Here is a 130,073-nt window from a genome sequence, read left to right as displayed (position 1 = left end):
TTTAAATTGAACTCTTCCTCCTCCCCTGCAATCTTTCTTGTTGCAGTTCTCCGGTGGGCCGCTAGAGGACGGTATTTCCAGCTGGTTTTAACGTTCGCGTCTCTCTGCAGAAGGTGCCACTTGTTTCAAACGCTGATTTACCGTTTCTTCAGCAGCCTGGCGGGTCATTATGTTCCCTGAACGCTGACTGACAGGCAGCGCTGTTCGCTCCCACACACAGAAACAGGCTGAGGAGGAGGACGATGTTCTGAGCAGGAGGCCCGTTTGCATCTGGAAAACCTCCAGAGAGCAGCAATAAGTCACAAATCTCTGCTGGAAAGGAGAATAAATGTTCCTTTGCAAAAATATTCAAACCTCTTCAGCTTTGTCTCCGTTTTCTTACTTGAAACTGTAATATATTTTAGTGGTACTTTAATTGATGAAGACAAGTCAGTGCATAATTTTAAGGGGAAATAAAGAAGAAACAGTTAAAAAAATAAAACATTCACATCTGGTTTTCACTGATAAAGTGGAAAGATTCTCAAAAAGACAGAAGAATCCTGAAGAAGAAAACATGTCGCAATAAACAACCAATTAATGCATGATAAATTAAAATGAGCTCAATAATCTCCATTCTGATGATTCTTTTTTTTTTTTGGTTGCAGAAACAGTTTATTTTATTTATAGCTTCAGTTTTGTGTAGTTTTTATTTCCTATTTTTGTTGTGTTTTCATTTTGGATTTTTAAAATATCTTGCAGTTCCAGTGTGGAGTTTTTTACAAATTATTATTATTTACAAAATTAGAGTTTATGAGTTTTGAGAGGGCTAACTTAAAAACAATGTTTTTATTTTGCATTGTGTCCAGTAGTGACAGTATTTGTCCAGTTTGATGCAGATTATTGAAATAAAGCTAAACCTGACGGCATCTTCTAAAGCTGATTCAGTTTGTGACACGTTTCTCAGGTAATTTACTCCCAGCTCTTGTTCTGCTTCGTGTTGTTGCAGGTTTGTGTTGCTGGCTCTCTATGTGGAGCAGAAATGGGTTTCTGTATTTCTGTATCTGTCAGAGGAGACAAAGCAGGAACACGAGTTGCTGAATGCAGCAGCGTCTGACTTTATGAAAAGCTTCCTGAAGCCTTCTGCTCCGGCTTCACCTGTGAACAAATTTAATCTCAGACAGAGTCCTCGAGTGTTTGTGACACAGAAGAAGTGTTCACACTGCGAGAGGGAAAATGAAAACGTCTTAATGGAGCTCCTCTCTCCTGTCTTCACCCAAGGCTGTTCAGCAGATTGCTTCAAGAGTTCAATTGTGCTCAGCTAATGCATAACAAACAGATGAAGCAGAAGCAATCAGTCCGCCGCCGCGTCCTCCGCTCTTTCTCTCTGAAGTGCTGAAATAAATCAAAATTATGTTTTTTGGTGGATTGGAGGATTTGGCTCTGAGGAGAAATTCATTACAGCCGTTTCTTCTGCAGCTTTGATGTCTGTCGAGCTGCAGCAGGTGAAACATGGTAATATCTGCTTATAAAGGCAAACTGGAGCTGGAATTAGTCAGAGCTGGAGAGCAGATCGCATTTAAAGCAGCGACTGCAGCACATTGACATGCAGAAAGCTTCAAACCAGGGGCGGCGCTACAGGAGGGCATGGGGGGGAAATTAATACTCAGAAATGACATCAGGCTGAGAAAGGCAGAAAGTTATGAGCAAATTCTGGTTTTAAAGATGAAAATCTGAAAAATAACATAACATAGTTACAAAATAACTAAATGACTAAAGACATTTACACATATAAACGTGTCTGTGTTTTCTTCCAAGAGACATTAATACAATAAATAGTCTTTTAACGTTTTGTTGGTTTTTAAATGTTTTCATATTTGGTGTTTCCTCCTCAGACGAGGCGCAGTGAGCTCGGCTTCAGAGCAGAACATGTTTTACTGAGAGGATTCCCCAGGACTCCTCTCCATGCTCCGTGTCTTTCTTCAGCTCTCTGCAGGTCTGGGGCTGAATTTCAGCCTCTGACTCTCTGCTGCTGGTAAACAGACCTTACTGACAAATCCACAAATCTGGAGAAAAAAGTCAAAGTCAGGAAGACAGAAAACGGTTTATCCCACAGACGGATCTGTTTCTTTTAATTGTGAATAAATAAAAACAGAACAAAATGAACTAAAGAAAGATAAAGCAAGAAAGAACAATGAATAAATGGTTTAATGGATAAAAAACAAAAGAGGATAATCAATAACTCACCAAGCAAACTAACCAAACATCAGACAAAGAGACGGGTTTGAATGGACGACATCCAACCATCCAAACCGCCAGTTAACCACCTGAAGAACCTACTAACTAACCAACCAAACTAACCAACCAACCTGTTAAAAAACAACCAAAATCCTACCAACCAATCAAAACAAACAAATAAACCAATTAAATAACGAATGAAAACAACCAACCAACCACAACATGAATAAATCAATAACCCAACTATCCTCTGGTAAAACCAGGCAAAACACCAATTAACTAATTAAAGAACCTTATAAATAACTAATCAACCAATTAGCCTGTTAAAAACAACATAAAACCAACTAAATAACCAAATCAACAAACATAAAAACCAACAGGAAACCAACCAACGACCAGCTTCTTTGACCAGGTGAAGCTAAACACAAACCAATCATTTTTATTTTTCCTCTCCAAATAAATAATGACAGTAAAAATGAAACTGTTACGTAACAAATGTTTTATTTTTTGATCCAGGTTTTGTTATACAAGTCAAAACACAAACATTACAGAGAAACTGACAGTTTGGTTTTTATTCCTGTTTGAGCATTTAGGATTTTCTGAGTAACTGTAAAAAAATGGATTTCAGACCTAAAATATGATCGAAAATACCCAAAATAAACCTAAATAACTTATTCTACTGCAGTAAATGAAGAGCAGCAGTACAAAAGTAATAAAACAATATGACACAGAAAGATGAGCTCCTGAAGCAAACTAATGAATTTCCTTTAAAAGCCACATTTCTACTGGATTAATTCAGAGCCTCTGATGATGGAAGAGCAGAAAGTTTAAAGTCCAATCAAAGCAGCGACCTCAGAAACATCCAGGTGAATTCACTGTGTGCCGCTCAGAACAGGGTTGAATCGCGCAGTAATTACATCCTGCTGCAGGTCGCTGCTGCTGTTTATTAAAAACTCCATGAAACTGCAGATTTCTCCGTTTCTCAGGCCAGATGTGGAGGAAATGAGCAGAAATGTTGATTTTGTTGCATTAAAAACCGTTTTGATGTCAGAATCCTGAACTTTTCTAACCTTAATGAAACTAACCTGTGGTGATCTGAAGGCAGCGATCAGCTTCTAGTTATTAAATCTCTGTTTCTTCTATCGGTTGTTTCTCTGAGCTCAGGCTGATGTTCGCAGACAGAAACCAGTCAGACCAGCTGAAGACAATTTCACCTTCTGAAACTGGAAGTTTGTGCAGATTATATGTACATTTAGTTCAACATTCAGAATCCTTCCTGTCATCCTCCTTCCCTCCATCGGCTCTGCCACCGTCTGGACTCACTACAACCTGATCACGTCTCACCCTTTACATAAATACCAAGGCTTCATTTCACAGATTTTATCAATCAAGATTTAGACCGTAGTAATTTTATTAATTGAGACAATCATCTGACATCTCAGCCCTCGTTCCTCCAGTGTCCCAGTTCCTGGTTCTCGGGTCGTTATTCTGACACCCGGGTGGCGCCGGCCTCCTCCACCGGCCCCTCCCTCTTTGTTTCCGCGGCGCCCTCCTCCTTGGCCGGCTCGCCCTCGCCCTCCGCCCCCTCCTGGCCCTCGGCGACGGCCCGCTCTTTCTTCAGCTTGATGCGGAAGGTCTCTTTGGTGGGGGCTTTCTTGGCGATGTTCTCCTTCAGTCGCTCGCCGGACTGCTTCAGCCGTTCCCCCGCCTGGTGCATCTTCTCCCTCCTCTCCGGCGGCATCACCTTCTCGCCCAGGTTGTGGAACTTGGTGCCCAGGTTGTCTTTGGTTTTGCTCATGTTCTCCTTGGAGAAGGCGGCCTTCAGGGTCTCCGTGCTCTTCACCATGGACTTCTTGAGTCGAGCGGCTCGAGACGGATCCGGCTCCTCGTCTCTCAGGTACTCTTCGTCGGAGGAGAGGTCGGCGGGGATGTCGTAGGCATCCGGCTCAATCTCCAGGCCTTCCAGCCCAAGTCCTTGGGGAGATTTGGTGACAGCCACGGATGGGACCTCCGTCTCACCCTGAATAACGACAAGAAACCTGAGATTAACTGAGAAACCTGAGATTAACTGAGAAACCTGAGATTAACTGAGAAACCTGAGATTAACAGAGAAACCTGAGATTAACTGAGAATAACTGAGAAACCTGAGATTAACTGAGAAACCTGAAATTAACTGAGAAACCTGAGATTAATTGAGAAACCTGAGATTAACTGAGAAATGTGGATCTGGTCTCACAACGACTTAAAAACAACAGCAGTATTTTAAAGTTTTTGTAACAACGTTCTGGAGTAATTTTTACATCATGGTAAATGGTGGAAAAGTGTTTATTTAGTATTAGTATATTTCATGGATTGTGTCAAATATGCATCTACAGGCATCTTGGCTGTGCTAAGAAACTTTAATTAAATAATAAAATGAAACTAGCAGTGTTTTCTCACCTGATATTCCAGTAGAATCAGTTTAATTTGGGACCAAACCTTCTTCATCTGCTCCACCTCCAGCTGCTGAGGTTCTCTAGTCAAACCAACCTGTTCCCCTCCTGGCCTGTGGGGGCGCTGCACCAAGAACCACTGAAGGAAACGACACAAAAACCTCTGAAGACACTGAGAGCAACTTCCTTCTTCACCAGATGGAAACAAGATGGAGGCGTCAGATTTTAGCAGTTGGAGGATTTCTCTTTAGGCTAAAGACCAGGAGCCATTTCTGCTGCTAGCGCTAGGCTAGCATGTTAGCTTTGGTTGTATTTACCAGGAATGCCCTGTGCTGCAGCCCACTTCCTGCTTTTAGAGCGGTTTCTGGTCTGCTTGACGTTCACATATGCATTCAACTTCAACCAAACTGAGGTCGAGGCTTTTGGACGGACCAGATTTCACTTTCTTGTCCCATCAGAGTTTGGTGACACATTCACATCTTCCCAAAGGATCCGGACTTTCCAGGCAAACGGACTGCAGTCCGTTGAAAGTGGACTGAACAGAGCTGGTGTGAATGCAGCTCAACAAACCTCAACTTTAATTCCTGCTGAAGTACAACATTTCCAAAAACCTAAGAAAACGTTTCTGATTAAAAATATTACAAGCACGTGTCAAAAGGTAATAAATACATTTTTTAAATTATTATTTAGGATTATTTTAGGCTCTGATTTTCATTTGGTCGGGGGTGTAAATACTTTTTTTATACACAACAATAAGTGGGTAAAGAATCTTTGAAATAAATGTCAGATTTTTTAACAAATAAGTTTCAGTGTCTGTTTAATAATAACAAAAATCTTCCACCTGAAAGTGTCTCTGTTTAATAAAACATCCTTTAGTGTGGCGGTTTTTGGCGCTGTTGGCAGGATTTAAACTTATGTTAGAAATATTACAGTTATAAGTAACAGGATTACCACTAATAAACAGCTGAGCTCATTTCAATGAGATGGTTTTTATTTTACAGCTTCATTCACAGAATAAGAGGAAAGAAATGCTGCAAAGGAGCCAAATTAAAGTCAAAACCTGGAGTGGATAGTAACTTTAAACATCTCCATTAGCTGCAGATGTCAAGATTAAGACTAATTTATCTGAAATATTCCTGTTTCTTGACCCTTCAGTGCAGCTCCATCTGAACCTCCTCTCTTATCATACATCACATTGGCTCCATCTCAGCGGACGGCTCAGTTGTCCAAGTGCAGATGAAACCGATCTGTTCTCTCCATTACGGATAAATTTACTCTGCTGCTTCTTAAACCCAAGCAGCTCAGACAGAAACATTATATTCCTCAGAGATGCTGTCAGACCTGCAGCCCCTTGTTTCTGTCTGAAAACACAGCCGTCATCATGAGATCACGTTTCCCTATTTTTACATATGAGAAGGTCACAGAGAGACGACCAAACAGTGAGAGAAGAGCTGCAGTAACAAGCTCCCATTTGCTGCTCCTCTCAGGATTAATGGCTCAGGTATTTATAATTCCCTCAGAAATAATCTGACTGCAGAGGCGCTAACAGTGCACATTAACCTCAGCAGGTATTCATCCTTTCATTTAAACATCTGAAAACCAGGTTTTAGCGTTTAAGAGCAGCAGAATGATCATGTTTTCCTGGGCGAACAGAAAGTGCAGCAGGAAATTTCCCCCACTGCGCCACACAGATGACTTTGGCTGCGGGAGCGAGTTAATCAGGCTGAAGCTGCGGCCACCTGCAATGATCACACTCATTAATCACGGAGGCGTTGTCAGAACGAGCCCGAAAACGGTGAATGACACAATAATTACACCGGCTGGGAATGTGGGTCAGAGAATGTATTAATAACCCGAGAGGTGATGAAAGAAAGAGACAGGAAGTTCAGAGGCGGCGATTATCGGAGCACACAGAGAGCTACGGGACAAAAACACAACATTACAGTGAGACGATACGGAGAGACGATACAGGGAGACGATACGGAGATACGATACGGAGAGACGATATGGAGAGACGTTACGGAGAGACGATACGGAGAGACGTTACGGAGAGACGATACGGAGAGACGATACGGAGAGACGATATGGAGAGACGTTACGGAGAGACGATACGGAGAGACGTTATGGAGAGACGATATGGAGAAACGATACGGAGAGACGATACGGAGAGACGATACGGAGAGACGATACAGGGAGACGATACGGAGATGCGATACGGAGAGACGATACGGAGAGACGTTACGGAGAGACGTTATGGAGAGACGATATGGAGAAACGATACGGAGAGACGTTACGGAGAGATGATACGGAGAGATGTTATGGAGAGACGATATGGAGAAACGATACGGAGAGACGATACAGGGAGACGATACGGAGATGCGATACGGAGAGACGATACGGAGAAACGATATGGAGAGACGTTACGGAGAGATGATACGGAGAGATGTTATGGAGAGACGATATGGAGAAACGATACGGAGAGACGATACAGGGAGACGATACGGAGATGCGATACGGAGAGACGATACGGAGAGACGTTACGGAGAGATGTTATGGAGAGACGATATGGAGAAACGATACGGAGAGACGATACAGAGAGACGATACGGAGAAACGATACGGAGAAACGATACGGAGAGATGGAGAGACAATACGGAGAGACGATACAGAGAGACGTTACAGAGAGACGATACGGAGAGACAATATGGAGAGACGTTACGGAGAGACGTTATGGAGAGACGTTATGGAGAAACGATACGGAGAGACGATACAGAGAGATGATACGGAGAAACGATACGGAGAAACGATACGGAGAAATGATACGGAGAGATGGAGAGACAATACGGAGAGACGATACAGAGAGACATTACGGAGAGACGTTACGGAGAGACGATACGGAGAAACGATACGGAGAAACGATACGGAGAGATGGAGAGACAATATGGAGAGACGATACGGAGAGACGATATGGAGAGACGTTACAGAGAGACGAAACGGAGAGACGATACAGGGAGACGATACGGAGAGCTACAGAATGAACCTTTATTACTCAAATATAACTCGGAGGACTGTAGTGTCCTTTTGAATTTGATTAGGCCATTTGAACACATGAATAGATTTTTACCTACCTGGTTTCTCTGGCTGGATGTTTACAAATCCACACCACATTTTTCAGGTTCAAATTGTTAAAAATGTTTGAAAATAACATTATTAGTGTTGGTCTGTTTTATGAAATCCCAATAAAAACCATTACAAGCCTCTCTATTTTAAAAATGGTGCCAAAAACTGACAATGAAAGGATCTACAAAGAGCAAAACAACATGAAAATTTAACGGCTTAAAGATCAGATGGACTCCTTAAAACACCAGCGATGTGCAGAGACTCACCAAACAAGAGATAAAAAGTCAAACAGGCCTCAAAGAAACACAAACATCTGCAGAAACCATCTGCATTAAAACCCCAACTCCAAAATTTATTAAAATCTTTAAAAAAACACAGAAACCTCAGTTTACCAGAGATTCAGTGAGATAAACTGGATCAATAAGGGAATCAGAAGATGAGGTGAATGTTTTACCCAGCATGCAGCAGGATCACAAACTAAAGCCATGACCTCAGCCTGGCGGACGGCGGCGTGGGCCGTGGGCGGACGGCGCCAGCCATCGATCTCTGCCTGAATACCGGCAGCCGCCATCTTTCTTCCTCCAGCAGTGACAAACAGCTGCAGGAGGAACGCAGCCGTATCAGCAAAAAGACAGAACATGGCTCAGGAGGAAACCCGACACAAGGTCGGACCGCCGGGATCAAACCGGGTCGGACCGAGACCACGGGGTCAGGCGGTGGAGCCACAGGCAGCGACTGAAGAAAAAGGTTATTAATGGTGACGTTCAGCTGAGGCTGCAGATAAAAACAGACTCATTTCTCAGCTGCCAAAAAACAAGAACAAACTGCTGGCTTTAAAACTATCCTGAAAATAGATTAAAAGTTGAAGAATTAATGCCGTTTTATGTGCTATGTTAACTTCAACTCTTATGAAAATACTATAAATATGACAAAAGCAATTTGCCTTTGTAATTTAAAACCTTGAAACTGGGTCTCTGTCTCCTTAAGAAGCTCCTGCTCTTTCTGAAGCTCCGCCTCCAGGAAGTCATCCCAACATGGCTCCTCTATTAACCCTTTAACATTTTTACCAGCCTTGCTGTGAGCAGCAGCTCCTATGAGCTCAGCAGCTCCACCAGATGTTTGCTAATTGCTGCTGGCTAGTCTGGAGGAGCAGTCAGCAGCTCCTCCTGGCTGCTGGCGATGCACAGACAGTGGATTCACGTCCTGCTGATGCAGAACATGAGCAAAGCTAAAAATGAAAACTGAACTCAACACCTGAAGATGATTAAAGTTACTTTAGTTTGGCGTTTCAGGCATACCGTATAGACAAGATGGCCGCCAGAGTAGATTTGCTCTCCAAAATTAAATCTGACGTTTTTGTCCTAATTAAATCCAGACTGGATCCAAAAGAGGCCACACTGATGTCACCGTTACCAGTTTGGATTATATGCTAAAGACGATTATTTCTCTGCTGCCCCCTGGTGGCCGCAGAGCCCTGCAGGTCTAAATATTTTGCATGATGTAACTCTGCTCTCTACTGTCCTATCAGGGTCCAGCCTGCGCCCCGTGTGGCGCTGCGCCTCCGACTGCGGGTGGCAGCAGTTTATGGCCTGTCCCTCCTGGCAGGCAGCAGGAGAGTGATGCCATCCCAGAATAGGCCCCTCTGCCACAGATCCACAGCAGCTGTTCGCTGCACACTGAGCTCCGGTTTCTATTCTGAACGAATCTGCAGCGCCGCACACAGCCGAGCTTTTACTCAGACGCAAAATCAGGATTACACCCTGAAACAATAGTTTGTAAAAAGCTAAATGTGAAAATGAAATGTTTACATGAAGAGCTAAAAGGAGGCAAAGCAGTCTGGAAAACACTACAAGCAACTTGTTAACACTTTTAGTTAACTTAAAAACCTGATTTCTTTGCTCTTATTGTTGCTTCTTAATGTGTCCTGATGGTGGCGCTCAGCACAATGACCAGATAAACTTCAGCTGAATAAAACAGTAGAAGAAGAAACGTTGGGAGGAACCCCTGAGATTTTCATAATATCTAAAATATTCAGAATGACATGCAGTTTGAGAAGCTGAAACACTCAGATGCTATGCTAACTAGCTGTTAGCATCACTGCTGTTAGCATCACTGCTGTTAGCCTCTGCGTGTTCAGAGAGGAGCTACATGTTAGCACATTTCAATAATTCACCAATCAAATGAAAGGTGGAGCTGCTGAAGCTTCAGTCTCAGTCATCAGATCATCATCAGCTGCAGATGTCAAAATTCCACTGAGGCCAAAAAAAATCATTTCACAATTTCCATTAAATAAGAAACATAAAAATCACGTGAACAAGTTTGTTCACACAATAAATCATTAAAAATCGCTGCTCCATCATCCTCCAACCACTTCCTGTCGTCTTCATGGTTTTTGCCAGGATACAGAATAATGAATGTAAACATTAATTATACATTATTGAGTTTAAAGTCACTGGGCTGAAACCGTCAGTAAAAAACGTCCAGGATGAATTCATATTGATTAAAAGCTCATTTTGCTGTTCCTGTTGGGTGAGACCCCCTCCTCTCTGCTGCTCCACCTTCAGCTCCGTCCATAAACAGCAACAGAAACAAGCAGCAGCCCTGATTAATCCACTCTGGAAACCAGTTTATCCTACTGGAGGACTGGTTTCCAATCCTCCCACAGCTCCCTCCACTGAATGCGAAGTTCCAGCTCAGACTCCAGAGATCCTCCCTGTAATCCTTTAATAAGAAATAATTTACATTTGATCTGAGAGAAACTGGATGTGAAAAAGCAGCTGATTGTCTCCATCAGCTGATCTGAACAACGAATGAACAATTTATTGAGTATTTAATAGAGATAAAACACTCAGATCGGCCCGTCAGAGCATCGTTGGGTTTGGTCTTTAGGCAGAAGATAAATGAAACGTTACACAGTCAGAGATGAGGCAGTAATTTGGGTTATTTAGTGTCAAAAACGGCTAAAAGGGTAAAAAAAACAAAGACATTCGTTCATTTATAAATGTCACAGTTTCTAACTGAATATTTAATTAGCAAGCTAAATATTTATTAAAGATCTAAATATTTAGAGTGAAATATTAACTCTATGTTAACTAAATATGTAGTTAGTTCTGGACAAGCTAAATATTTATCTAGCTGCCGAAGCATTTAGTTTGGAGCTTGATATTTAGTTTATAAACTAAGCAGTAAAAACTTTAGTTTGACGCTGAGGTATTTGTGAATGAATGAATGAATAACTTTTTGTTTCATGCAGGCTGAATAACCCAAATTATTGCCTTTTATTTCCCCATAAATCCAGGAACCACAGAGTCTGATGCTCTGATTGAAAGCTGACTGTCCTGTTGGACCAAAGCCGACCCGCCTTCAGTCAGACAGAACCGGATCCGCAGCCCGTCCATGTTCCTGCTGGTTCGGACTCTTACGGATCAGAACAGGTTCCTGCAGATGAAACAGGCATTTGTTCATCTAACAGCTGCTGTTTCTGGCTCTAACTGAGGCGTCGCTCCGTATTTTCCTGCTTCCAGCCGACCTGCTGCCCCCTCTCCATAACGATGAAGCTTTTCCTATAAATTACTGCGTTAGAGTCGAGGCTCTTATGAGTCTGAACTTCAGCTGCCCTTCGTTTCACTGCTGCTGCTCAGCCTCCTAATGATGTGACTTACAGTTCATCAGTTAACATCTGGCCCAGTTTTCCTTTATTCCTGATACTTAATTACTCTACGGTTCCTCTTAAAGAAAAATATCCGCCTTCTTCACTGACTAAACTCAGATTTGAGCTTTAATGTTTTTCAGTTTAGATGGGATTCGTAATCGGTGGGCGCTGAGATCGACCAGGCAGATTGGTTTTAAAACGGGCATTTTAAACCCAATCTGCCTGGATCTTCTGCTGAAGATGGAGAATCGTTTTAAAATGAATCGTTTTAAAATGAATCGTTTTAAAATGTCGACCTGAAGACGGAGAATCGTTTTAAAATGAATCGTTTTAAAATGAATCGTTTTAAAATGTCGACCTGAAGACGGAGAATCGTTTTAAAATGAATCGTTTTAAAATGAATCGTTTTAAAATGTCGACCTGAAGACGGAGAATCGTTTTAAAATGAATCGTTTTAAAATGTCGACCTGAAGACGGAGAATCGTTTTAAAATGAATCGTTTTAAAATGTCGACCTGAAGACGGAGAATCGTTTTAAAATGAATCGTTTTAAAATGTCGACCTGAAGACGGAGAATCGTTTTAAAATGAATCGTTTTAAAATGTCGACCTGAAGACGGAGAATCGTTTTAAAATGAATCGTTTTAAAATGTCGACCTGAAGACGGAGAATCGTTTTAAAATGAATCGTTTTAAAATGTCGACCTGAAGACGGAGAATCGTTTTAAAATGAATCGTTTTAAAATGTCGACCTGAAGACGGAGAATCGTTTTAAAATGAATCGTTTTAAAATGTCGACCTGAAGACGGAGAATCGTTTTAAAATGAATCGTTTTAAAATGAATCGTTTTAAAATGTCAACCTGAAGACGGAGAATCGTTTTAAAATGAATCGTTTTAAAATGTCCTGAAGACGGAGAATCGTTTTAAAATGAATCGTTTTAAAATGTCGATCTGAAGACGGAGAATCGTTTTAAAATGAATCGTTTTAAAATGAATCGTTTTAAAATGTCAACCTGAAGACGGAGAATCGTTTTAAAATGAATCGTTTTAAAATGTCGACCTGAAGACGGAGAATCGTTTTAAAATGAATCGTTTTAAAATGTCGACCTGAAGACGGAGAATCGTTTTAAAATGAATCGTTTTAAAATGAATCGTTTTAAAATGTCCCCTCAGGGTGAATTCAGTTCAGTCCAAATGATCAAAATCTACTTTGTTTTTCTAGAAAACCCAGTTGGTTCGGAGAGGTGTGAATGCATCATCGACCAAATTCTGGCCGTTTCTGGTTGAAGTGAACTCAGGAAGCGGACGAGAGCCCAAGGCATTCTGGGTAAATTCAACCAAAACAAAAGTGCAAAAGAGAAATCCTCCATTCTCTAAAATCTGACGCCTCCATCTTGTTTTCATCTGGTGAAGAAGGAAGTTGCTCTCAGTGTCTTCAGAGGTTTTTGTGTCGTTTCCTTCAGTGGTTCTTGGTGCAGCGCCCCCACAGGCCAGGAGGGGAACAGGTTGGTTTGACTCAGAGCCACAGAAGCTGGAGATGAGCAGGTGGTGAAGGTTTGGTCCAAATCAAACCAAGTCTACTGGACTATCAGGTGGGAAAACCCCCTGAAACTGAACGCCTCCCTCTCTGGTTTCAGTCCAGGCGCTGACGGCTTCACAGACCTTCACGGCGTCTCGTCTTACCTGGTAGATGACCACTCTGAACTTGTTGCGCGTCAGCAGCTCGTCCTGCGTCGTTTCCACCTTCTTGACTCGGACGTTCTGCTTCTCCACGCGCGTGCGGACCTCCTTGACGTTGGCGCTCACCTTGCGGGTCTTCTGCAGGAGCTTCTCCACGGTGCCGCTGGTGTCGCTGTGGTCTTTGGCCAGCTTCAGGACGTCGCCCTGGATGGTCTTGATGTTGTTCTCCAGCTCCAGCTGACGCTCCTCCATGCGCTGCTGGCAGGACTGGACGTTGTCGATGATGCCGGCCACGCGCTCCAGCAGAGACAGGATGGTGAGGGCGCTGATGGGGTTGCCGGCCTCGTCCTCCACCCCGACGATCTCCAGCTTCTCCTGGACGCCTGCCGAGCGCAGCTTGTGCTGATCCATTGGGGACGTTTTGGGAAACGTAAATTTGCAGGTTCGGTCGGAGGAGCGTTGGGGTACCAGCAGGAGACCAGAGTGGCAACACCCAACCGCTGTGACCCAAACTCAGTCTGGGAGCAAGAGAGACGGGAAACTCCACCTACCCCCCTTTAAAAATAGGTGTGAGGACACTGAAGGCTCCAGATTCAGATCTCCATGGGACGTGGGCCAGGCACTAAACTCTGAGCCTGCAGAACCGCCCGCCCAAGCTAAAAATATGAGCTCCCTGTAAGGCGACACTTTGACATTTCAGGCGATGCAAGCAGCCCTCTGAGTCCTGCGACGCTTTGTTACCCGTCATGCACAGTGATTCATAATTTCCAATAATTTCCACTTCTGTTCCTGTAAGCAGCTGTGAAACATGTACATCAGCAGGAGTCATCCTGCGTTCCTGCAGCGACAGTTGCAGCCATTCCCTCTGGTTGCTCAGAGCAGCTCTGCCCTTTAACTTTCCCCTGGGCAGCAGAGTCCAAACACTGAGATCTGAAGCCGTTCATAGAGCCGACGGCTCCACAAACTCTGAACAGACACAGATACGCAGTCTGAGTACGACCCGCGAGGAAAACCGAGACAAAACGCCTCCCATCATCTGGCAAACAATTAAATGAAAATGTGCGGAGAAGCATTTAAATTCAGATTTGTTCCAAATGCTTGAAATTACACTGAAGTGCTTTTGTAGTTCATAATTTACTTTTTAAAGTTGATCAGAATTTCTAGGAACCTTTAATTTGAAGTCTATCACTTCCTGTTTTCCTGGGGTACAGATATAACGTTACACAGGCGCCATTTTGATTTTTCCCCAAAATGCTGATTAATTAATTAATTAGGCAACTAATTACATTTTTGTTTATATAAAAAGCTCCAAATGGAACCTTTGTTTTTGCATGTTTCTGGTACATCTGTACATCTGATGCACAAGCTACATCCGCTAACAGCAGCAATGGAAAACTGATGAGATTGCCAACATTTATCAACGCGTTCAGTTTCAATTTAATTCAAAAATATTATATTTATTCAAGTGTTTGGTCCAGAGAAGCAGAAGCCAAAATATCCAACATGTTGCACAAAACCTCCACAACGTTTGTAACCAACAGAGAAGGTCAGAGTTACTGGAGACGTTTTGGATAAATTATATGAAACCGTTCAGGGAAACAGCTAAAGCTAGCATTTAATAAAAACCATGTCAACATTTTAAACATGACTTCAAATTATAATTTAATTTAACTGGATCTGAGCGTTGGAGGGTCTGCAGGGCCCCATGTGGCCCCGGAGCCGCCGGTTCCAGACCAACATGGAGTCCAAACGTTTCGTCACTGTGGTCAACAACTACATGCAAAATTCATGCAAAAAATATATTTTTTTATTTTCCTGATAATTGATAAGTGAAATTTTAATGAAATCTATAAATCCTTAAAGATCCAGAACATAAAAAGGTTTCAAACTGCTGCCTTGTTAAAAGAAAAACACAATTTAAACATTTTTGGGATGAACTGTTGATTATCGGTCACATTTTCTGCCGTTCGTGATTTGCAGTCAGGGGGCCGATCAAAATCATTTCAAGGGTCACAAATGGCCCCCAGGCCACACTTTGGACACCCTGATCTAGAGGACAAATGGACGGTCAAAGATCCGTCTCTAATCACCACAGACTAGCGGCTGCAGCGTCTGTCCATCATGGTGACCATTTATCTTTAACTTTGGATGTTTTTCTCCACTGAATGAATCCATGAAGTTTCTTTCAGCTTCGCCAGCCGGACAGGAAACCGTCGTCCTGCCCGAGGTTTGGCTGGAGAACTGGAGGTAATTCCTGAACAATGGAGTCATGAGGAGCCCTGCTGAATGCAGCGGACTGAACCGAGCAGCTGCTGCTGCCCCGAACCCCCAACACAGAGGGAGGGGGGAGAGGGAGAGGGGAGGGGGGGAGAGGGAGAGAGGAGGGGGGGAGGGGGGGAGAGAGAGAGAGACACAGAGAGAGAGAGAGAGACAAAGAGAGAGAGAGAGAGAGACACACACACCCCTTCAGCCTTTAAATATATATTTACCCCCCCCTCCCCCTCCCCCCTGCTGCCGTTGGTTTATTCGGCTCCGTCTTGAACATAAGCAGTTTTTAATCAGACAGTTAATGATGTGCTGCTCTGCTGACAGGTGGGTGGAGATCCATAATAATGGCTGAAGGCAACGACCTCATCTGTCCCTGTTTTCAACCACAACCTCCCAGAGCTTCTAACCGGGCCGAGATGCTGCAGTGGACAGAACCGTCTCTGCTTGTTGCAGCACCAAACATGATGACATGGTCAGAAGCAAAGCCAACAGGAAGGTAGCATGGAAACCAGTTTGTCTCTGCAGCCGATTCAATCATGAGGTAAACATGGCCGCCTCCTTCCAAATCTAAAAAACGGCCAATTCAAACTTTTCACCTGTTTTTTTAACAATCGATTTTATTTAAAAAGACAAACAAAATCAGTGGAGGGAGAAAAACTCGACCACATTTATGAATATTTATTTCTGTTGTTCTTTAAATTATTTAACTACAGAGAGAGAAATGATCATTTGTGTAGAAAATTGAAAAGAATCCAAGTCAACTGACCCGGAGCCATTATAAACTTTAATAATAATGATTTATTAGCTCATTTAATGACCTATAAAACTGGAATAAAACATAAAGAACAGACCAACAGTAAAACCCAGGGAGCGATTATGACTTAGCAGCTTTAACAACTCGGGCCGATTAAACTGACACTTTAAAGCAGCTCTGTTATTGTTCCACAGGTTGCAGGAGGGACTGAAATGAACAATAATATGAATATTATGCAGAAAAAACAGACAAATCGAAGCCTAAGTTTACAGGATGCAGAGGAGATATAAATCACCAGCACAGCCGCAGTTTGATGTGAATAAAAACTGGTTTTATTTTAAAACAGCCTCTCAGAGTCTACATGCACAACGTCAACATGTCAAACACGCCTTATTCACAATGAGAGAAGAAACGTCAGAAACCTGGTGGAGATGTCCAGAAAACCCGACCCAAACTAAACAGAACCGCTGGAGAAATGATCCGGACCTCAGAAAACTCAGTTTTAATGTCCGAATTGTTTCTTCACCATCAGGACCTTCAGTTACAGAGACAGAAAACGGACGAAGACCACAGACTGATTCCTGGTCAGACAGTTTGGATGTTTCCACTGGTTTTATTTTAATTTGTGTCGTAAATATAGAAACGAGTTTCTGTAAAGCTGAATAAAACGGATACAGAAGAAGAGGCAGTGGAGCCACCATGTCCTGCTGTCTGCTTCTGAGTTTATGAGGTTCAAACAAAGTCCTGATCAGAAATTAGACATAAAGAACTGAAATAAGTCATTCAGCTGCTATAAATGTTCCTACATGTTAGCTTGGTTTCCACTTGTTAGGTTTTTGTCATATTGTCGACAGATTTGTCATATTTTAGTGATCTCACTTGGTAGTTTTCACAGTAAATGGCTCACATTCACACCAGCAGTAACTAATGGAGCAAACTGCTGCTAAAGCTGAGCAGGTGTTTACAGAGAGGACAGGTGTTTGACAGGAAACAGCGCCACCAGGTGTCGCTACAGACGTTATGTAATAATTAATGTGAGATAATATGAAAACACAGATTTCAGTTTCTCTGGTTACATGAAGCTGCTCTGGTCAGACAAACTGGGATTCAAAAATAAAAAAGCTAAAAGCAGAAACATTAAAGAGATTTGAGCGGAAATCATTTTATTATTTATTAAATTTCTTTTCCCATCAGTTCCTGAGGGATTTATTTCATACAGGAAGATTATTGGTGACGCACCACCTCCGTTTTGTATTTACGGAGCAAATAATTGTTTCTTTTTTGTTATTAATGTTCCAATATGAATATGAGAATTTAAATGTTAATAAAACAATGTTTGCTTCACTAGCATGCAGTTTAAATCACTTTGCTATTTTTGAACAGGATTTGCTTTAATGGTGAAATCCGTTCTTGGCTAGCTGTTAGCCAAACCAGAATCTGGATCAATTTGAAAATGAAGACGGCAGTTTTCTGCATGTCAGAAATTAATTCATCTTACCGTAACAGAACTACATTTAAATATCCAGAACAAATCCGTTTTAACTGGAAACAAGGCAGAACAAGCCGTTTGGTGTCGAAGCTAACAGGCGTTTCGTTTGACATTTGTTGTACGTTGATTATATGTTTGGTAATTTAAAATTACTCATTTAAATAATCTTCCAGTTGTAGGAACATTTTTGCTAAACCGCTAATGTGAAGCTAATTTTTCAGTTTGCTAATTTTGAAAATGATTAGCACACTTAGCTTCCCCTGAATTCATTTTTAAATCTAACTTCTAAAATGTTAATTTATTCGCCTGTTTTTTAAACTTTCGGGTGAATAAAGTTTGACGTCTGTGTTGAAGTTTATTAAATAGTTTATATTCATGCTCGATTTTCTCTTTGTAGTTTTTCAAGAAACTTCATCGAATGTCAAATATACAAACGACTGAGAAAAATACAACAGTTACATGAGCAAACAAAGGAGCTAGTTAAATAAATACATGTAAAAATACACATATGTGTGACTTGTTTGGCTGGTATTAGCATGGTGGAACGTAGCGCGTTAGCATTAGCTTCCTCTAGCACTGGCTACAGATGAACCAGAACTGAACTCATTTTTAATTAATGTAACTGTTTAGAGTCAGTAATTTTAAAATGCTTTATTTTATATCTTTTTTCATCATTTTATTCTGTTGATCGTAACGTTTCATTTAAACCAACTGTTAAAGGTCCTGCTAGCGACGGATGTTATGAGTTAGCTATAAATACTGAGATTCAGGCTTAGATTGTCTTGATCTGTTTCTTGTCTCCGTCCCTGTCAAATAAACAAACTAATAAAAAAATACTGTGTTGGTGTAGCAGTTTACAGATAGCTGAGCTAATGGTTAGCGCTTTAGGGTTAGCGCTAATCATAAACACAAGTTAGCGATGCTCACTGCTGTAATCTACTAAGATGCTGATGATGGCACATTTAGTGAATTTTAAATGTTTTCAGTTTTGCATGTTGAGAATCACTTGTATAAACACATTATTCATAAACCGCCAACATTTAATCACAAAGAAAAGCTGCAGACGTTGTTTCTGTATTTGCAGGAACAGGAATGATCTCTGCTGGAGAAAACATGACGATGATCTGACTTGTTTATTGGGAACAACATGGAAAAGGACAATGATTTACATCAGAGTGACCCGTTGGATCGTTACGGACATACCGACACAGAAACCAAGAACTGGCCTCAAGACTTCAAAACGTTAATACGACAAAAAATTAAATTAAAAATCAAAAGGCAGTAAGTTACCTGCACACCACTAACATCTTAAAGACACGTTTTTATTCCTGTCTATACCAGCAGGAAACGGCAGAGCGGGCTTCACACATTCCCAAAGGGAATTTCTCAGTGGGTTTCCATGTGCTTGGAATGTGTCACAGAGAAGAAAATGTAAAATTAAAATAATAAAAAACCTCTTCACAACATTCAAAGACCCTAAACTTCCTCCATGTCAAAAAGTCCTTTGTTATAATCTTCGAACAAGGATGCAGAAAACATTCCAGCCTCTGAGCCGTTAAACGTCCTCCGCTGGTCCTCGCGCTTCCAAAAACGCCACATTCATGGTTTAACAGCGAGCGCGAGGTTTCCCGCTCAGCACCGACGGGACGAAGATGAGCCAGACGGAGTCCAAACATTTCCTGGTAAAAAGTTTAAACTACACCACAGTACACAGTTTTCACAAGTCATGCTAATTTACAAGAACTACAAGTCAGAACCGAAGCCAACGTAAAAACCTCCAGTAAAAACTACTTTAAAAAAACGATAACAATCCTTATAAATTATTAGCTTAGTGAAACTGAAGCCTTAACAGAGATTTTCAAACCAAAGAAGAAGAGCAAAAGAATCTATTGGACTGGCCGGCGCCTCAAAACGTTAAAAACAAACTAGTTTGGTGATCAGCTGCACGTTATTAGTAAGGAGCAGAACAGGCGGGGAAAGATTTTCATGAATAAAATGAATAAATATCACATTCCAGAGGGCAGACGCTGCTTCGTTTACCGGAAAGGTTTCAACAAAACGCAGGCGGTTGGTTCAGCTGCTTGGAAAAGAAAATCCACCAGGAAAAATAAGGCCTCTTAAATAAATATTCTTATTCTTCTTTTATTGTTTTTTCCCCCAGGAGAAAAAAAATGTCCCACTGACTGTTAAAAAAATCGGCATTCCCGCCTTATAAGAAAAATACTTATCAAAGAGAAGCGTCCGGAAACGAGGCTATACCATCCGGGAGTTCGTGTCCGAGGAAAAGTGGCCGAGGTTCTGTTTCTGCCGGCGGCCGCGGTTGTTCTTCGGACATTTCCTGGAAACACAAACCGAGAAAAAACAAACATTTATGATGTTTATCCTCCCAAAATCCAGTAAGAAGATTTTAATGCATCTTTATTTAAAATCGGATTGTAGATCCAGGCGAAGAATTTCTGATTATTTCATTTTGAGGAAAAAGTCAAATTATGATGAGTTTAAAGAGGAAATCTCATTTTATGAGATTTAAAATAAACATTAAATGAGCATCTTGTGAATTTATGCCTTAATTTTACAAATAAAAATACTTTAAATCATTTAACAGAACTTTTTTCTCAGATTTTTATAACTTCACTCTGGTAATGTTGCATCTTTTTCTACTAATTTAACTTCATTGTCATTTTTAAAAAATAATTCTTCAGTTTTAATAAAACATTTTTAAAATTAGTTTTAATGTTTTTTTTGTAAATAATACTCCAAATATTATTGCAAACTTGAAGGTAACAGAAGACAAATAATGTATTTCAGTCTGGTTATAAGGAAATTATTAACCGTTTATTTACTCAGTAAACATGTTTATTAATGTTTCCTGGTCCAGATGATGAGCTTTCGTCTGATGGTGAAACGTCGTTTCGGTGAAATCAGCTGTGGTCCTACCTGGTGATGCACATCACCACGGCGACGATGATGGCGATCTGCACGGCTCCGATGATGGCGGCGATCAGGACGTAGTGCAGCTTCTGTCCGCTGGGAACCACGTACAGGATGTTGAAGTCCTGCGGCTCGTCGCACTGCGTGCCTTTGTACCCGGCGTCACACCTGGACCCGGAAACACGCTACGTTAGCAACACGCTAACAGGCAGCAGATTACTGCAGCAAACCAGCAGCAAACGAAGCACAAAATCAGAAAACACAAATTATTTCCACCATTTTGTGACTTTATTAATAACAGAGAATTAATTCCCGAGCAAACAGGAGCTGAAACATAAAACAATCCAAAACTCACAGCATTAGTGCACAAAGCAACAAGTTTGATCCAAATTTGAGCTAAAAGTTGCGTTTTGGTGTTAAATCAGGCGAAGTTCAGGCTGACCTGCAGGTGGCCATGTTGTACTTGATCTCACATTTCCCGTGGACGCAGAACCCGGCGTAGCTGTCGGCGCAGGGGATCGGCATGCCGGCGTAGAAATCCTCACCTTGGTCCAGACCCGCGGTTTCTGGAGAACCAAGGAATGAAGACACACGATGAACTTAACCATCAGAGCAGAGAGTTAGAAAGCCAGTTAGCTTAACCTGTTAGCATCACAAGAAATGTCAAAAATAATAAAATGACATGTCATCTTTGTATTTGTTTCTAATTTACACATTTTAATATTTTACATGTATTTGTGTTAAATATATTGTTTATTTAAGTTATTTTTCAAATGTTAGCAAAAGGGAGAGAGAGAGAGAGAAAGAGAGAGAGAGAGAGAGAGAGAGACAAAGGGGGGTGAGAGAGAGAGAGAGAGAGGGAGAGAGAGAGAGACCGAAAGAGAGAAAAAGAGAGAGAGAGAGAAAGAGAGAGGAAGAGAAAGAGAGAGAGAGAAAGAGAGAGAGAGACAGAAAGAGAGAGAAAGAGAAAGAGAGAGAGAGAAAGAGAGAGAGAGAGACAGAAAGAGAGAGAAAGAGAGAGAGAGGGAGAGACTCTGCCAGGTCTCTGTTTTATCTGCACCTTCATGTGGGAGGAAAATAAAAACCAAATCCAGAACATTTTAGGAATTTTGGTGTTTTACTTGCAGAGGATTTTATAAAAGCTGAGATGTTTGTCAGAAAACTCAACTCTTCACCCGGTGGGTCTGTTTATAAAGCAAACACTTAAAAATAAACATCTGGGCTCTTCAGGCGATAGGAGGCAACGGCTAGACGGTCAGTGAAGGTCAGTGGAGGTCAGTGAAGGTCAGTGAAGGTCAGTGGAGGTCAGTGGAGGTCAGTGAAGGTCAGTGAAGGTCAGTGGAGGTCAGTGGAGGTCAGTGAAGGTCAGTGAAGGTCAGCAGAGAGAAACGTTTTCCAGCAGCATCAGCAGCATTTCACTGGGTCTGAATGAGACTCTGAGCACCAAACGGCTCAGCAGGTGAAACTACGGGGGCCCTAAAGGCCCAAAGTTTAAATCCCTTCTAAAACTTCATCCTGCGTTGACCTGAGTGAAACCGACTCACCTTCTTCACATTGGTGTCCAGCGTTTGTGCAGCAAAAAATATTTGTTTGTGCTGCAATCGTTTAAAAAATCAGCTTGTTAACATGAGTTACTGTCGCTCAGCTCTTCTTCGTGGGTTTTGACAGTAAAGCATTTAACTGCAGTTTGTCTGTTAATAATTTAATAATCTGGTACAAAGACGTGTGACGGATCCGTTTGCTGGATGTTTCAGTCCTGATATTAATTCAGAGATCAGAAAACTTTCCAGATTCGGTTTCATTTCCTCCCTGATCTGTAAATTCAATGTGCAGCAGGACAAATGACCCGGTTCTGCCACGCTGGGTCCGTTTACTCAGGAGAGATGTTAGCATCGCAGCAGCGGCTCCTAAAAACTTTGACTTTATTTCACCATCAGAGCAGATTTACAGCTTCTGGTTCTCCTGTGAGGACTTTACTGTGTATTAAAGAGATTTTCGTTTAGCTAGCTGTTAGCACACTTAGCTTTTTTTCTGGATAAATTCTGAAGCTCTAATTTACTGAACTGCTCTGTAAACCTCTAGTTCAATAAAGTTTGATGTCAAAAAGTCTGACCGGAAGCTCGGGTCAGACTTTTTGTGTCGTTTCATCCTACAAATTAAATGTGACTGAATCAGATTTCAGTGTGAACGGCTTACGGCCCCAAAGTGACGTAAACCACAGAAGTAGAAACTAGAAGCTTCTGACCCGGTTCTGTTTGGATGTGGAGTCGGACCAGGACTGGTCTGGTTGGGATGTGATGCCTTCACTGACTCAGATTTCTGTTGTAATTTCCTGTTTATGTCCAGATTTACTGTCTGTCTTCTTCTGCTGCAGATTATGACACGTTTCATGTTGGTGGCGTAAAAATCGGATGAAATGCGACGCGAGCGTTCAGACTGCAGATGAAATGAATTATATTATCTGATTGAGGTTAGAAGTGACACAAATCAGATGTTTTGTGTGAAATTCAGGATTTATCTGCTGTGTAAACAGGAGAAGGTGAAGGAAGAACTAATAAATCCTCCAGTTATGTTTATTTAATGTGAACTGTTTGGATTACAGGTTTATTTCCACAGAGGTTTGTGTTTGTTCCGTGTTCGGTCCAACAGTCCGACCTGAACAGAACCGGGCGGGCGGCCGATGGGACCCTGACCGGTCCAGGTAAACGCGGCGGCGGCCTCACCTAACACGTTGACTTTGAAGGGGCCGCTGTCGTCCTTCTTCCCCGGCTTTTCTTTATCCGCTGTGGGAAACAGAGAGAATCACATTCAGACACAAACGCTTCGTTTTCTCCAGCAAACATCCAGCGCCGTTACATCACAGAGTCTGTCTGAGACGCTTCAGTCGGACTCTGCTGTCATCGTCTGACCGCCTGACTTCCTGTCTGCTGTCTCTGAATCTGTGTGTGTGTGTGTGTGTGTGTGTGTGTGTGCGCGCGTTTCTTTTAGGTCAAAATAAAAGGAGAGGAAGACGACAGGGGATGTTTACTTGCAGCCTGAATCACACCCTGTTCATCTGAATGGAGGTGGTGATGGGTCCATCTCAGACGACGTGTGTGTGTGTGTGTGTGTGTGTGTGTGTGTGTGTGTGTGTGTGTGTGTGTGTGTGTGTGTGTGTGTGTGTCAGAGAGTGACGGGTGAAAACAAACAAAGCAGCAGCAGCAGCAGCTTGTGTTGGCAGAGCTGCTGAGCGGGCGTCATGCTCTCTCGCCGCCTGCAGGAGGAGCTGCTCTGAATCTTAACCAGCCTCCATGTTGCTTTTCCCTGTCAGCTTTGACAGGAAGCTCTGCTTCATGTGTGTTTAAGACTGAACACACACATGAATAAACTCTGGTTTTATTTCTTGGAACCTGATCAGATGTGGAGCTGAAACTTCAGGGTCTTTGGACAATATCTGGATTGGCAGATTTTTGTACTTTGGATGTTTCTGCTGCAGCTGGTTTCTGGGTTTTTAACCTAAACCTCTATAATACATGATAATACTGTGGGCTACCGTCTAGTTCACTGTTTGCTCATTTACAAGGACATAATTAAAATGTATTTGATAAATATTTATCTGTGAATTCTAATCTAAAATGTTAAAACATCCAGTCAAATTAAGTTTGTGGCAGATTTCAGCAACAGGGCCGTAAAACCACAAAAATAAAAAGTCAAAAGAGTTTACTCTGCATCGTCGTCATTTGTTTTTAATCAGTTATGAAGCAAAACCTGAAACTGCTGCTGGGCAAGTTACAAGGCAGGTTGTTGCTAGGTAACCAAAGAGAGAGTTGCTAGGTAACCGAACAGTGAGTTGCTAGGTAACCGAACAGTGAGTTGCTAGGTAACCGAACAGTGAGTTGCTAGGTAACCGAACAGTGAGTTGCTAGGTAACCAAAGAGTGAGTTGCTAGGTAACCAAAGAGTGAGTTGCTAGTTTCCACCTCTATTACCTCTCACAGCTAGCTTGCTAAGCTTACTAGCTCACTAAGCTAGCTGTGAGAGGTTTAGCAGCTAATGTCTTTCCTCTGCCTACATCTCCCAGAATGCTGTGTGGAGTTTTATTGAAGATTCTATCCGATGGATTATCTATTGAAATTGATCACATATTTATCGCGATACATATTATCGATTTCTTGTCCAGTTCTAGTTTCTAGCCGTGTAAAGACGCTGAAACCTCCTTTAAATCAAAGCCAAACAACGACCTGATTAGATCTACCTCTGATTAAAATAACTGTGATCATGTATTTGATGTGATAACGTTGATTTATTGCTCGTTTCATGGCTGGTTCCTGAGATGTTTTATGGAGTGAAACACTCTGAACCGCCTTGCTGCTGAAATGTGCGGCACTAATAAACCTGACTGGAGTGTTTGGTCGATACGACGCTCATTTCAACACTCGACTCTGATCTGCATTAAAAATACATGAGCAGCAGAAACTGGGGAAACTCGATGAGATCCGCCGCACTTTTCAGGAATCCCAGCTCTGCTGCTGTCAACGTTTTCAACAAGGCCGCCGCCTCACGTATACTCACTCCAACACCAGGAAGTGGAGGGAAAACCCAGAAACACGTCTGTTAGATGAGAGGATGAAAGAAAAGACGAGTGACATGGTGAGGATGAAGGGATGAAGCAAAGACAAAGAGCAGGGTGAGATATTGTCAATATTTCCTCCTGAGCGATGCAGCATTAAAAATGGATGAGTGGGTTTGGTTTCGCTCTGCAGCTCTGGGTGGGTCGATCCGAGGCTCCAGCTCTGCAAACCGAGGAGAAAAATCTGGTTTTGTTCCAGTTGAACCAGGCTGTCATCTCAGCTCTGATTACGGTTTTACTTCTGTTTAACCAGAGGATCATTCATTTCCACTGCAGAGCAACACGTTGACAGCAGACATGTTGGTTTCTGCATGAATGAGTGAATATGAGGCTGCAGCGTTTCAGGATAAACTAACTGAAGCTGCTCTTCCTTTATAAATGTGAACAAAACTGTTGATGTTCCACTAATGTGGAAAAACATAATTTCACAGCCGAAATGTTTCCATTAAATAAGAAACAATGTTAAAGTCACACATGAACAATCAGTTTGTTTGCAGGATAAGTCATTAAAAAACATGGCTGCCAGTCATCCTCCACCACTTCCTGTCGTCTTCTTTGTCGTTTCCAGCAGTAGTAACATCCTGTTGTTGATCATGTGACTCGTGATGCAAAATAACTGTTTCCATTGCAGCTTTGCTGAAAAATCATTTCATCCAAGCAGCGAAACTTTCTATCAAAAAACGTTAAAATTGGAGTTTTTCCTTTGAGCGAATTTATTTTTGTAATCAACAAATGTAAGTTTATTCTTAATATCTGATGTTTTTAATGTCTTTCTACAGGCACTTTGAACTGTCTGTCTGCTGTGTCTGAAAGGTAAATGAACCTAAAAGTAACCTGTAACCATGGTAACCAGGGGCTGTGATGCGTGTTGCTAATTTGCTGCTCTGAATGTTGTTTTTATAAGAAGATAAATTAGAGTTTGACGAAGCTTTGGTCAGATCCTGACCCATTTATAGGTCTAGATCAGATCTATGAATGTCTCTCTATGTTATTTCTCTATTATCTGCTTCCTGTGCTTCGGCTCCTTCACGCACCAGTGCTGGCCCGACGCCCTGAAGTGACAGCCGATCAGAGCGGAGGGGGCAGGTGCTCATCACCTCAGGGCGTTACACACCCACATAGCCCCCCCTCCTCCAACTGGCACCGTCCAATCAGCTCACAGCCGCCTTACAGCCACAAACAGTGACAGGAAATCCATAAATCTCTGCGTGTTGCGATCAGCGGCTCGGAGGAACGGCCGCGGCGGCCGACACTTTGGGATTCAAGGTGAGTCTGAAGCATAAATCTGATGTGAGCCGCAGCGGGCCGAGCGACTCTGGGCGTTGGCTCCGGCTTTGAACAACATCAGACATCAAGCTGCGGCTGCAAATCAGGTTTGTATGCAACACTCGCACCTCAGAGCATCAAAGCCGCTCTGACTCATTCTTCTGCATATTTTAAAACCTGACATCAGAGAGCGGCTGGAAGTGTAAAAACTGCTGAAGTAACTGCAGATTTAATCCACTGGAGTCGTTTCTCTTGTTAATGGTGAGGTTAATGAAAAAGCCAAAGGGTATCTCCGCTCCGCAGCGACTCAACAGACACTCAATCCGTCTTAACCCTCTAAATATTCCTGCACTCTAAAAACCCGACACTCAGCCAGACCCGTAATCCCTCCATCGTGTCTGGGATCACAGCGATTCATTCATCTGGTGGCAGAAAGAAAGGGAAGGCTGGGGTTGCATTCATGTCATAATGTTCATTAAACTCTCAGATTTATCCCTCAGATTGAGAGGAAACTCGTTTCATATCTGCCGTTTCTCAGGTCGTTAAGGACCTGAGGTGGAAACATTGGTATGAATGTAAAAAGGCTTTAAAACTTTATTGTTTAATTATCATTTACATGCAACATTATCATGCAATGTTTTAGCTTGTAAAGCACTTTGTGCCGCCTGAGTTATTAGAAACAGAATAAATAAAGTTGACCTTTAACCTTCACGGTGCTGCAGAGTCGTCAGACTTTGTCTTTTATGGATCAGTAAACAAACAAACCGGGCTGAAATGGACCAAACATTCAGGAGGATTCAGAGTTTGGTTCTGCTAATCCGCTAACAACAGAGCTAATATGTAACTTAGCTAACTATGAAAACATTTAGCACACCAGCTGATTCATTTGGCTGTTTCTGTAGCTGCATTTCATTTGACCATAAAAATGCAGAAATTAGAATAACAAACATAAATTTGCTCAATGGCAACAAAGCAATTTGAAAATACAGATATATGTCAGAAAAGTGTCAACATCTGTTGCCATTTTTAATGAACAAACTAACAAACACCTCAAATGCAAAGTTTAGGTTTTTTGTCATTATGGAAAAGGTTTTGCACACATTTGAAATGGAAACACAGTTAATGACACATGGTGGTTTTCAACATGTAGCTTTAGCAGAACCAATGTTTCTGATTAGCGCTTTAGCGTTAGCACAGCTAATCTTTTAGCTAGCTGTTCCCACCACTGAGTTTGACCATATGGCCAATTAAAAATGAAAATTTATTAAATTTAAGGTGAAATTTTTGAAGTTTGACTTAAAAAACCTCCAAACATCTGTCACTACACAATGGCTCAGTCTGTCCTTTTGTCTGTTCTCCAGCTTCTTTGTTCATAAATCTTCATTTGTATTTAATTTTCACCGCTTCATGCAGCGCGGTTAGCGACATGCTTTTCAGTTTTCCTCAGTTGACACTAATAAAATCATTTTTTACGTCAGTCTGCAGCACTTAACGCTGAGGTAACAGTTTTACAGTACAGCAGCTCATCAGCTTTTCCAGTTTTATTTGGCAGAAGCCAGAGAAGCAGATAAATAGCAGCAAATGTTGGAGCTAATTAGGTGGACATTCTGCTGTAAGGGAACAATCAAGTTCCTCTTTATCTGCTGGATCAGAGAATGAACATTTGTTTGCACCAACATGGAAATACGCCAATGTCTCCTTTGTAAGCTGTTAAAATAAATCCTGCATTTTCCAGCCAACCAAAGTGCCTGAATGTCAGACATGATGTTAATGCTGCAGTCAGTTTTCCAGAACCTTCCCTCCGTGTCACGTTGACGAGGTTTGCATTAATAACTCCGTATTACAGCCTGCATGCTCGGTTCGCTTCCTAATTGAAAACGCCGGCGATCAGACGCATTAATTTGACTGACATGGTTTCAGTAACGAGACTGATTTATTAAACCGTCACGGTTCTGCAGCCAGCAGAGATCAGCAGGAGACGAGCGCCGTCCTCCTGCATCTGTGAATCTGTGTGAAGTTAGAAAACATCTCAGGGAGAAGATGAAGGAAGCTGGAAAATGATGAAATCCTGTTTGAAACTCAGCTACTCTAAACAACCTTTAGCTCCTTCTTCAGGGCTACAAAGCTTTGCCAGCCCAAACGCTCGTTAGCACAAACAGGAAATCAGCCAATCACAACGCAGCAACTCAACGGACTGAGGCGTCTGGACATGAAGACGACGGGTTGATCAGCTCAGGATGCAGAAGAAAGCAGATCTAAGGGACTTTGAACGTGGTTTGGTTGTCGGCGCCACACTGTCTGATCTGAGGAGTTTCTGCTGATCTGATGGGATTTTCACCAACAAACTTCTCAGGATGACAGAAAACATCCAGTGATCAGCAGATAGTTTGGTTCCACAAGATAAAAAGGCAAAAAAACTCAAAAACCACATCAGATGTTAGCTGGGAACAGGAAACTGAGGCTGGAATAAATGACAACCTGCATGGTGGCGGCAGCATCATGCTGCGGGAGAATCTATTCTTTGGCATGTTTTGGTTCATTTATTACCAAATAAACATGTTCATCATAAAAACCTGTAAGATTTCTGCTCACCATCTGTGACAAACTCCCAGCATCATAACTCAGCCAGTCACAACAGAAATTATTGCAATAAACAATAATATTGTCGTTTCAGACCATGTTTTGATTAGACCCTCTGAAAAATCAAAAACTTTAATTCCTAAAGAATATTTAACACTGAAACTGGAAACATTTTAAATATCCAAAATAGACAAGTAAAACAACAATAATTTAAATGAATTATGAGATCTTTGATGGAAATCTTCGTTCAGCTTTGACAGGGAAAACAGGCTAAAGGGGCAGGTCATGCAAGCTGGTTACTTTATACTGGGTTCCAATTTTTTGCAGCATTTTTCAACATTTTTCAGTGATATTGAAGGGCAGCATCTCTGACTGTAGTCCACATGGAAATTATAGATTTTATTTTAGTTTATCATGCAGCTGATTGATGAATTGCATACTGGGACATGTTTAGTCGTGACAGCGTCTCGCACAGATCAGATCAACTCAACCTGATGTCACTAGAGTCCTTTCAGTCCCTGAAAGACTCATCTCCTCTGGTCTTAAAACGTGTTTGGCGCCGTTAACGGCCTTGGACTAGACCCCTGAGGTCAGAGATGGATGTAAACTCTAACCAGAAGAGGTTTGGTGTTCAGTCTGTGCCTGAGAAGAACTGCTTTTCACGAACGGACATTTTCAGATGTGTTCTGTGCCATAAACGTACCGAGGCAGCGTCCCAGGTGTTTGACGTCGATCTGCTCCTGCTTCATGCATGAAGCCTCCCGCACCAGGCAAGGGTTGTTGTACGAGTTTCCGTCTGTAGCGCAGACCGGGTTCTCATTGTGGCCGCTGCAGTCAATGTTGCATATGCACCTGAGGGCAAAGGTCAACCATCAGAACAATATCCCAGGAATGACACACAGCACCACAACATTCAGATTATTTTAACTTAAAGCAACATTTCATGTTTCTGTGCAGCTTAATCCATCTTCTTCCTTCAAACATTAAGCTAACTCGCCAATATCACAATATGCTTCATCTGTTCATTTAATAGTCACCTAAATATGTTTTTAGTGGCAGTAAATAGCAGAGACACACTTCTGCTAATTTTACTTTTAGCTAACTTTGAAAATGTTTAGTGAACTTCGTTTTCCCTGAATCAGATTCTAAAGAGTTAAATTATTTTGGCTGCTTTGCAAACTTCCAGTTGAATAAAGTTCAACGTCTGTGTTGAAGTTTTGGTTATTAACTTAAGAATGCTTTAATCCTTTTACACACATGCTTTTATTTTGAAGGCTGATTAAGCAGGCGTTCCATTTCCTCTCCTCAAAAACTTTATTTAAAACAAGGACATGACAAATAAACTAAAAACAAGGACAGCAGAGATCAAGAAATAAACATAATATCTAAGGGAATTATAAAATATATAATAAATATAACGTCAAAAATAAATTTATCCCTGAGAGTTGGAGTCTTTCAAGAGAAGATGTAACTTGATGTTAGCAATTTAGCATTAGCATTTGGCTAAATACCGTGTCCATGTAGCATTTTAGCATTAGCAAAGCTAATGTTTACGATTATATTAGCACAGCTAACCTGTTAGCCAGCAGTGGTGACATAATGAACCAATGAAAGCTTTTGCTCACCAGACATCTTCGGAGTCTTCATCACATTCGGCTCCATATTTACACGTGCTGCACTTGGTGAACTTCTTCCCGACGTCGGAGGCTGAGCCCTCATCGTCTGTCAGACGGGCAGAGAAGGAAAACGCTTCAGGAACAGCAAACACTTCTCCACACTCCTGCCTACTAGGCTGAACTCTATCCTTTACTGAGCCTCGTAGAAATATTCACACCCCGTCACATCAAACCACAAACTGTGTTTGTGCGCGTTCAGTCCAGACCCGTTTCCTCTTCATCCCTCTAATGCCATATGGTGGCAGCCATCACTGGGATGTTTCTGTGGACTTCAGGAGGCCCAGTCTGTGACGGAGGAGTTTCTTCCTCCGCTTCCTGTGGACGATGTGATGAATCCAGCTGGTTGTTCATCAGTTGTGTCTCAAAGTTTCTAGCCCAGCTGAGAGCATCTTCTGCTACAGAGGATAATAACTTCCTGTCCAGGAAACCAACAGCTTTCAGAGGGAAGCTGATTTCCAGCAGATTATGAAGGTCACTGCGTTTTTCTACTAGCAGGAAAAAAGATCAAGGCCCTGAAAACACCAGCAGGAGGTTAATAAACCTCAATGTTTGGTTTATTAAACTTTACTTTATCTTCCAGTCTGGATCTTTGATGCTCTATAAAAGCACCAGAAGAAAAACTTTCAGAAGTTTCATCTGTTTCCTCAAAGTCAAACTAAAGCTGAAGGAAATCCATCATCCTTCACCTGTGACTGTTTCTGGTTAAACTGGTTTTAATTTCCCCTCCTGTCGGATTCTGCTCCGCCGCCTGCGCAGCTCTTTATTTTTCCAGATCTTCATCGCTGAACGTAATAATCAGCTTTTTATTTGTTCTGCCTCTTTTCCAGAAGAGTGGCTTAATTTCATTTTGAAAACAACCTGCAGCTCGCTCGGGTTTTGTTCTGGTTAGCGGCGCCTCTTCCCGCCATCGAGACACGCCACGGCTCAGGCGCTTTCTATCAGACACAGCTGAGCGTGTGGAGCGGCTGCTCAGGCTTATCGGCCAAATGGAAACAGGCGCCACATCATCATCTGATATTGTTATTATCATTACGCCGTTTAATGCCACCTCGCATGGCCACGTCCATTCTCCAGCAGCGAAGCGCTAACAGCCGCGGCGCCGAGTACCAAAGAGCCGCAGGGATTATTCAGGGCTGCCTTTCATCAGCAGAGCCATTTTCATGATTCATCAGGTGCAATTTTGTTGTAAAACAGAAGAAAAGCTGAATCCTGCAGGGAGAAGGAAACTAATCCACAGCAAAACGTAGAAACCAGGAAACGGAGCCTGGAGGTTTAGGATTGTTGCCTTAGAAAAGCAGTGAAACCCGATGGAGGAGTGAGATTCTCTGCATGCGTTTCAGGTCTTCTGGGCTCCAATTTCCTTTATTTATTCATTTTTTGCATATAAAAGTTTCAGCAGGAACTTTTATATTGTGTTTCTGGTACACCGTAAATCCACTGAGAACAGCAATAAACAGCGAAGCTGCTTCTCCAGGAGGTTAATGATGAAAAACCTTGTTACTGTGTTCAGGTTGTGCTAAAAGGAGTTAGCATCTTAATGCTAACATGTTGCTAATGCTAATGTCAGCATTAGCATTAGCAACCATGTTTCTGAAGAAGCTCCATGAACGATCAGGACTTCAGGAAACTCTGGAAATATGAACTTTGCTCCAATCTGATGGCTGAAAAAAGTGTAAATATCTTTGTTTTTATTTTGTAAATTCAAATTTTACCATCAAAAAGGCTTTTTGAATTGAAAACGTTGCTCATTTTGTTGATATATAGTTTCAGTAGAATAGGATTAATTACTTACTGGCCCTAAAATTAGCTGTATTAGTTTTTAATCCTGTTCCAACACTAGTTTTTATCTGAAGCACGTTTTACATCGAGTCTTTGCTGTTCCACATTCTGGGAACAGAAAAGGATCAATTCCTGGAAATACGCAGCAGAAACGAACATTTAGTTCCTGAAGGTCGTGAGATCGTTCTGCTTTATTTCCATTTCAATCCTGGATGAAATGTTTCAGTTACTGCATCTGAAAAATTAAAGCAAAACAAAATCAACACACAAATCGAAGCAGCTAAACTGCAGAGGTGTTCACAGGGCCTTTCTGCTGCTTTAAGAGCAGCAGCGTGATTCTGTGTGTGTGTGTGTGTGTGTGTGTGTGTGTGTGTGTGTGTGTGTGTGTGTGTGTGTGGCTGACAGATTGGCCTGCTGTGTGTGTAGCTATCGAACATGGAGGGCTCAGTCGGCGCTCCATCGATTGACGCGGATCTGCAGCCGAGCGGCGTCTTTGTTTCTGCTGACAGCAGGACGCCGCTGCTTCCTCTCTGACTCTTGTTGTTGTTTCCCTCTTTGCTCTCGCTAATATTTGCCTCCCGGCTGAAAAAGGTTCCTCTGTTCAAGCGTTAAACCCGGCCAAACACAGATTCTGTAGCCTAAAACAGATGCAGCTTATTATCACCAGGTTTGGGTCAGCAGCTCAGACTTCCTGCAGTGAATGGAAATCACCGGCATGATGCTCACGACCCTGAACAACATTATGGCTTTAAAGTTTTATTAATATCCAGCTCAGAAAACGCCTAAAAGACTCAAACTGACGTTTATTTTATGCAAAGTTTGCCTCTGACACAGCTGGGAACCGCTGCTGCGCACAAATTTAAATAATTTTAAATAATTTAATAAATAACATGAGTTAAAAATAACCTGGGACGTGGATGTGAGCCTGAAGGAGCAGCAGGAAGTTCTGGTTTCTGGTCCAAAGCAGAACAAATCATCCAGAACGAAGTCAAACCATGGAGAAAACACTCTGATCGAACTAAATCTGAACCTGCAGCCACGACTGAAAAAGATAAACGTCACAAAAACAACTGAAAACCTTCCATCACATTCACAGTGAAGCACGGGGGAGGCAGCATAGTGATCTGGGATTAGGTTTCTCTAGAAAGTTGAAGATGGATTTCAGTTTTTAGAAGAAGTGACCAATGATTAGTCCAAATCGAGAAAAGATTAAAGTTTTGAATGTCCTAATCAAAGCCCAGAACTAAATCTGAGAGGAATCACCTGAGATGGAGGATTTCATCACAACCTGACAGATTTAATCTGTTCCTCAACCATCAAGTTGGTGTAAAGTTCGTCTTTCCAGAGTTCCAGGAAGCCCTGATCAGTCATGGAGCCACTTTAGAAATATGGACGCTGACATCAGCATTAGCTGCTACATGTTTAGCACTGATATGCTAATTAAGGCTTAGATTAGCTTAGCTGACAGGCTAACTCCGTTTAGCACACTGATAGTCTTTTCCAGCGAACAATTTTGCTGAATTTTTTATGCAAAAAATAATTTTTGAAGCAGAAATTAACCCTCAATATGCTGAGAGAAGCAGTTCTGCCATCCATCACTGCTGTTTAAGGATATTGCTTGCGCATTATGAGTGCACCAGAAACACAACAATACAAAGGTTCCGCCTGGAACAAATTGTTTGTAAAACGTACGGTCTGTGCAGCAAACCGTATGTTTGTTTTAAACTTAATAAAGATGTAAAATATGTTTTCATTCCCATGACCAGGCGTCACTGAGTTCATGTTCTGGTTTAGAGCCGTTTATCCGCTAATTCTCCAACAGTTGAAGCAGCAGAGTTGGAGGCTGTTTCAGTAATTAATCTCAGAGGTTTGACTGTTTGATCGCAGCGGCTCGTCGGCCCGCCGTGCAGATGGAGGAGGCAGCGCGTCTCCAATAAAACCTCCCAGCAGCAGCCAAATTAAACAGCAAACCATGTGGCCGTCCTCACAGGTGGCTGCAAAATGTCTCTGTTGCCAAATTTGGCATCGACGACGCTTCCATCTCCGCAGGACGGAGAGATTCGCTCCTCTGGGACGACTTAGCGGCTCCTCGCAGGATTCACTGCTGCAGTTAATATGCATCAGAGGAGGCGCAGAAACACACAGCAGCTCCTCCTAACGCAACACGCTCAGCAGCCACTGCTTGTGCAGAGCAGACCAAGACTCAGCTGTAATTGATTTCTGTTTGACTTTCAGTCACAGCAGAAGTGAAGCAGGAAATGAAATCTTTAAATAGCCCAAAGAAAAAACCCAACAGAGTCTCACCGTCTCCGTCTCCTGAACCAGAACCGGGATCTGTGAAGACAGAAGAGACACGCAGCGGTCAGACGTTTCCTCTGGAGGTCCTGATTCTCAGGCCAGCGGCCGGCTAACCGTTACTCTGCTAATGCGCTAACAGCAGAGCTAATTTTAGCTTAGCATTTTTAGTAACTTTGAAAATATTTAGTGAACTTAGCTTAGAGCTTAAATGTTTCTGTTTCAAAGAATCATTTCCTAACTGTACAGGTGGGGGAGCAATTATGGGATGTCGTTTCTAAAGATACACAGTCAAAAAATTACAGCAATAATTTGGGTTATTTAGTTTATAACAAAAAAAAGTTCATTTTTAAAGTCATGTTTTCATCATAATTCACCAGTGATTTATAAATGTCAGTTTCAAGCTAAACATTTAGTTTGAAACAAGATATTTACCTCACTAAGTATTTAGTTTGCTAAGTGAAAACTTAATCATAGATTTATTTTTTTAGCATTAGCTTCTGCTAGATAGTATGTAGGTGTGCAGTGCAGCTTCTTCCAAATTCAACTCAATCAGCAGAAAGACGGTTAAACCCTGACCACAGCGAGGCGACCTTAATGGACCAGAACCGGTTCTGGATGGGATAAAAACCGACTTGTGGTCTGGTTGGCTCAGACCTGCAGCTCCATCAGGAAATGGAGCGCCTGCTCCAAACTTGGCTCTGATGCACTGAATTAAAGAAATGAAGGCAGGACTGGGAGTTTCTGGCACGGCGGTGTCGCATTAAGAAATGGACTCCAGCTGCTTTCTTCCATTAAACTTCACCTTCCTTCGTCACAGAGTCCACAGGAAGTTGTTCTTCATCCGAGGAGGGCAGAAACAGTCGGACACTTCCGTGGCTTTGCCAGCACGGCTTATTGATCTGATGTGAGAATTTGGCTTAAAACTTGCAGGTGAAACTCAGCTTCAGTCTTTTGGAAAGAAAAATATCAAAGATCTGAGTGAAAAATGGCTGAGTTGTTATTGATTCCCTGCAGGCAGATTTACTGATGAAGCAGCAAAAACAGCGACTGCAGAGTCTGGAGGGAGCAGGAAGAAAAACACGGAGAGAAACTAACCGCATAAAACCGGATGAGACAAACAAGTTTATATTTATTTTAAATAGATGAAGCTGACATTCTGCAGCTTCAGTTCACTTTTGTTTTATCACTAATCTGCTTCCACTTAGTCCTGTAGGATTAAACTGAAAGGCAAACAGCTGCAGAATAAAGACTGAATGTAAAACACAGTGAACGCTGAAACGATGGGTTAGAGACGCAATCAGGTGCTTCACACAGACAACTCAATAAAAACAGATGGAAAAATCAGAGCAAACGTTATAAAGAATCTGTCCGGGTCCAAACCAGAGTCTGAACGAAGGAGACGACAGCTTTCAAACGGCAGCGTCGACATGTGGGCTGAACTCGGCAGAAACCATTTCATTTGAATTAGTTTGTTTTGTAACGTGTCGCATTGTTCTTGTTTCTGAATTGTGTTTGGCCTGAATCTGCTAATTGAAAATGCAAAAAAAAAAAAAAAGTCCAAGTATTTTATGCATTTATTTAGATTTGGACCCGTCTGTTTGCATTTCGGGAAAAGTTCCCAGGCATTTGGTGGACAAAGACAATAAATACTTAAAGTTTTTCTGCTGATTGTGAATAAATGTAAAACATCTGCTGGTTAAAAGTCAAACTCCCAAAGGAGAGGCAGAATTAAAAATGTCAACATTCTGGAAAAAACAACATAAAGACTAAAAGATGGAGACATTTGAAGCTAATCAACAATGGAATCCTGACAACTGTTCACCAAGTGTAAATATTTCCAGTTTAGTTTGTACTATTGATATTATCGATAAGATGTTCTGTTACTATTTGTTTAGTTTGGTTTATTTATTACTTTCCATGTGTTTATTATTGTTCTTTTCTCTGAAGTTATTTACTTGTTCATTGCCATAGATTAGCTTTTCTTAGCTAAATGTTTATGTATTTCAGTTTATCTGCAGTTTCCAGATAAGAAAATTAAACATCTTGAATATTTAATGTGGATGAAATGTTTGAAATTAAGGACTGCGGCGTAAATAAGATGCAAGATGTGAACAGGGACGATGATGGACAGCTGTGTGTGGAAAATAAATTTAAGGTTTGGAAAAAATGGATAAAACTCTGGTGTGTTGTGACCAGAACCGGCAGCGACCCGTTTGGACCGCGGACGGGTCGGCTTTCTGTTTCTTCAGCTGTGACAGCAGAACCGTCTCCTGGTTTCTGATTCCATCAGCGAATCGCAGACGGAGGAAGAATTAGAGAAAACGTCCATTAACAGCTGCTGCTTGGCCGGCGCCGGATCAGCAGAAGCTGCTGTGGAAATGAAAGGGTTAATGAAGCGAAGGAGAGCTGCTCCTTGACCTTTAACCTCTGCTCACTGAGGCCTGGACGTTTCTCTGACCTCACACTCTGACCTGACTGCTGGGAAGATCGAAGCTGCCCGAGGATCCTTCTTTCCTTCCTTCCTTCCTTCCTTCCTTCCTTCCTTCCTTCCTTCCTTCCTTCCTTCCTTCCTTCCTTCCTTCCTTCCTTCCTTCCTTCCTTCCTTCCTTCCTTCCTTCCTTCCTTTTTTAGCCGATCTTTTGAGCGTTCTGCCATGTGGAAGCAGAGCTGACGTCTCTGCTGCAGCCATAGCTCTTCTTCCTCCTCCTCCTCTTCCTCCTCCTGCAGCTCTGCAGTTATATTTCATCAGTGAGAAAATTAAACCGGCTTCTCCTTCCACTCCAGAGTCGATTCTGAAAGCCCAAATCTAAAGGAAGCGAAGCGGCAGCAGATGAAGCTTTTCCTCGGCTTTCTGAAGTCCAGAGTTTTTCCTTCACACTTCGGTGGCAAACGGCGCCGACTGGAACTGGATTAAATTGAGACGGATAAAAACCACACAGCAGCCTCTGAATCCTGTCATGAAAGAAGTCGGTGGCGTTACGTCTGACTCACAACCTGTTGCATCAGAACGGGCCGTTAAAACGAGGAGAGTTCAGCTTTTCAGTGAAAATCAGAGAAGCTGTGGAAGCGACGCCTCGTGTTTCGGTCCAGACCTTCGTCTAAAACAATCTGTCTGAGGTCGGATCTTACAGGCAGACCGACCCCACATGTTTGTGTTTATCCTGTTTTTTCCAGTAAACATGTGGAACAGGAACCAGCAGCGAGGTGAGGAAGAGGAGGCTGAAGCATCACCGCTTCCTGTTGGCTGAGGGAAAACGGTGAAGTCCTGCAGGGACGTCGGACTCCAGGCAGCTGATCGTCCTGCTGCTGACGTTCAGAGAAAACTCTTCATCACTCAGAAAACATTTAGGAGATTTAAAAAGGCCCAAACTTTTAGGTTAGAGAATTTTTATGGTTTTTATCAGCAGAAACAAACATCAACACAGCAGTGGTGATTTTATGCTGATGCTAACACCAGTTAGCATGCTAATATCAGTTAGCATTAGCATCTGATCGTTGTCTCTGCTTTTGGCAAGTTAATAAACTTTATCTGCTTTATGCATTTTCAGAAACTACTCAAATGTTAAACCAACAACCTGATGATAATGTTAGTTAATTTATGCAGAAGCTCCATCTGCACTGATGAAGATTCTCTGTTAAGTTGTTTGGATGTTCTGTTTGCTTCGTCCTTTAAACTTTGATCTGTTTTAGTTTCTTTGTTGCATCACCAACAAAACCCCCGACAATCAGTAAAAACGACTTCTGTTCTTTTATTCAGCGCTCTTTAATGCTGCAGTAAATCTGTTCTTATGTTTGGAATCAGAAACGGATCTAAAACTGAACCAAAACGCTGGTAAGCGTCTAAACTCTAAAGTTTCTGGAACCGGTCCAGAACAGCAGAATTATTTGTTCCCAACGTTCTGCATGAACAAATAAAACATAAAACCAGTGAGCGGTTTCCAGTTCAGAGGCTCTGAGCTTCAGGAGATTTTAATGACTTTCATCAGGAGCTCCTAATTAAAATTGATCAGTTGATTAACCGACTCGTCCTCACAAATCAATGAGGCTGATGATGATCTGCAAAGTTTAGAGCAACAACCAGTCTGTTAAAAACGGCAGGAACATCACACAACACCGCATTTTAAAAACTAAATAGTTAGCTCTGAGCTAAAGCTCCAATTTAAACACTTGGGTCCAAACAAAATATAAGTTTACCAACTAAATATTTTTGCTCATCTGAGGCAAATATTTAGCACTGAATTAAATATTCAGCTTAAGGCTGAATATTTAACATAATAAATGTTAAACATTTAGCGTCAAACTAAAGCTAAATATTAATTAACTAAATATTTAATTTGAAGCCAAATATTTATCTTCACACTTAACATTTGGTTAACAACCTAAATACTGAAACTGTAACAGTTATTAAAGAATTAATGATAAATAAAAAATTAACCATAAATAATTTTTAATCCAAATTATTGGATTAAAATTTACCCAAAATAACCCAAATTATTGCTGTTAATTTTTGACCACATAAATTCACAAATGGCGTCTCATGGGTTTGGGACTAAACGTTTTTGTTTTTTTTACGTTGATTATTTGAGTGAATGAGTCAAAGTCAAAATTAAATCCTGATGGATGTAAAACAAAAAAAAAAACGACGTATTTTTGGGGCAGAAGCTGAACTTTAACTGCCTGGAACCTTAAAGCGCCTCCTAGTGTTTATTGTTGAAACTGCTGCTAGCCCCTAGTCAGTATCTGTCCAGGACTACCTGGGCTCCGTGTATTTGCTGGACTCAGTCAGTAGCAATTCTGGGCTCCGTGTATTTGCTGGACTCAGCTCTCAGTAACTGTCCTGGGCTCCGTGTATTTGCTGGACTCAGCTCTCAGTAGCAGTTCTGGGCTCTGTGTATTTGCTGGACTCAGTCAGTAGCAGTTCTGGGCTCTGTGTATTTGCTGGACTCAGTCAGTAGCAGTTCTGGGCTCTGTGTATTTGCTGGACTCAGTCAGTAGCAGTTCTGGGCTCTGTGTATTTGCTGGACTCAGTCAGTAGCAGTTCTGGGCTGTGTGTATTTGCTGGACTCACCGGCGGAGCAGGGCCCGTCATGGACTCTGGAGATGGATCTCTGCTGCTTGCAGGACGCCAGCCGTCGGTAGCACTCGTTCTGGTAGGTGTCTCCATTAGAGCCGCACACCGGGATGTAGTTTTTGTGGCACTGCGGGTCAAACCCAGAGGTCAAACTGGTCAGAAATGACTCAACAGTGGCAGTAAACATGCTTATCAACGTGAATCCTGAAAACTTAAGACTTTATGAGGAGCAAAGAGGAAACCCTAAAGCAGCTCCATGGTGTTTCTAAAGCAGAAATCTGCATCATTGTTTCCAAACTTAAATGGAAAAGACAGAAACAGATTCAAAGAATATTTTTCTGCTCTGTCTGTGATCAGTCCCTCAGTTTCTGTGCAGCTTCTGGTTTTCAGTTGGTTTTGTCAGATCTTTGTTTGGATTGGACAGAATCCAGCTGAGGTTCTGAGTAATGGAGGAAAACATGGCAGAAAATAACAGTAGAGAATAAAAGTTAGAAACAGGTAAAGTCACTGCTGAGCTCTTTGAATTTCATGTCCTTAGATAATAATCCGATCAGATTGTGTTGCCCAACATGGCAACGTTCCTCTGCCTGTTCATGAAAAGCATCTGAGCCATCAGGATGTTTGGATTTGTAAATCCATATCCAATCAGAGCGGGAACGGCCTGCAGGCCTGACCGCCGACTGAGACCCGGCTGATGAGTTCTGATCGGTCCAGATGAGTGTTTGGGTTTGGTACCAGCTGAAGACTGAGAAACTAAAAATCCTAAAAAGCAGAGGAGCTTGGTGCTTTAATTAGGACGTTCTGGTTGGGAAGACGACAGGATGAAGCTGAAAAAGTTTCCTTCAAGGACATTTATCACTAATGCATTTTGGAGAAACACATTTGGAAATTCTTAATAATTTGAACCAAATGAGGCACTAAGTATGAGGAGCCGTTTGTAAAGTTAGGCAAAAATTATCAGCAGTTATTTGGGTTGTTTAGGGTTCATCTTCTACAGTCATAGTTTCACCATGTTAGCTTCCAGGCTAAATATGAGGCTCCAAACTAAATATTTAGCATATTTAGCTTTACATATTTACCTTAAAGTTTAACCTCATTTAGCTTAAAGCTAAATATTTAGTTTGAAGCTGTGACATTCATTAATGTGGCATTAATAGGTAACATATGACTTTGAATAAAGATCCCTTTATTAAAGGCTAAATAACCCAAATTATTGCTGTTATTTTTGATGCTCTGACTTCACAAACATCCCTTACAAATTCCTCTGAGCAGAGACATGATTATTTAAAGTTGCCTGAATGCTGATAGATGTTTTTTGTGGATTTTACCTGGAACTGGCAGACGCACTTGAGCTGCGCGCCGTCGTCTTTGCATTCGCCTCCGTATCGGCAGGTGGAGACGTCGCAGACTCTCAGGTCGCTCTTCTTCTCTGACAGATCTGCAGCAGAGACAGGAAATCATTTACAGCTTTAAATGATGAAAACATCCAAGATTTTACTCATTTAAAGGGAACAAAGTGGTTTAACGAAGCTTACACAGCATAAATTCAATAAATAATGACTCTGGTGCTAATGTTAATCCTTAAGCACCAAAGAGTTTCTGTTTATTTTGTGGGAAATGATGATGCAGTCATCAAGCTGACATTCATCAGAGCGTCGCTAACGAGGAACATTTCCCAAAATGTCAGCGTGTTTGAGGTCGCAGCCGGCCGCCGGTTTCCAAACGCAGAGAAGTTTCTCCTGCTTATCCTGAATCAGTTCTGCCCTTTACAGCTTTTTATGAGCAATCAGTTAATAAAATGTCACAACGTGACTCCTCGATGGCCGCTTCCTTATCTGGCAGAGCTGAAGAGGATTAACCCCCTCACGCACACACACACACACACACGCACACACACACACACACGCACGCACACACACACACAGGATCTGATAATAACGGGCCTCCACGTGTCAGCAGAGCTTTGCTCCTCAGATTTCAGCCTGCAGCAGGTCTGGCTCTCAACAATCATGTAATGGTTCATAATTACACTGAGCAGCTCCTAAAAATGGCCGCCGAGGATCGGAGGAGAACGCCGTAAAGACGGACAGATGGACGGATGGATGGATGGACGGATGGATGGATGGATGGACGGACGGACGGACGGACGGATGGACGGATGGATGGACAGACGGACGGATGGATGGATGGATGGATGGATGGATGGACGGATGGACGGATGGATGGACAGACGGACGGATGGATGGATGGATGGATGGATGGACGGATGGACAGACGGATGGACAGACGGATGGATGGACGGACGGACGGACAGACGGATGGATGGGCGGATGGATGGACAGATGGATGGACAGACGGATGGATGGACAGACAGATGGACAGATGGATGGACAGACAGATGGACAGATGGATGGACAGACGGATGGACAGACAGATGGACAGACGGATGGACAGATGGATGGACAGACAGATGGACAGACAGATGGACAGACAGATGGACAGACAGATGGACAGACAGACGGATGGACAGATGGACAGACAGATGGATGGACAGACAGATGGACAGACAGACGGATGGACAGATGGACAGACAGACGGATGGACAGACAGATGGACAGACGGATGGACAGATGGATGGACAGAAAGATGGACAGACAGATGGACAGACAGATGGACAGATGGATGGACGGACGGATGGACAGATGGACAGACGGATGGACAGATCCGTCCCACTAGAGGCTTTTCATCCAAAACTTCGCTCTGAAACTGTTCTCCTGTTTAAAGCCCAGAAGTTTCTGTTTTACACAGAAATGTTTACCTGCCAGGATCCGAATCCGGTTTAAACCAGAAAACCTTCTTATTATAAACGACATGAAAATACTGACAGATAAGTTAAAGACATAAAGCGGTTCGTTGAGACGATTCTTCTCTCCTGTTTCTTTTAGACAAAGTGTTGCTGTTTTAATCTTCCTGGTTTAATTTGATATTCTGGGTTTCCTGGTGTATAAATCTCATTATAACAAAAATTATCTCACTAAAATAAGGAAGTTTAATGAGAAAGTTTCTCGATGTGAGTTTTGAATCTGGTTATAAAGAAGTTTTCATGAGGAGCCTTTTCATTAAAACTGAATCTGTTTCTTTTTGTCTCACACTGAGCCGGGTTCTGGTTCTGGTTCTGGTTTCTTCCTGGGAGTTTTTCCTCTCCACTGTCGCCTCATGCATGCTCAGTATTGCTGTAAAGTCAATGACGTAACGAACGCGGCTTCGTTCAGTCGCTCCATCCAGGAGGAACGCTGAACGATCTGCTGGTTTCCATGGAAACCTTTTAAACTTTTTAAAGGTTTTAATCTTTCTAAACTAATCTGAACAATAAACTGAACTGAAAATCAGGATCATTTGGATGTGACTGATTGTTTAAAGTTCCTCAGGACGACGTTTGTTGTGAGTTTACAGAAATAAAATGAATTAAATTGAATTTTCCTCTCAGTTTTACTCTGACAGGCTGAATTTGATTTATTCTTTAATCTTCGTCCCTAAACGTGTTTTTTGCTTCCTCCTGATGGAATCCAGCCGTAAAACTCGACTGTCTTCTCCTGGTTCTGCTTTTCGTTCTGTTGTGTTTGGCAGGAAGCAGGAAAACATTTTCAACGATGTCGGCCTTTTGGTGAACAGAGAAAAACAAAAACATGTTCCTGAAATGCTGAAGTCATCTGCAGCTTCAGAGGGGAATCGGCAGGTCTGCTGGTTTACATGCAGCATGCATGAAAACCTTTACTGGTTAAAAACCAGTTAAGGCCACGGCGGTGAGACTGGGAGCTTTTCTGCTGCAGCAGGGCCGGAGCTGCAGCAGGGCCGGAGCTGCAGCAGGGCTGGAGCTGCAGCAGGGAGCTGCAGCAGGGCTGGAGCTGCAGCAGGGCTGGAGCTGCAGCAGGGCTGGAGCTGCAGCAGCGATGTGCAGCTCTGCAGGCGTTCACGGCTAATTAAGTCCATGCAGCGGCTGCATCCATCAGCACCGCTGCCCGACCCTGTGTGTGAGGAGAGCTGGGAGTCAGAACGGCTTCCTGTTTCCAGGTTCTTAACACTGAAACAATCAGAGAAACCAGCAGCAGCGGTTAAAGGTCCAACTGGAGCCACAGAGCAGCTCCCAGTCAGGCTGCAGCAGCTGCTGCAGCTCCTCTGAGGTTCTTCACTCTCATGCATTTTACAGCAGCAGCAGATTAGAAATGCACATAATCTGGATGGAGGCAGATGAGGCTGGCGGAGCCGAGGGGAACGTCCAGAGAGCCGGGGCGTCGAAACACACTCTGTACCCACACACACACACACACACGCACACACACGCGCGCACACACACACAGAAACACACACACACACACACACACCTTCCTCCACCTGCAGGATCCCTTCAACACTTTGAGAACGACACAAAATGGCCGATTACAATAAATAAGATGAATAATTAATTTTATAAAAGCTGATTTTAAATCCTGATCCGCTTTTTAACAAACTAAACCTGAACTTTTTCACCCATTGACCTCCATCTTTACATGTTTCATCTGCTGAAATTAAATCTGCATATTTACAGAAATAAAACCTTTTTGTGACATTCATCAGTTTTGGGTTTGACTTTGTTCTAAAGTTCATGAAATAAATTCACTTTTTATAATATTACATTTTACTGAATGAGTTTGTGCGACATGGAAAGATAAATAAATTAATATGTAATGTACAAAACAGAGATGAAGAAATTTTAAATATATTTTTAATAAGAGTTCAAATTTCTGCAAATTTCTATTTGCTTCATTTGACATTTTTTAAATGCATTTTTTTGTTCATATTCTTTTTGCCTCTTATTTTCTCATTCATTTATTAAAATTAAAAAAATATTAATTCTGATATTTTTATTTATTTAAGATACTTTTGTTTTATTTTTGTTTAAATTGTTGAACATTTATCTGGTTATTGACTATATTTTTCTTCATTTTTAAATTTTTTTCCCTTCTATTTATTTTTCTATTTTTTCTTTTGTTTATTAAATTATTTTCCTGAATTTATTGCATTGAAACTTTTTCTGTTTTTGGTTTGTTTCCGTTTCACATCAGGAATCGGATCAGTGGAGGCAGTGAGATTATTGATCATTGTTATTGAAACAAACTAAAGAGATTTTAATTATATTATTTAATTTCACATCCTGGTAAAGTTTGTGAGGAACCAGCAGGTTCTTTGTTCTTTAGTCTCAGGAATCACCTTCAGATTTTCAGATCAACATTATGGAAACATTTAATCTTTTCTTTGGTCCAAACCGAAGAACCAAACATCCCATCAAACATGTCGGATCTTAAACTCGACCTTCATCTGCTATGTTTCTGTTTTCATTCAGAAAATTTAGTTCTTCCTTCATCCTGAAAGACAAACTTATAGAAAACATTTTTCATCCTGGCTCTGATTCCCAACGGCTCGTTTCAAACAAGTCGAATCTTTTCAGCCGAGCATCAAACTGAAAGTAAAAAAACAAAAAACAGGTTTTTCTCTCCAGAGTTTCTTTTGTCGTTTCATCACAGAGAAGAGAAATCTTCTGAAGGTCTGCTGCTTTATCCTCGGTGGATGTGAAGCTTCACTGATGCATGATGGGACGTGAAATCCCGTCACGCTCAAACAAACGTTCCAGTTTCCTGTGGAGTTTGGAGCGTCATGAACGGATTAAAACAGAAAAACTGTTTATGAAGCTTCAGAGAAACTCATGAATCCTAATCAGACCAACAGATGAAACCAAATTCAGCTCAGCCCGTCGGGACCGGGGCCACCAGGGGCCCCAGCACCGATAAATTAAACCGTGGTCACTACGCACTGATCAGAAAACAGGAGCGTGATTTGTTTGGACCAACATGATGGAAGAAACGCAGCAGGAATCCTGCAGCGCTGCAGAAACCACCAGATTTTTACTCTACACTCAGAAACACTGAAGGCCGCTCTGCATGACCTTTGACCTGCACCCAGACAGTTCAGGCAGCTCTGCATGACCTTTGACCTGCACCCAGACAGTTCAGGTCTGGGCTCCTGCGGAAGCCAGATGTTTACATACTCTGAATAAAAATAACATCTGCTCCACCTCCAGCTGCTGTGGTCAAACCAACCTGTTCCCCTCCTGGCCTGTGGGGGCGCTGCACCAAGAACCAGTGAAGACACTGAGAGCAACTTCCTTCTTCATCAGATGGAAACAAGATGGAGGCGTCAGATTTTAGCGGTTGGAGGATTTCTCCCACTAGCACGATGCTAACACAATGCTAACGCGAGGTTGGCACGTTTGTTTTGGTTGTATTTACCCAGAATGCCCTGCGCTGTAGTCCACTTCCTGCTTCTGGAGCGGTCTCCGGTCCGCTTGCTGTTCACATATCAAACTGAACCAGAGTTCACGTCAACTGAACTCTGGTTTGTAGAACCAGAGTTAGCTTAGCTCACCGACCGAACCGGAACCGGTACCAAACATTCATCAGTTTGTTTTCTGAACTTCATCACGTTTTCCTCCTGAACTCTGAGAGTTTCACTCCTGCGTTTCTCAGAGAGAGTTCATTAAATGGATTCACTCTGATTCACTTTCATTTAAAACGTTTGCCAAAAAGCAGTTCATACGGGTCTGAAGCGCCGCGGTGGGGAGCGCAGACCCGCCGCTGATTGACGGCGCTCTCTGTGTTTCTTGGTTCTCTTAATGGAAAAGCTATTTGCAGACATGAAGCCCTTTCAGCTGTAAATCCAGTCTGGGTTTTATTTGCAGGCAGCGTTCATGTTCTGCCTGAATGACGGAGCCATTATGCAGCTTGGCATTATGAGCAGAACCCCCCCGCCCCCCCGGCAGGACGCGGCCTTCAAGCAGGAACACATTAAACATCGTCTCACTGCCAGACGCTCGTTTACTTACAGGAGGCACCAAACATCCAGAAACAAAACAAAACGCAGAAGCAACACCATCGACTCCTCAGCTGCTTCCTGCAGAATTTGGTATTAATGAAAATTACATTATTAATGTTCAGCTTTGTTTTATGGTTTATTTATGCTTTAAACTAAACTTTGCCACAAAAAATCCCAAATCATCAAGTCAAAAATATTATCCTACCCCCTGAACAATAAACTAAGCATGCAATACTTTAATTAAACAAATAAAATAATCAGATTTGTATGACAAAGTATTAGGGCTAAAATAATAATTAGGAGAAAAAAAAGTTATGACAATTGATTCGTAATATTACCAGAATAAAGTTGGACGGCAGTAAGTCAAACATAATAATCTGTAATAACATGAGAAAAAAAACATAACAATACAATAATAGTCATAAAATTACCAGAATAAAGTCATTTGAGAAAAAGTCCTAATATCAGAAGAATAATGTTGGAATAATACTAGAAAAAAAATTAAAAAGTACAAGAATAAACTCAAAATATCACAGAAATAAAGTTGTTAAAGAAGAAAAGTCGTAATCTGAGTTGATTGAAATAATTTTACACACAAAAAGATGAAAGATTAAAATGTTGAGTGAAATTTTACTTTCGTATCAATTTGTGATTTTTGTATCAAGATGAAAATCCCAGGATGTTGTGGCGTCATCAGGCGGTTACCTTAGCAACCAGCAGTCAGTGGGAACAGCAGGTGGAGGTCAGAGGTCACCAGCAGTCCTTCAGCATGTCTGCAGGACGACGTGATGTCATTTCCTGTTCTGGTTTCATTCCATTCATCAATTTACTGTGAGAAGCAGAAGCTAACAGCTTTACATGTGACCTCTGACCCCGCTGGTTCTGCTGAAGCCTGCTGACCTTTCAGAAGTTGAATGAAAGGTTCTGGACGTGTTCGCTGCTCTGGCTGGTGTGAAATATTCACCACTGGTTTGTTAACAAGCAGAAAAATATGCAGCTTCCACATTTTAAATGATTTTTATTGTTTCTGTCTGGCAGCGTCTCCAGGTCCAGATGTTTCCATCAGAGCAGCTGCTTCCTCCCCCCCCCCAGGGGCTCATTTGCATAATCGCCGCCCTGTAACTCCGTACGGTTTGATTTGCAGGGCAGTGTGAGGAAACGCCGCGGCGAGCGCAGGTTACAGCCTGGTTCCTACTGGGAGGAGCGGCTCTGGTTTGACTGGTTTCATTAACGACCGACTGGAAATGAAACACAGGAACTTTGATCCGGCAAGAAGAGAGAGAAATGATGAAAACAGCCTGAAGTTTAAACACAAACATGTTTACATCAAAGAGATGGAGGCGGATTAAAGGAGCATAATCAGATTAAAAAGCCGTTTAATTATCTGGAAAAAACCAAAACACATTAAATATGATGAATATTTTTATATTTGGAACATCAGAAAGGAGTTAAACTCCAAAGGCAGGAAACTGGATCCATGTGTTTCAGCCTCAGAACCAGCTGGGCCAATGAAACGGCTCCAAAGGTCCAGAAAGGTCCAGAAAGGTCCAGAAAGGTCGGGTTCTGAAAAACTACAGAACTAAAACTAAAATTATATTTTCATCTTGCTAGGCATAGTTTATAAATGTTAGAGTTAGAAACTAAATATTTAGCTTTCAAATTAAATATTTAGTTAGCATGCTAGCCTGCTAAGTATTTAGTTCTAAACTAAACATTTATTTTACAAAGTAAATATGGAACTCGGACCTTAATATTTAACAGGCTAACAGTATTTAGCAAGTATGATAGTTTTATAAATATTTAGCTGACTTGCTAAATATTTATTTTGCTAACTAAATATTTGATTTTCCATCTCAAAGGTTATTTTGCTAGATATATATTTAGCTTGCCAACTAAACATACAGCAATTATGCTAATTATTTAGCAACTAAACTAAATATTTTGTTAGTAAACTAAATGTTTAGCTTGCCAATTCAATATTTATGTTGTTGCATAAATATTTAGCTTACAGTCTAAATATTTAGCTCTCTTGCTAAAGCTGATGCTGTCCTCCGATCTGCATCCAAACAGAACCAGAACCAAACGAGGAGTTTGGTTCCTGGATCCAAACTCCACCAGAAGAAAAGCTCCACCCACCCAAACATTCAACAGTAGAAAGGTCGGGTGTTTCTGAACAGAAATATACGGTGGCCGACAGGTGCAAATGCGCAGCAAAAGAGAAAACATGCAAACAAAAGAAAAGACACCCCCCCGAATCAAATGCAGCAAACAAAAAAGAAAACACCCCCGAATTAGAAAACACCCCCGAATCAAATGCAGCAAACAAAAAAGAAAACACCCCCGAATTAGAAAACACCCCCGAATCAAATGCAGCAAACAAAAAAGAAAACACCCCCGAATTAGAAAACACCCCCGAATGAAATGCAGCAAACAAAAAGTGTTGAAAACGGAAGTGCTCCAGACCACTATGGGGAGTCTAACAAAAAATAGCTGTGTCCGAATTCAGGCTCTGCATCCTTTAAAGGGCCCTGAGAAACTGATCCTTCGAAGCATAGACATAATAAAAGAGTACACCCTCCCCCCCACGATTGGCTGCTCCGGCGCAAATACACTTTGCTTTGCTCAACCAAAACAGCAGAAGATGCCTTCAGCACTGCGGAATATTGTTGATCGGATCGACGGACTACTGACGTGAGGGCTCGACAGACTTTTCGCAAGTAAGATGGACATATTACTGTGTATTTTTGTGATTAGAATATTACTATACTGTATTTATGTCCACTGGCGAAATACCAGCTAATGCTAGCTATAGTGCTTGGTGTTCAGCCCCCGCTCTGACAGCTAACCGAGATTCCGTAAATCTTAAAATGTTTCAGTCATTCTCCAACATTTAGATTATCTGATACAAGAGCCTACTATAGAAATGAAACAATATTATAAAAATCATAACATTCACCAGCAAAGTTTACACAGATGACAATGGCTATTATTTAATTATTTAACTCAGTCAACGTAAGATAACTCGAAAATGTCCCGTTTTTGTTTTGAAGGTTTCCTACGACGTGAGGAAGAAGGGAGAGACAGATTCACTGCACAGCACGGATGAATCTGGTATCGGATTTTGGACCCAATCTCAGCTGCTGAAAAACATATATATATATATATATATATATATATATATATATATATATATATATATATATATATATATATATATATATATATATATATATATATATATATGTGTGTGTGTGTGTGTGTGTGTGTGCGTGCATAATCATGCATAGCCTAATGTATATTATTCAGTATTAATGATTATTTATTTATGTTTGTATACTTATATAAGTATGTATTGATAAGACGAGAGCGGTCCATTAGGCGTCTGTCCTTTTATTATGTCTATGTGAGAAACGGCCCGATCTACAGAAGACGGATCCTTCGAAGGCCACGAATATGGACGACCAGAAGAGAGAAGCTGTAGCCTCCGGCTAGCTGCCTAGCCTCCATCTCGGCGTTATGTTGCTTAGCAACCGTGACAACGTGAAGCACAGAGCAGCGAAGTAAAAAAAACGGACTCAGTTGTTTTTTACTCTTTATTTCTGTATTATTCTTCACCTTTTGTAATAAAGGTTGTTCCATAGTAAAAAGAAAATCTGTCTGATTCTAAAATGTTTAATGTATACAAGGGATATTATTCATTTTCAAATACTCTCCAGATCTCAGGTAGTAAGACATTACAGTTAAATAAACTATGTTTGAAGGCTTAACTTTAATCAGTCAAACCCATTTGCTCAGGAATAAATTAAATACTTTATTAATATCTACATGGAGCGCCCGGCCAGCTGACAGCTTGCGAGTGAAGCTGGCTGTTAATGCAGCGGGAGAAGACATCTCCGAAAACGTCGGAGCAATATTGGAAGTAGGTGATTTATTAATGAACCGAGCAGATATTTCAGATCTATACATCTACATTCTCGCCTAAAAACATTGTAAAAAATAAATTTGTGTAATTTTAAGTGTAATACAGCAAAAATTATTTTGTCGCCATTGCTGCTTTTCTGAACACCCGCTTTAAAGGATGCAGAGCCTGAATTCGGACACAGCTGCATTTGATTCGGGGGTGTTTTCTAATTCGGGGGTGTTTTCTAATTCGGGGGTGTTTTCTTTTTTGTTTGCTGCATTTGATTCGGGGGTGTTTTCTAATTCGGGGGTGTTTTCTTTTTTGTTTGCTGCATTTGATTCGGGGGTGTTTTCTAATTCGGGGGTGTTTTCTTTTTTGTTTGCTGCATTTGATTCGGGGGTGTGTCTTTTCTTTTGTTTGCATGTTTTCTCTTTTGGTGCGCATTTGCACCTGTCGGCCACCGTAGAAATAGATGTTAGATGTGAGTTAAATAGATGTGAGTTAAATAGATGAGAGTTAAATAGATGTGAGTTAAATAGATGTGAGTTAAATAGATGAGAGTTAAATAGATGAGAGTTAAATAGATGAGAGTTAAATAGATGTGAGTTAAATAGATGTGAGTTAAATAGATGAGTTAAATAGATGAGTTAAATAGATGAGTTAAATAGATGAGAGTTAAATAGATGTGAGTTAAATAGATGTGAGTTAAATAGATGAGAGTTAAATAGATGAGAGTTAAATAGATGTGAGTTAAATAGATGAGTTAAATAGATGTGAGTTAAATAGATGTGAGTTAAATAGATGTGAGTTAAATAGATGAGTTAAATAGATGAGTTAAATAGATGTGAGTTAAATAGATGAGTTAAATAGATGTGAGTTAAATAGATGAGAGTTAAATAGATGTGAGTTAAATAGATGTGAGTTAAATAGATGTGAGTTAAATAGATGTGAGTTAAATAGATGAGTTAAATAGATGAGTTAAATAGATGTGAGTTAAATAGATGAGTTAAATAGATGTGAGTTAAATAGATGAGAGTTAAATAGATGTGAGTTAAATAGATGAGAGTTAAATAGATGTGAGTTAAATAGATGAGTTAAATAGATGTGAGTTAAATAGATGAGAGTTAAATAGATGTGAGTTAAATAGATGTGAGTTAAATAGATGTGAGTTAAATAGATGTGAGTTAAATAGATGTGATGTTCTCCAGAGCCTTTAAGCTGCAGATTCTCAGTTTTTCCTCCTGAAGCCAGTTTTTGTTTTGTTTTTGTGATGAAGACTAGTTTTTGCCCCTGAGGATCTTTTGTTCCTCGCAGCCTGTTTGCGGCCCCTGGGCCTGTTTGAGGCTCCAAACCGGCCCAAACCATCCCAGACCGGGTCTGGACTCCCGCTGCTCCGCGTCAGAGTGACGGGAAAACAAAGAGGCTTTCAGCCCACAAAACAGTTAAAACCTCGATTATAAAACAGCTTCATTTGAAGCGGCTGTCAGCAGGTCAAAGCGCGCTGACAGGCGAACACACAGGACAGCCTCACCGCCACATCACCGCCTCACTGCAGCCTCACTGCCACCTCACTGCAGCCTCACCGCTGCCCCATCACCACCTCACCGCTGCCTCATCACCACCTCACCGCCGCCTCACTGCCACCTCACTGCCACCTCACTGCAGCCTCACCGCTGCCCCATCACCGCCTCACCGCTGCCTCATCACCACCTCACCGCCGCCACACTGCCACCTCACCGCCGCCTCACTGCCACCTCACCGCCGCCTCACTGCCACCTCACTGCAGCCTCACCGCTGCCCCATCACCGCCTCACCGCTGCCTCACCGCCGCCTCACTGCAGCCTCATCACCGCCTCACCGCCTCACTGCAGCCTCACCGCTGCCTCACCGCTGCCTCATCACCGCCTCACCGCTGCCTCATCACCACCTCACTGCCGCCTCACCGCTGCCTCACCGCCGCCTCACTGCAGCCTCATCACCGCCTCACTGCCGCCTCACTGCCACCTCACTGCAGCCTCATCACCGCCTCACTGCTGCCTCACTGCCACCTCACTGCAGCCTCATCACCGCCTCACTGCCGCCTCACTGCAGCCTCATCACCGCCTCACTGCAGCCTCATCACCGCCTCACTGCAGCCTCATCACCGCCTCACTGCCGCCTCACTGCAGCCTCATCACCGCCTCACTGCAGTCTCACCGCTGCCTCATCACCGCCTCACTGCAGCCTCACCGCTGCCTCACCGTCGCCTCATCACCGCTGCCTCATCACCGCCTCACTGCTACCTCACTGCAGCCTCACCGCCGCCTCACTGCCACCTCACTGCAGCCTCACCGCCGCCTCACTGCCACCTCACTGCAGCTTCACCGCCGCCTCACTGCTACCTCACTGCAGCCTCATCACCGCCTCACTGCAGCCTCACCGCTGCCTCATCACCGCCTCACTGCAGCCTCATCACCGCCTCACTGCAGCCTCACCGCTGCCTCACCGGCGCCTCATCACCGCTGCCTCATCACCGCTGCCTCATCACCGCCTCACTGCTACCTCACTGCAGCCTCACCGCCGCCTCACTGCCACCTCACTGCCACCTCACTGCAGCCTCATCACCGCCTCACCGCCTCACTGCAGCCTCACCGCCGCCTCACTGCCACCTCACGGCTACCTCACTGCAGCCTCATCACCGCCTCACCGCCTCACTGCAGCCTCACCGCCTCACTGCCACCTCACTGCAGCCTCACCGCTGCCCCATCACCGCCTCACCGCCTCACTGCAGCCTCACCGCCGCCTCACTGCCACCTCACGGCTACCTCACTGCAGCCTCATCACCGCCTCACTGCAGCCTCACCGCCTCACTGCCACCTCACTGCAGCCTCACCGCTGCCCCATCACCGCCTCACTGCAGCCTCACCGCTGCCTCATCACCGCCTCACTGCAGCCTCACCGCCCCCTCACTGCTACCTCACTGCAGCCTCATCACCGCCTCACTGCAGCCTCACTGCAGCCTCATCACCGCCTCCCTGCAGCCTCACCGCTGCCTCACTGCCACCTCACTGCCACCTCACTGCAGCCTCACCGCTGCCCCATCACCGCCTCACCGCTGCCCCATCACCGCCTCACTGCAGCCTCACCGCTGCCTCATCACCGCCTCACTGCAGCCTCACCGCCCCCTCACTGCTACCTCACTGCAGCCTCATCACCGCCTCACTGCAGCCTCACTGCAGCCTCATCACCGCCTCCCTGCAGCCTCACCGCTGCCTCACTGCCACCTCACTGCCACCTCACTGCAGCCTCACCGCTGCCCCATCACCGCCTCACCGCTGCCTCACCGCCGCCTCACTGCAGCCTCATCACCGCCTCACCGCCTCACTGCAGCCTCACCGCTGCCTCACCGCTGCCTCATCACCGCCTCACCGCTGCCTCATCACCACCTCATCACCGCCTCACTGCCGCCTCACTGCCACCTCACTGCAGCCTCATCACCGCCTCACTGCAGCCTCATCACCGCCTCACTGCAGCCTCATCACCGCCTCACTGCAGTCTCACCGCTGCCTCATCACCGCCTCACTGCAGCCTCACCGCTGCCTCACCGTCGCCTCACTGCAGCCTCATCACCGCCTCACTGCTGCCTCACTGCAGCCTCATCACCGCCTCACTGCAGCCTCACCGCTGCCTCACCGGCGCCTCATCACCGCTGCCTCATCACCGCTGCCTCATCACCGCCTCACTGCTACCTCACTGCAGCCTCACCGCCGCCTCACTGCCACCTCACTGCCACCTCACTGCAGCCTCATCACCGCCTCACCGCCTCACTGCAGCCTCACCGCCGCCTCACTGCCACCTCACGGCTACCTCACTGCAGCCTCATCACCGCCTCACCGCCTCACTGCAGCCTCACTGCAGCCTCATCACCGCCTCACCGCCTCACTGCAGCCTCACCGCTGCCTCACCGCTGCCTCATCACCGCCTCACCGCTGCCTCATCACCACCTCACTGCCGCCTCACCGCTGCCTCACCGCCGCCTCACTGCAGCCTCATCACCGCCTCACTGCCGCCTCACTGCCACCTCACTGCAGCCTCATCACCGCCTCACTGCTGCCTCACTGCCACCTCACTGCAGCCTCATCACCGCCTCACTGCCGCCTCACTGCAGCCTCATCACCGCCTCACTGCAGCCTCATCACCGCCTCACTGCAGCCTCATCACCGCCTCACTGCCGCCTCACTGCAGCCTCACTGCCACCTCACTGCAGCTTCACCGCCGCCTCACTGCTACCTCACTGCAGCCTCATCACCGCCTCACTGCAGCCTCACCGCTGCCTCATCACCGCCTCACTGCAGCCTCACCGCCCCCTCACTGCTACCTCACTGCAGCCTCATCACCGCCTCACTGCAGCCTCACTGCAGCCTCATCACCGCCTCCCTGCAGCCTCACTGCCGCCTCACTGCCACCTCACTGCAGCCTCATCACCGCCTCACTGCAGTCTCACTGCAGCCTCATCACCGCCTCACTGCAGCCTCATCACCGCCTCACTGCAGCCTCACTGCAGCCTCATCACCACCTCACTGCCGCCTCACCGCTGCCTCACCGCCGCCTCACTGCAGCCTCACTGCCGCCTCACTGCAGTCTCACTGCAGCCTCATCACCGCCTCACTGCAGTCTCACTGCAGCCTCATCACCGCCTCACTGCAGCCTCATCACCGCCTCACCGCTGCCTCATCACCACCTCACTGCCGCCTCACCGCTGCCTCACCGCCGCCTCACTGCAGCCTCATCACCGCCTCACTGCTGCCTCACTGCCACCTCACTGCAGCCTCATCACCGCCTCACTGCAGCCTCACCGCTGCCTCACCGGCGCCTCATCACCGCTGCCTCATCACCGCTGCCTCATCACCGCCTCACTGCTACCTCACTGCAGCCTCACTGCCACCTCACTGCCACCTCACTGCCACCTCACTGCAGCCTCATCACCGCCTCACTGCAGCCTCACCGCTGCCTCACCGTCGCCTCATCACCGCTGCCTCATCACCGCCTCACTGCTACCTCACTGCAGCCTCACCGCCGCCTCACTGCCACCTCACTGCAGCCTCACCGCCGCCTCACTGCCACCTCACTGCAGCTTCACCGCCGCCTCACTGCTACCTCACTGCAGCCTCATCACCGCCTCACTGCAGCCTCACCGCTGCCTCATCACCGCCTCACTGCAGCCTCACCGCCCCCTCACTGCTACCTCACTGCAGCCTCATCACCGCCTCACTGCAGCCTCACTGCAGCCTCATCACCGCCTCCCTGCAGCCTCACTGCCGCCTCACTGCCACCTCACTGCAGCCTCATCACCGCCTCACTGCAGTCTCACTGCAGCCTCATCACCGCCTCACTGCAGCCTCATCACCGCCTCACTGCAGCCTCACTGCAGCCTCATCACCACCTCACTGCCGCCTCACCGCTGCCTCACCGCCGCCTCACTGCAGCCTCACTGCCGCCTCACTGCAGTCTCACTGCAGCCTCATCACCGCCTCACTGCAGTCTCACTGCAGCCTCATCACCGCCTCACTGCAGCCTCATCACCGCCTCACTGCAGCCTCACTGCAGCCTCATCACCACCTCACTGCCGCCTCACCGCTGCCTCACCGCCGCCTCACTGCAGCCTCATCACCGCCTCACTGCCGCCTCACTGCCACCTCACTGCAGCCTCATCACCGCCTCACTGCAGTCTCACTGCAGCCTCATCACCGCCTCACTGCAGCCTCATCACCGCCTCACTGCCGCCTCACTGCAGCCTCATCACCGCCTCACTGCAGTCTCACCGCTGCCTCATCACCGCCTCACTGCAGCCTCACCGCTGCCTCACCGGCGCCTCATCACCGCTGCCTCATCACCGCTGCCTCATCACCGCCTCACTGCTACCTCACTGCAGCCTCACCGCCGCCTCACTGCCACCTCACTGCCACCTCACTGCAGCCTCATCACCGCCTCACCGCCTCACTGCAGCCTCACCGCCGCCTCACTGCCACCTCACGGCTACCTCACTGCAGCCTCATCACCGCCTCACCGCCTCACTGCAGCCTCACTGCCACCTCACTGCAGCCTCACCGCTGCCCCATCACCGCCTCACCGCTGCCTCACCGCCGCCTCACTGCAGCCTCATCACCGCCTCACCGCCTCACTGCAGCCTCACCGCTGCCTCACCGCTGCCTCATCACCGCCTCACCGCTGCCTCATCACCACCTCACTGCCGCCTCACCGCTGCCTCACCGCCGCCTCACTGCAGCCTCATCACCGCCTCACTGCTGCCTCACTGCCACCTCACTGCAGCCTCATCACCGCCTCACTGCCGCCTCACTGCAGCCTCATCACCGCCTCACTGCAGCCTCATCACCGCCTCACTGCAGCCACATCACCGCCTCACTGCCGCCTCACTGCAGCCTCATCACCGCCTCACTGCAGTCTCACCGCTGCCTCATCACCGCCTCACTGCAGCCTCACCGCTGCCTCACCGTCGCCTCATCACCGCTGCCTCATCACCGCCTCACTGCTACCTCACTGCAGCCTCACCGCCGCCTCACTGCCACCTCACTGCAGCCTCACCGCCGCCTCACTGCCACCTCACTGCAGCTTCACCGCCGCCTCACTGCTACCTCACTGCAGCCTCATCACCGCCTCACTGCAGCCTCACCGCTGCCTCATCACCGCCTCACTGCTACCTCACTGCAGCCTCATCACCGCCTCACTGCAGCCTCATCACCGCCTCACTGCAGCCTCATCACCGCCTCACTGCAGCCTCACCGCCCCCTCACTGCTACCTCACTGCAGCCTCATCACCGCCTCACTGCTACCTCACTGCAGCCTCATCACCGCCTCACTGCTACCTCACTGCAGCCTCATCACCGCCTCACCGCCGCCTCATCACCGTCCATTTGCATTCTCATTTCCAGCCCTGAGCAGGTTTCCTGCCTTTACAGCGCCTGTCAGGATCCGTCTTCCTCTCTGCCTCGCGGTCGCCAACCTCAACCTCTCACAGCCAACCAATCACATAAATCTCAACGACGGCGTCCTAACGGCCACTGAGACGGAAAATCTGTCCCCTGGTATTGATTCAGAGGCAGCGTGGCAGCCGGGACGGGAGGTTAGTTTCCTTCTCCATCCTGGAGAGGAAGGAGAAAACATCTGCAGACTGAAAACTCCTGACAACAAACCATTTCTCTGAACAGGTTCCTGGAGCGCTGATGATAACATCAGTAAAGATGGCGGACAGAGCTTCAGATTAAATCGTTTTCTGGGTCATAAGAAAGTTTTCTCACCTCCCAGTTGACTAAAAATAATCTGCGGAAGTGAAGCGAGTGTTTGTTAAATCAGAGAGACAACGAAGCCTCCTGAGATCATCTTCACATTTATCCCAGGAGAACCAAACCTACAGCAGCAACACAGTCAGTAACGTTATTTATCTGTTCAAATGGACCATAACAACCTGCAGCTGTTTCAGAAACATCTGGATCATCCAACACAATCAGTTTCAGCTCCGCTTCGTTATGAACCTTTAAATGTTTCATCTGCTGATCAACTGAGTAAAATTTAAAGGAACTGATGAACCAGAATCAGAGGAAATAAAACCATTTATGTTTCTTTAGATGCGTCATGTATGAATATTAATGAGACTTTCATAAATAAAAAATGTTTGAATGAAGTTTGGTTCAGGAAGAAATGTTTTAACTTCAGTCTGAAACCCGAGGAACCGATTTGGAGCAGATCTTCAGCTGGTTTTGTTTTCTGCCGTCATCAGGACGCCGCAGTGTGAGCCAACACACACACACACACACACACACACACACACACACACACACACACACACAGAGAGAGTTATAGAGGTTCTGCTTCCTGAATGGATCGGCCCGGAGACTCGCTGAGGCGAGACTAATCAGGCCTATTCCAATCCCGGCCCAGCAGTGCCCCCCCCCCCCACCCAGCAGGTCGTCTGCTGCACTTCATGCATTTTAATTGGTGCAACGTAGAGCTGCAGACATAGATGTGCAACCCGCCCAGCAGCACTCAGGCTGGTTTGTTGCACAGAACAAAAAGATAAATTATGAACGATCCGTCCAAGAACTGGAACATCGAACTGTTTTCTTTACAGGTTTTATCATAATAATATTTATACAGAGTTTCTGTTATGTTTTTAACTGTTTTATTTTTTAGCTGGTGTTAAGGGTTCATTAGTTTATTTTATTTTATTTAGAGGCAGAATCTGCTGGACTGAAGTTCAGAACCAACTGAACATGTCTGAACCCGAGACGAACAAAGAAAAGTTAAACATTCAGTTCATTTACACTCAATGTTTTAAAAATCTGGGATTAATTATAATTTATCCGTTTCCTGCTGGATTTTGGAGACGTCTCTCCTGATGCAGAGTAAATCTGAGACATTTAAGGTTTTAGGAAAAAACAAACTCAAATATGTTAGAAAACAGTAAATTTTCCTGCTGAATATTAACAGATTTACAGGTTATAATCCCAGTTGGATTATTTTCCTGTTTGAAGCAGCAGAGAAATATGTCAGACTGATTCTTTTCTCTACTGTGTAAATGCAACGCAGCATTTCTCTAAGGCAGGGGTCCCCAAACTACGGCCCGCGGGCCGGATCCGGCCCGCCACGTCATTTGGTCCGGCCCCCTGAACAATGCCGGATCCGGCCCGCCTGCTCATACCAGAGAGCATTCAGTGTTTTTTTTTTTCATATATTGTATTTTCCGGTTTATATGTGGATTTTTCTTCAACCACCAGGGGGCTTTTGAGCAGATGTGAAACTTACTTTCTCTCAATGGAATATATACTCGTCAGTCCCAGTCACCGTTTCACTCACGGTTTTTTCCATTTGCATTCTGGGTAAAAATCTATCTAAAAGCGCGAATGTGTCGTCGTCGTTTTTGGTCATTTCCTCTGAATGTCTGAACCCTGAAAATCAGTTAAACGTCGTTAAGATGCAGCTGAACGGCTCAGACCGAAGGAGCCAGGAAGAAACGAGGTGCAGAGCAGGAATCAGATCTCTGAGCCGGTTTCCATGTTTCCGAGAAGAAAAGAGAGAAAAACGAAAAGAGAAGAGAAACTCTGAGCCGCCAGGAGTTTTTCTGTTTCTCTCAAAGAAAAGATGAAAAATGAGTCAGCAGAACGAAAACATCTGCGGCTGTAATCTGGATTATGAACATTTAGTTTGGGTTTAGAAACGCTCAGTACTTCCTGTTTAAACAAACGTTTTATTCATCTGGCGGCTGATTCTCTGTACAAACATAAAATCTTAAGTATTATTTATAACAATATTTCTTACAGTGGAACAAAAACTTTTTCATCAATATTAAAAATTAGTGACTGAAATAAAATCCCATTTCTTGTAAGTCAGTTTGTTTTATTTCAACTGAACTAAGATCTCTGCCTTGGAAACTTGGTTAGATTTTGTGTTTTTACAGTGAATAAAGTGTTTGAGTTTATTTACTAGAAAATGAGATGAAGTTCTGATGACTGGACCTCCAGAACGTGACGCTTGTGGCCCACAGAGCCGGTGAATAATCCAGTCCTTCCAGTTTGACCACAGCCTGAACATTAACGGCGCTGGACGATGAGCGGCGCTTCGTTTCATCAGCTGCAGCTTCTTGGTGCCAGAAAGGTCGATATTTGGAGAGAACTTCACGGGTCAGAACCTTTTCTAACAGCGGCCATTATGGAAACAAAATGGCCGAAATTAGAGCTGAAGTGATTAATTGGATTATTGTAATTATTGAAATAATTGTTAACTAATTTAATAATTGATTATTCTGGATTACATGAATTAAAAAAAAGTTTGCTGGAAGAAAACAGGACAACAATTAAACCAAAACAGTGAAATATACGTTTTACATTTAAGATTATAAAAAAGTCTTTAAAGATGCTCTATCCTAAACTAATGAAGTGGTAGCTTAGCTTCAAATTATGGTTCAAATTCTCCAAAACAAAAATCACTTTAGTGCTTCCAATTAATAATCTGTTAATCCCAAATCATCAGCAGATCAGCCGTAAACTTTACCGATGTTAAAACAAGCAGAACGATTTTCAGCTGCATCAAATGATCACCAAAGAAATTATTTATTCTTACATGTTAGACAATAAAAGATTCTGAGTTTATTTGCATGTTTAGGTTAACATCGTTAGCATTCTGAATGGTAACGAGCTAGCAGTAGCCCTCATGCTAACATGAACATTTCCATATAAAAGATAAACTAAACATCCTGACCTCAACATGCTGGTGATTATCCACATGTTTTATTGTGTTGTAGAAAAAAGGTTCAAATAAAAAATCTGCACAATCTGCCAGTTTACTATTAAATGAATCGTCAGAATAATCCCAGCTGCAAAGGAAACAATCAGCAGATCTTCAGCATGAACAAAAAACTTCTCAACTTTTTTCTTTAGGAGGAAAATCTGTAAATGTGGGTAAATATCTGAGGAAAGGGAAGTTCAGGAGGCTGAATGAAGAATTCATACCTTCTGCTGAGCTGCTTCACAAAACAGAGAGAAGATGAAGGAGGCAGCTGCTTCTGCAGCGAAACGCTGCCAGATAAAAGCTCCTGAGGGATTCAGAGGTTTAAAGTAAACAGAGCAGCTCATCAGCTGGTCACCAGTTGGTCACCAGCTGGTCACCAGTCGGTAAACTGGTCCTGCTTTAATTTCAACGTTTCATTTCATCCAAATGTCCAGAAATGCTCTAAATGATAAAATGAAATCTGAGTTGATCTGAGTAACTTCAGGTTTTCTTGAATAATTCAGTGGCCTTGAATCTTCCTGTGAGTTCAGTAATGGAGATGACAGCGGCACACTCTGCCTCCAGAAAGTTTAAATTGCTGCAGGAGGACAGAAGTTTGTTGAGACGGCTGATTTATTTTAAAAAGACATCAGTTTTAATCCGTGTCTTCTGGGTTTTCTGCTCAGACTCGCATTGACGTTCACAAACAGCTGCATGGAGCCAGTCCGATTTTTAATGAGTCCCTGAAAGAACTGCAGGAGCATCGAGCTTTTCCAGAATCTGACAGCTGACTTTTTCAGCTCAGTCTGGAACATTAACCTCAGGCCAATCTGCAGAGGGAACTGAAACTTTAACAGGACACTTACATTACTAGCCCACTCACAACCAGGCCAGTGAAGGTTGGTGCAACTTTCACAACCTGAGCAACTTCAGATCCAACAGAGTCGACAGAATCAGGATGTTCTCAGCAGAACGACTGAACAGGAGGAATGTTTTAAAATGTACGGGAAGGCGGCCATTTTGGGTCCATTTTTGATGTTTACACCTCTGATCTTAACAAAACTCCTCCAAGGGATTGAAAGCCACCGGCTTCATCTTTGGTCTGCATGCAGTGAAGAGATGGGGGATTAAAATGATCAAAATGTTTTAGTTTTGGGGGATGGCCAAGCGGTCCATTCACCAAAACAAACTCTATGACTTTCACAGAGAAAGGTCAAAGTGCACCAAACCTAACATGAATCTTACACTGATGTATATTAACCTCCTTTGTTGTGGATAATTAGTTTTCTCCAACATCATTTTTATGTTTTTCCTGTTTATACTCTGAAATTCAGCATGTTTGTGTTTGACAGGAATCTTTCATTTTAATTCTGATGTGTTTTTAAAAAAATTCAACCAAGAACTAGTTTCACAAATTATCCTGCAGCAACAAAAACCTGTGAACAAAGCAACGGCTGCTCTGGTTTCAACATGCAGCGTTTTTCAATCTGCCGTCCTGAATGCAGTAAATTTATCGCCTGGCCATGAGGTCAGACTGACATCACTTCACCTAATCAGGTGATGTTACATCAGAGGACAGAAAACAAGCTGAACTGACGTTGCACCAAACAACCAGCAGTCATTTGGTTTTACCTACAAAATAAACTTTGTAACAAACATTATTCTGCATGGTTTTCACAGACGTTCGTCTCTGCAGAGCCAGGAGGAACCTGTGACCTTCAGCAGATATTTATCAGTTTTCCATCCTCTGATCTCCGACTGCAGCTCTTCGTCTGGTTCTGATCGGTTATCCAGGAGCCGGATCGTCTGCCTCAGAGCCACCAGGACAAACGGCTCGGCTGCTGCACATGTGCAGAAACTCAGCATGAACACACTGCTAACGCCGCTACATGGCTCTGAGTGTCTAATGTATTTATCAGTTTAAAGGGAAGATCTGGACCAAGACGGATCCGTTCGGATCCTGATCCGTTCTGATCCTGGACCAACATGGATCCGTTCTGATCTTGAATCGTTCTGATCCTGATCCATTCTGATCCTGGACCAACACGGATCCGTTCTGATCCTGGACCAACACGGATCCGTTCTGATCCTGAATCGTTCTGATCCTGATCCATTCTGATCCTGGACCAACACGGATCCGTTCTGATCCTGGACCAACATGGATCCATTCGGATCCTGATCCGTTCTGATCCTGATCCATTCTGATCCTGGACCAAGACGGATCCGTTCGGATCCTGAACCAACACGGATCCGTTCTGATCCTGGACCAAGACGGATCCATTCGGATCCTGAACCAACATGGATCCGTTCGGATCCTGATCCGTTCTGATCCTGATCCGTTCTGATCCTGATCCATTCTGATCCTGGACCAAGACGGATCCATTCGGATCCTGAACCAACATGGATCCGTTCGGATCCTGATCCGTTCTGATCCTGGACCAACACGGATCCGTTCTGATCCTGGACCAACAAGGATCCTGGACTGTTCTGATCCTGAACCAAGACGGATCCGTTCTGATCCTGGACCAACATTCCAGTTCCATGTGTGGAACTGGAAAACATTCCTGAGTTCCAGTTAAATGTTTATTAAAATTTAAAGTTTATTCGTCTTGTATTATGATGCCAATATTATTACATTAGTTGAAAATGATTTCAAAATGATAATTATATTATTATTCCAATAATTTATCCAGCATCATTGGTTTTTGTTAAAGATCATCAGTAAAGAAATAAACAGATTGAAGTTCTGCAGGAAGAACCGTATCAGGAAACCATCTAGAACCCGAACACAAAATCCTCCAGAAATCCAACCATCTGCAGCCTTCATGTTTCCTGATCGTCTGCTGCCTCCATCCCGACTTTAAGGAGTTTCTTTTCCTCCAGTTTAATTAATCTAAAGTTTGGAAAGTTGACCTGCAGCGGCTGACGAACTGCCTCTATTACCTCATGAAAGACAATTAAAAGTGTCTGTCACCCGTTAATGCTGCAGCTAATTGGTTTGAGCTAAACTAATAAAATAATTATTTCCAGGCTGCAGGAGATCAATGAGAGGAGCTGAGCTAATTTAACCTGGAAAGCTTTTATTTTGGCGAGCCAACGCTTGTCTCTAGGAGAAACGAGACGAGAAGTTTTATTAGACCAGGAGGAAGTTTTAAACAAATAAACCTGAATTATTCAGGAACTCTTCAAACAGAAGCAACCAGACATGAAAGAAACACTCCAGCTGAAGTTAGAATAATAAAATGAAATATGCTAAACTTAGACAGAAAATGAAAGAAGAAAAAAACTTTGAAGTTGGAAACATTTAAGTATTCTGAAAAGTTTCTGCCAGAAAACATGGAAAACAACCAGAGAGCAGAGCCACTTCTGCCCCGCTGGGGTAAAATAAGGGTTAGAGACGCCAAACAGAGCTTTTATTAATATGGGTTCATTATTTTGAAAGGGAATCAAAGTAAAAAAATGTATTTCTATTTTCACATTTTCAAAAAAGTGAATCGTCGAACTTCTGCAAATGGAAAAAAAAACTTTATCCTGCAGAATTAAGCTAAGTGAGCTTTTCTGCAAATATGGAAGAAAATATAAAATAAAGAAAAATATGTTTCTGGTACGTCTGTAAATCTGACGCGCAGCTACATCAATGAAGCCGCTTCTCTTTTCCCACCGGGGCTTAATTTCTGCTTCTAAACGATCTGATTGGATGCTGGAAAAGACTGTTGTTGTGTTCAAGTTGTGCTAAACGGAGTTAGCTTAGCAGCGAAGCCATGCTAGCCTAAAATAGCATCTCAATGCTAAAGATGTAGCAGCTAAAGCTAATGTCAGCGTCCACAGTCCACGTTTCTAAAGAAGCTCCATGAACAACTTTGCATTACTGATGGTTTAATGATTGAAATAAAAGATTAAAATAACAAGTTTAATAATTTAAAAACGTTTTTTGATTGGAAATGTTGTTTATTTTGTTGATATGTATGAAAAATACATAACTTTTGCATGTATGATTTTTGCTCTCAAACACTATAAATGAGTGAATGAAGGTTTTCTAATGCAGGATGAACTGAGATTCTCTCACATGACATCACTGCATCCCTGGGTCCTGATTGGACAGTTTGTCCCGGTCTGGAACCAACATGGCTGCTGCAGACGTTGTAACGTTAACCATGTTTTGTTTCCGTTTGGCCGTTCTCTAGAAACTTGTTATTTTTGGAGATGAAATGCAGCCAAGAAGAAAAACAGCCGGAGTCTAAAAGCCTGTGAAGTGGCAGGACGTGCAAAATGAAGCTCTGTAATCTGCAGGCCTCCCTCTGGACTCCGTTATGTAATGTACACAAAGATCTTCAAAGTGTGAAAGTAAGCTCACTAAAAAAAATAAAGAAAAACTGCTCCCAGAAAGCTTCAAGAGGCATTTGTTAAACTTTCAGATGTGAGTCAGGAAACAAAACCATCAATTATTTAAAACGTTGATTAAAATTCAAGTCTTGAAGTTATAAATTCAGAGTGAAGATTAAAAGTTTCTTCAGTCTGGTTTTCTCATTCCATCATCTGCAGCTCAGCTTCTGGACACAAACAGAACAGCTGCAGGAGAAGAAGAAGAAGAAACTCCTTCATTTCAGATGGAAACTATTTGTAGTTTCTAATATTGTGTTGATACCTGAACTAAAATAAAAAGCATCTTTCTAACACCAACATGGCAGAGTCTGTCATTTGGATGTTTTATGGTTCAAACTGAATGTTTATATTATGTTATGTTATGTTTGAAGGTCAAAGTGAAGCTGATGAACTTTATGATGAAGAAAAGAGAAATGGGGCTTAACTACATCTGATCAGACGACTGGAATATTAACGACGTTCTGATTGAACAGAATCAGAACTGAAACTAAAGATTTTGTGATCTGGTCTCTGATTGGCCTGAAAATAGATTTTATTTCAGCGGCACATGAGATAAAGGCTTAAAGATGAAACTTAGACATTATGTCATGGAATAGCTTGTAGATACTTCAGGTGGACGAGGCAGTTTGTCAAACTAAATGTTTCAGATCGATAAAATGTAAATATAAACAAAAAGCTGTTTAAAATCCTCATTCCATGCATTTAATAAAAAGGTTTCGCTCCGTGATGCTCTCAGCTCGTCGTCTCTGTGGATCTGAAGCTTCAGGAAGTTGATGTCGACTCAGACGAGTCAGGAGGAGAAATCTGCAAACTGAAACTCCAAAAGCAACAAACTCCTGAACCCGGTCAGAACCTGCCGCCGCCGCCGCCTGGCGTTTGTGTCATCAATCAGAGCGATCCGCTCGGAAACACAGAAAATGAGCCGATACGTGAAGCCGAGCGGTGATGGATGCCGCCTCGGAGCCTCTGCTCAGGATTAATCCACATTCAGCCGTTTACCGATTATCCTGTTTGCTTCTGCGTCATTATGAGCAATAAAACGCTGGCTGAACAGATTCAAACAGATTCAAACCATAAAACCTCTGATCCTGAAAACCTGAAAACATTTTCATCCCAGCAGTTCAACCTGAGGAAGTGGAGAAAACACAGGAAGTGATGAAAGCAGGAAGCAGCTGGAGGTTTTAGTCTGATTTGAAGCAGACCGACCCAAACATGACACAGTCTGATGCTCCACAAACACAACGGAAACCATGGCAACCGACTCCTTAACCCACCAATCACATGAACACTAGATTAAACATCTATGGATTCTCTGACAGGTGAATCATTCAGGCACGAAACGGACGCCTAAAGTCCTGGAATGAAACAGCCGGAAACTCCAAACACTCAGCAGCTTCTGGGTTAAATTCAAATCACAAAAAGCTTAAAATAGATTCAGCAGATGTAAAATAAAAGTTAGATACCAAAAGCATCATTCATAAAGAACCTAAACGATAACTGTTGTGTTTTTGTAGTTTTCAGGATCCAAATCCAGACGAGAGGAAACATCAATGATGATTTTAGGAATCAAAACTTGGAAAATAAAACTCGGTGCTAACAGAGCTAACTGCTAATAGAGCTAACCGCTAGCAGAACTAACCACTAACAGAACTAACCACTAACAGCGCTAACAGAACTAACAGTTAACTGCTAATAGAGCTAACAGAGTTAACAGAACTAACAGAGCCAGGTGCTAATAGAGCTACCTGCTAATAGAGCTAACAGAGCTAACACAGTGAACCGCCAACAGAGCTAACTGCTAATAGAGCTAACAGAGCTAACACAGCTAACCGCTAACAGAGCTAACTGCTGCCACAGCTAACCGCTAATATAACTAACATGCTAACAGAGATAACAAAACTAACAGAGCTAACACGCTAACAGAGCTAACCACTAACCCAGCTAAGAGCACTAGCAGAGCTAACCACTAATAGAGCTGACAGAGCTAACATAGCTAACCGCCAACAGAGCTAACTACTAACAGAGCTAACCGCTAATAGAACTAACATGCTAACAGAACTAACACAGCTAACATGCTAACAGAGCTAACTGCTAATAGAGCTAACAGAGCTAACACAGCCAACATGATAACAGAGCTAACTGCTAACAGAGCTAACCGCTAATAGAACTAACATGCTAACAGAACTAACACAGCTAACATGCTAACAGAGCCCGTCTGAGCTCCTGAGGACAGAAATGATTGTAGAATGACCTCATCACGCGGTTTCATTGCAGAGCATCGGGGTTGTTGATGTGTGACCCCGTGACCCCGGAGCCTCCACCCGCTCCATCCTCCAGAGGAACAGCAGTGAGGATGAATATTTTCTCCAGATGAGCGCTCCGGCTAAACGGCGCGGCTGTAAACCGTAAACAACGCGGACAGGACATCAATATTCATCCGCGGTCCTGTTAATGTCGGAGCGGCTGCTGAAAATTTAATCACGCCTGTTTCGCTCTCCCTGAGTCCATCCGTCATGTCGGCATCGCCGGCCTGAGCGCTCCGTGAGGCGAGGCGGAGAGAGCTTCTCCCAGGAGGAAGCAGGTTAAAGCCTCGCAGGCCAAATTACCGCCATGATTTCATTTGTGTTGGCGAAGGAGAATCAAACCCGACCCGATCCGGCCCGATGACAGAAAGCAACGCACTGCCGTGAATTTACAAACTCTGCTGTTAGTCCCAACTTTCACTCACCTCACCTAAAGCCAAACATTTCCGCCATGTTGGAGGATTTCTGCGTCTTTACATCCATTTCACTGGATTTCAAACTAAATGTTTTAGTTCGCTGTCTGTCAGTAGAGTCAACATTAACAGCAATCATTTGGAATAATGGAGTTACATTTTTTAAAACCTTATTTTAATTATGTTATTCATTCATTTATAGATGTCACAGTTTCAAACTAACTAACTAAATATTTAGTTTACAAACATTTATCTTTGTTGTAAATATTAAGCTTAAAACTATATTATCAGTTAACCAACTAAATATTTAAAAACCAAACATTCACTAATTTTAACAGTCGCCTCCAGGCATCACATCATGAAGAACCATTTGGAGATCAATAACTGATAATCAGCTGATTATCTCAGCAGTCAGGATTTCTGCAGAGTTAATATATTTGATAATGTTTGTTTGTTTGTTTGTTTATGCATCATAAAGTCAATAAACTACAGAGACGTTTCATCAGACATTTGAGTCAGAAACGATAAAAAGTTAAATTTTTGGACTCTATGAACCTAAAGCAGAATAACAGCAACATTTATTTTTACTTATTTTAAATAAAATAAATAAAGTTTTTTATTTATTTATTCACAAATATTATCTCAGGTTTTCCTGATATTCAGCCCTGATGATCCGGTTTTACCTTCTTAGGAGAAGGAAAACTGATGTTTCTACAAATGAAGGATGATAAAGATGATGAAGATGAAGATGTCACAGGCGATGTGATTAGAAAACCAGGAAGATCAGCAGAAAATGTGGATAAATAATGAAAAAGTCTTAAAATCGAAGCAAAAAGTTGATCATTTCATTGGTAGTCAGTCAATGAGTCATTTTGGACCATTAGAAACAGACAGAGCAGCAGGATGTTTTAGTCCAGTTCCATGGAAACAGAATAAATGTTTTAAACCTATTAAATCATCAAAGGGGATAATTGTTCTTATTGTTCTTATTGTTCTCTTCTGTCTCAGATTTTCACACACATGTTGAAACCAGAGAGACGATGCTCCAGGTCGAACATCTGATTCCTGCAGATGCAGATAATTTAACCCTGGAGGTGATGAGGGAACCTTTAAAACCTGTAAAACCTTTAAAACCTTTAAAACCTGTAAAACCCAGAAAGCTCTGGGATCATTAAAAACCAACATGGGACAGACCACATCCTCACATCCTCACAGGCTGCGGAGCAGATGCGTCTCCTCTGCGACCAGCAGCCACATGAGAGGGAACCACAAACATCCTCGATGGAACATCAGCGACCACATTCCACCCAGTCAGCCTGTTTGCTCTAGATGAACACATGAATGCATGACGTCTGGATCTGAGCCGAGTTGGGAAACCGTTCTGATGCTGCTGCTCACCAACAGGGTTCTGACGAACCGCGCCGTTTGTTCTGGACACCAACAGAATCTGTTTTATGGCTCCGTTGCCTGATGAAATGAAAGTCATTCGATCTTTCTCCAGATGAAACTCTCAGGTTTCCATGGTGACGCCTGCTGAAACCCTGAAACCTGAAAGCCAAACTCAGAACCAGTCCTCTGCAGGTCAGCCTCTGACCAGTGGTGCTTCTCCAAAGCTGAGTTTTCCCAGCAGACCTCGAACACAGCAGCCAAAAGCCATTTTGTTGGTTTTTCTGCGACAGCGAGCGTCTTCGCCAAAACGTTCCTGTCATCCTGGATCAACGCTCAGACCATGCTCAGAGGGTCAGAGGCAGCGGGGGGTCAGGGGGCGATGACACACTTCCTGTTAGAAACCAAGGCGTCTGGAGACTCATGTGACTCTGAACGTTTCACCTGCAGAAGGTGAGAATCGTCTGATTCCAGTTCTGAACGCGACCGGGTGAGTTTCCCTGCTGACATGATGCTGATCTTTGACTTGAAATATTTATTAAAACAGGAAGGAGCAGAAAACAGTGAGATGAGTTCATGAATATTAGATTGTGATGCTGTTCAGATTAACCTCCTCAGTTTACAGGAAGTTAAACTGGCAGAAATCCTTGAAATGAGGTCAGAGGGTTTTTATGTGACATCATGACATTCACATGAAACAGAAATATGTTTTATGTGACATCATGACATTCACATGAAACAGAAATATGTTTGTTAGAAACTCCAGAGAGCAAAAAATCTAATGCTAGAAGTTTTAATACATATGAACCATAAACCAATGTTCAGTATCTGCAGCTTCCTGTTTGTTTCAGATCATTTGAATAAACTTACATTAAAATGTCCTTTTATTAAATCAGTCCTGTTTCTGTCTAAACCTACAGAGTTAAATAGTTTTTATAAGAGGATTTGAGTTTTAACTTGAACAGTCAGGGAGGGATTAATGATTTTTAGTCATTTTATTTTGAAATGTCACGTTTTGCCCAACATGTTTGAGGTGAAACGGACATTAGAAAAAAGTTTATAAAGAATTAAATGATTCATGTCAGGAGAATAAAAGCTGCATCCTAATAACTCTGGACTAAAACCGTATTATTTTCAGACAGAACAGAATCATCATCATGTCTCCCTTCGCTAAAAACGAGGCAGCAGCTGAGAGAACCAAACACCTGGACTGGTTGGGCCCAGTTTCCAGCAGAACAACCAGAGCTCCCAGTCTGAACTGGTTTTGTTCCCCTGATGAGTTTAATCAGGGATTGTTGGATCCATAACTGATCCTGCTGCCTGTCAGCCTGATGAACTGAAAGTTTAATGTTTGCACAAAGAGCAGCAGCAGCAGCAGCGCTGCAGCAGCAGTGCTGCAGCCCATTGTGCCTCTGCTGCCTAGTCAAAGCCAACAGATTCATCTCCCATAAAGGCTGAAGAAGCACTAATGAAACATCCCATTACTGAGACAGAGCCCGATTCGGTTTAAAGGCTTTAATCCAATAAAAGGCCCTAATGATGAAGAAGTGACTCTAATCCCCGCAGAGACGGCGGAGCGGATCAGGAGCATCCGGAGCCCGCAGGAACACGGACTGCAGGAGCTGCAACGCAAAGCCAGAAAAACTTCAGGACAAGTCCTGATGTCCTCCAGGAAGCAGCAGCAGCATCAGGACAGTCAGTCCGTGTTGCTGCAGCAGCAGCATGAACCCAGAGCACCTCACCATCCAACCTGGCAACCCGCAGCCCGCAGCCTTACCTGAGCACTCCTTGCCTCTGCCTTTGCACTCCCCGCTCTGCGGCTGGTAGGAAGCCCGAGCCTCCGGCCCGGCCAGCAGCAGCGCCAGCAGCCAGGCGGACGCCAGGCACCGGACCGCCCCGCCCGGGCGCCGGCGGCACCTCCCAGGGCCCGTCAGCATCATGGAGGAGACCCGAACCCCGCAGTCCGCTCGGTTCGGCTCGGCTCAGCAGCCGCACACGCTTCGGCGTAATTCCTGAAGAAACGCGGCTGTCCTGATGGCGCGTCCCGCAAAGAAGGAGCTCCAAATGCGGGAGAGAGGCAGCGGAGCGCCGCTCAGGTCTGAGGCGGAGCAGGAGCGATGATTCCTGCGGGATTCCGGGTTCAGGAAGCCTCAGAGGCGGTCCGGTCCGGCAGCAGCATCCCCAGTCCGAGCCTCCGCCGCTCAAACTCCGAGTCTCTCACAGCGGATCTGATGTCACACCCGCACAGACCCGCAAACCACCGGGGCGCTCCGGCTGCGCGTCCGCCGCGCGGCAGAGAGGCGGTGAGGGGCGAGACGCGGAGCGCAGAGCGAAGCGGCAGCTGCGACCACAACAAAGAGACCCGGACTGAAGAAGAGGAGGAGGAAGAGCAGGGGAGGCGGGATGGTCACGTGAGAGGATGCAACACTCCCACACACCTCCACGCCTCTTCACGCGCACGCACGCGCGCACACCTTACACACACAGCCAGCAAACTGCTGCAAACCGGAGAAGAAGAAGAAGAAGAGTCGGAAACAGCGGAAGGTCAAAGTTCAAAAAGTTCAAGATTCATTTACTGATTTTCATCAAGAAATATAAAATAAAAAAACAGTGAGAACAGGGCTGAAAAGATTAATAGATTATTATTTATTATTATTTATCAGCCAATTTAGTGATGAAATAAAACAATTGTTGGTAGAATCTATAGAGAAACATAAAAAATGACAAAATGATTCATTTCTCCTGGTTTTTGTTGCTTGTTTTGATTTTGACTTTTTTCCTGTAAGAATTAAAATGTTTTCTAATTTAAATTTAATTTTTTAGTTTTTCTTTTGCATTTTTATATTTAGTCTGGTGTAACATAATAATGCATCATTTTAACACCTAAAGTTTTCTTTTCAAAGCAACATTTGAGGAAAAAAAATCAAAAATACTTTATTGATCCAAAAGGGAAATGAAATGAACTGAAAGTTTCTTCAGGATAAAACATGAAACGTTCTGAGTTTTCATATCTGTGGAAACAACCAGGAGAATAAAAGGTTATAAAGAAACTTCATGAAGAAAGATGTCAGCTGCTTCAGTTCAGCATAATTGGAAACTAAAATGAAGCAACTGGAGAAAATCCCAGTGAAGAAGCTCAAACCTCCAGTTTATCCTCGTTGTTCTCCACCGGTTCTGGTCCAGCGTTCGTCTCTCTGTCTCTGCGCTCCACTCATTAAGGCCCCCGGCAGCGTTTCCCAGCCGGGTCGTCTGTGGGGCCGTTGCTTTCATTCTTTCATGCATGTTTGAGAAATCCTTTAATCTCCATGGCAACCATTCAGCTGTTTAAACGCCTGGTTGGACCTAGCCCCGCCTTCGAGGTGAAGCTCCTCCTTCAGCTGCAGTTTCCAAACTTCCTCCTCACAGAGCTGCCCTCTGTGTCGCCTTCACTCTGCTCCTTCAGACTAGCCAGCAGCAATTAGCAACAGCTGCTGAGCCCATTATAGGAGCCACTGCTCAGTGCAGCACTGGTGAAAACGCTGTTAAAGGGTTAATAGAGGAGCCATGTTGGGATGACTTCCTGAAGCTTCTTAAAGAGACAGGCCCAATTTCAAGGTGTTAAATTACATCAAATTTCTCTTAAGTCATATTTGATATATGTTGCATTTTTATAAGAACTGAAGGAAACATAGTTAATTAATTATTCTTTAAAATGACACTATGTGGCTAGAAAACATAAATCTGCCCCTTTAATGATTTATTTCAGGTCAGTCTGACACCAGAACTCTACAAAATGAATCAGTTAGTATTTGGGCATAACGACCTTCTTTACATCTAAAGAAGGTCCACTACTACTGCTGTACGGGGGAGGCTGCATCATGCTGTGGGGAGGCTGCGTCATGCTGTGGGGAGGCTGCGTCATGCTGTACGGGGGAGGCTGCGTCATGCTGTACGGGGGAGGATGCATCATGCTGTGGGGAGGCTGCATCATGCTGTACGGGGGAGGATGCATCATGCTGTGGGGAGGCTGCATCATGCTGTGGGGAGGCTGCATCATGCTGTGGGGAGGCTGCGTCATGCTGTGGGGAGGATGCATCATGCTGTGGGGAGGCTGCATCATGCAGTACGGGGGAGGATGCATCATGCTGTGGGGAGGCTGCGTCATGCAGTACGGGGGAGGCTGCATCATGCTGTACGGGGGAGGCTGCATCATGCTGTACGGGGGAGGATGCATCATGCTGTACGGGGGAGGATGCATCATGCTGTGGGGAGGCTGCATCATGCTGTGGGGAGGCTGCGTCATGCTGTGGGGAGGATGCATCATGCTGTGGGGAGGCTGCGTCATGCAGTACGGGGGAGGATGCATCATGCTGTGGGGAGGCTGCGTCATGCAGTACGGGGGAGGATGCATCATGCTGTGGGGAGGCTGCGTCATGCTGTGGGGAGGATGCATCATGCTGTGGGGAGGCTGCGTCATGCAGTACGGGGGAGGATGCATCATGCTGTGGGGAGGCTGCATCATGCTGTGGGGAGGCTGCATCATGCTGTGGGGAGGCTGCGTCATGCTGTGGGGAGGATGCATCATGCTGTGGGGAGGCTGCGTCATGCAGTACGGGGGAGGATGCATCATGCTGTGGGGAGGCTGCGTCATGCAGTACGGGGGAGGCTGCATCATGCTGTACGGGGGAGGATGCATCATGCTGTACGGGGGAGGATGCATCATGCTGTGGGGAGGCTGCATCATGCTGTGGGGAGGCTGCGTCATGCTGTGGGGAGGCTGCGTCATGCTGTGGGGAGGATGCATCATGCTGTACGGGGGAGGATGCATCATGCTGTACGGGGGAGGATGCATCATGCTGTACGGGGGAGGATGCATCATGCTGTGGGGAGGCTGCGTCATGCTGTACGGGGGAGGATGCATCATGCTGTGGGGAGGCTGCATCATGCTGTGGGGAGGCTGCATCATGCTGTGGGGAGGATGCATCATGCTGTACACGGGAGGATGCATCATGCTGTGGGGAGGCTGCATCATGCTGTGGGGAGGCTGCATCATGCTGTACGGGGGAGGATGCATCATGCTGTACGGGGGAGGCTGCATCATGCTGTACAGGGGAAGCTGCATCATGCTGTACGGGGGAGGCTGCATCATGCTGTACAGGGGAAGCTGCATCATGCTGTACAGGGGAGGCTGCATCATGCTGTACAGGGGAAGCTGCATCATGCTGTACAGGGGAGGCTGCATCATGCTGTGGGGTTGATGCACTTCTTAAAGTAAAGTATTTTTGAAATTTTTAATGGATCCAAAGCAATAATTTCACTGCGATGAAATGAAAGATCCTCTGACCAGGAAGAGCTTCTCTCTCTGCTCTTTCTGCTAAACTTTTCCGTCCTGCAGCCTGATGAATAATTTGAAGCTGGTTAGTTAAAGTAGGTCAGTCCTCAGACTGCCGGTCCTGCTGGACCCGATGCTCAGAGGAAATCACGTCCTGCTGATCCCGGCGCCGCTCTGACTCATCTGCTCCTTAGCTCACTCATGACTGGACACAAAGCAGAGGAGTTCACATCTTCAGAAACCTGCAGGTTCCTGAAACATGTTGAAAAGTGAAGTCTGCAGCTTTCTGGATGTAAAAAGTTCTTCATAAATAACTTAAATTTACAAAAGGGTTTCAGGGAAATGAGAGAAAATGTTGTGATCCGTCACAAAGTGGACGACATAGAAAATCATAAGTTAGCAGAACTTTAATTTGACCCAGGAAGTAACAAGTAACTGCAGCTACAGATGCAGTTATTTAATTACCCAACACTCATCCGCACAGAAACAAGCAGCAAAGTAGGAAAGAAAGAAACCAAGAAAGAAAGAACAATAGAAAAACTTTGACAGGTTTTTGTTGCCGTCAGGATTCAACCGGATCACGGATCTTCCCTGAATCCCAGGCAGTTGGAGCCAAACCTTCCTGATCCTGTTTCTGATCATGTGGTTTATTAAAGGACGTCTTCCTGCCACATTTCTTTAAGTCTGGAATATTCTCTAATCTGGAATATTCTGTCATCCCTAAAAGTTCAGTAATTTCTCTCTGAGCTTCTGTTCGTCTGTCTGGGTTTTTATTCTCATCTGATATGATTTCACATATCTGACACCCAGACAAGTTATTAACAGAAACTATAAACTTTTACTCATCGCTGGATTTCATTCAGTTTTTTAGACGACGGCTTTTTACTTCAGCTGGAGTAAAACTGGTTGAAGTACCGTGGAGCCCTGGTGTGGCGGGTTTGGACCACCTGCAGATCCCAACACCATAAATACTTCAAACCTCCTCTAAGATGCTGATAACTGCCTGTTTTAACAGTTCAAACACTAAATATACCAAATATCCATCAGTATAAGAAACCAGCGCTAACGCAGAAGCTAACATCTCCAGCCTTCCTCATCTTCTCTCCACCAGCAGCTCGTTCAGTAGCATTGCTCCACTTTGTTTCCAGTAGATATTAGATATGCTCTAAAATATTTTTCTGCAATAATTAAAAATAAAATCTACAAATAGGTGAAATTTCTATGAATCCTGAACCGTGAGAAGCCGAGTTTCCACTCTAATGCTGTTCTTACTTGAGTTAAATTTTTGTACTCGACTGAAAATATTGATCTTTTCCAAACTATCTGCAGAAATTCTGCAGAAAAGCAGAAATCTGACGGTTCCTGTCTGAGACCTCATTCAGACCCGCTGCAGTAACGGACCAGAAGGTGGGGGTGGGGGGGTCTGGGGTCTGCAGCACCCAAATGGAAAGAGGAGGATTGCAAAGCAGCAATGCTGATTTGATTAGGTTCCATTATTGCTATCTGTAATTGGCTTAGAGCGTTTGCTGTGGATTGTGCGGCTCTGAGGTTCTGTCGTCTCGCTGGAGCTCCACTGCTCAGATTAAAGCAGGAAACTGCAAACTCCTGAAACTCAGCCAGTCCTGCTTCTTCCCCAGCGTCAGACACACCTGCTCCAATCAGCTGAGACAAATGAAAAGTTTAACGCCCGTCCTCCCAGCGGTGCAGAGGGCGAGTCCCGGCTGGTTCTGGTTCTGACTGTGGCGTGCAGCCTTTAATTTCCTCCACCATCTGTGGCGGCAGCTCGCCGCTCTGCTGCGGGTTTCAGATAATCCGACGCATCCTGCCGGGACGCAGGGGTTAACTCTGCTAATCACCAAAACCATCTGAAGGCAGGAATTAGGTTTTAATGAGACGTTTAATCTGAAGGAAGCAGAGGACGGAGCGGCAGGCTGGGTTCGGGTCAGAACCTCCGAGGTTCGGGTCAGAACCTCCGAGGTTCCGGTCAGAACCTCCGAGGTTCCGGTCAGAACCTGAGCAAACAGTCTGTTCAGAACTGAGAGGGAAACCTGCAGGTCGGATTAATAATCCAGACAGAAACGTTGGGATCTGCTTCATCCAGTTCCTCTCGGCATCATAGATGTTTCTGACCTCCAAACGTTTGGTGAGATTCTCCAGGCTTTGGTTCTGCCTGCAGGTTCTGGACTGCGTTTCCAGTCCAGAACCGGAACATTTTCAGAGGAAACGTTCCATCTGACCCGTGAATCACGAACAAGGTTAACAGATTCAGATTAATTTGTTTTTTAGGCTTTTGTCGACACAGTTTGTTTCCATTTCTTCAACAGATGGAAACAAAGATCCATTAAACACAGAAAATGGGCTTTAGCTCCAAAAAGATCAGAAGAATGCTGCCTTACTGGTTGTGTTATAATAATAACACTGAAGGTTTCGGATGGATTCCCAGTTAAAGGTTTGGTAAAGGATCTGGACTGGGGTCAGTCGATCTGGACAAAGCACCACCGAGGAATCAGAGTCTGAGCAGAAATGAGTCTGTGACGTTGGCAGACATCCATCCGGCAGTTTGAACGTCTTTCTAAGCAGCAACATGATTCCTGAATGCTGCGACAGCTGACCTGCCTCCTCACTGCTGCAGGAAACTGCCTCAACACCCTGAAGGCAACAGGCTGGGGTTTGGCCTACAGCTCAGAGACAGGAGCCTGGAGAGCGTCCATGTTTCAGCCTGGTGACGGGAGGCCAGGAACCTTTTTCAGACCCCGTCATCAAAGAGAGAACCAGGTCTTCTTCCTCCATTGCTGCTGAAAGGGTCATGAAGTGTTGTACCTGATAGAAGCAGTTTCTGGAGGTCTGGTTGGTCTTTACGCATCATCTGGTTCCTGTGTCTCCAAAGCTAGAGGTGTGTCCATGTTTTATCCCGAAGCCAAACTCCCAGCGGGTCGAACCGCCTCGTCTCACTGACCCGTTTGGCAGATCTCTGGACAAAATCTGACAATGCTGCAAAGCAAAGCAGCGTGTCAGGATCTATAATCTATAATCTATAATTCATACCGAGGAGAAAAGCAGCTGAACACGAAGAGGCGACTCCTCTCTAAAACTATTGGCTCCTCACAGGAAGAATCGCTGCTTGGTTGGTGGTGAAACTGTAACAGGGAGAAAACTCTGTGTATCCTGCCGTCTTGTCCACAGTTGACAAAATGTAATGATTATTGGATGATTATTGGTGCCTGTCTGATGTTTTATGGTGGAGTAAATAAACTGGACTTGATGGTTTGATGCGGATCGGCTGCTCCAGTCTGTCCTGGTGAAGAAGGAGCCGCGTTTAAGAAGAAGATCTGAGAACCAGCATCTGGACTGAGACTCTTGTGTGCTTTAGCTGGGTTCTGCCTTGGAGACGGGAAGCTTCACCAAACGAACGGATCAGAACCGCTCCTGGATTCTTGTCTTTCCAGACGGATCCAACCGGGAGGAGAAGAACGAGCGTCCGGGTTTCACTTCTGGGATATTCTCTGTGTGACGTTGGATCGTTGGGGTTTTTCCTGACATGAGGTCCAGACAGACGTCCAGGCCCGTCCCCGTCTCTCCTGTCCTCCACCAGCGCTGCTTTTCCATAATGTTACAAGCAGAAGCTCAGAAAACGACAGATTTCATTTCCCCTCCATCGCCTGAACAATAGTTGGCTGGAAGCTTCAGAATATCTCAGTATTTAGTTTTGCATAATTAAGGACTGCCATAATGTTTTAATAATCCGACCCATCCGCAGTAAAGAGATCATAAACGGAGTCCCTTCATAAAATCTGTCATAAAAAGATAAACGGCCATAAAGAATCGGTTTTTATGTCGGGTCTGTCAGTCTCACATCAACGTGATTCATTCCGGCTGTAAAGAGAAAATAAGGGAACCGGGTCTCTGCAGGCTGAGGAAACTGTTGGTTCCGGTCGGGTCAGCGGAGCGGGTCTGTTGGTTTCCTCTCTGTTAAAATAGCATCTACAGCTGATTGTAGAATATTTAATATGAAGGAGATTTCATGTCTGGACTGGCTGCTCAGCTGGCGACCCATCCTGGTACCGTCCTGGTACCGACCCGTCCTGGTACCGACCCGTCCTGGTACCGACCCATCCTGGTACCGTCCTGGTACCGTCCTGGTACCGACCTGGTACCGACCCGTCCTGGTACCGTGAGTGACCAGTCCTGGTACCGTCCTGGTACCGACCCGTCCTGGTACCGTGAGCGACCCATCCTGGTACCGTCCTGGTACCGACCCATCCTGGTACCGACCCGTTCTGGTACCGACCTGGTACCGACCCGTTCGTCATTAACGTTGCTCGGACTTCAGACCCCATCGTGTCTCTAAAGTTTCAGGTTAATTTGTTGCTTTAATTAGTTTTTTTGTCATAAAGTTGCTGCAAACAGAAAAACGCCTCAAACCCACAAATGATGAAAACCACAAAAGTTAAATAAAAAATGCTGCATTAGCAGGACAGAGAGGAGAAAAGGAAAATAAATATCAAAAACAACAGCAAATGTAAAAACTTCCTCTGCTGCAGTGTTTAACTAACATGCTGCTGTTTACAGAGAGATAAAGTGTAACAAACCTTTTCTTTCTTCCTCTAACATTAAATCTTCGTCTTTACTGAGGGTCTGATTTGTTCTCAGCATAAAACCAGAACCTGCAGCTCATGTCAAAGTCCTGGTCTCGGTTCTACAGACCCGGCTCGGTTCTGCCAGGAGGAATCAGACAATCAGATAATCTAAGAAGCTTGACTTCAGGATAACTTTGTAATCCCAACAGACCTAAAACAGGATTAATGTTTTCTGATTTAACCTGCAGACAGATGGTTGTGTTTTACTCAGAAAAGTTGCTTTTAGTTTTGAATTTGTGTATTTTTAGTAAATCACGTGGAGCCGAGTGCAGACTCAGATTATCAGCTGACTGAAACACAGGAGGGACGAATATGAGAGTATTTGTGGAACAACCTGAGCTCCATCAGACAAACCGAGCACATCTCAGGATTTCACGCCGATGATCCATTTCCTGCCTGGATTCATTCGCCTCCAGCCTGAGGAGGAAATCGCTTCTCCCTCCGTCTGTTACAGACGCAGCTAACTGAAAAGTGAAAGCATGAATCCTGCTCAAAACGTTTCATCTCCCTGTCTGGTCACAAAGGCTGGAAACTCAGTCAAGACGTTTCATCATCCTGCTGCTGGCGATGAACGGCTGACCTGATGAACACATGAAGCTTCCTGCACAACCAGCCGCTAATGACGATGATGATGGTGAGATGATGAAGGTGAGATGATGAAGGTGAGATGATGAAGATGAGATGATGAAGGTGAGATGATGAAGATGAGAGGATGAAGGTGAGATGATGAAGGTGAGATGATGAAGATGAGATGATGAAGGTGAGATGATGAAGGTGAGATGAAGGTGAGATGATGAAGGTGAGATGATGAAGGTGAGATGATGAAGATGAGATGATGAAGGTGAGATGATGAAGGTGAGATGAAGGTGAGATGATGAAGGTGAGATGATGAAGGTGAGATGATGAAGATGAGATGATGAAGGTGAGATGATGAAGGTGAGATGATGAAGGTGAGATGATGAAGGTGAGATGATGAAAGTGAGATGAAGGTGAGATGATGAAGGTGAGATGATGAAGGTGAGATGATGAAGATGAGATGATGAAGATGAGATGATGACTCTGAGGTTCTTCGTTTCTCATGTTCCCAACACTCAAACTTCAGTTTCTCTTCCTGTCGTTTAGCATCCATGTTGGATTTTCAGCCGTTCACCAGAGAAACACCATCAGATCTTCCACTGCAGCTTTCACTAACTTTAATATGTAAAGAAAATTAAAAACGCTTCAACAGTTTGTCTTTTGCAGTAACCTTTACACCAACAGGAATCATTTTTATGAAGCTACATGAAGCTACATGAAGCTACATGAAGCTACATGAAGCTACATGAAGCTACATGCTACGTTGACGTCGTTTTTTTATGAACTTTGAATATTTAATTGAAGAAAATGCATCAAACCTGAAAACTAAACTACAGTTGTTCTTTATCAGTTTAAAAATCTGAGTGAATTTCCTGTTTTAGGCGCCATCAGGTTTCACTGGACCCAGCGGTCTCCTTATGCCTCAGATTCCTCCTGACCGTCACAGAAAACCTGTTTTATTTTGAAAAGACTGAACCACCTCTGGTTTATTCTAAAGGCAGAACTGTTGCTTTGCAGAAGGAGGTCCTGGCAGGTGAAGCTCTGCCTGAACAGGCAGGTATAAATGATGGAACCAACGGTAACGTCTGAACAGCAGCTTCATGCCAGGAACGCCTCTAATTTAGATGAACTGAGCCAGAAGGTCATTAAAGGTTACAAAACGTGCATCTCTGAGATGAATCTTGCTGATAAAAGTTTTATACCACTGAGGCTCCAGCTTGGAGCGGATAACCAAGCTACCATCTGTTTCTGTCAGTAAGGGTGTATTTTTCTCCAGCCGTCCTGAAAACACAACATAATCTCTCTCATCTTTTTCTCTGCACTGGATGAAAAAGTCTTTTCAGAGAAACTGTCAGACCTGCAGGCTTTGACTGTAAGCAGAGACCTGAAGGAGGCAGAACTTTGTTTTTACCACATAATCACCAACAACATGTTTTCCCTCCTCCGTCTGGGAGGTCTGGCCATGAAGCAGAGAAAAACACTAATCAACTGTTGACATTGTTTTAAAGTGAGTATGTTTCAATTTTCCTGTTGGCCTAAAAGTTGTTTGTGATAAAAACTCATAAATACATCAAAAATTGTATCTTTATTATATTTTTCAGCTACAGGTCGCCGTTTTTCATGCAGGATGCTATAACTGCAGGATCGGTTACAGCGCTCCTGACCTGAGCCTCTAATCAAATCACAGGAAGTCGAGGTCATGGTGGAAAACCACAAACCGTCTGGGTTGAAGCAAACTGCCTCAAAGTTTTCATGAGACGTGAGAAATCTGGTGAAGCTAACTGAGTAATCGGCTTATGATCTACTGCTTGCTGTCGCCATTAGCAGGATCTGAAACCGTTAGCTAGATCACCATAAGCCTGAGCTAGCTCCATTAGCAGAAGCTAACGTGGGATCTAACATTGAGATGATTAATAGATGTTTAAAGTGAATCTTTGTAACATTGTTCTGAGAAAATGTTTTGATTTGGATGCTGATCAATGCTAACTGATGCTAACTGATGCTGATCAATGCTAACTGATGCTAACTGATGCTGACCAATGCTAACTGATGCTAACTGATACTAACAGCTTCAGTTAGAAACTGGAGCTTTCTGACCTTCAGTGTCTGTGAGGCGACATGGACTGGAGGAGGAAACTAAGTGTAACTTTACTCTTCATTCTGTTTTTGTTCATATATTTATCAGAAACTGGAGCTTTCTACCTTCCTATTAGCATTTCCCAGCTTTCTACCTTCCTGTTAGCATTTCCCAGCTTTCTACCTTCCTGTTAGCATTTCCCAGCTTTCTACCTTCCTGTTAGCATTTCCCAGCAGCTCAGTCACATTTTTCTGCTGATTTTCTTCAACTGAATTTTACTTACTGCGCTGAAATGACGGTTCTGGCTCCGGACGGAGCTAGCTCTTAGCATACGCCATCTACCCATGAAGCATTGCAGCATAAACAACATGGTGGAGTCAGTGTTGTTATATTTTATTTAAATGCATAAAAATGAAACAACCTACTGTATTTTGACTGTGTTGTTTTTTAGTTGTGTCTCAAATGAAACCTTTTGCTCCGTTTGAAGCCATGAAGGGAACCGATTCTGATCGGTGTTACTGGATTCATCAGCAGCAGCAGGAATCCTGTATTTGTGGGTTATAGGTCATAGGTCAACCTGCCCAGCGTCTCACTCTGGTTCCTCCTGCTGGTGACATTCAATTGAGCCGCGGATCAGAGGGCCAGTTTACCAGAGCGGCCGGTATTGATCCGGTATTGATCCGACCCGTTATGAAGTCCACTCAGTGTTGACCTGTAGGAGCCGCAGTCGCCCACGCGGCTGTCAGGCGCAGATAAAGGAAGGTAATAACACGGCTGGAGAGCAGAGAGGCCTGAGAGCTGCAGAGAGGCCTGAGAGCTGCAGCGCGCCGATAACCAGAACCAGACGGTTTTATTTACGGCCGGGCTGCTGACCATCTGAACCGAGTCCATCGGGATGAAACGGCCTGGTCAGATGCTTTATCTACCAAAGGTTCCTCCTCAGTGAATCCCAACAGAAACACGATTCAGGCTTTAAACTGCAGGACAGTTTAAACAGTTTAAACAGGTAAAAATATCAGTTTTACGGTTTTACTGTCGTTATGATGACATCATAAAGTCAAATATAAATTTAGATTTTCACAGATGGAAACTGGCCTCAGTCTGCCTGACATTATGTGACCCGTCTGCAGATTGTCTGACCTCTCAGGACTCTGATGTCAGTTTTTTCTCCTGCTGTCGGCCATCTGGAAGCGTTGTGAACGGCTGAATATGACAGCATGAACAGGCAGGTTGTCCTGCACAGTAAATGTCCCAATAAATGCTTCACAGTGTTACAGAGGCTGCAGCTCTGATGCAGCCTGTAAGAAAACAACTGACTGGATGTCAAATCTGAATCCACAGCAGTAAAAATGAAATGAAATCACAAAACTTTACATTCACTCATCCAGGTGTTTCCACAGCAGGCAGTAATTCTGATTCTGGGATTGTCTGGGAAATCTTTATGGAAAAAGGAATCGGCTTTCTTGTTCTTTGAGGAATTTCTGATCCTTGAAACTAGACTTTAAAAACTCTCCATTTTAAGTCTAAAATTAAGTTTTATTTAAATGATTAAATAATGTTGATGTTTGTTGTTTCAGTTTTCAGGTTGGAGTTTTACTAAAACCAAGTCACACCTGTGAGACGGGTTTATTCCTACAGGTAAACTTTTATGTGGAAGATGCACCAGAATGTCTTGAATATTTGGAAATAAATCCAGGTTTTATTTATTCTCCATTTGTATGAAATGTGAACCGGATCAGACGTCTCTGGTGTTTGACAGCCTGGAGGAACCAGGTAGATCCGACCCAAATCCAGGGCAGGAAAACAGCACAAACTGAGCCAATGAATTCATGTCACTTTGCATTAAATCCCATTTCTGTGGTGGCAAAATGCTGCATAATAAAGTGACTCAGAAGTGACTCATTAAGACTGAGGCTGATTAAACGAACGTCTGCATGAAAAGTTTTCTCATCAGGCTGAACATCTCAGCCTCTGATGAGAATCTGTTTGGTTGGAGCCACCTGGCAGTAAATGATGCTGCTGCTGCATCGCTGCAGCAGCTGCTGCTGCAGCAGCTGCTGCTGCTGCTGCAGCCGCCCAAGGACGCGGCGGGGCGACCGCTGTCTGTCTGGATACCAGAACCGAACGGAGGAGGAGAAACTGATGAATCAGGTCAGAACTGTGAGGCTCTGCAGCTGATGTTGATTCATTTAGATTAAAAAACTGTGAAGTCTCGTTGTTTCTCAGCAAATAAACTTCAATGTTCAACTCATAACTTGAAATTATATTAGATTTGTTATTGAGCAGCTGGATTAAGATTAAACCTGATTTAATCTCAGGTTAGTAAACCAGGATATTCAGAGACGGAGCTCAGAGTTTCTGTCTGTCATGAAGATGCTGCTGGACGGCTCACTGTTAATGATGAAGATGATGAAGATGAATGAACCACAGAACTGTCAGAGACATCGATCACCGATCAATACAGCCAATAAGAGAGTTTACCCCAAACCAGCGAAGACGGACTGGTTGAGCGTCTGGGAGGCAGATTGAGTTGAAATGCTGCAGGAGGAACGAAGGAGAGCTGAGATGAGATGTTTCTGTCTGCAGAGGATCAGAAATGACAGAAATATAACCGAGACAGAGAAACACGCAGGACGCATCTCAAACTGCTTCTTTTCACACACAAATAAAGACAGAAGTGGAGTTTAATGAAGCTGCTCCCGTCGCCGCAGAAGCTTCTGAATAAACCTGGATGTGACATTTAACATCCGAGTCCCTCCTTCCAATAACTGTTAACTGTCAGAGCGGCTCACATGCCGAGTGCTTTTCCCAGGAAGAGGAAAACCTGGGAGAAACGTCAGGCGTGGGAGGACAGCTCCAGCCGGAGCCATTGTTCAGAAGCAGAGCAGCTGCTTTAAAGTCTGAACAAACTGGGAGATCACGCTGAGCAACGTCTGAACGATGATGAGCTTCAGAGCGCCGTGACATCCTGTCAGCTTCCCTGTCAGAGAACATCCTGCATCCTGATGTTCATCCAGACACCGGATCCACCAAGAACCAGACAGGAACCACAAAACCTCCTGATTCCTGCTCCAAAAGCAGCCGAGTGTCTCCAGTAAATGTTGGTTTCTCTGGAGTCTCACAGCATAAAACGCAGCAAGTATAAAACTATCAGACCCATCCAGGTCCGTCTGAGTTTGTTCATGGTTTATCTGAGGGAGGATGCAGTTTATCTGCAGAACGATTGTTTCTGTGGCCTCCAGTGTGAGGGTATAAAAATATCTATCTATCTATCTATCTATCTATCTATCTATCTATCTATCTATCTATCTATCTATCTATCTATCTATCTATCTATCTATCTATCTATCTATCTATCTATCTATCTATCTATCTATCTATCTATCGTTTGAGTCAGGTGAAATTCCCCCAGTTAACCAGCAGGAGGCGCTGTTGGTTTGCTCTTTGCGCTCATATCGTGATTTCAGCAGGAAAAGGAGCAGGAAGCCATTTTCAGACTTTCTGAAACTGTTAGTGATGAAGTCCAGAGACCAAAGAATCAAGAACTACGACGAGTTATGATTTATTACAGAGGAATTATTAAACATTATCATGTAAATTTCAGTGTATTTTACCGTTGTTCTGCTGTCAGGTTGTTCTTTCTACAGCTGTCAGAATATTGGAGCTTTTCGTCCATTAATTCACACAGAGCTGCAGGAGGTGAAAGACATTTTCAACCCACTCACGTCTTTTCTAAGTCAGGAGTTCCTGAAAGCTGCAGGAAGCTGAGCATAAATCCAAAAACATTCACAGAACAAGAAGCTGGAGGAGGGAAGGTGACATGAGATGTGGAGCTTATCTGGGAGGAAACAAACAGCAGAAGGTGGATTTATTCTGAATCAGCTCAGTAAAATCTGCTTTAAGTTTCTTTGTGTTTCAGTGATCTGAAACGTGCGTCGTGCTGGTTTGATCCCTGCTTTAAAATGGCCCCAGCAGGACGAGTTCAACTGCTAATTAAAGAGTCAAAAATCCATCAAATCAGCCAGAAACCCTGGAAGCTGAGCAGGGATTGCAGCAGTTAGTCTGAAGTTACTTCATCCATGTTCAGGTGGAGATTCCAGCTGCAGGCTGGGATTCCTGCAGATCTTTGGAAAATCAGCTGAAGCTTCCTGACGGGGCTGAGCATCAAAATAAATCTGGACCTGCTGGTTCACAGAAACATCTTCATCACACATGCAGCTTGCACCAAATATTCAACTGCAGCCACATGAACGGTCTGAAAATTAGTTTTGTACTTTTGAAGCAAAGCTGGAAATGAGATCAAACAGCCAGACGACTAACAGGAAGTTGGTGCTGAAGCCTTTTCCTGCCTGGATGAGGTCAGAGTTCAGCTTCTCAGAATGAACTGAAAGGGAGAAAATCAGCCAGCTGTGCTTAATGCTGTAGATTTCACAGTCATTTGAAGCTGGTTCATAATTAGTTTTAATGATTTTTCATGAGAATCTAGCAGAAATGGAACAGAATCCTCACAGCAACAAGATGGCCGCCATGTTCGGCAGCAAACATGGAGGACGCTCAAGCAGGAAGAGGTTGGAACAAACTGTAGCTCCACTTCCTGTCATGTAGATTTCATCACATCCACGGGATTAAAGAGGAGAAAGTTGATGAAGCTGTGAAAAGTTCTGCCTGCGGTGAACTGGGTCATCCAGAACCGTCATCTGGTTCTCTAATTATTCCCTCTGTTTTCCTCTCAGTTCATGTCGACTCCAGGTTTCCTCAGTTCCCTTCATCCGACTTCTCAGTGACGGATCAGTGAATCGTTTGAACAGATCAGACTGGTTTACATGTTGGGTTCCCACAGCGGGCCGAACCGAGCCGACGTTTCAGAGCATCAACGCGTCTGAGAACCAAAGGAAACATCCAACAGAACTGATCAGAAATCAGATTAGGGAGATAAAAACTGACTTTTAAATCTGTTTTTAGCTGCATCTCAGTGAAAACTACAAACCACAGTTTGATTTTTCACTCAGGAGGTTTATCAGTTCATATTCCTGTCCAAAAAAACACCAAAAGCCTTTTTCTAATAACTATTTTTCCTTTTATCCACCGCAACGCTCCTCAGATTATTTAATCTGATTAATATTAATATATAACTGGATCAATAACTGGGCTGATCTGAAGCTTCTGGTCACAAACGTCTTTACAGGAAACGGAAGAGTTTCATTTAGCCGGATGTGCTGTTAGGTGGCGCCACCTTGTGGACATGTGGAAAATCACTGTTCATCAATCAAAACAGCCCATTTTCACAACAAATCTGGTCTAGAGGTATTTTACAAACAGCAAATAAACAAATGGGAGAGAAGTAGAAGAAAAAAGAGAGGAAAAGTGATCAGTTTGTCCTTCAGCAGCCAAACAGGATAAACTACAGAGAGAGATCATCGTTACAGGTTCATCCTAAACATCTTCAAAGTAGATCAAACTAATGCCATTTTGGAGAATAAAGTTAAAGTTTTTATACATTTTCTCTGGTTAGGTAAAGGACACAAGGTTGTACCTCCTGCAATAAAATGTATCTTACAGTTTTATGGTTAAATCAGAATAATTTGCTTCAGCAGTGGCTGATTCCTCCTGATGTTACAGCAGCAGAACCAGAACCTGGTTCTGAAATGAGGCTCTGCTGTTCTGGAGGTGATTCTCAGTTAAACCCAGAAGCTCTAATCCTGTTGTTGACGTGTGTTTGGGGCGTTCCCTGCTGCATTATGGGTATTTAACAGGACTTTCTTGGATTTACTGATTGATTTTTATTCCAACAGTAAATCATAACTAAAAGACCAAATGATCAGATCAAAGAATCTAAAATAATCTTGATCTGTTTCAGACAGGATGACAGAAAAAACTCCTGGTGTTGCTCAGTCTGGGATCAAACGCCCTGCAGCCTTTATTTAGGAATGACTAACAGGAAGTGATGAAACATCTGGAGGTGGCGTAACCTTCCTGCTGCGTCTCTGACTCAGTTTGACCCGAGAACATTGTCCAGGTTTGATTCTTCAGGTTCGTCTCCCTGCAGGCGCCTCATCAGACGGACCAGCAGACGTTGGATCAATTTAATGTTGACAACCAGACAGTCGAGGCTTCATGTGAGCCGGTTACTTACAGCGCCGGACCGACACCGGACCGACCCGGCACAGTAGCAGGAGCTCAGGCTGATGTTGATGTTGTGGGCTGGGTGAGGAGATGAGGGTGAGGAGATGAGGGTGAGGAGATGAGGGTGAGGAGATCAGAGTGAGGAGATCAGAGTGAGGAGATGAGAATGAGGAGATGAGGGTGAGGAGATCAGGATGAGGAGATGAGGATGAGGAGATGAGGGTGAGGAGATCAGGATGAGGAGATCAGGGTGAGGAGATGAGGGTGAGGAGATGAGGGTGAGGAGATCAGGATGAGGAGATGAGGGTGAGGAGATCAGGATGAGGAGATGAGGATGAGGAGATGAGGGTGAGGAGATCCGGATGAGGAGATGAGGGTGAGGAGATCAGGAGCTTTACTGTTTCTCCACACGGCCCTGACTCATCATCCTGAAGGCAGGAGAAGCAGCCAGTTTGGTTTAACTCGGTTTGGTTTCTGGAGCTTTTAGTTTGAAATTCAAGAACCTGTTGAGCTCAGAAAACAATCATTGAAACTTTTTCTGTGTTTCTCCTTCATCTGCTGCTTCCACAGAGTCAGAACCTGAAGTTTCTCTGGACTGTTTGGTGATTTAAGGTCCATCTAGAATCAACCTCACAGCTGCTTACATCAGCATAAAACCCATCAGAGTAAAACAGAAAATGTTTTTGATCATGAAGTTTTATTTCCAACATGACATTTGAAATGTCTGCCCGTTTCCACTGATTGGTTCGGTTCCTCCGTTGTAAAAGGAACAGTTATAATTGTACAGCACAGGCCATCGACTGGTGGGCAGAAAAACGTTCCTGCTGCAACAAAACCAGACATACTGTGTTTTATATCTGTCATCATTATGATGCATCGTTTGGCCAAGAGGCGGTGGGATCACCCTCCTGAAAACGGCAAACTAAATTAGGAACCGCTCAGAGAAGGGCTGCACCTAAAGACTAATCAATTATTCTAACAATAAATTGTATAAAATTGGCACTTTAGCCATTTTATGCAGTATTAGAGAGGCAGGTAGCTCAGTTTGAAGCCTGTTGTAGACATTGAACTAAAGAAAAATCTCCTAAAATCTCCATTTCTTATTGCGTTCATAATCAAAAACATTTCCTTTTTGGTTTGAAAGAGTGGAGGGACTGGAAGCATGAAGAAATGTCTCCTCTGATAGCGTCTCCAGTCCATGAGCTTCAGAGAGGTTTAGTACCCTGTAGACGGGATAGAAACGGCTTCTCCAGCTCTCAGGTTTTCAGCTGATAAAAGCAAAGTGCTGCAGTCAGGGTCGGGTTTTGGCTGAAGTGGGAGATTTGAAGCTTCTTGGTTTCCTGTTGATGTGGAAGGAGAGATGGACGGTGGCTCAGAACCAAACGTCTGCTGGTTCGTCTGATCTGGACTCCTTCAGGTCGTCTCCGTTTGGATTTTCACCCAACTGGGAGGAAACGTAGAAAACCAAAGATGGATGGATGCTAAATAATCCCAGCTGGATGTTTGATTGTTGCTCATTCAGATTGTGAACTAGAAGCATTAAAGCTGCAGCTTGGATCTGTTAGTTCACCTCAGGTCGCCTCCTTCCACATGAGCGGAGGCTGGGAGTTTGAGTTGCGGCTGTGAAACCGGAGCAGTCAGATGGAGGCAGAGGCCCTCTCCTGTGTTTTCTGTTCTGGGTGGGTTTGTTTACGGCTCTGGGTGCTGGGATCCATCTGGGATCAGCCCAGAAAGCTGTTATCTCAACTGTGTGTGAGACTCTTACCATCTGATCCCGTGTTACCTCTGAGGAAAACAGGGAGATTTTCCACTGCAGCTCAGAGCTGCAGCTTCAGAGGCTCAGTCTTTAAAGCAGAACATCATTATGTAACAAAATATGCAGGGAAATGTGTCTGTTCTGATAGTTTTACAGAAAAATGTTTGATCAGAAAAGCTGCTCAGGATCAGGAGAGAAAAGACATGAAAACAAGAAATATGAAGGTTTGTTTCATTAAACAGCAGAGAAAGTAATAAAACACATCAATAACAAGAAATGGTTCAAAATGGCGGCACAGAATCACAAAGACTTTAGAAAATGAAAAAGTAGAAATAAAAATGTGGAGCAGAACAAGAATAATCAATTATTCTAAAGACACAAACAGCTTCTGTCCTGAGTGTCTGAACGCTGCTGCAGATGGAAAATGTTTTAGGGACATAAACATTTTTACATTTAACAACAAAAACATTGTAAATAGTTTGTCTGTAAAAATCAGAATACTTTCTTTCTTTCTTTGCCGTATTTTTGGACTAGAAAAAGACAAGCTGGTGTTTTTCCAGCCTCGTTCATGTCCAGATTAAAAACAACGATCTGCTTCTCTCTTGTTCCAGATTCTTGGTAAATCCGTGTTGAAGCAGAACGAAGCGGACTGAGCCTCTCCTCCTCCGCCTGATTGGACCCGGCGGGTCGGTCAGGTTCCTGAATGGTGTCCAACTTGTCCTGCTCCATGTCCTCCATGAGGCGTTCAGGTGCTGCTGTCTGCACTGAAGACAGGATTTTAGAAACACTGAGATTAAAAAGTTTCAGCAGAATATTTTATTTCATTTAAAACATAGAAAATCATTATTCTGAAGACTTATTCAAACGTTTTAAAAACTTTCTGTTTGAGACATTCTGCTGCAGAAAATGGGAAATCAGGAACATTTTCTGCAAAAAGAGACAAAACTGAAAGAAAATCACCTCTGAACAGCTGCAGGTTTCAGTGGCTCATTTCTGCTGCTGCATTTAATAATCTCCTTCACAGATCAAAGGAAGGCCAGGACATTCAGATTAGAGTCAGAATGGAGAGTTTGGACAATAAATGTCTGTTTTTGTTACAGAAAAGTAACAATTTTACACACAAAATGCTCCGTCCTCCTCCTGGGGAGAAATATGAGGACAGCTCCTGAACCATAAACAGATGCAGCATGGGTAATAAAGGAGTTATGATTCAACGACGCAGCGGGAATATAAACCAATAAAATAATCCAGTACGTCCATAAAGCTCCAAACTGGTGGCAGTTCTCACCGGCCATAAACAGATTAAATGTTTCCTGTTAGTTTATTCAGCCAGTAAAAGCTGGGAATATTTCCAGATCATTCCCAGTCATCTCCCTGGAGCCTAAAGTGGCTTCCAGACGCTGGACGTCCATCGTTGGAGACATTTTGGACAGGAAGACAGCGGTCATTTTAATCAGGCCTAACAGGAGCTCAGCATTAACTCTGGTTTCCTTTCAGTTATTCTTCAAAACGATTCTATCAGATCTGGGAGCAAATATGGACTCAGATTTTAACCTTCATGGACAGAACAGCTGTTTCTTATTTTTTACAGAACTTTCAGTATTTTGTTATTGGATTTTTAATTTCATGTTGATTTAAGATGCACAGTCCTCATCTTTATTCAGTCCAGGAAAAACAAGTTGAATTTTTAATTTTTCTCATTTCATCCTGAAAGACAGGCTTCTGTCCCATTCAGACATTAATATATGGAACATAACTTCACCTTTCAGTAGACACATTTAAATGTTTAAAGTTGTATGCAGGATTTTTTTAAAAACAGTGAACATGCAAAAACATTACAAAGCAGAAAACATCAAAGATCCAAAATATAAGTAACTGAATAAATACATCTCTCATTTTCCAACATGATTATAATTTTAGTCCGGTAAAAGAATATGTTGCTCCTGGATTATAAATCAATTATATTTTCACGTTTTAAACTAAAGCAGCCTGAAATTGCAACCATTTTGCATAAAGTTAAAATGTATTTCTCTTGCTTTAATATTGCACATTTTACAGCTGATTAACTAATTTACAAAACAGTTTTTCCTCTTGTTGGTTTATTTAACTGCTGCAGAGTCGACCGACCTTCATGTTTGTGGATGGAGATAACGAGCTCTGCAGCTTCCTCCGACTCATCCTTCCTTCCTGAAGTGGGTCGAGCTCAGATTTCCTACAGTCCGCGAAAGCGCCACCGAGCTCATTCATTGTTGAACGAAGCGGACGGACTGGAGACGCCGAACCGCACCGAGGAGCTGCTAGAAGGGAAAAAAGGACCCGGTTTCCCCGCTGTAAGTCGGCCCAAGTCGTTTAAATGTTGGTTCGGTTGGGTTTTTGAGCCGTCTGGAGCCGCTGCTGCCCCGCTGCGGTCCTCTCCGCACGGTGCGGCGGCGTTCAGCGGCGCAGTTTCCGGGTTTTGCCGCCTTTGTGCACACGGCACCGGACTGGTGCGGAGCGCACAAAACCAACGTGTTTCTGTTTACCTCCGCCGTGTGAGTGGGTCCGGAGTGGGACACCGACACGCGTGGCCGCTCGGGCCGCTGAACACGGAGTTTAATACGGTTTAATGGTTAAATTTGACCGGCAGGCTGCGGTCCAGACTGGGCGGCAACACGAGGCCTGATTCCGGGCCGCAGCCACCTGGAACATCCTGTCTGTCAGCATCCAGAGCGGGAAAGCCCAGTCCGGGCTGATGGCACGGGGGGCAACCCGGTAAAAACACGGTTTATTTCAACAAGAGACCACCTTATTTAACTTTAATTACCTCTAATATCAGCAACAGTAACATTAATTTAGTTCTACAGTAATCCGGTAAGACTCGGGTTTTTCATTTTACTTTTTGCCAAACTCCGTTCAGAAAAACAAACATTTTAATATTTCTTTGCCACACAGATAAGGAGCGGTGTATTTTTTTTACCCCAGTATTTACTAAAAGCTCCTTTTTAATTCGGCTTATCTTCTAGCAAACCCTGAACCTTATTTTGTGCTGATCCTCATCTTTTCCTTTTGTCTATTTATAAACTCCGGTGACCGAGCTTAACAGGATTTCTAGAAGAAATGTAGCTTCTAATCTGATGCTTAAGTACCGCGACATGCGGCTCCCTTTGTGTAATACTGACAGCCTGTTGGAGTTTACTATAACTGCCACTTATCATCACCATCAACTTCATTAAAGACACAAATTTATATGAGTAATAATCATTTAAAAATTAAAATCCATTAGCTGGACCTTTTGTTGGCTGATTAAATGTTAAAAATGTGGACTCTAAGAACGACAACGTTCCCCTTTGGCCTCAGCCTGTTTCACTTCCTTCCTCTGAAACTATTTTTAAAGGTTAGAGGTGATTAATTTGGGGATTTTTGCTCTGAAGTGTGAAAACAAACAGCTTTAAGAAGCTGATTCATCCTCTGGTAACATTTAGGAAATGTTTGAACCCGGCAGCATCACTCAGTAAATGATTTTTTTTTTTAATGATGCATTTTTTTGTGAAATCATTTGAGTCGTCCTTTATTTCTTCCACTTCAGCAGCTTTTTCACTCAGACTGATCTGTTTATTTGCTGTCCGAGGCTCTTCAGGCCTCTGCTTGGTTTTATGCTCATTCTGCTCAGAAACCCTGAATTTTCCAGTTTTCCTGTTCTCCGGTGATCCAGACGTGACGTTTTGTCCCAGCAGAGATGCTGACTGACCAGATGGCTGCAGCCATCTTGGCTGCGACGCTCTGCTTCGCTGCCAGCTGCGTTTGGGCGGCGGCGGACTGCTCGCCGTCCCCCACCGAGGCCTCCGGCGGCGCCCGGCTCCTGACCGCTGTGGTGGACGCTCAGAGGGCTGAGCGGGCCCGAAGGCAACACCTGGAGGCGCTGTTCCACAGGTGAGCTGCTGCTTTGAGTGAGGAAGAAACGAAGCAGGGAGAGGAAAGTGTTGATGGTACGGCGGGTTGGAGCGTTTATAAAAACTCACATTTATGGTTCAGAACATGCAGCCACAACTAAACTGCTGAAGATTTTCCTGACACACTTTTTCCTTCCACTCAACTTTCTTTCACTATTAGGGTCTCAATTGATGATTCTTTTTGTAATCAATGATTTTGACGATTAATCAGATATATAACATGTATTTTTAGTTTTTGATCTTCAGTGATATTAAAATTTTGTTTAGCAAGTAAAACATAAAAAATACTAATTTTGCTTTATTAATTCATCATATTTTGTGAATAAAATGAACGAAGAATCTAGAAACAAAATTGTCCTTCAGAAAAAGTTTTATTTGAGACCAAAACACCAGAGTGAAACTTTATCATCCAGTTTGTGGTAGAAAAACGATGAATCCTGCCAATGGAAAGTATTGATATTGTTTTAATTTATCATGTGATTAACTGATTTATTGGTTATTGTGAGTATTTGACGTGTTTAAAGTTGTGCCTAAGAAACTGATCAGAAGTTATCATAAATATTGTTCATATATTGAGAGAAGTTTTCCTGACTTTGATCCTCCATGCAGATACGGAGAGAACGGCTCCATCTCTCTGGACGGCCTGAAGCGTCTGCTGCAGAGCGTCGGGCTCGACCGGATCCGGAACGTCATGGTGAAGCACCGGGAGCAAGCCGGCCACCACCATGACCATCATCACCACCACCATCATCATCATCATCACAGACACCCGGCCGCCGACCAGAACAGAACCGAGGACCTGCAGCAAACCCAGCCCCAGCCGGGTCGGGACGGCGCCGGGTTGTTGGTGAAAACCCAGAAGAGAAGCTTGGCTGGAGAAGGAGCGACCACGGTCGCCACGGTCGCCACGGCAACGGCGGTTAAAACCGAGCCAGCGGACCATCGTGATGAACTGGACCAGGATCATCTGGAGCAGGAAGAGGTCCGACTGACACAGGAAGAGGCTCTGTTTACTATAGATCTATAGATCTATAAGAACCATGGTGGACGCTGCAGCAGCTCCTCCTCCTGGACGCTGCAGCAGCTCCTCCTTCTGGACGCTGCAGCAGCTCCTCCTCCTGGACGCTGCAGCAGCTCCTCCTTCTGGACGCTGCAGCAGCTCCTCCTTCTGGACGCTGCAGCAGCTCCTCCTTCGGCTCGGCAGGTTTTCTGGGGGAAACTGGAATAAATAAAAACAAATGAGCTGAAAACCAGAAATATTTCAGATTTTAATTCAGCCATCAGATTGGAGCAAAGTTCATTTTCAGGAACTCCTGATCGTTCATGGAGCTTCTTTAGAAATGTTCACGTTGACATTAGCGTTAGCCGCTACATGTTTAGCAGTGAGATGCTATTTTATTCTAGCATAGCGTCACTGTTATGCTAACTCCTTTTAGCACAACTTAAACACAACAGCAGTCTTTTCCAGCGTCCAATCAGATCGTTTGAAGCAGAAATGAACCCCCAGTGGCTTCAGATACAGCTGTGATGGTGTAAATTAAGACTGACTGAGTTTTGGTATTTCCTGCAGTGCCTGAACGCCTCGGGCCTCCTCCTCTCTCACGGGATGTCCCAGGAAGGAGGCGTGGCCCTGGGAGACTTCTCCTTCCTGTGCCCCGCCCTCCTGCACCAGATTGACAGCGGGGCGTGTCTCCTGCACGGCGACGCCTCCGGACACGAAGGCACAGGTAGGAAAGTCAGGCTGCAGCTTTTCCTGCACCGTTATGCGAGAAAACATCTGGAAATGTTGGTTCATCTGGATTAACGGGTTCTAATCTGAAACTTCGTCATGTTGGCGACTAATCGCATCATCAGCAGTTTCTGCTTCTGTTCATGAAAAATAATAATTTGACCAAACAACTTTGATTTGTTGCTTCTGTTTTTTTCTTGTTAATGGAGAGAAATCTGATTCAATGTTATTGCAAACAAAGAACTCTTCAAAAACTAAAGTTTGAAATAAATTAATGCCAAAAATAACAATTTAAAAACTTCTGAATTAAAAAAATACGTTTTAAATCATTTGTACCTGCTCCAGACTGACCAATAGAAAAGCCGTTGCTAACGGCGACGTGGATGATGCAGCTTCTCGTCCATCAAAGGAAGTGGACAGTAATCTGTGAAATAAGATTAGAAAATAATTTATAAAACTCAAATTTAAAAAACAAAATCTGAAAAATTAAAATGTTTGTTAGAATTTAAAGTTTATTGATGTTTCAGAATCTGTTCTTGCATTAATATTATTATATTATGTCAAAATGCTCTCAACACATTAACATTATTAGATATAATCAGTCTGCAGCTGTTCTTGTGTTTTATTTATCTCTCTGTATTTTTTAGGACATAAACACCATAGACATTCACACGGTCACCATGGAAACCACGACCACGCCACCCGGAACCACAGCGAGCCCGGAAGCGGGGAAAACGGCAAACACATCGCAACAGGTGAGCTGATTTCAGGCTGGGAGGTCAAAGGTCAATGGATGGGTTTAACGCGTTTCCTTTAACTTCCTGTTTCCTCTTCAGTGTCTCTGGTTCCTGCTAACCGTCGTTTTCTCCACTCTGTCAAACAGATTCACAGAAAACGAGGAGAAAACTTCATAAAATTAATCAAAATCACAAATTCTTCAGGTTTTAAACTGTGATAGATCATTTTAAATAATTTGAAATGTATCATTTAACAAAACATGAAAGTCTTTGTTGTTTTTTACCTTTAAATAAATGCTAATGCTAACCTGCTCTTCCAGCCTCGGCCTAACAAAGCTAACAATCAGTCCGACCAGAGAAACGCTGAGCTGAGCTGAAGTTCTGCCTCTAGCGGCTCGCCGTCCCGGTTCTGGTTCCTGACGCTCTGCTCTGTTGCAGCCTGGGTTGGCGGCTTCGTCTCCATCACCGTCATCAGCGCGCTGTCCCTGCTGGGCGTCCTCCTCATCCCGCTCATGAACAGAGTCTTCTTCAAGTTCCTGCTCAGCTTCCTGGTGGCGCTGGCCGTGGGAACGCTGAGCGGCGACGCCTTCCTGCACCTCCTTCCCCACGTGAGTCGGAGCCACAGGAGACGCTTTGTTTACATCAACATCAACTCAACCAAGTCGTTTCACCGCAGAGATAAAAGAAATCTGTGTGGTGAAACCAAGAACTGTTCACTCATTTTAACTTGACTGTGCCTTAGTCCACATTTTCCTTTTTGGTGTTTTTACCTGTAAATCTCACACACAGAACAATTTCTCAAAAGCAAAAACTCAAATTTAAATTTACCCCTCCAGACTATTTTTACATTTTGACTAAAATTTAGAATCTAAAAAGCAAGAAATATTTGGGTTTTGTTGTGGATGATTAAGAAAGAAATACCAAAAAACAATCACTTCTCCATTTTTTGAACTGTAAGTCAGGCCTACATCTTTAACAATCTGACCCCATCAGTTGGAGTTTTTCCTTCCACTAAATCTTCTCTGTGCTGATCTGAGTGGAGATGCTGCAGCATCGTTGAGGTGTTTTGTTTCCGTCTCTTCAGTCTCACGGGAACCACGACCACTACAATCACCTGGACGACCCCGACGACCTTCACCCTGACGACGAGGAGAACATGGACGGCGTGTGGAAAGGCCTGACGGCTCTGGGCGGAGTCTACTTCATGTTCCTGATCGAACACTTCCTGACGCTGGGAAAAATGTACAAAGACAAGAAACAGAAGGTTGGAGACGAAGCTTTGATGTTTTCTGTTAAACTTGATTCAGATTTTATTTAAAAACTCGTCACAGAAAGAAGCAGCAGAAAAATCTGCACAACCTGATTACATCCGTCTCTATGGCAACAATATCTGCTGATTAATGCAGCAGGAAAGAGTTTAGAGGTTTAGTTCAACCAGCAGATGGCGCCACCTGCAGCTTTTTCAACAAAACTGAATTTCATTTACAGTCTGTCCTTATGAAGTAAATATTAAAACTAAACAAGTCATAATGCAGGAAAACATCAAGATTTTATTCTCGTAATATTATGATTTTATTTTTGGGTTATTATTGCGGCTTTATTCTCATGACTTTGTTGTTGTAATTTAACAGTTTTTCAGATCCTGTCACATAAACTCACTGACCAGCAGCCTGTTGATGTGGAGCCTCAGTGCTTCTGGAACATGGAGGTTCTGGTTCTGCTGGTTCTGATGTTCATGTTGGTTTTCCTGTCAGGTCCAGAAGAAGTGGGACCAGACGGACAAATCGGACCCGGAGAAGCAGCCGGCTCTGGAGGAGAGCGAGCTGAAGCCAAGCGAAGGTGAGAGTCGGTTCTGATCTGATCTGGTTCTGATCCGGTTCTGACCGGGTCTGATCCGACCCAACTCGCTCCTCTCAGACGTTTCCTCTCCATCTGCTCTTCCTCCACCAGACGTGGAGCCGAACGGCGCCGGTGCGTTCGGCGAGCTCCCCGGCGGCGTGGCGGAGGAGGAGCAGGTGATGCTGACGCCGCAGGTTTCCGTGGTAACGCAGCAGACGTACGGCCGGCCAGCAGGGGGCGGCGCCGCCGGTTACTCGGCCGAGGACTGCGAGAACAAATGCCACTCCCACTTCCACGACACGGTGGGCCAGGCGGACAGCCTGCACCACCATCACCATGACTACCACCACATCCTGCACCACCACCACTCCCAGAACCACCACCCCCACAGCCACGCCCACTCCTACTCCGAGGAGCACTTCCAGCAGGCCGGCGTCGCCACGCTGGCCTGGATGGTCATCATGGGCGACGGCCTGCACAACTTCAGCGACGGCCTCGCCATCGGTGAGCCGCCGTCGCCACGGAAACGGCCCGGAAAGCCGCCGGTGGGCGTGGCCTGACGGAGTGTCTGTGTGTCTGCAGGAGCCGCCTTCAGCGAGAGTCTGTCCAGCGGACTGAGCACATCGGTGGCCGTTTTCTGCCACGAGCTGCCGCACGAGCTGGGTGAGGCACGGCGAGGAGTTTGATTTATTGTTCCATAGAAATACCACCATAGAAACACCGACATAGAAACACCACCATAGAAACACCACCATAGAAACACCAACATAGAAACACCACCAGAGAAACACCTACATAGAAATACCACCATAGAAACACCACCAGAGAAACACCTACATAGAAATACCACCATAGAAACACCACCATAGAAACACCAACATAGAAACACCACCATAGAAACACCACCATAGAAACACCACCATAGAAACACCACCATAGAAACACCAACATAGAAACACCACCATAGAAACACCAACATAGAAACACCACCATAGAAACACCACCATAGAAACACCAACATAGATCACCAACGTAGAAATACCAACGTAGAAACACCAACATAGAAACACCACCATAGAAACACCACCATAGAAACACCAACATAGAAACACCACCATAGAAACACCAACATAGAAACACCAACATAGAAACACCACCATAGAAACACCAACATAGAAATACCACCATAGAAACACCAACATAGACATACCAACATAGACATACCACCATAGAAACACCGACATAGAAACACCGACATAGAAACACCAACATAGACATACCACTATAGAAATACCACCATAGAAATACCAACATAGACATACCGACATAGAAACACCGACATAGAAACACCGACATAGAAATACCACCATAGAAACACCAACATAGACATACCACCATAGAAATACCACCATAGAAACACCAACGTAGAAATACCACCATAGAAATACCTACATAGAAACACCACCAGTCTCTGTCAGCAGGTTGGTGAAAGAATCAGACGTCTTTATGAGACTGGAGTCATAAAGAAGCGTTTTTAAAATGGAAGTATTAAAACGAGCAGCGTTTGTGGTTTTATTGTTTTACCTCTCGCTCCTCCAGGTGACTTCGCGGTGCTGCTGAAGGCGGGCATGACGGTTCGCCAGGCCATCCTCTACAACATTCTGTCGGCCATGATGGCGTACTTCGGCTTGGTGACGGGCATTCTGATTGGCCACTACGCTGAAAACGTTTCCACCTGGATCTTCGCCCTGACGGCCGGCCTCTTCATGTACGTGGCGCTGGTGGACATGGTGAGTTGGACCGAACCGCCTCTGGGGGACAGAACCGTCTCTGGGGGACAGAACCGTCTCTGGGGGACAGAACCGTCTCTGGGGGACCGAACCGTCTCTGGGGGACCGAACCGTCTCTGGGGGACCGAACCGTCTCTGGGGGACCGAACCGTCTCTGGGGGACCGAACCGTCTCTGGGGGACCGAACCGCCTCTGGGGGACAGAACCGTCTCTGGGGGACAGAACCGTCTCTGGGGGACAGAACCGTCTCATGTCTTCATCAGCAGAGCTTCATGCTCTAACTGCACAGTTTGGTCATAAAGTTAAATCTAACGTTTGATTAAAAGCCTAAATTTGTAAAAGATATTTTCACACAGTTAATAAAAGAGTCACATTTATCAGCCTGTTTTCTTCCCTCCACCTGATTTGTTGCTGCTTCTCTGCTTCAGGTGCCAGAGATGCTGCACAACGACGCCGGCGACCACGGCTTCAGCCACTGGGGCTTCTTCCTGCTGCAGAACGCCGGCATCCTGCTGGGCTTCTGCATCATGCTGCTCATCGCGCTGTTCGAGCACAAGATCCAGCTGGACCTGGGATACTGACCTGCACCGCACTGCATCCTGGGAGGGAGCCTGGAGGAATCCTGGAGGAAACCTGGAGAGAGCCTGGAGGGAGCCTGGAGGGAGCCTGGAGAGAGCCTGGAGAGAGCCTGGAGGAAACCTGGAGGAATCCAAGCCTGGAGGAAACCTGGAGGGAGCCTGGAGGAAACCTGGAGGGAGCCTGGAGGAATCCTGGAGGGAGCCTGGAGGGAACCTGGAGGGAGCCTGGAGGGAGCCTGGAGGAAACCTGGAGGAAACCTGGAGGGAGCCTGGAGGAATCCAGGCCTGGAGCCGCTCAGCCGGGTTCACAGGTGGAAACTGTCTGGAGTTTCTTCTGGGTTTCTTTCACACATTAATTTTCTCTCTGAACTTCATCTGTTGGGTCAATTAGTTTAGTTTTTATATCATTTTTGTGTTTTTCTCAGTGAAACCTGATCAGTGTTACAAAGCTGCAACTTTCCAAACCACAGTTCCTCTTAAATCTGTGATTCTGTATAAAACCTGGCAGGAAGCAGCAGAAGGTTCATGTTGAGTCTGGTGTTATTTTTTGGTTCTTTTTTTTAAACTAATGTTTGTTCTGTTCATTGATTCTTCTGGAGTTTGTTGTTCGTTTTGAATCTTTTTCTCGTCACTCTGTCTGGAATAAAAATTAAATTTACCCAAACAGGACTGCTTTAGAAACTTCTGCTCTGAAGTGTTAAACATAAATAAAATGATTTAAAGAGACAGAAGCACCACCAGGCGGTGCGTTCAGGAACTGAAGGAGTTTTCAGATTCAACATGTTTTCCTCTAATCGATCAGGTTTTAAAGCTGTTTTATTAAAATAATTCCTGAAACATTTGGACCGAACCGGAGAGAAAACTGATCCAGTTACAGGAAAAGTCCTGAACCAGAGCTGTTGAAATGCTTTTATTTTGAAGGAAAGACGCTGATTTGGGTTTAAATCTTCAGATTTCGGTTCTGGTTCCTGTTAGTTTAATTTTTAGGTGAAAGTTTGAAGCCAGTTTGTTTCTGTTTTATATTTTATTGTTTTGGTTTATAAAGTGAAGATGGATGTTGGTTATGAATGGATCATTAAAGCAGAGATTTCTCTGAGTTTCCCAAACAGACAAACTGAGTTTTCATCCAATCAGCATCAAACTGTTTTATTATGAAGCTAAAATAAGCTTCATGTTTGCTCTGCTCTCATTGGATGATTTTTCTGCTGCAAACATCAAAGAAAAACATATTTTTTATTTATTTTATTTGTTATAAAATGCACAAACCTACATTATATTATCTGTGTAGAGAAAAGTTGTGAAATGTTCTTCAGACTTCAGGCCGGATGAGAATCTGTTTCTATGGTTACAGACTGAAGATGGCAGCTGATAGAAAACAGGTTTTTCTCTGTGTTTTAATTTTCTTCTGTTCAGGATGAAGAGCAGCAGAAGAAACTGATTCCTCTGAAGGTCAAAGTTTCCTCTGCGGATCCAACATGTAAATATTAAACTGTAAATATTTGGCTGTTTATGTATCTGATGTTTGTAAACAGTCTGCATTATGTTTCACTGACACAAACCCAAAATTAAAAGGTTTGGGAAACAGAAAAATAAAATCCATTAAAGATGAAATCTGATGTTTGGTTTTTATTAATTCAGTTGGATTATAGATGCAGTTTAATGTTTTCATTTTAATTTCTTCTGTTCATTCGATTTGTCAGGTATGTTTATTGTATATTTTTATCTATCGTAGCAGCTTTTTGTAGTTTATAGACCATAAAGTATATATCTATACTGATTTATATAAAAATTTAGTATAAATGCTTTTTTTACAGGTTAACAGTTTTACTTAATTCCACTTTCTACACTCAGATTTTAAACATTGAACCTTAAAGACAAAGTTAATTATGTATTGAAACATTTATTTATTTAGCACAAATCTTAAACAGTGATTTTTCACAATCATTTTACTGTTTTTACAAATATTTGCAGGTCTTTATTCCCTTTTAAATCAAATTACAGCAAAAATATGACACTCAAATTAAGCCAACAATTAAGAGCTGATTTTTATATTTTATAATAAAGGAATAACTGAACCTAAAATCATCTTACAAAATAAGATTTAAAGCAAAAAGCACCAACCCACACATAACCAGCCTTACATAAAGTTAACAGTCAGGTTAGAAGGTTAAAGCTTAAATGTTCCAATTATTGTGATTATTTAAAATATTAGTTTGAAGTATCAGAGCTGGATCTACAGTCGTGGTATTTTTATATTTCATGCATTGCTGATCATAAAGACAAACCTTTAAAACTGTTAAAACACCCAGAGACCTGCTGACGTTCTGAATATTTAAAGAAATCTCACTTCGTTTGCTTTTCATTTCTCTGCCAACTGAAAGTTGCTCTTCTGTTGAGTTTTGGTGACGTTCACTTCAGTCTCAAAGTTTTCATCTGAACTTATAATGGCTTCATGCTCTTTTCCTTTGGTTTCTTCATTTCTTTGGTCCAGCTTTGACTTGTTAGTAAAAACATTCGATGGCTTTAAGAAGTTGTTTTATTTCTTTTAAAACTTCCTCGGTCAGCAGCTGATACTTTGTACAATGTTATTCAGAAAGACTGAATGTTAAAGTTCATTAGTTAAAACTTTGTTTTCTCATTCTGGTGTTTTACAACATTAAGGTCAGGAGAAAAAAGATCAGTTTAACTTTTTAAACTCCCTGAGATTCAGACAGAGACCAGGAATCACTTTGACCTGGTCTGACTTCCTTCAGTAATATCACCTGATTATTTTATCATAGAGGGATTGAAGCTGTATGATTATGTTGTTCAGATATTTACATTTTATCTGTCCTGATGCATCAAAAAAGGAAATTAGAGTCAGACCAACTGAACCAAATGTATTTAATCTTAGTAAAATAATATAATTTGTTTATTAAGGATTTATATTTCCTGTTTTAAACAAACTGAATTGCTTTGAACAAAAACTGAGAGCAGTAAAAGTACTGCAAAATTAACATTTAAATGGTTCTGAGGAAATCTGGAGATTTAAGATCTCACATCAAGCGACTGTATCAGAGGAGAGGTTTTCCTCCTTTCTCCACTTTAGCCATGAACTCTGCTTTTTGTTTCATGTCCATCAGTGACTTAATTCGTTGTTTCCAGCCTGGTTTTCCCTCCTGTTTCTCTCCTTCAATCAGCTCATCAATGTACTCTGGAGTGGTGAGAGGATTGGGCCTCAGTGCTATCTCCTTCAGTCGGTTCAGACACTTTGCAGTCTTGTCTATTAAGTTATTCACCACATTCTGCATGATACCATATTCAGCCTTTAGTTTTCTCATCAGGCCTTCAACAGTCATCTTCTGCCCTGTGGCCTTTTCATAGTTTTCTTTCAGGTCTGCGACTGTCCGTTTCTCTGTAGTATCTTTGTAATCCCACCTGTACTTTTGGTTGTAATGAACCTTCCAGTTCCATTTCTTTGGACACTAATGACAGTATCCATTGCCATCTATTGCCCAACATCCTCTTTTCCCGTCATCATTCGGTATTCCACAAGGGTACTGACAGGTGACTTGACACTGCTGACAGTTGGTAATGTCACCTGTCGGCAGTGGTGGGAAGTAACGAAGTACAAGTACTTCGTTACTGTACTTAAGTACAATTTTCGTGTATCTGTACTTTACTTAAGTAGATTTAATAATGGCTACTTTCTACTTTTACTCCACTACATTTTACAGTAAGTATCTGTACTTTCTACTTCACTACATTTCTACAAAACTGTCGCGTTACTCGTTACATCCAAGTCGCATTGCTCTCTTTTCCGTTAAAATGTGAAGTTCAGGTTCTTAAGGTGGCGCCGTAAAATCCAAGCAATAACGTGACTTAGTGTCTGTTGTCACCCATCGCCTCCACCTTTACTCGCACGCGGAGCTCCAGACATGCGCAGTGGTTTCCTCTAATCGTCAGTAATATAATAGCGCTGCATAAAGCATAAGATATGGCGACATGTAAAATCAGCAGCGCTTCTCTTTCACAGACGGTGGGACTTTGTCCAACTTTTAGCGTCACTTAGAAGGAAAGCTTAAAGAAAGGTAAGATCTGTGGACGTGATGCTAGCAAAGCTAGCTGTACTGACTGAGACACGTTGCATCGGCGATGAAAAAAAAGTTGTCACTCATGCGCTAAATTATTGTGTGGAGGTGTTGACTGAGGTGTCGCATATGGGACAACGCTGTGACCAAAGTCTGCATTGATATGACATTCAGGAACGATCCGATTCTTCTGGACGGATCTTTACTGATTAAATTTATTTCAGCTCTAAGTATTTAATATCTAGGTGTTTTATGGAAATGTGGATCTTTCAGATCAATTTGAGAAGCAATTTCGATAGGTAAAACTTAATTTTTTTGTGTCACGTAGCGCCGGGTGCTGGTCTGGACTTGGTCTTGGTTTGGTGGTCTTAACTACAACTCTGCTACTATCTCCTTGGTTGCATGTCATCCCCCACCCACTTTCTTTCCATCCCCTTTCTGTTGGATTTCTTTAGAAATAAAAGCCACTAGTGGCAAAAAAAAAGTGAAGTTTATGCTATGTTAGGACAGGAGACAAGATGTTTCCATCCCTGAAATTATGATGCATAGAATCACATACCTAAGTCTAAACTATGTTACAGAGAGTAAACACAATAAAAACATGCTTTATCTGTGGTATTGTTCATTAAAATGGCACATTTATGATGTATTAAAATTGGATAAGATCGGTTCACTTAATGCTACTGTATTAGGGATTAGGTAATGTATTCAGCAAGTACTTTTACTTTTAATACTTAAGTATTTTTAAAAGCCAGTACTTTTTTACTTTTACTTAAGTAAAATGTTAATGTGATACTTTTACTTTTACTTGAGTACATTTTTGTCTGTGTATTTGTACTTTTACTTAAGTACATTTTATGAGTACTTTCTCCACCACTGCCTGTCGGAGACAATCTCCGACAGGTGTGAGGATCCCAGCGTCGCCGGTCACGCCCACCAGAGATCATCCACCAGGCGCCCCCTGGTGGAAGGAGCGAGAAGCAGCAGCAAAACAACCAGTGCACCCAGGATCACCACATTTATAACTTCACACCCTGAAACTCCACCTGGCTCTCCTATGCCTTCCCTGACCTGCTTCTCTCATAATAAAATAGTTTAGTTTATTTAAAACTTAAAATCAGTTAATACATATTTCAATACACTAAATGAAGACCTCACCAGAGCTTCTTCACCTTTCTTCAACATCATTTTAGCACTGCCATTCTCCTAAATATACAATACAATATATAATAAAATTTAATGCACATTAAGTGGTCAAGTATGATCAGGTGTTGTGTAGCCATCATTGCTCACTTTAAATAATAAAAAGGCTAATTTTGCTGCTGTTTGCTGCTGATGAAATAAAACACTGTGGCGCTAGACTAGTTAATTTTTAAACAAAGTTAGCAGTAAAATTTTGGACATGTGACTATTCCAGAATTAAAACGGCTTAACCTAAAAGATTTAGTTCTATATATGAAAGTAAACTGATAAGATGTTATTGTAGGAGCTGTTTTCCCATTTTTTGGTTAAATCTTAGAATTTAAATGGTTTAGTTTATTCTTATTGTTTGTTTTGCTCACCCAAAGACAGTCGGCCTGACATTTGCTCACCCAAAGACAGTCGGCCTGACATTTTCTCACCCAAAGACAGTCGGCCTGACATTTGCTCATCCAAAGACAGTGGGTGAGCAAAAGACAGTCGGCCTGACATTTGCTCACCCAAAGACAGTAGGCCTGACATTTGCTCACCCAAAGACAGTCTGCCTGACATTTGATCACCCAAAGACAGTGGGCCTGACATTTGCTCACCCAAAGACAGTGGGCCTGACATTTGCTCACCCAAAGACAGTGGGCCTGACATTTGCTCACCCAAAGACAGTGGGCCTGACATTTGCTCACCCAAAGACAGTGGGCCTGACATTTGCTCACCCAAAGACAGTGGGCCTGACATTTGCTCACCCAAAGACAGTGGGTGAGCAAAAGACAGTCGGCCTGACATTTGCTCACCCAAAGACAGTCGGCCTGACATTTGCTCACCCAAAGACAGTGGTTGAGTAAAAGACAGTCGGCCTGACATTTGCTCACCCAAAGACAGTGGGCCTGACATTTGCTCACCCAAAGACAATGGGCCTGACATTTGCTCACCCAAAGACAGTGGGTGAGCAAAAGACAGTCGGCCTGACATTTGCTCACCCAAAGACAGTGGGCCTGACATTTGCTCACCCAAAGACAGTGGGCCTGACATTTGCTCACCCAAAGACAGTCGACCTGACATTTGCTCACCCAAAGACAGTGGTTGAGTAAAAGACAGTCGGCCTGACATTTGCTCACCCAAAGACAGTCGGCCTGACATTTGCTCACCCAAAGACAGTCGGCCTGACATTTGCTCACCCAAAGACAGTGGGCCTGACATTTGCTCACCCAAAGACAGTGGGCCTGACATTTGCTCACCCAAAGACAGTCGGCCTGACATTTGCTCACCCAAAGACAGTGGGCCTGACATTTGCTCACCCAAAGACAGTGGGCCTGACATTTGCTCACCCAAAGACAGTGGGCCTGACATTTGCTCACCCAAAGACAGTGGGCCTGACATTTGCTCACCCAAAGACAGTCGGCCTGACATTTGCTCACCCAAAGACAGTGGGCCTGACATTTGCTCACCCAAAGACAGTCGGCCTGACATTTGCTCACCCAAAGACAGTGGGCCTGACATTTGCTCACCCAAAGACAGTGGGCCTGACATTTGCTCACCCAAAGACAGTGGGCCTGACATTTGCTCACCCAAAGACAGTCGACCTGACATTTGCTCACCCAAAGACAGTCGGCCTGACATTTGCTCACCCAAAGACAGTCAGCCTGACATTTGCTCACCCAAAGACAGTGGGCCTGACATTTGCTCACCCAAAGACAGTGGGCCTGACATTTGCTCACCCAAAGACAGTCGGCCTGACATTTGCTCACCCAAAGACAGTGGGCCTGACATTTGCTCACCCAAAGACAGTGGGCCTGACATTTGCTCACCCAAAGAAAGTGGGCCTGACATTTGCTCACCCAAAGACAGTGGGCCTGACATTTGCTCACCCAAAGACAGTCGGCCTGACATTTGCTCACCCAAAGACAGTGGGCCTGACATTTGCTCACCCAAAGACAGTCGGCCTGACATTTGCTCACCCAAAGACAGTGGGCCTGACATTTGCTCACCCAAAGACAGTGGGCCTGACATTTGCTCACCCAAAGACAGTCGGCCTGACATTTGCTCACCCAAAGACAGTGGGCCTGACATTTGCTCACCCAAAGACAGTGGGCCTGACATTTGCTCACCCAAAGACAGTGGGCCTGACATTTGCTCACCCAAAGACAGTGGGCCTGACATTTGCTCACCCAAAGACAGTCGGCCTGACATTTGCTCACCCAAAGACAGTGGGCCTGACATTTGCTCACCCAAAGACAGTCGGCCTGACATTTGCTCACCCAAAGACAGTGGGCCTGACATTTGCTCACCCAAACACAGTGGGCCTGACATTTGCTCACCCAAAGACAGTGGGTGAGCAAAAGACAGTCGGCCTGACATTTGCTCACCCAAAGACAGTGGGCCTGACATTTGCTCACCCAAAGACAGTGGGCCTGACATTTGCTCACCCAAAGACAGTCGACCTGACATTTGCTCACCCAAAGACAGTGGTTGAGTAAAAGACAGTCGGCCTGACATTTGCTCACCCAAAGACAGTCGGCCTGACATTTGCTCACCCAAAGACAGTCAGCCTGACATTTGCTCACCCAAAGACAGTGGGCCTGACATTTGCTCACCCAAAGACAGTGGGCCTGACATTTGCTCACCCAAAGACAGTGGGCCTGACATTTGCTCACCCAAAGACAGTGGGCCTGACATTTGCTCACCCAAAGACAGTGGGCCTGACATTTGCTCACCCAAAGACAGTGGGCCTGACATTTGCTCACCCAAAGACAGTCGGCCTGACATTTGCTCACCCAAAGACAGTGGGCCTGACATTTGCTCACCCAAAGACAGTCGGCCTGACATTTGCTCACCCAAAGACAGTGGGCCTGACATTTGCTCACCCAAAGACAGTGGGCCTGACATTTGCTCACCCAAAGACAGTGGGTGAGCAAAAGACAGTCGGCCTGACATTTGCTCACCCAAAGACAGTGGGCCTGACATTTGCTCACCCAAAGACAGTGGGCCTGACATTTGCTCACCCAAAGACAGTGGGCCTGACATTTGCCCACCCAAAGACAGTGGGTGAGCAAAAGACAGTCGGCCTGACATTTGCTCACCCAAAGACAGTCGGCCTGACATTTGCTCACCCAAAGACAGTTGGCCTGACATTTGCTCACCCAAAGACAGTGGGCCTGACATTTGCTCACCCAAAGACAGTGGGCCTGACATTTGCTCACCCAAAGACAGTCGACCTGACATTTGCTCACACAAAGACAGTGGTTGAGTAAAAGACAGTCGGCCTGACATTTGCTCACCCAAAGACAGTCGGCTTGACATTTGCTCACCCAAAGACAGTCGGCCTGACATTTGCTCACCCAAAGACAGTGGGCCTGACATTTGCTCACCCAAAGACAGTGGGCCTGACATTTGCTCACCCAAAGACAGTCGGCCTGACATTTGCTCACCCAAAGACAGTGGGCCTGACATTTGCTCACCCAAAGACAGTGGGCCTGACATTTGCTCACCCAAAGACAGTGGGCCTGACATTTGCTCACCCAAAGACAGTCGACCTGACATTTGCTCACACAAAGACAGTGGTTGAGTAAAAGACAGTCGGCCTGACATTTGCTCACCCAAAGACAGTCGGCTTGACATTTGCTCACCCAAAGACAGTCGGCCTGACATTTGCTCACCCAAAGACAGTGGGCCTGACATTTGCTCACCCAAAGACAGTCGGCCTGACATTTGCTCACCCAAAGACAGTGGGCCTGACATTTGCTCACCCAAAGACAGTCGACCTGACATTTGCTCACCCAAAGACAGTCGGCCTGACATTTGCTCACCCAAAGACAGTCGGCCTGACATTTGCTCACCCAAAGACAGTGGGCCTGACATTTGCTCACCCAAAGACAGTCAGCCTGACATTTGCTCACCCAAAGACAGTGGGCCTGACATTTGCTCACCCAAAGACAGTGGGCCTGACATTTGCTCACCCAAAGACAGTGGGTGAGAAAAAGACAGTCGGCCTGACATTTGCTCACCCAAAGACAGTGGGCCTGACATTTGCTCACCCAAAGACAGTGGGCCTGACATTTGCTCACCCAAAGACAGTCGACCTGACATTTGCTCACACAAAGACAGTGGTTGAGTAAAAGACAGTCGGCCTGACATTTGCTCACCCAAAGACAGTCGGCTTGACATTTGCTCACCCAAAGACAGTCGACCTGACATTTGATCACACAAAGACAGTGGTTGAGTAAAAGACAGTCGGCCTGACATTTGCTCACCCAAAGACAGTCGGCTTGACATTTGCTCACCCAAAGACAGTCGGCCTGACATTTGCTCACCCAAAGACAGTCGGCCTGACATTTGCTCACCCAAAGACAGTGGGCCTGACATTTGCTCACCCAAAGACAGTCGACCTGACATTTGCTCACACAAAGACAGTGGTTGAGTAAAAGACAGTCGGCCTGACATTTGCTCACCCAAAGACAGTCGGCCTGACATTTGCTCACCCAAAGACAGTCGGCCTGACATTTGCTCACCCAAAGACAGTGGGCCTGACATTTGCTCACCCAAAGACAGTCGGCCTGACATTTGCTCACCCAAAGACAGTGGGCCTGACATTTGCTCACCCAAAGACAGTGGGCCTGACATTTGCTCACCCAAAGACAGTCGACCTGACATTTGCTCACACAAAGACAGTGGTTGAGTAAAAGACAGTCGGCCTGACATTTGCTCACCCAAAGACAGTCGGCTTGACATTTGCTCACCCAAAGACAGTCGGCCTGACATTTGCTCACCCAAAGACAGTCGACCTGACATTTGATCACACAAAGACAGTGGTTGAGTAAAAGACAGTCGGCCTGACATTTGCTCACCCAAAGACAGTCGGCCTGACATTTGCTCACCCAAAGACAGTGGGCCTGACATTTGCTCACCCAAAGACAGTGGGCCTGACATTTGCTCACCCAAAGACAGTGGGCCTGACATTTGCTCACCCAAAGACAGTGGGCCTGACATTTGCTCACCCAAAGACAGTGGGCCTGACATTTGCTCACCCAAAGACAGTCGGCCTGACATTTGCTCACCCAAAGACAGTGGGCCTGACATTTGCTCACCCAAAGACAGTGGGCCTGACATTTGCTCACCCAAAGACAGTGGGCCTGACATTTGCTCACCCAAAGACAGTGGGCCTGACATTTGCTCACCCAAAGACAGTCGGCCTGACATTTGCTCACCCAAAGACAGTGGGCCTGACATTTGCTCACCCAAAGACAGTCGGCCTGACATTTGCTCACCCAAAGACAGTGGGCCTGACATTTGCTCACCCAAACACAGTGGGCCTGACATTTGCTCACCCAAAGACAGTGGGTGAGCAAAAGACAGTCGGCCTGACATTTGCTCACCCAAAGACAGTGGGCCTGACATTTGCTCACCCAAAGACAGTGGGCCTGACATTTGCTCACCCAAAGACAGTCGACCTGACATTTGCTCACCCAAAGACAGTGGTTGAGTAAAAGACAGTCGGCCTGACATTTGCTCACCCAAAGACAGTCGGCCTGACATTTGCTCACCCAAAGACAGTCAGCCTGACATTTGCTCACCCAAAGACAGTGGGCCTGACATTTGCTCACCCAAAGACAGTGGGCCTGACATTTGCTCACCCAAAGACAGTGGGCCTGACATTTGCTCACCCAAAGACAGTGGGCCTGACATTTGCTCACCCAAAGACAGTGGGCCTGACATTTGCTCACCCAAAGACAGTGGGCCTGACATTTGCTCACCCAAAGACAGTCGGCCTGACATTTGCTCACCCAAAGACAGTGGGCCTGACATTTGCTCACCCAAAGACAGTCGGCCTGACATTTGCTCACCCAAAGACAGTGGGCCTGACATTTGCTCACCCAAAGACAGTGGGCCTGACATTTGCTCACCCAAAGACAGTGGGTGAGCAAAAGACAGTCGGCCTGACATTTGCTCACCCAAAGACAGTGGGCCTGACATTTGCTCACCCAAAGACAGTGGGCCTGACATTTGCTCACCCAAAGACAGTGGGCCTGACATTTGCCCACCCAAAGACAGTGGGTGAGCAAAAGACAGTCGGCCTGACATTTGCTCACCCAAAGACAGTCGGCCTGACATTTGCTCACCCAAAGACAGTTGGCCTGACATTTGCTCACCCAAAGACAGTGGGCCTGACATTTGCTCACCCAAAGACAGTGGGCCTGACATTTGCTCACCCAAAGACAGTCGACCTGACATTTGCTCACACAAAGACAGTGGTTGAGTAAAAGACAGTCGGCCTGACATTTGCTCACCCAAAGACAGTCGGCTTGACATTTGCTCACCCAAAGACAGTCGGCCTGACATTTGCTCACCCAAAGACAGTCGGCCTGACATTTGCTCACCCAAAGACAGTCGACCTGACATTTGATCACACAAAGACAGTGGTTGAGTAAAAGACAGTCGGCCTGACATTTGCTCACCCAAAGACAGTCGGCTTGACATTTGCTCACCCAAAGACAGTCGGCCTGACATTTGCTCACCCAAAGACAGTGGGCCTGACATTTGCTCACCCAAAGACAGTCGGCCTGACATTTGCTCACCCAAAGACAGTGGGCCTGACATTTGCTCACCCAAAGACAGTCGACCTGACATTTGCTCACACAAAGACAGTGGTTGAGTAAAAGACAGTCGGCCTGACATTTGCTCACCCAAAGACAGTCGGCCTGACATTTGCTCACCCAAAGACAGTCGGCCTGACATTTGCTCACCCAAAGACAGTCGGCCTGACATTTGCTCACCCAAAGACAGTGGGCCTGACATTTGCTCACCCAAAGACAGTGGGCCTGACATTTGCTCACCCAAAGACAGTCAACCTGACATTTGCTCACACAAAGACAGTGGTTGAGTAAAAGACAGTCGGCCTGACATTTGCTCACCCAAAGACAGTCGGCTTGACATTTGCTCACCCAAAGACAGTCGGCCTGACATTTGCTCACCCAAAGACAGTCGACCTGACATTTGATCACACAAAGACAGTGGTTGAGTAAAAGACAGTCGGCCTGACATTTGCTCACCCAAAGACAGTAGGCCTGACATTTGCTCACCCAAAGAGTCTGCCTGACATTTGATCACCCAAAGACAGTGGGCCTGACATTTGCTCACCCAAAGACAGTGGGCCTGACATTTGCTCACCCAAAGACAGTGGGCCTGACATTTGCTCACCCAAAGACAGTGGGCCTGACATTTGCTCACCCAAAGACAGTGGGCCTGACATTTGCTCACCCAAAGACAGTGGGCCTGACATTTGCTCACCCAAAGACAGTGGGCCTGACATTTGCTCACCCAAAGACAGTGGGTGAGCAAAAGACAGTCGGCCTGACATTTGCTCACCCAAAGACAGTCGGCCTGACATTTGCTCACCCAAAGACAGTGGTTGAGTAAAAGACAGTCGGCCTGACATTTGCTCACCCAAAGACAGTGGGTCTGACATTTGCTCACCCAAAGACAATGGGCCTGACATTTGCTCACCCAAAGACAGTGGGTGAGCAAAAGACAGTCGGCCTGACATTTGCTCACCCAAAGACAGTGGGCCTGACATTTGCTCACCCAAAGACAGTGGGCCTGACATTTGCTCACCCAAAGACAGTCGACCTGACATTTGCTCACCCAAAGACAGTGGTTGAGTAAAAGACAGTCGGCCTGACATTTGCTCACCCAAAGACAGTCGGCCTGACATTTGCTCACCCAAAGACAGTCGGCCTGACATTTGCTCACCCAAAGACAGTGGGCCTGACATTTGCTCACCCAAAGACAGTGGGCCTGACATTTGCTCACCCAAAGACAGTCGGCCTGACATTTGCTCACCCAAAGACAGTGGGCCTGACATTTGCTCACCCAAAGACAGTGGGCCTGACATTTGCTCACCCAAAGACAGTGGGCCTGACATTTGCTCACCCAAAGACAGTGGGCCTGACATTTGCTCACCCAAAGACAGTCGGCCTGACATTTGCTCACCCAAAGACAGTGGGCCTGACATTTGCTCACCCAAAGACAGTCGGCCTGACATTTGCTCACCCAAAGACAGTGGGCCTGACATTTGCTCACCCAAAGACAGTGGGCCTGACATTTGCTCACCCAAAGACAGTGGGCCTGACATTTGCTCACCCAAAGACAGTCGACCTGACATTTGCTCACCCAAAGACAGTGGTTGAGTAAAAGACAGTCGGCCTGACATTTGCTCACCCAAAGACAGTCGGCCTGACATTTGCTCACCCAAAGACAGTCAGCCTGACATTTGCTCACCCAAAGACAGTGGGCCTGACATTTGCTCACCCAAAGACAGTGGGCCTGACATTTGCTCACCCAAAGACAGTCGGCCTGACATTTGCTCACCCAAAGACAGTGGGCCTGACATTTGCTCACCCAAAGACAGTGGGCCTGACATTTGCTCACCCAAAGACAGTGGGCCTGACATTTGCTCACCCAAAGACAGTGGGCCTGACATTTGCTCACCCAAAGACAGTCGGCCTGACATTTGCTCACCCAAAGACAGTGGGCCTGACATTTGCTCACCCAAAGACAGTCGGCCTGACATTTGCTCACCCAAAGACAGTGGGCCTGACATTTGCTCACCCAAAGACAGTGGGCCTGACATTTGCTCACCCAAAGACAGTCGGCCTGACATTTGCTCACCCAAAGACAGTGGGCCTGACATTTGCTCACCCAAAGACAGTGGGCCTGACATTTGCTCACCCAAAGACAGTGGGCCTGACATTTGCTCACCCAAAGACAGTGGGCCTGACATTTGCTCACCCAAAGACAGTCGGCCTGACATTTGCTCACCCAAAGACAGTGGGCCTGACATTTGCTCACCCAAAGACAGTCGGCCTGACATTTGCTCACCCAAAGACAGTGGGCCTGACATTTGCTCACCCAAACACAGTGGGCCTGACATTTGCTCACCCAAAGACAGTGGGTGAGCAAAAGACAGTCGGCCTGACATTTGCTCACCCAAAGACAGTGGGCCTGACATTTGCTCACCCAAAGACAGTGGGCCTGACATTTGCTCACCCAAAGACAGTCGACCTGACATTTGCTCACCCAAAGACAGTGGTTGAGTAAAAGACAGTCGGCCTGACATTTGCTCACCCAAAGACAGTCGGCCTGACATTTGCTCACCCAAAGACAGTCAGCCTGACATTTGCTCACCCAAAGACAGTGGGCCTGACATTTGCTCACCCAAAGACAGTGGGCCTGACATTTGCTCACCCAAAGACAGTGGGCCTGACATTTGCTCACCCAAAGACAGTGGGCCTGACATTTGCTCACCCAAAGACAGTGGGCCTGACATTTGCTCACCCAAAGACAGTGGGTGAGCAAAAGACAGTCGGCCTGACATTTGCTCACCCAAAGACAGTCGGCCTGACATTTGCTCACCCAAAGACAGTGGTTGAGTAAAAGACAGTGGGCCTGACATTTGCTCACCCAAAGACAGTGGGCCTGACATTTGCTCACCCAAAGACAATGGGCCTGACATTTGCTCACCCAAAGACAGTGGGTGAGCAAAAGACAGTCGGCCTGACATTTGCTCACCCAAAGACAGTGGGCCTGACATTTGCTCACCCAAAGACAGTGGGCCTGACATTTGCTCACCCAAAGACAGTCGACCTGACATTTGCTCACCCAAAGACAGTGGTTGAGTAAAAGACAGTCGGCCTGACATTTGCTCACCCAAAGACAGTCGGCCTGACATTTGCTCACCCAAAGACAGTGGGCCTGACATTTGCTCACCCAAAGACAGTGGGCCTGACATTTGCTCACCCAAAGACAGTCGGCCTGACATTTGCTCACCCAAAGACAGTGGGCCTGACATTTGCTCACCCAAAGACAGTGGGCCTGACATTTGCTCACCCAAAGACAGTGGGCCTGACATTTGCTCACCCAAAGACAGTGGGCCTGACATTTGCTCACCCAAAGACAGTGGGCCTGACATTTGCTCACCCAAAGACAATGGGCCTGACATTTGCTCACCCAAAGACAGTGGGCCTGACATTTGCTCACCCAAAGACAATGGGCCTGACATTTGCTCACCCAAAGACAGTGGGTGAGCAAAAGACAGTCGGCCTGACATTTGCTCACCCAAAGACAGTGGGCCTGACATTTGCTCACCCAAAGACAGTGGGCCTGACATTTGCTCACCCAAAGACAGTCGACCTGACATTTGCTCACCCAAAGACAGTGGTTGAGTAAAAGACAGTCGGCCTGACATTTGCTCACCCAAAGACAGTCGGCCTGACATTTGCTCACCCAAAGACAGTGGGCCTGACATTTGCTCACCCAAAGACAGTGGGCCTGACATTTGCTCACCCAAAGACAGTCGGCCTGACATTTGCTCACCCAAAGACAGTGGGCCTGACATTTGCTCACCCAAAGACAGTGGGCCTGACATTTGCTCACCCAAAGACAGTGGGCCTGACATTTGCTCACCCAAAGACAGTGGGCCTGACATTTGCTCACCCAAAGACAGTCGGCCTGACATTTGCTCACCCAAAGACAGTGGGCCTGACATTTGCTCACCCAAAGACAGTCGGCCTGACATTTGCTCACCCAAAGACAGTGGGCCTGACATTTGCTCACCCAAAGACAGTGGGCCTGACATTTGCTCACCCAAAGACAGTGGGCCTGACATTTGCTCACCCAAAGACAGTCGACCTGACATTTGCTCACCCAAAGACAGTGGTTGAGTAAAAGACAGTCGGCCTGACATTTGCTCACCCAAAGACAGTCGGCCTGACATTTGCTCACCCAAAGACAGTCAGCCTGACATTTGCTCACCCAAAGACAGTGGGCCTGACATTTGCTCACCCAAAGACAGTGGGCCTGACATTTGCTCACCCAAAGACAGTCGGCCTGACATTTGCTCACCCAAAGACAGTGGGCCTGACATTTGCTCACCCAAAGACAGTGGGCCTGACATTTGCTCACCCAAAGACAGTGGGCCTGACATTTGCTCACCCAAAGACAGTGGGCCTGACATTTGCTCACCCAAAGACAGTCGGCCTGACATTTGCTCACCCAAAGACAGTGGGCCTGACATTTGCTCACCCAAAGACAGTCGGCCTGACATTTGCTCACCCAAAGACAGTGGGCCTGACATTTGCTCACCCAAAGACAGTGGGCCTGACATTTGCTCACCCAAAGACAGTGGGCCTGACATTTGCTCACCCAAAGACAGTGGGCCTGACATTTGCTCACCCAAAGACAGTGGGCCTGACATTTGCTCACCCAAAGACAGTCGGCCTGACATTTGCTCACCCAAAGACAGTGGGCCTGACATTTGCTCACCCAAAGACAGTCGGCCTGACATTTGCTCACCCAAAGACAGTGGGCCTGACATTTGCTCACCCAAACACAGTGGGCCTGACATTTGCTCACCCAAAGACAGTGGGTGAGCAAAAGACAGTCGGCCTGACATTTGCTCACCCAAAGACAGTGGGCCTGACATTTGCTCACCCAAAGACAGTGGGCCTGACATTTGCTCACCCAAAGACAGTCGACCTGACATTTGCTCACCCAAAGACAGTGGTTGAGTAAAAGACAGTCGGCCTGACATTTGCTCACCCAAAGACAGTCGGCCTGACATTTGCTCACCCAAAGACAGTGGGCCTGACATTTGCTCACCCAAAGACAGTGGGCCTGACATTTGCTCACCCAAAGACAGTGGGCCTGACATTTGCTCACCCAAAGACAGTGGGCCTGACATTTGCTCACCCAAAGACAGTGGGCCTGACATTTGCTCACCCAAAGACAGTCGACCTGACATTTGCTCACCCAAAGACAGTGGTTGAGTAAAAGACAGTCGGCCTGACATTTGCTCACCCAAAGACAGTGGGCCTGACATTTGCTCACCCAAAGACAGTGGGCCTGACATTTGCTCACCCAAAGACAGTGGGCCTGACATTTGCTCACCCAAAGACAGTGGGCCTGACATTTGCTCACCCAAAGACAGTCGGCCTGACATTTGCTCACCCAAAGACAGTGGGCCTGACATTTGCTCACCCAAAGACAGTCGGCCTGACATTTGCTCACCCAAAGACAGTGGGCCTGACATTTGCTCACCCAAACACAGTGGGCCTGACATTTGCTCACCCAAAGACAGTGGGTGAGCAAAAGACAGTCGGCCTGACATTTGCTCACCCAAAGACAGTGGGCCTGACATTTGCTCACCCAAAGACAGTGGGCCTGACATTTGCTCACCCAAAGACAGTCGACCTGACATTTGCTCACCCAAAGACAGTGGTTGAGTAAAAGACAGTCGGCCTGACATTTGCTCACCCAAAGACAGTCGGCCTGACATTTGCTCACCCAAAGACAGTCAGCCTGACATTTGCTCACCCAAAGACAGTGGGCCTGACATTTGCTCACCCAAAGACAGTGGGCCTGACATTTGCTCACCCAAAGACAGTGGGCCTGACATTTGCTCACCCAAAGACAGTGGGCCTGACATTTGCTCACCCAAAGACAGTGGGCCTGACATTTGCTCACCCAAAGACAGTGGGCCTGACATTTGCTCACCCAAAGACAGTCGGCCTGACATTTGCTCACCCAAAGACAGTGGGCCTGACATTTGCTCACCCAAAGACAGTCGGCCTGACATTTGCTCACCCAAAGACAGTGGGCCTGACATTTGCTCACCCAAAGACAGTGGGCCTGACATTTGCTCACCCAAAGACAGTGGGTGAGCAAAAGACAGTCGGCCTGACATTTGCTCACCCAAAGACAGTGGGCCTGACATTTGCTCACCCAAAGACAGTGGGCCTGACATTTGCTCACCCAAAGACAGTGGGCCTGACATTTGCCCACCCAAAGACAGTGGGTGAGCAAAAGACAGTCGGCCTGACATTTGCTCACCCAAAGACAGTCGGCCTGACATTTGCTCACCCAAAGACAGTTGGCCTGACATTTGCTCACCCAAAGACAGTGGGCCTGACATTTGCTCACCCAAAGACAGTGGGCCTGACATTTGCTCACCCAAAGACAGTCGACCTGACATTTGCTCACACAAAGACAGTGGTTGAGTAAAAGACAGTCGGCCTGACATTTGCTCACCCAAAGACAGTCGGCTTGACATTTGCTCACCCAAAGACAGTCGGCCTGACATTTGCTCACCCAAAGACAGTCGGCCTGACATTTGCTCACCCAAAGACAGTCGACCTGACATTTGATCACACAAAGACAGTGGTTGAGTAAAAGACAGTCGGCCTGACATTTGCTCACCCAAAGACAGTCGGCTTGACATTTGCTCACCCAAAGACAGTCGGCCTGACATTTGCTCACCCAAAGACAGTGGGCCTGACATTTGCTCACCCAAAGACAGTCGGCCTGACATTTGCTCACCCAAAGACAGTGGGCCTGACATTTGCTCACCCAAAGACAGTCGACCTGACATTTGCTCACACAAAGACAGTGGTTGAGTAAAAGACAGTCGGCCTGACATTTGCTCACCCAAAGACAGTCGGCCTGACATTTGCTCACCCAAAGACAGTCGGCCTGACATTTGCTCACCCAAAGACAGTGGGCCTGACATTTGCTCACCCAAAGACAGTCGGCCTGACATTTGCTCACCCAAAGACAGTGGGCCTGACATTTGCTCACCCAAAGACAGTGGGCCTGACATTTGCTCACCCAAAGACAGTCGACCTGACATTTGCTCACACAAAGACAGTGGTTGAGTAAAAGACAGTCGGCCTGACATTTGCTCACCCAAAGACAGTCGGCTTGACATTTGCTCACCCAAAGACAGTCGGCCTGACATTTGCTCACCCAAAGACAGTCGACCTGACATTTGATCACACAAAGACAGTGGTTGAGTAAAAGACAGTCGGCCTGACATTTGCTCACCCAAAGACAGTAGGCCTGACATTTGCTCACCCAAAGAGTCTGCCTGACATTTGATCACCCAAAGACAGTGGGCCTGACATTTGCTCACCCAAAGACAGTGGGCCTGACATTTGCTCACCCAAAGACAGTGGGCCTGACATTTGCTCACCCAAAGACAGTGGGCCTGACATTTGCTCACCCAAAGACAGTGGGCCTGACATTTGCTCACCCAAAGACCGTGGGCCTGACATTTGCTCACCCAAAGACAGTGGGCCTGACATTTGCTCACCCAAAGACAGTGGGTGAGCAAAAGACAGTCGGCCTGACATTTGCTCACCCAAAGACAGTCGGCCTGACATTTGCTCACCCAAAGACAGTGGTTGAGTAAAAGACAGTCGGCCTGACATTTGCTCACCCAAAGACAGTGGGCCTGACATTTGCTCACCCAAAGACAATGGGCCTGACATTTGCTCACCCAAAGACAGTGGGTGAGCAAAAGACAGTCGGCCTGACATTTGCTCACCCAAAGACAGTGGGCCTGACATTTGCTCACCCAAAGACAGTGGGCCTGACATTTGCTCACCCAAAGACAGTCGACCTGACATTTGCTCACCCAAAGACAGTGGTTGAGTAAAAGACAGTCGGCCTGACATTTGCTCACCCAAAGACAGTCGGCCTGACATTTGCTCACCCAAAGACAGTCGGCCTGACATTTGCTCACCCAAAGACAGTGGGCCTGACATTTGCTCACCCAAAGACAGTGGGCCTGACATTTGCTCACCCAAAGACAGTCGGCCTGACATTTGCTCACCCAAAGACAGTGGGCCTGACATTTGCTCACCCAAAGACAGTGGGCCTGACATTTGCTCACCCAAAGACAGTGGGCCTGACATTTGCTCACCCAAAGACAGTGGGTGAGCAAAAGACAGTGGGCCTGACATTTGCTCACCCAAAGACAGTCGGGCTGACATTTGCTCACCCAAAGACATTCGGCCTGACATTTGCTCACCCAAAGACAGTGGGCCTGACATTTGCTCACCCAAAGACAGTGGGCCTGACATTTGCTCACCCAAAGACAGTCGACCTGACATTTGCTCACACAAAGACAGTGGTTGAGTAAAAGACAGTCGGCCTGACATTTGCTCACCCAAAGACAGTCGGCTTGACATTTGCTCACCCAAAGACAGTCGACCTGACATTTGATCACACAAAGACAGTGGTTGAGTAAAAGACAGTCGGCCTGACATTTGCTCACCCAAAGACAGTCGGCTTGACATTTGCTCACCCAAAGACAGTCGGCCTGACATTTGCTCACCCAAAGACAGTGGGCCTGACATTTGCTCACCCAAAGACAGTCGGCCTGACATTTGCTCACCCAAAGACAGTGGGCCTGACATTTGCTCACCCAAAGACAGTCGACCTGACATTTGCTCACACAAAGACAGTGGTTGAGTAAAAGACAGTCGGCCTGACATTTGCTCACCCAAAGACAGTCGGCCTGACATTTGCTCACCCAAAGACAGTCGGCCTGACATTTGCTCACCCAAAGACAGTGGGCCTGACATTTGCTCACCCAAAGACAGTCGGCCTGACATTTGCTCACCCAAAGACAGTGGGCCTGACATTTGCTCACCCAAAGACAGTGGGCCTGACATTTGCTCACCCAAAGACAGTCGACCTGACATTTGCTCACACAAAGACAGTGGTTGAGTAAAAGACAGTCGGCCTGACATTTGCTCACCCAAAGACAGTCGGCTTGACATTTGCTCACCCAAAGACAGTCGGCCTGACATTTGCTCACCCAAAGACAGTCGACCTGACATTTGATCACACAAAGACAGTGGTTGAGTAAAAGACAGTCGGCCTGACATTTGCTCACCCAAAGACAGTCGGCCTGACATTTGCTCACCCAAAGACAGTGGGCCTGACATTTGCTCACCCAAAGACAGTGGGCCTGACATTTGCTCACCCAAAGACAGTGGGCCTGACATTTGCTCACCCAAAGACAGTGGGCCTGACATTTGCTCACCCAAAGACAGTGGGCCTGACATTTGCTCACCCAAAGACAGTCGGCCTGACATTTGCTCACCCAAAGACAGTGAGCCTGACATTTGCTCACCCAAAGACAGTGGGCCTGACATTTGCTCACCCAAAGACAGTGGGCCTGACATTTGCTCACCCAAAGACAGTGGGCCTGACATTTGCTCACCCAAAGACAGTCGGCCTGACATTTGCTCACCCAAAGACAGTGGGCCTGACATTTGCTCACCCAAAGACAGTCGGCCTGACATTTGCTCACCCAAAGACAGTGGGCCTGACATTTGCTCACCCAAACACAGTGGGCCTGACATTTGCTCACCCAAAGACAGTGGGTGAGCAAAAGACAGTCGGCCTGACATTTGCTCACCCAAAGACAGTGGGCCTGACATTTGCTCACCCAAAGACAGTGGGCCTGACATTTGCTCACCCAAAGACAGTCGACCTGACATTTGCTCACCCAAAGACAGTGGTTGAGTAAAAGACAGTCGGCCTGACATTTGCTCACCCAAAGACAGTCGGCCTGACATTTGCTCACCCAAAGACAGTCAGCCTGACATTTGCTCACCCAAAGACAGTGGGCCTGACATTTGCTCACCCAAAGACAGTGGGCCTGACATTTGCTCACCCAAAGACAGTGGGCCTGACATTTGCTCACCCAAAGACAGTGGGCCTGACATTTGCTCACCCAAAGACAGTGGGCCTGACATTTGCTCACCCAAAGACAGTGGGCCTGACATTTGCTCACCCAAAGACAGTCGGCCTGACATTTGCTCACCCAAAGACAGTGGGCCTGACATTTGCTCACCCAAAGACAGTCGGCCTGACATTTGCTCACCCAAAGACAGTGGGCCTGACATTTGCTCACCCAAAGACAGTGGGCCTGACATTTGCTCACCCAAAGACAGTGGGTGAGCAAAAGACAGTCGGCCTGACATTTGCTCACCCAAAGACAGTGGGCCTGACATTTGCTCACCCAAAGACAGTGGGCCTGACATTTGCTCACCCAAAGACAGTGGGCCTGACATTTGCCCACCCAAAGACAGTGGGTGAGCAAAAGACAGTCGGCCTGACATTTGCTCACCCAAAGACAGTCGGCCTGACATTTGCTCACCCAAAGACAGTTGGCCTGACATTTGCTCACCCAAAGACAGTGGGCCTGACATTTGCTCACCCAAAGACAGTGGGCCTGACATTTGCTCACCCAAAGACAGTCGACCTGACATTTGCTCACACAAAGACAGTGGTTGAGTAAAAGACAGTCGGCCTGACATTTGCTCACCCAAAGACAGTCGGCTTGACATTTGCTCACCCAAAGACAGTCGGCCTGACATTTGCTCACCCAAAGACAGTCGGCCTGACATTTGCTCACCCAAAGACAGTCGACCTGACATTTGATCACACAAAGACAGTGGTTGAGTAAAAGACAGTCGGCCTGACATTTGCTCACCCAAAGACAGTCGGCTTGACATTTGCTCACCCAAAGACAGTCGGCCTGACATTTGCTCACCCAAAGACAGTGGGCCTGACATTTGCTCACCCAAAGACAGTCGGCCTGACATTTGCTCACCCAAAGACAGTGGGCCTGACATTTGCTCACCCAAAGACAGTCGACCTGACATTTGCTCACACAAAGACAGTGGTTGAGTAAAAGACAGTCGGCCTGACATTTGCTCACCCAAAGACAGTCGGCCTGACATTTGCTCACCCAAAGACAGTCGGCCTGACATTTGCTCACCCAAAGACAGTGGGCCTGACATTTGCTCACCCAAAGACAGTCGGCCTGACATTTGCTCACCCAAAGACAGTGGGCCTGACATTTGCTCACCCAAAGACAGTGGGCCTGACATTTGCTCACCCAAAGACAGTCGGCCTGACATTTGCTCACCCAAAGACAGTGGTTGAGTAAAAGACAGTCGGCCTGACATTTGCTCACCCAAAGACAGTGGGCCTGACATTTGCTCACCCAAAGACAATGGGCCTGACATTTGCTCACCCAAAGACAGTGGGTGAGCAAAAGACAGTCGGCCTGACATTTGCTCACCCAAAGACAGTGGGCCTGACATTTGCTCACCCAAAGACAGTGGGCCTGACATTTGCTCACCCAAAGACAGTCGACCTGACATTTGCTCACCCAAAGACAGTGGTTGAGTAAAAGACAGTCGGCCTGACATTTGCTCACCCAAAGACAGTCGGCCTGACATTTGCTCACCCAAAGACAGTCGGCCTGACATTTGCTCACCCAAAGACAGTGGGCCTGACATTTGCTCACCCAAAGACAGTGGGCCTGACATTTGCTCACCCAAAGACAGTCGGCCTGACATTTGCTCACCCAAAGACAGTGGGCCTGACATTTGCTCACCCAAAGACAGTGGGCCTGACATTTGCTCACCCAAAGACAGTGGGCCTGACATTTGCTCACCCAAAGACAGTGGGTGAGCAAAAGACAGTGGGCCTGACATTTGCTCACCCAAAGACAGTCGGGCTGACATTTGCTCACCCAAAGACATTCGGCCTGACATTTGCTCACCCAAAGACAGTGGGCCTGACATTTGCTCACCCAAAGACAGTGGGCCTGACATTTGCTCACCCAAAGACAGTCGACCTGACATTTGCTCACACAAAGACAGTGGTTGAGTAAAAGACAGTCGGCCTGACATTTGCTCACCCAAAGACAGTCGGCTTGACATTTGCTCACCCAAAGACAGTCGACCTGACATTTGATCACACAAAGACAGTGGTTGAGTAAAAGACAGTCGGCCTGACATTTGCTCACCCAAAGACAGTCGGCTTGACATTTGCTCACCCAAAGACAGTCGGCCTGACATTTGCTCACCCAAAGACAGTGGGCCTGACATTTGCTCACCCAAAGACAGTCGGCCTGACATTTGCTCACCCAAAGACAGTGGGCCTGACATTTGCTCACCCAAAGACAGTCGACCTGACATTTGCTCACACAAAGACAGTGGTTGAGTAAAAGACAGTCGGCCTGACATTTGCTCACCCAAAGACAGTCGGCCTGACATTTGCTCACCCAAAGACAGTCGGCCTGACATTTGCTCACCCAAAGACAGTGGGCCTGACATTTGCTCACCCAAAGACAGTCGGCCTGACATTTGCTCACCCAAAGACAGTGGGCCTGACATTTGCTCACCCAAAGACAGTGGGCCTGACATTTGCTCACCCAAAGACAGTCGACCTGACATTTGCTCACACAAAGACAGTGGTTGAGTAAAAGACAGTCGGCCTGACATTTGCTCACCCAAAGACAGTCGGCTTGACATTTGCTCACCCAAAGACAGTCGGCCTGACATTTGCTCACCCAAAGACAGTCGACCTGACATTTGATCACACAAAGACAGTGGTTGAGTAAAAGACAGTCGGCCTGACATTTGCTCACCCAAAGACAGTCGGCCTGACATTTGCTCACCCAAAGACAGTCGGCCTGACATTTGCTCACCCAAAGACAGTGGGCCTGACATTTGCTCACCCAAAGACAGTGGGCCTGACATTTGCTCACCCAAAGACAGTGGGCCTGACATTTGCTCACCCAAAGACAGTGGGCCTGACATTTGCTCACCCAAAGACAGTGGGCCTGACATTTGCTCACCCAAAGACAGTCGGCCTGACATTTGCTCACCCAAAGACAGTGGGCCTGACATTTGCTCACCCAAAGACAGTGGGCCTGACATTTGCTCACCCAAAGACAGTGGGCCTGACATTTGCTCACCCAAAGACAGTGGGCCTGACATTTGCTCACCCAAAGACAGTCGGCCTGACATTTGCTCACCCAAAGACAGTGGGCCTGACATTTGCTCACCCAAAGACAGTCGGCCTGACATTTGCTCACCCAAAGACAGTGGGCCTGACATTTGCTCACCCAAACACAGTGGGCCTGACATTTGCTCACCCAAAGACAGTGGGTGAGCAAAAGACAGTCGGCCTGACATTTGCTCACCCAAAGACAGTGGGCCTGACATTTGCTCACCCAAAGACAGTGGGCCTGACATTTGCTCACCCAAAGACAGTCGACCTGACATTTGCTCACCCAAAGACAGTGGTTGAGTAAAAGACAGTCGGCCTGACATTTGCTCACCCAAAGACAGTCGGCCTGACATTTGCTCACCCAAAGACAGTCAGCCTGACATTTGCTCACCCAAAGACAGTGGGCCTGACATTTGCTCACCCAAAGACAGTGGGCCTGACATTTGCTCACCCAAAGACAGTGGGCCTGACATTTGCTCACCCAAAGACAGTGGGCCTGACATTTGCTCACCCAAAGACAGTGGGCCTGACATTTGCTCACCCAAAGACAGTGGGCCTGACATTTGCTCACCCAAAGACAGTCGGCCTGACATTTGCTCACCCAAAGACAGTGGGCCTGACATTTGCTCACCCAAAGACAGTCGGCCTGACATTTGCTCACCCAAAGACAGTGGGCCTGACATTTGCTCACCCAAAGACAGTGGGCCTGACATTTGCTCACCCAAAGACAGTGGGTGAGCAAAAGACAGTCGGCCTGACATTTGCTCACCCAAAGACAGTGGGCCTGACATTTGCTCACCCAAAGACAGTGGGCCTGACATTTGCTCACCCAAAGACAGTGGGCCTGACATTTGCCCACCCAAAGACAGTGGGTGAGCAAAAGACAGTCGGCCTGACATTTGCTCACCCAAAGACAGTCGGCCTGACATTTGCTCACCCAAAGACAGTTGGCCTGACATTTGCTCACCCAAAGACAGTGGGCCTGACATTTGCTCACCCAAAGACAGTGGGCCTGACATTTGCTCACCCAAAGACAGTCGACCTGACATTTGCTCACACAAAGACAGTGGTTGAGTAAAAGACAGTCGGCCTGACATTTGCTCACCCAAAGACAGTCGGCTTGACATTTGCTCACCCAAAGACAGTCGGCCTGACATTTGCTCACCCAAAGACAGTCGGCCTGACATTTGCTCACCCAAAGACAGTCGACCTGACATTTGATCACACAAAGACAGTGGTTGAGTAAAAGACAGTCGGCCTGACATTTGCTCACCCAAAGACAGTCGGCTTGACATTTGCTCACCCAAAGACAGTCGGCCTGACATTTGCTCACCCAAAGACAGTGGGCCTGACATTTGCTCACCCAAAGACAGTCGGCCTGACATTTGCTCACCCAAAGACAGTGGGCCTGACATTTGCTCACCCAAAGACAGTCGACCTGACATTTGCTCACACAAAGACAGTGGTTGAGTAAAAGACAGTCGGCCTGACATTTGCTCACCCAAAGACAGTCGGCCTGACATTTGCTCACCCAAAGACAGTCGGCCTGACATTTGCTCACCCAAAGACAGTGGGCCTGACATTTGCTCACCCAAAGACAGTCGGCCTGACATTTGCTCACCCAAAGACAGTGGGCCTGACATTTGCTCACCCAAAGACAGTCGACCTGACATTTGCTCACACAAAGACAGTGGTTGAGTAAAAGACAGTCGGCCTGACATTTGCTCACCCAAAGACAGTCGGCTTGACATTTGCTCACCCAAAGACAGTCGGCCTGACATTTGCTCACCCAAAGACAGTCGACCTGACATTTGATCACACAAAGACAGTGGTTGAGTAAAAGACAGTCGGCCTGACATTTGCTCACCCAAAGACAGTCGGCCTGACATTTGCTCACCCAAAGACAGTGGGCCTGACATTTGCTCACCCAAAGACAGTGGGCCTGACATTTGCTCACCCAAAGACAGTGGGCCTGACATTTGCTCACCCAAAGACAGTGGGCCTGACATTTGCTCACCCAAAGACAGTGGGCCTGACATTTGCTCACCCAAAGACAGTCGGCCTGACATTTGCTCACCCAAAGACAGTGGGCCTGACATTTGCTCACCCAAAGACAGTGGGCCTGACATTTGCTCACCCAAAGACAGTGGGCCTGACATTTGCTCACCCAAAGACAGTGGGCCTGACATTTGCTCACCCAAAGACAGTCGGCCTGACATTTGCTCACCCAAAGACAGTGGGCCTGACATTTGCTCACCCAAAGACAGTCGGCCTGACATTTGCTCACCCAAAGACAGTGGGCCTGACATTTGCTCACCCAAACACAGTGGGCCTGACATTTGCTCACCCAAAGACAGTGGGTGAGCAAAAGACAGTCGGCCTGACATTTGCTCACCCAAAGACAGTGGGCCTGACATTTGCTCACCCAAAGACAGTGGGCCTGACATTTGCTCACCCAAAGACAGTCGACCTGACATTTGCTCACCCAAAGACAGTGGTTGAGTAAAAGACAGTCGGCCTGACATTTGCTCACCCAAAGACAGTCGGCCTGACATTTGCTCACCCAAAGACAGTCAGCCTGACATTTGCTCACCCAAAGACAGTGGGCCTGACATTTGCTCACCCAAAGACAGTGGGCCTGACATTTGCTCACCCAAAGACAGTGGGCCTGACATTTGCTCACCCAAAGACAGTGGGCCTGACATTTGCTCACCCAAAGACAGTGGGCCTGACATTTGCTCACCCAAAGACAGTCGGCCTGACATTTGCTCACCCAAAGACAGTGGGCCTGACATTTGCTCACCCAAAGACAGTCGGCCTGACATTTGCTCACCCAAAGACAGTGGGCCTGACATTTGCTCACCCAAAGACAGTGGGCCTGACATTTGCTCACCCAAAGACAGTGGGTGAGCAAAAGACAGTCGGCCTGACATTTGCTCACCCAAAGACAGTGGGCCTGACATTTGCTCACCCAAAGACAGTGGGCCTGACATTTGCTCACCCAAAGACAGTGGGCCTGACATTTGCCCACCCAAAGACAGTGGGTGAGCAAAAGACAGTCGGCCTGACATTTGCTCACCCAAAGACAGTCGGCCTGACATTTGCTCACCCAAAGACAGTTGGCCTGACATTTGCTCACCCAAAGACAGTGGGCCTGACATTTGCTCACCCAAAGACAGTGGGCCTGACATTTGCTCACCCAAAGACAGTCGACCTGACATTTGCTCACACAAAGACAGTGGTTGAGTAAAAGACAGTCGGCCTGACATTTGCTCACCCAAAGACAGTCGGCTTGACATTTGCTCACCCAAAGACAGTCGGCCTGACATTTGCTCACCCAAAGACAGTCGGCCTGACATTTGCTCACCCAAAGACAGTCGACCTGACATTTGATCACACAAAGACAGTGGTTGAGTAAAAGACAGTCGGCCTGACATTTGCTCACCCAAAGACAGTCGGCTTGACATTTGCTCACCCAAAGACAGTCGGCCTGACATTTGCTCACCCAAAGACAGTGGGCCTGACATTTGCTCACCCAAAGACAGTCGGCCTGACATTTGCTCACCCAAAGACAGTGGGCCTGACATTTGCTCACCCAAAGACAGTCGACCTGACATTTGCTCACACAAAGACAGTGGTTGAGTAAAAGACAGTCGGCCTGACATTTGCTCACCCAAAGACAGTCGGCCTGACATTTGCTCACCCAAAGACAGTCGGCCTGACATTTGCTCACCCAAAGACAGTGGGCCTGACATTTGCTCACCCAAAGACAGTCGGCCTGACATTTGCTCACCCAAAGACAGTGGGCCTGACATTTGCTCACCCAAAGACAGTGGGCCTGACATTTGCTCACCCAAAGACAGTCGACCTGACATTTGCTCACACAAAGACAGTGGTTGAGTAAAAGACAGTCGGCCTGACATTTGCTCACCCAAAGACAGTCGGCTTGACATTTGCTCACCCAAAGACAGTCGGCCTGACATTTGCTCACCCAAAGACAGTCGACCTGACATTTGATCACACAAAGACAGTGGTTGAGTAAAAGACAGTCGGCCTGACATTTGCTCACCCAAAGACAGTAGGCCTGACATTTGCTCACCCAAAGAGTCTGCCTGACATTTGATCACCCAAAGACAGTGGGCCTGACATTTGCTCACCCAAAGACAGTGGGCCTGACATTTGCTCACCCAAAGACAGTGGGCCTGACATTTGCTCACCCAAAGACAGTCGACCTGACATTTGCTCACACAAAGACAGTGGTTGAGTAAAAGACAGTCGGCCTGACATTTGCTCACCCAAAGACAGTCGGCTTGACATTTGCTCACCCAAAGACAGTCGGCCTGACATTTGCTCACCCAAAGACAGTCGGCCTGACATTTGCTCACCCAAAGACAGTCGACCTGACATTTGATCACACAAAGACAGTGGTTGAGTAAAAGACAGTCGGCCTGACATTTGCTCACCCAAAGACAGTCGGCTTGACATTTGCTCACCCAAAGACAGTCGGCCTGACATTTGCTCACCCAAAGACAGTGGGCCTGACATTTGCTCACCCAAAGACAGTCGGCCTGACATTTGCTCACCCAAAGACAGTGGGCCTGACATTTGCTCACCCAAAGACAGTCGACCTGACATTTGCTCACACAAAGACAGTGGTTGAGTAAAAGACAGTCGGCCTGACATTTGCTCACCCAAAGACAGTCGGCC

General features: G+C 45.2%; 3 protein-coding genes and 3 long non-coding RNA genes across 7 annotated transcripts; 1 reads left to right on the top strand and 5 right to left on the bottom strand.

Moving 5' to 3' along the window:
* Window positions 1–2,693: 2,693 nt before the first annotated feature.
* cavin4a (caveolae associated protein 4a) lies at window positions 2,694–13,902 on the bottom strand. The gene is made up of 2 exons (XM_088015036.1): window positions 13,099–13,902; window positions 2,694–4,234 (listed from the first exon to the last, which is right to left on the bottom strand). Exons 1-2 carry the CDS (start codon window positions 13,504–13,506, stop codon window positions 3,698–3,700), a joined length of 945 nt encoding a protein of 314 aa, XP_087871162.1. The 5' UTR covers window positions 13,507–13,902; the 3' UTR covers window positions 2,694–3,697.
* A 4,818-nt stretch (window positions 13,903–18,720) lies between these two features.
* On the bottom strand, window positions 18,721–71,707 carry tmeff1a (transmembrane protein with EGF-like and two follistatin-like domains 1a). Its single transcript, XM_088015035.1, has 10 exons — window positions 71,145–71,707; window positions 41,144–41,253; window positions 39,813–39,942; window positions 34,751–34,780; window positions 30,617–30,713; window positions 29,695–29,843; window positions 23,261–23,320; window positions 20,980–21,103; window positions 20,544–20,705; window positions 18,721–19,944 (listed from the first exon to the last, which is right to left on the bottom strand). Exons 1-10 carry the CDS (start codon window positions 71,305–71,307, stop codon window positions 19,860–19,862), a joined length of 1,110 nt encoding a protein of 369 aa, XP_087871161.1. The 5' UTR covers window positions 71,308–71,707; the 3' UTR covers window positions 18,721–19,859.
* An 18,357-nt stretch (window positions 71,708–90,064) lies between these two features.
* LOC106905469 (uncharacterized) lies at window positions 90,065–92,115 on the bottom strand. The gene is made up of 2 exons (XR_015765936.1): window positions 91,975–92,115; window positions 90,065–90,611 (listed from the first exon to the last, which is right to left on the bottom strand). It is a non-coding gene; the product is annotated as an uncharacterized LOC106905469 (long non-coding RNA).
* Window positions 92,075–102,060, top strand: slc39a6 (solute carrier family 39 member 6). 2 transcript variants are annotated; one of them, XM_014970330.2, is made up of 12 exons: window positions 92,075–92,177; window positions 93,561–93,756; window positions 94,386–94,758; window positions 95,347–95,503; window positions 96,153–96,260; window positions 96,681–96,850; window positions 97,327–97,506; window positions 97,997–98,081; window positions 98,193–98,585; window positions 98,664–98,744; window positions 99,681–99,871; window positions 100,300–102,060. In XM_014970330.2, exons 2-12 carry the CDS (start codon window positions 93,563–93,565, stop codon window positions 100,450–100,452), a joined length of 2,085 nt encoding a protein of 694 aa, XP_014825816.2. In that variant the 5' UTR covers window positions 92,075–92,177; window positions 93,561–93,562; the 3' UTR covers window positions 100,453–102,060. The 2 variants fall into 2 exon arrangements, with proteins under 2 accessions (XP_014825816.2, XP_014825817.2); XM_014970331.2 differs by lacking the exon at window positions 92,075–92,177 and adding an exon at window positions 92,305–92,598.
* On the bottom strand, window positions 94,129–94,507 carry LOC148154505 (uncharacterized). The gene is made up of 2 exons (XR_015765941.1): window positions 94,369–94,507; window positions 94,129–94,213 (listed from the first exon to the last, which is right to left on the bottom strand). It is a non-coding gene; the product is annotated as an uncharacterized LOC148154505 (long non-coding RNA).
* On the bottom strand, window positions 94,864–96,721 carry LOC148154504 (uncharacterized). The gene is made up of 4 exons (XR_015765938.1): window positions 96,551–96,721; window positions 96,185–96,377; window positions 95,842–95,929; window positions 94,864–94,995 (listed from the first exon to the last, which is right to left on the bottom strand). It is a non-coding gene; the product is annotated as an uncharacterized LOC148154504 (long non-coding RNA).
* Window positions 102,061–130,073: the final 28,013 nt, after the last annotated feature.

This window comes from Poecilia mexicana, unplaced genomic scaffold (genome assembly GCF_051168715.1).
Source record: "Poecilia mexicana isolate PSO_F unplaced genomic scaffold, ASM5116871v1 scaffold_17, whole genome shotgun sequence".
NCBI classification, from domain to species: Eukaryota; Metazoa; Chordata; class Actinopteri; order Cyprinodontiformes; family Poeciliidae; genus Poecilia; species Poecilia mexicana.
Note: the sequence above shows the minus strand (reverse complement) of the source record. Positions and strands in the feature narration are given on the sequence as shown.

What these genes read in the sequence shown, in the direction of transcription:
- cavin4a (XM_088015036.1), bottom strand. Translation starts at nt 13,506, where the DNA reads ATGGATCAGCACAAGCTGCGCTCGGCAGGCGTCCAGGAGAAGCTGGAG. An exon ending in TCAGAGTGGTCATCTACCAG is followed by an intron (nt 4,235 to 13,098) that starts GTAAGACGAGAC and finishes GTCGTTATTCAG; the next exon opens with GGTGAGACGGAGGTCCCATC.
- tmeff1a (XM_088015035.1), bottom strand. Translation starts at nt 71,307, where the DNA reads ATGATGCTGACGGGCCCTGGGAGGTGCCGCCGGCGCCCGGGCGGGGCG. An exon ending in CAGAGGCAAGGAGTGCTCAG is followed by an intron (nt 41,254 to 71,144) that starts GTAAGGCTGCGG and finishes TCTCTGCTGCAG; the next exon opens with ATCTGTCAGAGAAGAAGAGC. An exon ending in CTTCAAAGTCAACGTGTTAG is followed by an intron (nt 21,104 to 23,260) that starts GTGAGGCCGCCG and finishes TTGGTTCTCCAG; the next exon opens with AAACCGCGGGTCTGGACCAA.
- slc39a6 (XM_014970330.2), top strand. Translation starts at nt 93,563, where the DNA reads ATGCTGACTGACCAGATGGCTGCAGCCATCTTGGCTGCGACGCTCTGC. An exon ending in ATCATCTGGAGCAGGAAGAG is followed by an intron (nt 94,759 to 95,346) that starts GTCCGACTGACA and finishes TATTTCCTGCAG; the next exon opens with TGCCTGAACGCCTCGGGCCT. An exon ending in ACGTGGCGCTGGTGGACATG is followed by an intron (nt 99,872 to 100,299) that starts GTGAGTTGGACC and finishes TCTCTGCTTCAG; the next exon opens with GTGCCAGAGATGCTGCACAA.